Source organism: Biomphalaria glabrata, chromosome 17 (genome assembly GCF_947242115.1).
Source record: "Biomphalaria glabrata chromosome 17, xgBioGlab47.1, whole genome shotgun sequence".
Taxonomy (NCBI): domain Eukaryota; kingdom Metazoa; phylum Mollusca; class Gastropoda; family Planorbidae; genus Biomphalaria; species Biomphalaria glabrata.
The window spans coordinates 10217024-10337117 of record NC_074727.1 but is presented as its reverse complement, the minus strand read 5'-3'; the positions used below and the strand labels follow the sequence as shown (position 1 = coordinate 10337117).

The following is a 120094-nucleotide window of genomic DNA, read 5'->3' as shown; positions in this document are numbered from 1 at the left end:
TTTAGATCCAAGTGTCATTGTGTATTGTTTAAATAGAATTGACTTTGTCTAGTGGAAGAGAGTTTGTGATTGGTTATACCACATGCTGCGAATCAATAACGGTATTGTGTCTGGAGATCACTCCCCAAATAGATGGCTGCCTGGTCGCCTCTATAGTTCAGAGTTTGAACCCCGCCTGCCGTCAGATCCTGCGACCATATCGAAGGTTTGGGTTTAGAAGTAATAAACTATCATTTCTGAATATACGCCTGAAACTGAAACAAAAACCAGGGTTTAACGATCCTTTTGGTAGCGGCGTGTCTCTATGGTAGCGCGTGTCACTATGGTAGCGGTGTGTCTCTGTGGTAGTGCTGGGTTTTTTTGTGGTAGCGTCAAGTCTCTATGGTAGCGGCATGTCTCTGTGGTAGCAGTGTGTCTCTGGGGTAGCGGTGTGTCACTGTGGTAGCAGCGTGTCTCTATGGTGGAGGTGTGTCTCTGTGTTAAACTCCTAGTAAATGAGAGTGAGATCTTGTTACTGTTATCTGATTTACATAAAACATGATTATAGTTATTATCAATGTTTAATAGTTTGACACAAAAGTGTCTCCGGAATACAAAAGTGTATAACGGGAAACATGAACTAGTCAAATTTTTAGTCGTTAAATTCTGTTAGAAATTGTACAAACATTGAGTTTAGGACACTTTGATTGCAACGGAGTCATAGATAAATCATGCGTTATGACTTTATTACCGGGACCGACACATACAGACTTACTTGACATTTTATGTCATACTAAATTTGCCTTATTGGAAAAAGGGGGGCCACCAAGATATTTTTGAACCCGGGCCCACGGTTACTTTGCTACCAAATATTAAAGAATATGGGTTGGGGCGACTTGATATACGAATTTAATATATAGCATATATAGCTTATATTAGTCACAGATTAAAAACAAATTTGTAATTTCTTCACTAAAATACTAAAGAAAAGTATCGGTCTGTACGGTGTGGGCGGGGTGGAAGGGATTACTTTTATCACCACTCCCACGGTCTCACCTGGTAATGACCACCTTCTTTCATTTTATATTTACTAATAATTTTATTTTGAGATTAGAGTGTGGTGCGACATAATATACAAATGGGTTCAAATACCAATAAGTAGCTTATATTATACAGATATTCAACAAATTGTTTTCCCAAACTATGATTTCTGTATAAAAATTGGACTGCTTCCTGCGATGTTAACGCCCCCCCCCCCCACAGCACCTCACTGAATCGGCCAACATACCAGAAAAAATGTAATGTAAAGATTTGTTAAAATTTCAATACGTCTCATAAAGATATTGTAATTATAGATATATTACGACCCTACCGCCCCCCCCCCCCCCTTTCCCGGATTCGACAATGTTTCGGGATCAGAAATTTTTTTAATGCTTGCTGCCTTTTGATTTAATATTGAAAACTAGATCAATAAATTCGTATTTCTTTATCCCTTCAGGCCGCACTATAATAAGATGAGTGAAATGAAATACATCGGTCTCGTGCATTCTTTAGTTTTCATGATTCATCTTGACATCTATTTACATACAAATTGCTAAGCGAGGCCTTTAAAATGTAGTCGAAGTGTTTTGTCCATTACTTTTGTCTAGAACATCTTTTCATGCCACAGCATGCATTGAGCACTGTGTTCCAATCTCTTGTGTGAACATTTGGGGCGTGAGGAGGGGGGGGGGGCGCTCAGCAAACACGAACTTGAGACTCCCCCCCCCTTTTGATAGGTAGCTCAGCGGTTTTGATCACTTAGCTTGTAAATCACTTGTAAATAAAATTAATGAGAAATGGACGAGCTCTCATCCAAATCACAAGAAATATGACGCTTACTATAAGCTATCCCGACAAGACCAACGTCTAATCTTTCGACTTAGGACCGGACACTACAGAATGCGACAACACATGTACCGGAACCTCAAAATTGGAACCAGTGAAATCTGCCCATGTGGAGTATCACCAGAGAATGCAGACCACGTCCTCCAAAACTGCTCTCTTTACCAAGAGGCCCGTATAAGACATTGGCCCCAAATCACCCCAATAGAAAGAAAACTATATGGAGAGCTCCATGATTCGGAAACCACTGCGCAGTTCATCTCATGTATTGGTCTAGTCATCTGAACGCTCCAACATAACAATGAGAACGAAGAAGAAGATCACTTAGCCACACATCCCTTTCATTTATCTTTGTTTCAATATCTCCCAGCACACAAAGCGAACGAGTACAATTGTATATACAACAATGTTTTCGATATAAACCGCTACTAAACACAACGTGGCATATTGACAATACATAGCAACGAAATAAAAGTAAAATCATATTTTCATAACAAAAGAATGGATTAAAATAGAATTGTTTATTATGGCGTTCGTTTAAAATCAAGTTTTAGCTTAGAGTAGAATTTTTAAAACAGGATTGTTTAACCCTAAAAACGCGTGTGGTAGATTAGCCTATGAGCATCAGAATTGTAATTCTATTTTGTATGTACTCATTGTAAGACAGCTCAGCACTTTAAGGGTTAAAAGCGAGCTTGGTTTCATAAAAAACTGAATTGTGTAAACAACGAGAAACAAATAAAAACGTGAATGATAAGTCTTAGCGTGCGACATTGTTTAAACTTGATTAAACAAAAAAAAAAAGTCTGATAAGGTGACTGCCTAAACAGCGTCTGAACAATGCAATGTCGACACCGACAACTGATAAACATTTTGACATATGCTAATAGACTCGTCAGTAGTTCTCATCAGAGTTCACTTAGGGGCCAGGTACTTATAGAATGTTTCATTCTTACAGACCTCCTTCTTGTTGTATTATTTATAATTAATTTCAACCCATTCCTGTTTGAGTTCTCCGTGTGCTAAGGCAGATCTGTTAATGTTAACTGAAAAAATTAACAAATATAATGTCGATTCTCAATGGAATTTCTTAATTAGTAGACTATGGTGCTGCCTGCGGATATTTGTTATGACCGAAAATCTATTTGAATACCGGAGATTCTTGTCTTTGTGAAAATTACAGAATCCTTCTTAACGAAATAAATTACTTTAATCTTTCAAGTAAAAATAAAAAATACATATATATAAGGTATATGTATATCAAGCAATAATACATTTATAATTCAGTAATCGATTTAAAAAAAAAAAAAACAGACTCAACATGCAACTGGAGACTCATGGACTCAACTGCCTGAAACAGTATTCTCCTACCGAAAACATATTATCTCCCTTTTAGTAATTTACTCTTCTATGTAGACATTCGAAGCACGAGAATGTAAACGACTTCCTGTTTACACTTCTCTGGCCACCTTGACGCGTCCCTCACGTGACAGCCTTATATGCATGTTAATGGCTTGTGTTATTCATTTCAGTAAAAATTATGAAGACTAACGGGGAAAAAAAAACAGATTACAAAGAGAGTTTGTGTTGTCGCACAAATTCCGGCTGCCCGGGACGGGCCCACCCAATGGAATTCAATGCAGGTAGACAAAATGAAACATTTTCAACACGAATATCAGAAGCTATGCGCTAACATCGCCAATATCGTCGGCTTCATCCACATACTGGACTTTTTGTTTCCTTGTCCTTATTATTCACAGACAAAATCTGGTTAACTCTACTATTTGAACAGATATAATGACACATATTGTATATAATAAATATGTTCAATGAACACTGACTGGCTTAAATGGTATAAATATGTGCATTCAATGTGCACTTCTTAAAACAAAAGTAACCTTTGACATTACAAAACGATACTGGCCTAGGAAGTGGGCTCTATCATTTAATCGGGAACAGGACTGGATTGAGCCTTAAAAAAAAACACACAACCTTTTTAAGATATGGGGTACCTTGTAATCAACATAAGGCACCTTTTTTTCTTTGCCATTTTTTTTAAATAAAAATATACCACGAACTTTTTTTTTGGAGGGGGGGGGGGGGGAGAAGGCAAGCCATGGGGGTCCTAGGCTATATCTTGGAATGCCTTGGATAAATCCAGCATTGGGAACCGCTGCAAAAAAAAAAAAAAAAAAAAAACATAACAACTTTACAACTAAACAATTTGTAACTGAAAGCGTGTGTACCATAGAGTGAGTGTGAGGGTAAATGTGACTGTGTGTGTGTATTTCACATTATGTAAACGTATGTACAATAGATTTATCTCCCTTGCCCTTGCAGATTGAACCTGTCGTCTGCTCCTAGACAGGCTCCCGCCATAAGTGACACGTCTGTCAAACTGATAAAGGCACAAGGGACCTAATCCTGATCTAAGCAAATGATTTCGTTTAATCCTCTAAACATTGCGCATACTAGCAAGTCGTTTTTTTTTTTTTTATTGGTAAGATAATATGAAATGTAAATCTATTTTAGGAATGTTTTTGTTGGCTTGTATCTCAGTAACAGAAGGGGTTGATATGTAGTACATATAGGAAGTAATCCGTTTGTTACGCACCAGGCGTCGGATTGTGCAACCAGCATTCTCGTAAGTTCTGTAAGTTCTGTCTCCAGCAGTCCTTTCGAGATCGTAACAGTTAATTATTTCACCCCAGGTGATCTCGTGTCGCCCCTGTCTATTTCTGTCATTGTTTTGTTTTTTACCTGTTTATAATAGCCAGTCGCGTAGTAAGGTAGGCCTACCCGTAGTCCCGGGTTTAAGAATATAATGTGTTGGTATCCTCCCCTCCCACAATAAGACAAATTAAGTGTGTGACAAAAATAGCGAGTAGTTTGTACATTTACTAAAAGACATTCCAACGCAAGTAGTTTAAAATCGGCTTTATATAAGGATTTATACAAGTACAAAGTGTTACCCATAAGGGCTCATGAGGGCCCGAATTTGTCACAAGCCATAAGCCAAAACGCAATGAAACCTCCAATGGCCATGGTTGTTACGTAACATGCTGTAGGCCCCTAATGGTCTTGGGCTCGGGTTCATTGAACCCGTTTGCGCGATGTTTACCCTGTTTATTCAAAGGACATGACCTTTACACTAGGTCTTCTCGATGAAGGCGCATTCCTCGTTCCATTTGATAGGACAAATTTGTATAAATGCTCTTTCTTCCCTAGCGCTGTTAGAGCATGGAATGGGTTGCCTGAGCTAGCCAGGAAAACCAGTGACTTAGCAGAATAATATGCATGACTAAATGCATGACGCGTAGGATCATCTTTTTTTAAAAGTAACGTCTGTATTATATAAGATAAGATCAGGTCTGTCATAAATTCTAATTACGCCAAGAACTAAGGGAGATAAAAAATAAAATTAACTACATGACTAAAAAAAGTTTAAAAAATAAAAAATATCCCTTTTCAAACCGTGAGAGCTATATGAATGTTATCTGTTTCTTTGGCCAACGGCAAACGAGCAGGGTTTTATGCGGCCAGCATAACGACCAACAGCCTTTACTTTCCCCAATTTAAGTCAGGTACTCATTAGACTCAGGGGCACTCTAAAAATACCTAAATAAAAAATCCCCAGTCCTCACCGAGATTCGAACCAAGAACCCCAGGTCCTGAAGCCAATCACTTAACTACTCAGCCAACGCCCCCAAAAAGTAAAAAAAACAAAAACAATGCCGAAATCTCTTTCACCGAACTTTTCAATTAGAGGTGCCTGCGTTCCATAATGGACATAACGCTGGCAAGACTGCCTTACAAATAACACTGTTCTGCTGGAGGCTGGTGTGGACAGCGTAGAGGCACCAATTACCATGTCTACAGCTATCACTTATCCCAAGTGTGAGATGACTGTATGCCAAATGTGATCTTTTTGACGAGCTCAAAGGTGTAACACATTCCTCCTGCCCCCCCCCCCCTTAGAAAAAGTCCTGGTTAAGTGAATGTTTAAATCTAAGACCTTTCTAATGACAGGCTTTAGGATCTAGACTTAGAAGACGGTGCACAAAAAGTTGCTGAACATTGATTTATTAAACTATTGAATGAAAAATGATAACAGTCAAACTATAGTTTTCCCAGTGTGGCCAACGTGCTAGTATTTCTTTATACATAAAATATCAAATTTCTAGTAAAATCTTTGAGCCATTTTCAAGAATCGCGTCCACGCACCTAGAAGGTTCCACTCCGAAATAGTGACTTGAATAGTGGTATTGCAATAAACTTCTTCTTATCTTAGATTCTATCAACCAACTATTCATAAGACTTTGTTGTTCACCTCAGTCAGTCTTAGAACTATGAGCAACATTGATTCTAGAAGAACGTTTTCATGTGACTAATCAATCATCACAGATACGTATGTAACTTAATTCAGAACCAGTATTGACACATAGTCCGACAGGTCCATCGCCAGAAACATTTGGGCAACGAACAACTAAGTACGCAAGGACCCCGCTACCGTTCCCCCAATGTCAAGTACATTTCAATATATATACTGTTGGTGCCCCAAGCTAGAATCTTCTTTGACCCCTTCTCTGACGGTAGGCCTGTGTACAACCCCAAGTCTTTATTAAGATTTACACTCGAGACCCTACGACTCGGCCAGAAGTATCCTTCCTTTTAACACTTATTTACTAATATGACTAAAGTATAAAATGTATTGTTTGGCTGATGTCATAGTATAGAAAGTAGAAACGTAACCTGTATTCGTGTTATAATAATTCGTGTTATGTCGCACGAAACAAAGGATATCGATACAATCTATAATTACTAGTTTCCGCACGGCAAACATTGGTTGAGATACGAGGTATCGATCCTTTGATAACATTTTGAAATCAAACAATAATCTCAGCAAACCAAACCAAATGTTAAGGGAAAAATACAATGTGATTCCCAATGTTTTTGAAAAGATAATCTTTCTCTTGTATTGATCAAGACCTCAATGTGTTATGGGAAATCAGACGAATAAAGGGCACAAAGAGATGCATTATAAAGTTATAGGTACAACTCTATATAGCGATGAAATAAGCCTAGATCTATAGCACGCTTTAGTTCGTCAGGGTATTGTTTCAAAGATGTGCATGAGTTTCACATAGATTTCTATTAAGTCAGGGCAGCGGTTCTCAACCTTTTATGCTCGGCGACCCCTTTTACAATCCCCCACTCTGCGGCGACCCCCTCCCCCCCCCCCCAACACCCAGATACAGCACTAGAAGAGTAGACAAAAAAAATCCATAGTTTCGATGGTCTGAGACGACCCCTGGCAAATCGTCAATCGACCCCCCAAGGGGGTCGCGAACCACAGGTTGAGCACCCCTGAGTCAGGGTGTATTCACGTTTAGGTTTAATAGAACAGGATATCTAATTCACCAACATTAAGAAGGGATCAAACAAGGGAACTTTTTATGGTGGGAACTGGTGATAATATTTATAATGAATAATTAACAATTATATCACGACTATTATGTAGTCATATAATATTATGTAAGTCATATAAAAGATATGTAATTTTAGTATATAACTCATTTTGCAATTATCCATAGACCTTAAGTCATTTTCCAAATTCATTTTTTTTAAGTGCTATTAGCCTCACTCAATAAACGTATCTATACCACCAGTCTTTAAGCCAACAGTCACTTATTAATTTGTCAATTTGTTAGCAAGAACTATAATCAGAGTGTAACTTCTTCCCTGTAGTGAAGCAGGTTGTATTTGTAATTTCATTTCGGATAGATTCATTTGTATAGTTCTAAATAGATTGGAGAGGTCAAGTTCAAAGTAAGCTAATATTCTACAACGACCATCATCACTAATTTATTACAAAGCTTATATCAACGAACTCTGTCTGTCTGTGTGTTTGTCTGGGCAAAAGTTTGTACAGGTTATTTCTCTAACACCTAAACTCGGATAAAGCTGAAATATTGCACAATTATTTCTTTTTTCCTGACGACACAAGAATCAATTTAAAAAATTAACCAACGCTAATTAACTATTGGTAATAAATTATTTTGTTTGGTATCTCAAATAAGGAAAAGAAAAAGTACTTGACGGAAGTGGTGGTATAAGCTCATTTAGTCCCCTTTATATTAGCCTGTCGTCTGAGTGAACACAAACATGAAATAGAAACAATAGAAAACTATACAATCGTCCATGTTCCTAGACTCTTCGTTAGCAGAGTGGTTACTGGGTTGGCTTGACAAGGCTTTAGCCCACACGTTCGAATTCAGGTCGTTCCCTTTTTTAAAAATTAATTTAAAAAGCAATCACCCGTATACCGTGTTACCTTCTTCTTTCTCCCCTACCCCTATCCAACTGGTCCAGGCAAGTGATAGGATCATAGCGAATTGAGAACGCTAAAAGCATGGTATTACGTTAAACAAAAACAATTGGTAAAAAAAATATTTCTAATAGCACAGATTTTTGTTGTTAGTCTAGATATATTACAGAGGGAAGAGCAAGGTGTTCAAGATAAAGGCATTCAACAACACACTCATTACAGTCCAAGGTGAGGCGCTGGAAGTGGTGGAAAGCTTCACCTATCTCGGCAGTATCATAGACCACCATGGAAGAACGGCTGCAGAAGTCAGAACCCGCATTGGTAAAGCTTGAGCAGCCTTCCATTAGCTGAAGAACGCCTGGGGATCTAGGCAAATAAAGAACACCACTAAGATCAGGCTCTTTAAACTATTGTTAAGCTAATACTACTTTATGAATCAAAGACCTGGAGAATCTCAATCATCACCATGAAAAAAATCCAGGTATTCATCAATACCTGCCTGAAGAACATTCTTATGATCCACTGTCTAAACGAGATCTCGAATGAGGAACTGTGGCAAAGAACAAAGCAGCAGCCCATTGAAGTAGATATCCTCCAGAGACGCTGAAGATGGATAGGTCACACCCTTCGCAAGTTGGAGAGACTCGCCCAGAACCGAGATGCCTGGAAGAAGCAGGTTGGTGGCCTATGCCCCAGAAGGGACTACAGGCAGAGATGAGATGAGATTACAACTTTAATTATATCACTGATCCAAACTAATAGGTACACTTAATATAAACTTTTTTTTTGTTTATAAATGGGAGACATGAGTTACATATGCCAGTGTTTCCCAAACTGTGTTCCGCGAAACCCTAATGTTCCTTGAGGCTTTAATAGGTGTTCAACGAACTACTGGAATAATTAACTAGTAGGCCACCACGTAAATTAATCTCTCTAAATAATAAACAAACAGTTCCCCTAAATACTCAGAATGTACGAAGTGTTCCGTTAAGTAAAATGTTTGAGAAAAAATGACGTATGCTATGGAGTAGAAACAGTTATCCGTACAACCCATTCCATGCTCTAATAGCGCTAGGGAAGAAGGAGTATTTGTACAAATTTGTCCTAGCATACCAGGCAAGCGGTGTGCCTTTATCTTTGTGTCTTTCTGAGTATTTAATTAGATTTTCTATTTGAAGATTATGGTTCAGTGTTTTATGAATAATTGCTACTTTACTTTTGATTCTTCTCTCCTGAAGGCTTTCTAAATTTAGTGATTTTACTAAATTTGTTACTCTAGTCAACTGTGAATAATCGTTTAGCCAGGAAACACTCGCCTTCACATGACGCGCGATTCTCTCTTTCAGTCCAATTTAAATGAATTGATGATCCATTGAAAAATGTATGGACTAAATTATCCACAATATTTACATAAGAAAAATCCAATCTCTGGTGATAGGTCTCTCCGTGTATCCCATTTATAAAACGTCCCTAAAACAAATCACGCAGAGTCTAAATCTTCTATTTTCTCTCTTTCCAAACACTCCTCGTGTTCACAAGTCATGCATGTGTTTTTCTGTTGTATGAGCTACGAATAGGTTCACCTTCTCCTATCCCTTAGACCAGTGATGCCCAAAGTACGGCCCGCGGGCCAGAACCGGCCCTCCGAAACGTCGGCACAAAAAGTAGAAAATCCTCCTCCCTTCAAAACATTTGAAAATGTATCTTTACCTTCGTTAGGGCTCTCGAATCACTTTTTCTCTGATGGATTGATTCCATGACGTTTAACGAGTGTGCGTTTATGAGTTTATGAAATGGAACTCTGAATGTAGAGTCTACCAGAAAAACTGAATGGATCTTTTTGAGGAACATAAATCAATATAATTGTTTTGTAAAGAAAGTCTGACTGTTTCAAAAACAACAACATATACAGCGGCATTATAGAACAAATATGAAGGCCTTCTTGGTTTGAGGGTCGATGGGAATATTTACCAAAAAGAGATAAGAAAATAAGTTGGTGGTAAAGTTAACTAAAATGTTGCTCACATTTTAAGTAAAGAAATGAAGCCATTTTTAGATGCGTAAAAAATGATATACTTTAAATATCCCATTAAATTAATGTAAGTACTAGATCCCATAGTTTTAAATCGTTTCAGGTGAATTTTAGTTTCATTTTTTTTTTTTTTTTTACCTTTTTGTTGATGTGGCCCGCGACACGCGTGTCGAAAGTTAAAATGGCCTGTAGGTCTAATTAGGTTGAGCATCACTGCCTTAGACTGTTGGACCGTTGGGGTACGACACAAGATCTGTCGACCGCCCGTCGCTGGCGGTCTTGGACAGAATCTCCCTCAATGACAGACCCGTCCATTCCTTTATGTTGTCTTCCCTTCGCTGTCTCTGTCTGCCTCTTCCTCTTTCTTGATACTATTTCCCCCTTGAAGAAGGTCATTGCCAGCCTTGTAGACATCGTAGCCTTGTCATAGCACTTTAGTTAGCGTTTAGTGACAGTAGCTGGAAGGTCATTGCCAGCCTTGTAGACATCGTAGCCTTGTCATAGCACTTTAGTTAGCGTTTAGTGACAGTAGCTGGAAGGTCATTGCCAGCCTTGTAGACATCGTAGCCTTGTCATAGCACTTTAGTTAGCGTGTAGTGACAGTAGCTGGAAGGTCATTGCCAGCCTTGTAGACATCGTAGCCTTGTCATAGCACTTTAGTTAGCGTTTAGTGACAGTAGCTGGAAGGTCATTGCGAGCCTTGTAGACATCGTAGCATTGTCATAGCACTTGAGTTAGCGTTTAGTGACAGTAGCTGGAAGGTCATTGCGAGCCTTGTAGACATCGTAGCATTGTCATAGCACTTTAGTTTGCTTTAATTGACAGTAGCTGGAAGGTCATTGCGAGCCTTGAAGACATCGTAGCATTGTCATAGCACTTGAGTTAGCGTTTATTGACAGTAGCTTGAAGGTCATTGCGAGCCTTGTAGACATCGGTTGCATTGTCATAGCACTTTAGTTTGCTTTTATTGACAGTAGCTGGAAGGTCATTGCGAGCCTTGTAGACATCGTAGCATTGTCATAGCACTTGAGTTAGCGTTTAGTGACAGTAGCTGGAAGGTCATTGCGAGCCTTGTAGACATCGTAGCATTGTCATAGCACTTTAGTTTGCTTTAATTGACAGTAGCTGGAAGGTCATTGCGAGCCTTGAAGACATCGTAGCATTGTCATAGCACTTGAGTTAGCGTTTATTGACAGTAGCTTGAAGGTCATTGCGAGCCTTGTAGACATCGGTAGCATTGTCATAGCACTTTAGTTTGCTTTTATTGACAGTAGCTGGAAGGTCATTGCGAGCCTTGAAGACATCGTAGCATTGTCACAGCACTTAAGTTAGCGTTTATTGACAGTAGCTTGAAGGTCATTACGAGCCTTGAAGACATCGTAGCATTGTCATAGCACTTTAGTTAGCGTTTAGTGACAGTAGCCTGAAAGTCATTGCGAGCCTTGTAGACATCGTAGCATTGTCATAGCACTTGAGTTAGCGTTTAGTGACAGTAGCCTGAAAGTCATTGCAAGCCTTGTAGACATCGTAGCATTGTCATAGCACTTGAGTTAGCGTTTAGTGACAGTAGTTGGAAGGTCATTGCGAGCCTTGTAGACATCGTAGCATTGTCATAGCACTTTAGTTAGCGTTTAGTGACAGTAGTGGGAAGGTCATTGCGAGCCTTGTAGACATCGTAGCCTTGTCATAGCACTTGAGTTAGCGTTTAGTGACAGTAGCTGGAAGGTCATTGCGAGCCTTGTAGACATCGTAGCCTTGTCATAGCACTTGAGTTAGCGTTTAGTGACAGTAGCTGGAAGGTCATTGCGAGCCTTGTAGACATCGTAGCCTTGTCATAGCACTTGAGTTAGCGTTTAGTGACAGTAGCTGGAAGGTCATCGTGTGGTCCAACCGCTGTACTAATACTGTCTCTAATCTTTTTGTTACCGATTATCATTACGTTTATTTTGTTAAAAGAAAAACAAATTGCAATTTGTGAATTAAAATGAACATTTACTAAGCAGTGTTTTATGTTATTTATTAATGATGTTGTAGAGGTGGCAAACACCTACATTTCTTTCGATACTTGTCCCAAAAAAAGAAAGACTTCTTTCAAAGATCATGAATGAGAGATTGGCGATCCACCAACCCGTTTGACCATTAGCGTCCGTCAATGAAATACCATTCAATAAAACAAGGAAAGTGATATTGTTTCTGTAGCTGGAGAGACTATTAAAATAGTGCAAACCTTTAAATACCTTGATACTATCCTAGACAATAAACTAAATTTTTCTGCAAATACTGATTATATCAGCAAAAAAGGGCAGCAAAGATTACGATTACTAAGAAAACTGTCCTCGTTTAATGTTAGCGAAAAGGCCTTGGCTATGTTTTATCACGCTCACATCTGCAATATTTTAAGTTTCAATATCACTGCCTGGTATGGCAATCTGAGCATTAAAAATAAAAATAAACTTTATAGAACCCTAAATGCTGCTGGTAAAATCATTGGCAAAAAACAAACTCCATTTGGACAGTTGTTTGATACAAACATCTATAAAAAAGCTAACAAGATCCTCGAAATAAAGAATCACCCTTTGTGTCAGGATTTTGTGATCTTACCATCACAAAAGAGATACAAGACACCGATGGCAAAGACAAACAGACACAAACACTCTTTTGTTCCCCTGGCAATCAAATTATTAAATAAGAACAATCTGGTATAAACTTTGTCACATGTAGCCTAAATAATGTTTGCGTATGGTGTGAATGTACACTTTGGTTTCTTATAGTTATGATGTTTTTTGTATGGTGTAATGCACAAATAGTAAGACAAATTTCCATACGGACAATAAAGATTATTATTATTATTATTATAACATCTGTTGGGCTAGGTTTAAGTTTTAACTATTTCTTCATAGCAATCAGTTTATTGAATACTTACGAATATTAAGATTGCAACACTAATAATACTAACAACAGGCGGTGAAACAGTACAACAAGGGCATTAACACTCTCGCCCCGCACATGTCTTTCGATTGTAGGTGTATTAAGTTGAGTTGCTTCCCTTTGATTTATTTCAATACTTATGTTTTAGTCATAATCAAGATTTTACTACATGTAACACAAGATGTGAGAAGATCCCAATAAACGTAAATGTTAATCTTGGCTATCAGGTCTTCTAACTCTTACGTGCAGGGTTCTCTGTCTTCACTTTCCTTAAAGGTTCAAAGACTCGAACACTCAGATTGTCTCAAGACCAGTTGTCTTCACAAACCAACAGACCGGACTTTCAGTCGATGGAACGGACGTGCCACAGTTTGCCTTGACAACTTCTTGACCAGGCAACCCACACAGAAAACCCAACCCAGACAACCCGCACAGAGAACTACACAGACAACCCACACTCACAACCCAAATAGAGAACCTACGATGATTATCTTTGTGAACCTTCAGCTGGCGATGCTCCTTTCGTTACAGCAGGCGGATTAACCCAAGCTCTATACCAAGACGTTAGATTCTTCTTTTTCAATTAGACAGAACCCGAATCTCTTTTTCTCATCCCATTCATAATCTGTGATAGTAAATAGTTCGCTGGTGTGCACTATAAGCACCTGTGCAATAGTTCGCTGGTGTGCACTATAAGCACCTGTGCAATAGTTTGCTGCTTTGCACTATAAGCGCCTGAGCAATAGTTCGCTGGTGCGCACAATACGCACCTGTGCAATAGTTCGCTGGTGTGCACTATAAGCGCCTGTGCAATAGTTTGCTGCTGTGCACTATAAGCGCCTGTGCAATAGTTCGCTTGTGTGCACTATAAGCGCCTGTGCAATAGTTCGCTGGTGTGCACTATACGCGCAACTGCAATAATTTGCTGCTGTGCACTATTAGCGCCTGTGCAATAGTTCGCTGCTGTGCACTATAAGCGCCTGTGCAATAGTTCGCTGGTGCGCACTATAAGCGCCTGTGCAATAGTTTGCTGCTGTGCACTATAAGCGCCTGAGCAATAGTTCGCTGGTGCGCACAATACGCACCTGTGCAATAGTTCGCTTGTGTGCACTATAAGCGCCTCTGCAATAGTTTGCTGCTGTGCACTATAAGCGCCTGTGCAATAGTTCGCTTGTGTGCACTATAAGCGCCTGTGCAATAGTTTGCTGCTGTGCACTATAAGCGCCTGAGCAATAGTTCGCTGGTGCGCACAATACGCACCTGTGCAATAGTTCGCTGGTGTGCACTATAAGCGCCTCTGCAATAGTTTGCTGCTGTGCACTATAAGCGCCTGTGCAATAGTTCGCCTGTGTGCACTATAAGCGCCTGTGCAATAGTTTGCTGCTGTGCACTATAAGCGCCTGTGCAATAGTTCGCTGGTGCGCACTATAACCGCCTGTGCAATAGTTCGCTGGTGCGCACTATAAGCGCCTGTGCAATAGTTTGCTGCTGTGCACTATAAGCGCCTGTGCAATAGTTCGCTGGTGCGCACTATTAGCGCCTGTGCAATAGTTTGCTGCTGTGCACTATAAGCGCCTGTGCAATAGTTCGCTGGTGCGCACAATAAGCGCCTGTGCAATAGTTCGCTGCTGTGCACTATATTGGCCAGTGCAAGACAATGACAGTTACCACAATAAATAAACAGTGAAGGCAGAAAAAAAAAGTTCCCGTCAACACTTTTATTTCCATCGATATTTTAGTTTTCATGCATCAATTAAAATGAAGAAATTATACATGTAAAGAATGAATTTAATGGTTACATTGTAATGTAGTACAGTTGACTCTTGATGTTCCGACGGGACCGGATGAAGGAGTAGGATTACCGAAAACGTCGGATTACCAAAGGTAAGCTCTACTTTGAAGAGTGTAATCGTATATGTCAAGAAAATTTACAAAATATGGACACATCTAAGTCAATCCTAAATGACCAAATGAAACCTTTGTAACATATAATGTAAGCGCTATCTCTTCCCTTGTTCTAACCCTTTGATACTCGTAGGAAGTAATTATCTTCTCTTTTCAAGTCACGACTGGAATCTAAACGATTTCTCTATTCATGGTGCAATCAAAGGTTCCATTTAAGACACTGCGATCTACTGGGCAGATCATATAAAAGTCATCTGTTTCTAACGAGGGTGTCATGGGGGCAGCACAACGACCAACCGCTTTACTTTCCCCAACTAATGCCTATTAGAACTGGGTGGAACTCAAGGGGCGCCCTAAAAATCTCCAAATCAACAATCAGTCAGTAAGATTCGAACCCGGGACCCCTCGGTTCGGAAGCCAAGCGCTTTACCACTCAGCCACCTCTTTTAAAAAAATATAAAGAAAAATTTAAAGATTTGATAATCCAAAACAGATTATTTCAACTTTGTACTAAACTATAATGACGCCTACATACATTCTAAATGGCTGCCTGGTCGTGCGGTTTGCACGCTAGACTGTAGTTCGGTCGTTCCGAGTTCATACCCTGCCCGCTGCCATCTCGTGGCAATTTTTTCTTCAAATCTGAAGGGAAATCCGAAACATGTAAAACGACAAAAATATATACGTACTACCGTATACGTTAAATGCATGAATTTACTTCAGCGCCGCGTCGGATTACTGTGTGTGTGTCAGATTATGAAGAGTCAACTGTAATCAAAGAATAAAATAATAGTTCAATGTTTACTATTACGACATTAAAACACACATTGTTGTTAAAATCTTCATTTTAAAATTTAAAGACAACAGTAGCATTATTTAAGTCCAAGATCAAAATGTTTTTTTTTTTTTTTTTTATTTCTTTTTTTACAATAAATTAAAAAAAAAATTCACATTAAAACAAATATGTATTTAAACAAAAGTGTATTATTTATTATTTAGAAGAAAACAAAAAAGACTAAATGGAAATTGCTCAGTTTGTTGGCCGGAATACTGCAGCACAGAGTGTTATCACCAGTAAACAGTAGGAGAGATAAAGTGACGGTGAGCCTGGAAAAAATATATAAACAAGCAAAATATGAGACAATCCTTTAAAAAAAAAAAGTATCTAAGGGCAAGAACTCCGCATTTACAACTGTATCTCTCAATAATGTATACGCTATTTCTCTTATTCTATATCGACCAAAAATAATTAATTACAATAATTTATTTATTAATTGGTTAATTTTTTTTTATTAATTCATGACTTATTAAGAATAAATAATTAAAGTCTCAGCGATCCGAGATTGGCAGAAATAAAGTGTACAAATTATCCAAGGGTACCAAAAATACAACAACAACAACACATATATTCATTCATGTCTGTGAATACTGAAGATTGTTGGTACAAAACAACATAAATAATTACCAGAAATAAACTGACTAATTGATTAATATTTTTATTGATTCACGTCTTGTCTAAGCCAATTAATAAATGTGCAGTTTCAATGTGACCCGAGAATGGATGTGGGAGAAATAAAGTGTACAAACATTTTACCACCCAGACAGACAGAGTGAGTTGGGTATAAGCTTTGTAAAAAGTAGAAATGAATATAATTTAAAAAACACAAACAAATATTGACTAAGTGCTCTGAAAAATTCTTTATCGTTTTTAAATAATCTTTTAAATATTTGTTTTTTATATTTTATTTTATTTTAAGTTGTAGGCCTATAATGTATTTATCAATGTTTTTATTAAAAGTTATAGATAACTTCGAATTTTTAATGGCAACAATGACGTCATCAATTTCAACAGTGCGCATGACAGTCAAATTGTTCTTTCGACTATTTCAGCGTTCCTAAAGTAACTAAAAATGTAAAACCACAGCCACATGAAAAAGTGTTCGAGATGAGCCATAGTCGTTCTACGACTGAAGGAGGCCAACCAATCACGTGATAATTACTAATGAACAAAACAGACATTGATGTCGACTTTATAAAGTCGGTAACGCCGTCAGTGACGTAGCTAGGGTGGGGGGGAGGGGGAGAATTTGAACATTCCTACGGGCCTAGATTCAAATTGTTTTTATATTAAATATTAAATATTACGCACCCAAACGATGGCTAATTCATAGCTACGCCACTGAACGCCATTTTGAGATAGGGATGGAAAGCGAGGACATGTCTCCTGTTCAGGAAACAACGACGATGACGTGTACATTGAAGAGGATGAGGATGTGATGAGTAGTTGGAGGAAATAAGAGGGCTAGAAAAATGAGTTCCTTTTGAAACGGAAATTATTCTTGTGCCTTATTTAGTTCATCGTAATCGTGTGTGTTTAAAGTTCAATTCTGTTCATTATTCATTATACGTTGGTGACGTGTAAATACAAGACGATGTGGAAGTGATGAGTTGTTCGAGGAAATAAGAGGGCTAAAAAAAGGGAGTTCCTTTTGAAAGGGAAATTATTCTTGTACGTTATTTAGTTCATCGTAAATGTTCGGGTTTTAAGTTCAATTCTGTTCATTATAGTGGATTAGTGAAGTAATATTGAATATAGTATGCATGTATTGAATGGAATACTATTACAGTGTTTCAGGTATATGCTGGAGTTTGTTCAGTGATTTAATAATTGATCAATCCTCGGCGTACGTTGGCGTTTGGGTCACTGGAATAAGTATGCAAAAAGTAAATAAGAATTTTACAATCGTTTCCCCAGAAATAAAGCCAGTGCCGTAGCAAGGTATTGGGTGCACGGCGGCTTGACCTCTTAAGGGGCCCCTGCATTTTCAATTCGACATCATAAGATGACGACATAATATTTAATGTAAATAACACATTTTGACACTCATTTTGGGGATTTAGACCCTAACCCTCCCCCCCCCCACACACACACACACCCTAGCTACGCCACTGAATACAGCTAAAAGCATAAACTATTTACATTTTACGACTACGGAAGGAAAAAGGAAGGGAAGTTGTCCCGACTTTAATCATTTCATTCTTGCAGATGAACTGGTGGGAAGGGGTGAGAAGGCTCAAAGACAAAGTTACCGTTAGTTTTATCGCTAGTTGAGCTATTGGAACCCCCAGACGCTTTCGTTGTGGTGGTTGTGGTGCTTGGATCCATGGATGTGGTAGCTGAAATAAAAAAAAAATGACGGTACCATCAATGATTTGACCTCATTAATTTAATTAATGTTTCATTCTATAAACTTTACGTTGTTTGATATATATATATATAAGCATGCATTCCCCTTTAATTCTACACCAACTAAAACATTTTCTGATAACAAACGAAAAGGTTATTGAAGCTCAATCAAAACAGGGGAGTGAAATACGAATAAACAAAATGAATAATTATGTTGGAACGTGGAAAATCATTACGGAGAGAAAGTGTTAAATCAATTCCTCTTTTATGACGCCAATGGTGGTCTATCACCTGAAAACAATTGAAGTAAAATTTAAAAAAAAATACTTTTTTTAGAAAGACGATTTTACTATCAATAACTGATGAATGATATATATTTTTTTTAAAAAGTAACATTTTTTACCCCTTCCCCTCAAAAGTTGATATTCAAGCATAAATATAAATCTACTCATAGTCTAAGTCTATACAATCCTACAGCTACACATATAGATCATGACTGACAAGACGGTGCGCAAAATGTTGCTGAACGTCTATTAATTTAATTAACTCTTTAACGATGTGGTAAAACCCGAAGATGTAATCTGTTCAAGATAAAGATTTTCTAGTCCTCCAGGCACATTGAATTTTTTGTTTAACTTTAAAAAAACTATAAACGGTTAAATTACAGTTTTCTTATCTAGACCAAATAGTTAGTAATTCCATTCTTAAATATATATATCAACTTTCAAGTAAAATCGTAATAGCTGTCTTTGAGGACCGGCATAAATAGATCACATATAGATAGCTTTGAGGACCGGCATAAATAGATCACATATAGATAGCTTTGAGGACTGGCATAAATAGATCCCATATAGATAGCTTTGAGGACCGGCATAAAGATCACATATAGATAGCTTTGAGGACCGGCATAAAGATCACATATAGATAGCTTTGAGGACCGGCATAAAGATCACATATAGATAGCTTTGAGGACCGGTATAAATAGATCCCATATAGATAGCTTTGAGGACCGGCATAAATAGATCCCATATAGATAGCTTTGAGGACCGGCATAAATAGATCCCATATAGATAGCTTTGAGGACCGGTATAAATAGATCACATATAGATAGCTTTGAGGACCGCCTTAAATAGATCAAATATAGATAGCTTTTAGGACCGCCTTAAATAGATCACATATAGATAGCTTTGAGGACCGGCATAAATAGATCACATATAGATAGCTTTGAGGACCGGCATAAATAGATCACATATAGATAGCTTTGAGGACCGGCATAAATAGATCACATATAGATAGTTTTGAGGATCGGCATAAATAGATCAAATATAGATAGCTTTGAGGACCGGTATTAATAGATCACATATAGATAGCTTTGAGGACCGGTATTAATAGATCACATATAGATAGCTTTGAGGACCGGTATAAATAGATCACATATAGATAGCTTTGAGGACCGGTATTAATAGATCACATATAGATAGCTTCGTCATTTTTTTTTCACCTTTTTCTCTCAAGAGCCTTGATACCTTAATGCTGCTTTTAGTATAACTCTTGTTAGAGATGGATGCTTTTACAGAATTTGGGTCTTTGTCATTGGAAGAACCCTCGGGCTCCAGTATGTGTTGGCCCTAAATATAGAATTGTTTGTGGTTAGGAATGTAGGCAGGCTCTGGCAGGCTCGAAGTTACGTTGCCCTGTGCATTGAAGCGCAACCAGATGTCAATAGTCACTCGTATTCTCTCCTTCAGGAGAGCGAAGGTGTTAGTTATTGTACCTGGTCACTGCTAGGCGATGTCTGTACCTGGTCACTGCTAGGCGATGTCTGTACCTGGTCACTGCTAGAGGATCAGTGGTTCGAGGTCAGGCCTCCACGGGACTTGTCTAGACTTCGCCATATTTTCTTCACCTTCTTCTCCCCCTCACTTTGCTGCCTTAGTTTTGCTATTATTATGTTATTCATACATATTTTCACCACTAAAAGGCTTCAATTTCCATGTGTGGATAGGACACACCCTGCGAAAACCAAGTACCAACAGCTTAAGGCAGGCACTGGATTGGAATCCTCAAGGAAATAGGAAAGCGGACAGTGACATGGGAGCAGATGAAGAAAGCTGCTCAGAACCGAGTTCGGTGGAGAGGTGTGGTTGTTTCCAGGAATAAGTCAAAGTCAAATATGTATTTATTCGAATCTTTACCGAATACAAAGAAACATTTGTGTGGTTGTTGGGTAATTCCCACTGAAGCCATGTTCAAAATAAAGAGCGCGTACGTTTTTAAGTTGAAGTTCCTATGAGTTAAGACCATATTCTCCTTCTAAATGTCAATGAGTTAAGACCATATTCTCCTTCTAAATGTCAATGGGATAAGACCATATTCTCCTTCTAAATGTCAATGGGTTAAGACCATATTCTCCTTCTAAATGTCAATGAGTTAAGACCATATTCTCCTTCTAAATGTCAATGGGTTAAGACCATATTCTCCTTCAAAATGTCAATGGGTTAAGACCATATTCTCCTTCTAAATGTCAATGGGTTAAGACCATATTCTCCTTCTAAATGCCAATGGGTGAGGACCATATTCTCCTTCTAAATGTCAATGGGTGAAGACCATATTCTCCTTCTAAATGTCAATGGGTGAAGACCATATTCTCCTTCTAAATGTCAAGGGTTAAGACCATATTCTCCTTCTAAATGTCAATGGGTTAAGACCATATTCTCCTTCTAAATGTCAAGGGTTTCGTAACTCCTGTGAAAGAATCTCATCGACGTCCACTTCTTTCTGGTAATATTGTGTTTTGTTTCTCTGTCCTAGAGGAGACCGGCACAAACCTTCAAGGGAAGCTTGCTGACTGGGAGTTTTCCCAACCATATAATTTCTCAAAGCCAGATCCGAAGAACATTTTCAATTCATATAGCAGATGTGTACCCAGTTCTTTTTTTCGCCTTTCTCCAAGTCGCTCCCTTTTGATTGGCTAACTCTTCTCCTTAACGGGGACATTGGTTTGATATGTTTCCTCTTTCCTTAGAATAATCGAACTAAAATCTATGCCTAAACATATGTAGACCTTGCGATCTATAGGGCAGATGAAGCAAAGGTCATTTGTTTCTGTGGGCCACGGTTAACGAGAGTGTCATGTGGCCAGCACAACGACCAACCGCCTTCACTTTTCCTCAACTAATGTCAGGTACCCGGATGGACTCAAGAGGCTCTCCAAAGATCCCGAAATTAAAAATCCAAGTCTTCCCCAGGAATCGAGCCCTGGACACCCAGTTCGGAAGCCGAGTGGTTTAACCACTCAGCCAACGTGCCTAGAAGCGTCTCATTAAAAAGTATGGATTGTCTGTCTTTCTGTATCTTATCTTATAAATTACAGACAAGAGAAGATAATTACATCCAACGTATATCAATGTCCTACGTGTTATTTCGAAACCTACACTCTGCTGAGTACTTAGTTTTCTAGGCTAAGTCCGCCTGAAGGCAACCGTTTGATGCTCTAATGGCACTAAAGAAGTAGGAGCACTTGTATTAATTTGTCCTAGCAATGGGATAAGAAATGTGCCCTTTATCTCTGTGTGTTTTTCTGAGTATCTGTTTCTTTTTGCAGACATTTTACCCATCCTGTCATCTGTTGTCGTTGTTTAAAGGAAATTTAAGATTTATTTCCGTTGAAAGGGAAGGATATTGAGTTATCTCCTTTGTCTGTGTGAGTAACGTCCCTTGTCTTAATTATTGTTGTTTCCCGGATTGAACCACTTAAGATGTTCATCTGTTATAATTGCATCATAGCTAAACATTTGATTTGACAGGTTTAGCCAAAATCTGGTGTCTGTTCCTAGTCAGAATTAAGCTTGACGACACAGTTCTAATGGATCTACCGATGTGTCCTTTTTTTCGATTGCTTAAAATCTTCATTATTGTATGTAATCAAAGGGCGTAGCCAGGATTTTTTTGTTCAGGAAGGGGGGATTTTTCTCTCCTCATCTTATATATATATATATATATATGTGTGTGTGTGTGTGTATATATATATATATATATATATATAGGTATGTGTGTACGTGTGTGTGTGTGTATAAATGTATATATATATATATATATATGTGCGTTTGTGTGAGAGAGAGAGAGAAAGTGTGCGTGTGTGTTCGTACGTAATTAATCTTTTTTACATTCCAACCCTTCATTCTTTCGCATATATTTTGTAATAGGCCTTTCTGGAGTTAGTAGAAAGACAGTGGACACCCCGCATTTGCGCCCCTCTCTCTATGCTCGTGAAATTTGGTGACTAGCTTCCTTAGATTTTTTTTTCGAAAAGGAGAGTTTTATCGCCAAAACAATCTCCTATGCTAAACGTAAAACAGTATGGAAAGACAGAAGCATAGCCCTCTTCACCGAAATTAGACTGATGCGCTTTTTGGTCATTGCCACTTTCTCATAGGCTTGTGAGTCTTGGACGCTGACTGCAGAGCTAGAAGAGAGGATCCTAGCAATGGAATTGAGATGCTACAGAAGAGTCCTAGGTATACCACATCAACTTAAATTCGTCACAATGTGTTTTTTAGTCTTAAACCAGAACTTCTATAAACGTGAAAAAAACAAAACTCAATGTAACTTCATCTTCAATATAGGTGTATGTAGAAACACACCTGAACTAAGTGAAACAAAATACAATTCACTCTAGAAAAATAAACGTCTTGCCGTCGTCTCTCTCAGTTCAACTTTCACTTCCCTCTATAAAACCTCAAGTACGACAGACTTCCTCTTGGTTACATCAGAATCATTCAGTCTAAACATCCGCTTTGTTGTGCTTAATATTACATCAGACGCACGCAAACACATTCGATAACACATCGCCGATAGAAGTAAAAACAAGAATGGAACTTGAGTGTAGTTATTGATCTCAATTTAGTTATTTTTCTGTCCACCACTTGCATTAGGATCTGCATGGCTAGGTAACCATATACCCATTATAATGTAGATACAATTTTCTTTAGAGAGCTTTTTATGTGTATATATAAACAGTTGTAAATATTAAAGATTTATCAATGTTACTGTCTAACATCTTATTTTGGTAAACCTCCCCATGCATGAATAGAATTTTATGAGAAAAAAAAAAGATATTTACCTATAGCAATAGCTAAGAGACCTGTGTTTGGGGATGAAGAGAAAAATGTACATTGTTAATAAACATCTATGATAAATATGTAACAAGAAAAAAAAATACTGGAATCGGCAGTAAAAGCATTGTGGGTAAAATAAATTAGAAACACAAATACACAAGTTACTTTTGATATCATCTACTAATAGTATTATGGCCCTATGTGAATAAATAACAAAATGTGAACTAATAATAGGACGTACCTAACATCAGAATAACAAAGAAAAGATCTGAAAGGAAAAATAATATAAATATAAATAATACTCTATATCAGCTAGAAAGTACACATTGTAAGAAATGACAACATTACAATCATATTGCAATTAAATCTAGGCATACAAGCAGCCAACATTTTTTTAAAGTAATTAGAGATACATTAAAATTTTATTTATTTTATTTCAGTAAGGAAGGAATATGTAGATCGATTCACCGATTAGCTTCCTGTTGCTTGCTCACCGGATGTCTACGTTCCACTTTCTAAATGACCGAATACATGGTTGTCTACCGTCGTTGCTATGACAGGAAGTTGTAATAGCGCTAACGAGGTCAAATATTATACAAACATGTTGAGCACATAGAAGAAGGTGATATGGCTCCATACAGTAAAGCTATGGAAGTGACTCTTAATTACTAAAATTACTAACCCTAACCTTAAACGATTTGAATTTCTTTCCAGAGTTTAAAGCTTAGTTGTGTTGTCAACGGCGCAACAAATATGGCGGATGCCGCAGAAATATTGAAGTGGTGTTTCCCTCTTTTTACAGTTAATGCCTTCATTTTATTTGTATAATTTGTCATGCATTCTTCCAATCACTCTAATCACCCTTTACATTAACTTTTTCCAACTTGTCCTAATGTCTTTATAGAGTGCATTATCAAAACGTCATCTCGCCTCCAGTGACCAGTGTAGCGTATCATACGTGAAACACATGCTTTAACTCTTTGCTTTACCAAGTGACAGGATTCTAGTGGATATCCCCTAGATCTGCTTGACACATCTCTACATTTGATGTCCCTACATGACGTGTCTCAACATAAGATGTCCCAACATGACATGTATCAACAACTAAGCAAGCAAAATATTTGTAAAAAAAAAAAATAATTAAAAAAATACAAAGCTTATAAAAAGGAAAGAACAGCCATTTACAGCCATATATCTCAATGCTGCAAGATGTATTTTTCATTTTATATCAAACAAAATTAATTAAAAACGACTAATTAATAAATTAGCTGGCTAATTTTTTTAAATTGATTCATGTATTGTTAAGGGCGTTGAATAATTGTGCATAGTTAAAACTTGATCTGAGAATGGGTAGTGTAGAAAATAACTGTCAAAATTTTTGTACCAGACAGACCAACAGACAGACAGACAATTGAATGAGTGTATTTTGAAAGAAAATCGCAATCAGTAATGCAGACACCGTGCTCAAAACTCCAACGATTTGGGGCGGAAGGGGAGAAGGTATATATAAGGAAAGGGCTGTGAAAGGCGCAACAAGGTGCCAAATTTAATTATATAGGAACCTTTGTGTCTGTTTGGCTTTTCGATCGAAGTTGGGTGCTCTACAAATTAGAGTACGCTGGAACTACTTTTATTGGTCATTAAAAAATTGAGTCGTAATATTATTTTTAAGGAAAAAACTATCATCTCATTCTATTATAAACTATCATCTCATTCTATTATAAACTATCATCATATCATCTCATTCTATCATAAACTGTCATCTCATTCTATTATTTCAAGTTTTTATCCTAGTCCTAAATACTTAAACACACGACACATGATACCACTTTGTCCTCAACGAGTGGAACACACTTAGACCAGACCTGCGGGGAAACAGTTCGTTGTATCTTATGGTGAGTGTGTATTTCAAGGGTTTCTATTCCCTACTTTGTATTGTCTACTCCCACTGACGCATTGAAATAAATGGATCAAGGTTTTTTAGATCCACCAAAGACTTAACAGGTTACAAGATACTCTTGGAACTTATAAAACACATATTAAGAAGGGCAATAATGTACTGAATCTACTTACTTCGGTTGGTCGACTTCATTGTTTATGTCCCGCTAGTCTTAGCTCTTTGATGTCTAAAAATACATAAAGTTTCAATTTTTTTTTAGTTTCGTTTTGAACTTAAGAGTGTCACAAAGATCTATATGTTCACTTTATTAAATTAATGTGTACCTTGTTGACCAATATCTAAGTATATAACTATATCTAATATTTATTAACTTTAGACAAGCAAAATAAAATTATTGCTATCGGAAAAACAGAGTAATCAGACCCCTAAGTGTAATTGTATCAATTATTTTCGAATCAACCATGTAATTAGTTTGCAATAGATCTAGACAAACAATAATTTCTATGTGATTGGAAATATTTTTGACATTTGCTTTCATTTATCGCTATTTCATGGTTTTAGCAAGCTCAATGCGCTATGGTTCAATCACTTGTGGGAATCTGGGAGAAGGTTTCCTTGCTGGCTTTTCAGAAGCAATTTTAAATAATAATAATAATAATAGATGCTCAACTTGAATTCAAACTCGAGGGCTTAAGCCTCCTGAGGGAAGGCCGACACACTAGCCAGTGAAATAGTGAAGTGCTTATGAAAATAGAAGGTTTTTGTATTATGAAATGCTAGTTTCAATTTCTTAGGTGACAACCACATTCTCTACACAAGGCTTATATAAAACAAAATTAAATAGTTACTATTAATTAATAAAATAACTGTTACATTTTTTAATCGATTCATATGTTGTTAAGAACGATGAATAATTGGTGCAAAGTTTGTAATTCACCCGAGAATGGAAATAGGGAGAACTAACGCGTACACTATTTCTACCAGAGAGACAGAGTGAGCTGATAGAAACTTTGTAAAAAGATTGACACAGATTTAAATTAACTATTTTAAAAAGTAAAAAAAATATATATAAAATAAAACGAAACAAACCTGTCTAACGTAGTGGCTCGCGTTGTCCGAATGGAGTGAGGATTTTAGACGGTTTGCTTTCAAACCTTCCCGGAAGAGAAATGAGAACTGAAGAGAAGTGTTGGCTTGTTTAAACGGCACTTGAAACAAAATTGAAACAGAAAGCACAAGTCCTACACATTCACGTACAAACTACAAACTCGCTGAACTAGACGTTTCTCTAGACAGTAGGAAGTAGATCTCTAAATATGTCGTGTTGACCTTACATTCACTCTAGCAAAATCACTTTCACAGTATTCTATTAATATATTAATGCACTCAAGCAAAATCACTCATAGTTCTCTATTGACATATTCTATTGAAATCACCTTCATAATATTTTACTAATATATAACTTCAATCAATCGAAATCACTCTCATATTATCTCTCCAATATATAAATTAAATCAATCGAAAACAATTCAATGCTATCACACCGGTATACAAACTAAATCAACATCAGTTATTAAGCCATTACCACACAAAAGTGCAAATACAAAAATTTTAATAGTCCGAACAGGTGGACAGTCAGTTTGACTCACTAGCGGATCCAGAACTTTGGAGTGGGGGGGGCGATTTTTTTCCAAACCCTAACCCTAACGCCCAGTAAACACTAACTCTACGCATAAACGTGCATACAGCGCGCGCGCGCGCGCACACACACACACGCACGCACACACACACACACACACACATATGTATATATATATATATATATATATATATATATATATATATATATATAAATATGAGAATAAAAAAAGCAGCATTTCTCAACCTTCGGCGAAAAACAAAACAACTGGGGCAGCGCTATAAAGTTCTATGGTAAAGTTCGGGGCGAAGCCCCGACGCCATAAGCGCTTTCTTGCTTTTTTTCACTGCAGAAACGCATTCTCCTGACAAGTACAGCTCAGTATTCATCAATGTAGTTCGGGGCGAAGCCCCGATGCCAAAAGCGTTTTCTTGCTTTTTTCAATGCAGAAACGCATTCTCCTGACAAGTACAGCTCAGTATTCATCAATGTAGTACGGGGCGAAGCCCCGACGCCAAAAGCGTTTTCTTGCTTTTTTCAATGCAGAAACGCATTCTCCTGACAAGTACAGCTCATTATTCATCAATGGAGTTCGGGGCGAAGCCCCGACGCCAAAAGCGTTTTCTTGCATTCTTCATTGCAGAAACGCATTCTCCTGACATCTACAATTCATTACCCATAAATGAAGTTCGGGGCGAAGCCCCGACGCCATAAGCGTTTTCTTGCTTTTTTTCACTGCAGAAACGCTTTCTCCTGACAAGTACAGCTCATTATTCATCAATGGAGTTCGGGGCGAAGCCCCGACGCCAAAAGCGTTTTCTTGCATTCTTCATTGCAGAAACGCATACTCCTGACATCTACAACTCATTACCCATAAATGAAGTTCGGGGCGAAGCCCCGACGCCAAAAGCGTTTTCTTGCATTCTTCTCTGCAGAAACGCATTCTCCTGACATCTACAACTCATTACCCATAAATGGAGTTCGGGACGAAGCCCCGACGCCAAAAGGGTTTTCTTGCATTCTTCACTGCAGAAACGCATTCTCCTGACTTGAAGCTCATTATTCATACTATTAAAAAACGACCTTTCGAATAATGTTGTATTTGAAAAATATTCTAATTTGAATTTATAGGCCCATAATACATTGCAAATAAAACCGATTTGTTCCTTGAAAAGATATTGTCACTGTATTATTTTATATGTTATGAATGTGGCTGTGGTTATCAATGTAGGCGTGGTAGTGACATTGGGTTCTTGTTACAAATCACAGAATAATGGAATGACGCTGGGTGTAGCAGACACAATAAGTTTAATATAACGCCACATAATGAATACACCATACAATTCGACCCAGGAATGGTCAGTATTAATCCAACAGTAATATACGAATATCACAACTTAGTACTTATTCTATAACCAACTACTTTAAACATCTAACTCTACTGCTTATATCTTAAGTGACTCAATACAAGTGCTTGCTACAAGATCTCTATGTGGACTGACTGCCTTTAACTCTCTGGTTCACCTAAGGTCAAAAGTGTTCACCTTAGTGCAACATGGGTTGTGAATAAGATTCACAATATGGAATTACCATACACAATACAGAATTAGGGTTTCTACTCTATGGCACCAACTTTGAGGTGGTGACAGATATGATACCCCACGTATTTAGATTTTTGCTTTGAGGATCGCCGCCGAAAAAAAACTTATTCGATAAATAGTATTCAAGAAAACTCTAGTATAAATTGTGAGTAATAGTCCCAAATTTATTTAGCTAGAAAAATATCAGATTGAGTAAAGGTTGGGAAAAGGCGACTATGAAAACGTTGTTTGAGTTTAGAACTCATCTCAATCATGACTCTTATACTGAAAAATTTCGTTTGAATTCTAACTTTTCCAATGCAAAGTCTTTCTTAAAATACTTATGATAACTTCATGTGAAATTACAAAAACTCTGTCTGGAAATGGGAATGGCGGTAGAGTGAAAACGATTAATCCTCGCTCCTTTACTCATTTCTGCTAAAGATTGCATTTGGCATTAAAGAATAGGTATGGGGCGACTCGATTTAAGAATTTAATTTATAGTATATATAAATTATATTAGTGACAGATTTTTTTAATTTTGTAATTTCTTAACTATAATACAAAAAGAAAAAGTATTGATTTGTCCGATGGGGGAAATGCGATTGCATGTATCGCCCCTCCCACCTGGTACAACCCTTTTTCATTTAAATTTACTAATGATACAATTTGAGATTAGAGTATGGTACGACATATTTACAATGGGTCACATATCAATACGTAGTTTATATTATATAGATATTCAACTAATTTTATTCACAAACTATGATTCTCCACAAAAATAGGACTGCCCCCCCCCCAGCACTCAGAGGGCTAAAGTGGGTAGGGCAGTACATGCAATCGCCCCCCCCCCCCCTCACCCCACCGAATCGGCCAAAATACCAGAAAGGGAGCGACATAATATAAAATGTATATATTAATTCAACTAATTTTGTTCACAAACTATGATTTCTCCATAAAAACGGACCGCCCCCCCCACTCAAAGGGTTTAGGTGGGAAGGGCAGAAGAGGTATTCGTCCCCCCCCCCCACCAATCGGCAAACAGGGAACGACATAATATAAAGATCGGTTAAAATATCAATAGCAAGATACAAGGATATAGATATTTAATTGATTTTGTTAGCAGGCTGTGATTTCTACCAATAAATTGGACCGCCCCCCCACTCGAATGTGTAGTGGGGGGGGGGCGGGATTGATACCATCGCCCCCTCCCGACCCCCCCCCCCCCCTCTAGTATGTTGGCCAATCCCGCCCCCTCCCGACCCCACCAAATCGGCCAACATACTAGAGGGGGGGGGGGCGAAATAATCTAAAAATAGGTTGAAATATAAATAATTAGTATATATTTTTAACATAAGTAATAAATTCGTATACAAATTGTGTGAATCCTGTACTAAAGTTCGTCCGCCCCTCCCCCCTCGGGGGGGGGGGGGGGTCGGCCGAGTGGGGGGGGGGGCGATCGCCCCTACCGATTGGTGTAAATGCAAACAATATTGAGAACCCAAACAAAACATACTAAGTAACGTCTGTATTTTATAAGTTAAGATAATAAGATGAGCTTCTGCTTACTTTTTGGTAACGACGAATGACACCCTGATGGAAGGCGGGAAAAAATGAGTTTCTAAATTTTTCTTTTCTAGCCTAACTGAGTGTACATTGTCTTTGAGGAAAGGCATCTCTTATCAAATAATTCTTCAAGAGATGGTAGCTGGGTTTGAGTAAAATAATATACTTTTAAATTAGTCTATTTCGTTGATGTCCTGGTTCCCTTGATGTGCAACCATACCATTAGGTGGTGACCAGTGCGAATGGATCAAGTCCAAATGGTACAAAAGCTGGGACCTATGTAGCACAGGACGGGAAATCTGGAAAGTTCTCAAACGCCCAAACAGAAAAGACGAGTGGTGTCAGCTAGACAGAAAGGAGCAAGCAATCTTGGCACGATTTAGCACGGGACACTGTCCGATAGGAGCCTACATCTCTAGTATCCAAGAGAACCACGATCCAAGATGTCGACACTGCCACTCATAAGACGAGACTGTAGACCACACCCTCTACGAATGCAGGGTGCTCAGAAACACAATACGACTGGTCTTGAAAAAGATTGGACTAGTGCATGCGGGGGTCTCGCCCTGTACGGAGACAAGCGAACCCTACAAAACACTGCCACGTACTAGGACCGTGCTGTCTTTGCTAGTAGAAAATGGTGGTGACCAGAGATTACTGTGCGTTCTGATGGTAGATGAATAAAAAAAAATGTTTTGTCAATTTTACATATTCCTAGCTTCCTGAGATAGAAAAGGCTTTGATGTATTTTGGCAGCGTTCATTTCATGATGGCTAGTTGCTTGTGGTTATGTTTAGGTTTTTATTATCTTGCGTTTGATCTACAGTTTGATTGTTTATCTGAATCTTTGCTAGCTGGTCTTCACTTACTTAGACTTAAGCTTAGATCCTCCCATTACAATTTGTAATCAGAATACTTCTAGAGTAAACTATTCATACCCTCGGTAAAACTGAACTATCGATGCACGGGGACTCCTAGACCTTATATTTCCGCCACATCAAAAAGCTAGCCTCCTTCCACCAACGCTGTGTAAGAAATTCATTCAGATGAACTGCTTCGAACACATACCAGATGTTAAAATCCTATATTTGTCAAATATGTACAGTATCCACAGCAAAAAAGGTCTCTATTTCGAATGGCGGGACACGTCGTCCGGATGCCAGACAATAGCCTTCCCAAACGACTTCTTTTCGGGGAGCTGCATTTAGGAATTCCTCTCGGGAAGGGGGGGGGGTCAACAAAAGCGTTACAACGAGACAAGATTCAGGCAAGCTTGCAGAGAACGCAGAGCTAACAAAAGGCTGATAGAAGAAGCATGCCAATCAGCAGTACACTGGACTTGTCCATGCCATGTGTGTGTTGCCTAATTTAAAATTGGACTTTATAGTCATCTTCGAGTTCATAGGAAATGACAAATGTACTCATCTTCGACCACGATATATATTTCGATGCACAATGAGGGAATCTTTGCTTATGAAAAAGAACTACCGCTACCAAGAACTATAATGCTTGCTTGTAAGTGGATTTCTATGTTGATAGTAGTCTTTATAAAAACTGAATGGATTAGTTTAGCCTTCAACACTAAAATTAGACTGGTGCTCTCCCTGGTTATGACCACATTATTATATGCTTGCAAATCTTGTACGCTGACTGTAGAACTAGAGAGGGAGATCCTAGCAATGGAATTGAGATGCTACAGAAAGATCCTAGGTATCACAAAGACCACATCACAAACAAAGAGATAAGAGACAGGATTAGTGGGCCTATTGCTATTTGATCCCCCACGGTGATATGCTAAGCAGACCCTACTGTCAAAAAAAACACAAACAAAAACTCTATGGCCATATCGCAAGGTCCTCAGGGCTCGTAAAGGCCTTCCTACAGGGAACAGTACAAAGAAGAGAGAAAGCGATGAGAAGACAATAAAGAATGGGCGGGCCTGCCATTGAAACAGATTCTATCCAAGTCAAAAGACAGAGAGAAATGGAGAACGACGGTCAAAAGATCTTGTGTGGTGCCCCAACGGTTCAACAGACTAAGGGATAAATGAAGGGTGAAAGAAGGTGGTGAAAGGATTAGTAGAAAAATAAAAATTTAAAATTAGACTGCATCTGGTCAAAAAAAAAACTTGACAGTAAGTGAACGCCCATTTAAACACTTCAAACTAACATCCTTGTATTTTTTTTTTTATAAATCACGTGACTTTGCTTCCTCACAGTAAGCTTTTAGTCTTTATCCGGTATCTCTTTGTCACAAACACAGCAAGTAGTTACTAGATCTACATATTACTGGAGTCTACTTTTCACAAAGCTTATATCAACTTCTTCTGTCTGTCTGTCTGTCTGGTAAAAATCTGATATCAAGCTAAAATTTTGCGCGATTATTTCTTTTACATGGCAAAACAAGTATCAATTTTAAAAAAATTAACAAATTAGTTTATTAACTATTCGTAATTATTTTGTTTGGTATCTAGAACAAGGGAAAGAAATGGTCCTTGACTGAAGTCGTGGTATAGGTCTAAGCTGAATTAGTGCCCTTTTTTAGGTGGCCGCTCTAAATTGAGACAAACAATATATAATTATACAATCTTCTCATAATCATAAGTACCGTACCTCACTAGCATAGTGGTTAGCAAGTCGGCCCGAGGAGGCGAGCGCCACGAGTTCGTATTCAGTTCATTAACATTTTTTTAAATATTTTATTTTGTTTTGTTTTATTGTTTTAAAAACCATTTACGGTCAAATATACCCAAATATCTCTTTCTTTTTCCTCCCCCCCCCCCCACTTTCCATTTTCCAAACTTGTTCAATAAACGTGATAAGATCGAATTGTGTATTGAGAAAGCTAAAAGCATGAATGAGTGCTAAACAAAAACAATTAGTAAAAATATTAATCGCACACATTTATTCTTGTTGATATAGATTTATTACAAAGTTAATTACATGACTGATCCAAACTAATTGATACTTCTTCTTCTTCTTCTAGCCAGCTTTATTGCTGTTGAGCTGTGAGCTCTTTTGCAGACAGTGCCAAGGAAAAATAGTGTGCTGTTTCCTTCAGTTGTTCAGCACAGCCGTACAGGGTGTTGGTTATGTTGGGCTGGAGTGGAAGTAGTGTCTGCCTAAGGTGGATTTGGGAGGGGCATTCAAAGAGGATATCGTTGACGGTTTCAAAGGGGTGGGCGCAGTGTCTGCAAATGGGGAGTTGTGTGGAGTTTATTTTGTTCAGATGGTAAATTAATAGTGGTGTGTGTCCTGTTCTTGGTTGGAAAATCGTAGATTGTTCTTTGTGGGGGAGGAAGTTAATACTGTCCAGTTTGTTAGGCGTAGTCATTTCTCTGTACATGGCTCTGCCTGTGTTTCCTGATGCCCATTGGTTGAGCCACTCCTCTTTGTGATTGTTGACTAACATTGACCTTAGGGTGAGGTAGTTAACAGGTCTTTCTGGTTATTCCATAGATGAACCTGCCTTTGATAGCTTATCTGCCTTTTCATTTCCCATGATGCCAATGTGTCCAGGGATCCACTGTAGTGTGATATTGATATTTCATTTTGATATCATTTGATGGATTATCACAATTAGTGTTGTCAACTCTCTTGGGCTGTTTGAGGTTCTGCTGTTAAGTGCTTACAGAGTAGATTGGGAGTCTGTAAAGACAACAATATCTGATGGTGGATGCACTCCTTCATATAATTTGTTTTCCACAGTCTGTAGTGCTATGGTAATTTCCTCAATTTCGGCTTGAAAGTTTGACCAGCATTGATGGTGGCCTTGAAAGCTGATCCGTCTGTATATATATATATGGATAGCTGGTTTTTTTTATAGCTTTCAATTGTTTCAAGTGTACCTACTTTGAGCTCCAGTGGATTTGATTCTTTTGTTAAGATGTTATTTAGTAAACTAATTGATACAATTACACTGCGTATAAGCCTTTTTTTTTCTTTTTTAGTATATTTTTAAAGTTTTTTCTTGTTACTCTTTCTGTTGTGTATATATATATATATATATATATATATATATATATATATATATATATATATATATATATATATATATATATATATATATATATATATATATATATATATATATATATATATATATATATATATATATATATCAGTGCTCGAGTGAGTTCAACACATAGACATAGAAATATAGAAGATATATATGTCTGTGAATCAATTTCAATCATCATAAAAAGTTATCGTATCAATATCTGGCATTGGGAGCATCCCAAACAAAATAAAAACTGCAGACAAATAGTCCACGACCAGAGCAATAGCACATCATCCTTTTCTGGGCCTTGGCAGCTTTTTGGGCCTTGGCAGCTTTTTGGGCCTTGGCAGCTTTTTGGGCATTGGCAGCTTTTTGGGCATTGGCAGCTTTTTGGGCATTGGCAGCTTTTTGTTGTTGCTAAACTTCCACTTTGCATTAGTGAAACACTATCCCATAAGACTGCATGTACCGTTCTTTATATACGAACATTGCCCCGTGAGATGACACAATGCGCTTGTTGTCCAAAGGTTGTTGACAAACATGTGTCTATGTTGCAAGTGTGAACGAAGTACTTATCAGATCAATGTTGGTTCATGTAGTGGTACTTCACCAAGGCAATACCACTACGTGGTAAAAACGGTCGTTAGATGAGACGATTAGGCCAATAGGGAAGCAAAACAGAGACCCCCCCCCCCCCCCGTTGGACAGCCTAGACATTAAGTGCATCGTATTGACGGGGCTGGGGAAAGCCCCCCATCCCCTACAAATATGTCACTGTCCACATGCCATTTCTCTGTTTAGGTTGAAACTCCATCATGGCTGATGTGGCACAGAGAAAGATTATGATGGAGTTTCCCCGATGTGCTTGACCTCGCGCTGCTAACCCAAGCGTTTAGGAATATAAACTATCAGTATTAGGTGCAACAAGTTTATCTTATCTTATAACATACAGACGTTACTTCAAAAAAGAAGATGATTACATCTGCTTTATCTTCCACCAACAGAACAGTTGTTCAGACAGACCAATGGATAGGCGCTTCCATTGGCCTAGAGTTCCAATATTCCAAGATAATAATCCAAAATATTTGATTTGTAAAGAAAAATTAAACATATAAACGGCATTATAAAACAAATATGTCGCCATTCTTGCTTTAAGCCGCAAATAAAAAATTGTTAGAAATAGGAAGATCAATGGGAATATTTACCAAAACGAGACAAAAAAAATCAGTCGGTGGTAAAATACCTACAATGATAATTGATATTCACATTTAAGTAGAACATGAACCCATTTTCCGACGCGTACAAGCAAAGATTAAATTCAAATACCCCATTACGTGAGCCACAGGTTTCGAATAAAAATGTTTCAGGTCAATTTCATTTCGTGTTTTGTACCTTTTCGGTCATGTGGCCCGCGACACAAGTATCGGAAACGAAAATGGCCCGCTGGCGGAGTTTTAGGTTGGGCATCACTGCCTTAGTCTGTTGGATCGTTAGTACACCACACAAGATTTGTCAACCGTCTTTCTCCATTCCTCTCTGTCTTTTGCCTTGGATAGAACCTCTTACAACGGCAGGCCAGTCCATTCTTTTATGTTGTCTTCTCATCGCTTTCTCTGTCTGCTTCTTCTTCTTTTTCCTGGTAACGTTTCCTAAAGAAAGGTCTATGTAAGCCCCAAAGACTTTGTAATATGGCCAATGAGTTTTAATTTGAGTTTTTTAATTATTTTTTTTTACAACAATTAGCAGAACATCGTGGGGTCGAATCACTGCAGTAACCCTTTCTCTAATCTCTTTGTTTGTGTTGCGGTCTCTTTAAATGTGATACCTAGGATCTTTCTCTAGCATCTCAATTCCATTGCTAGGATCCTCCTCTGTAGCTCTGCAGTCAGCGTCCAAGACTCACAAGCATATAAAAATGTGACCATGACCAGGGAGTGCATCAGTCTGATTTTGGTGACGAAGGTTATGCTTTTGTCTTTCCATATTGTTTTGAGTTTTGCAAGTGCTGCTGTGGACAAAAGACAAGGCAAAAGACAGGGAGGAATGGAGAAAGACGGTCGACAAGTCTTGCTTGGTGCCCCAACGGTCCAACAGACTAAGGGATAGGTAAAGGTAAGCTGTGGACTGTGCCTTTAGGACCAGCAGTTCGGGTCTGGTTCCTTCATCTGAGACAATAGCTCCAAGGTATTTGAAGCTACTGACACAAGTCAGCTTTTCACCACCAATGTTGTTGCGCCTTTTAAAAGTCCTGTTGGCTATTGATCATAATAAAATAATTTTTCAACCTAATTTATAGTAATGCGTAAACTGTGAAAATAGAATTTGAACAACAGCCTTGTCTAACTCAAATGCGGAGAATATATGTAGGTCGCAAATTGGTCTACGTTGTCATCCAGAATTTTCGCAATCGAAGACATTGCTTTATAGACTCTATTGGACATTCATGGAAGCTTGAACCATAACAAAAACAAACAAAAAAAAATTAATATTTTAATTGAAATTGGTGTGCACATTGTTGTATAATTCTTTAGCTCTCCTTGTAATGTTTTGTTACGTGTAATGCATTATTTATAGAACAAAACGTCTTCCAGAATAATAAAGATGAAGAATATTTTTGATTATTCAAAGTCAAAATGTTTTTAATACAAAGACAAATAGCAATGCTTTCGACTTTCTCGAGTCAATCTTTGCTAGATGTAACTTATGGATTCAATGCTTTCGACTTTCTCGAGTCAATCTTTGCTAGATGTAACTTATGGATTCAATGCTTTCGACTTTCTCGAGTCAATCTTTGCTAGATGTAACTTATGGATTCAATGCTTTCGACTTTCTCGAGTCAATCTTTGCTAGATGTAACTTATGGATTCAATGCTTTCGACTTTCTCGAGTCAATCTTTGCTAGATGTAACTTATGGATTCAATGCTTTCGACTTTCTCGAGTCAATCTTTGCTAGATGTAACTTATGGATTCAATGCTTTCGACTTTCTCGAGCCAATCTTTGCTAGATGTAACTTATGGATTCAATGCTTTTCTCCATTAGAATAATTCATTATAAGAATGAAGTTTCGATGTTTTTTTTGTAACAAAGATTATCAGCTCATTCTGTTAAAAAGTTTGTACACGTTATTTTTCCTACAATCTTGGATGCTGAAATTTTATATAATTATTTCTTTAACATGTCAGCACACGAATCAATTAAAACAAAATAACCAATTAGTTAACTATTGGTAATTAATTATTTTGTTTGATATCTCAAACAAGGGAAAGAAATTTTTACTTGACTGATAAAGTGATATAAGTTGAATTAGTCCCCTTTATTGTTTGTAGAAAGAAAAGCTTTTAAGTAACTATTAAACTTATTTTCACAAGCAGCTCTTGGGACAGTGCTTACCGTACTGGCTTGAGGCCTTGGCCTTCGAATTGAGGTCTCTTTTTTTTTATTTTTATAAATACTGTACATTTAAAAGGCGATCTCCCGTCTTTCTACCTTATACTCCTTTCGAACTGGTCGTCAAGTGATCATGGCGCATTGAGAAAGCTCAAAGCAAGAAATTTCGCTCAACAAAAACAATTGGTAAATGTTCCTAATCTAGATCTATTACAAATTAAATTACAAGATTGGTCTAAACGAAATAACTTAATATAAGCTTTATTTTTTTTAAAGTATTTTAAAAAATATTTTCTTGTTTAAAATATAATTATAAATATTGAATACATATTTTTCATAAGAGAAAAAAAAAGGACAACAACGCAGCTTGTGAAATGAAATAATTTATTTTATGAAGTGGAAAGACTGACAGTACAAAACTATATAGGAATAATAACTAACTACAACTCTGATGCAATGAGCCAGCTCAAGTCAAGGCCCAATTGGCAAAAACTAAGTGACTTGCAGGCTAGACAGATCAATGAAGGCAAAATGATGGACGCCAAGAAAGGGAGCTGATAGCTTAAAAAAACAAAAATATGTAGATCTATCACATAGGTCAGTGATGAATACAATTTTCAACTGAAAAACCTTCCAACATTGATATCACGTAAAACAATTTATTGTGCATTGGGAATGAGCCTCTGAGGCCTCATTAGGCAGTATTAGGCTTGGAATGAGCCTCTGAGGCCTCATTAGGCAGTATTAGGTAATTCTGATGTATGGCTGTGATAATGCTTAGTATTAAACATTTGGCCTCTATAACATTTCCATATTTAATACATAGGTAGGTGAGAATCTGAGTTAATTATTGCTCTATTACATGTACTTTTACAAGTAACTGCCAAAGAAAAAAACAAAACAAAAACATTTAAATATGATCTCATTACAATTAGTTTAAAAACAGAACATTCAGACAAAAGAAAATGAGTTCGACTACAATCAATGCTTTCTTTGAGTTTAATCCTTTTCAAATGGCATTAAAGCAAACCATTTGTATCAACACACACATTTTATCCACAAACACTTTTATCGATGCACACATTTCTTCCACAAACGCTTGTATCAACACACACATTTTATCCACTTTAAGCCACTGATTTAATAAATACAAAAAATAATACAAAGTTGCTTTGAAAAGATAACTCTTTGGTTTCTAAAGCATAACAAAGTTTATTGTGTTAAGTCCAGTCCAATGAATAGTCTCTTCTACTTCTGAGATACAAGTTATTGAACAAAGAAATACTTGTTGGACCTCTGTATCAATAAAAACGTATTAGACAATGAAAATCTGTAACATTAAAAGCTTATTGGACCTTTGACAGAGCTTCAGATGCGAAGTCACATACAGAGTTCCTGAGTTCAGCATACCTCAGCCTCTGTAGCCAAAAATTCTTTTATCACAGTAGGAGTGAAAACAAACAAGTATACATCATGAGAGTAAGTCAGAGATAAAGTTTATCAAAGCAGCATTTGAAATTTTCATTATTACATCCTCGTTAGGTCATCTTTGGTGTTATATATATATATATGAGAGTCTATGGAAGATCAAAGTTAAATGGGGTTCCAAATATAACTCTAGTTTAGTGATTCACGGTGGCTGAGCATTAAAGCACTTGGTTCGAATCCTGGTGAAGACTGCGATTTTAAATTTCAGGATCTTTTGACGCCTCTGAGTCCATCCAGCTCTAATGGGTACCTGACATTAGTTGGGGAAAAGTAAATGCGGTTGGTCATTGTGCTGGCCACAGAAACAGATGACTTTAACATCACCTGCCCTATGGACTGCAAGGTCTGAAAAGGGGAACTTTACTTTTTTTTTTTAGTGATTCAGACTAGGTAAATTTAGGGAGCATAATACAAATTAAGGTGACAACAGGCAGTTTACTGTAAAAGTTACTGACCAAAGAAAAGGACAACAGTATTATTTACGTTAAAGATCTCAAGTCCTGATGCCCTAGAGACATATAATGTGGGATTAGAGAAGAAAAACACTAATAAACATGTCACATAATTACAAAATATTGACGAAGGCTAGCAACTAATCAAAATTTTATGTAAGATATGTTTTAAAGTTATGCATTTCAAGGACATAGAGTGTAGAGCTAAATGAATGAACAATTATGTAAAAAAAAAATAAAATAGTAAATGTAAAAAGTTGTAAGAAAAAGACAAGGTTAATGAACTGGCTTATATAATTATTTAAAAAAAAAAAAAAAAAAAAAAAAAAAAAAAAAATAGTAAAATAATAAATAATAATTTATAAATTATAAATATGTTCAAAATAATAATTGTGCAAGAGGTTGAGACTGAGACGAATACAAAATATAAAAAAATATTTCAAAAATGACTTATAAACAAATGTTTCTGTAAAAACAAAATCAAGACCAATGGAGATACAGGGAGAACATTAGCTTCAAGACTTCAGACATTTGAAATACAATACTTGTGCAAATTTACATGCATATAAAACACACATTTCTTATATAAATATTACAGCAGATTATTTTAGAGATGTATAATGGAAACATTGAATTCAAAACAATAAACAAGTCTTTAATTTTGGACATCCAGCGTTAGATTAGCACAGTGCTAGCAAAGAATGGAAACATTGAATTCAAAACAATAAACAAGTCTCAAATTTGGGACATCCAGTGTTTGAGTAGCACAGTGCTAGCAAATAATGGAAACATTGAATTCAAAACAATAAACAAGTCTCAAATTTGGGACATCCAGCGTTAGAGTAGCACAGTGCTAGCAAACTATGTCTTAAATGTAAGAAGCTAGTATAATTTTTTTTCTTCTGTTTTTTAAGACTGTATCCTAACAAGCTAATAAATCTTATATTGCATAACATGTCTCTTAACTTGTAAGAGTACAAAATGTTCATGATATCTGTGTATTCAGTGTATAGAATACTGAGAGTGTTGACAAACTAAGTCTCCTCTACTTATCATTTAAAAAATAATTTGGATATAACAATACCTGTACTTATATAGAAGGCGTGGTGGCTGAAGGAAAAACAATTGGCTTCCAAACCGTGAGGTACCAGGTTCAAATTCTGGTGACGACTGGGATTTTTAATTAAATTTTGAGATCTTAAGGGCCCAGCTGAGTCCACCCAGCTCTAATGGGTACATGACATTAGCTGTTTGAAAAGTAAAAGCGGTTGGTCATTGTGCTATCCATATGACACCCTCACGAACCATGGTCACAGAAACCTTTACATTATCTTCCCTATAGATCGCAAGGTCAGAAAAAGGGGACTTGACTACTTTACTTTGTTTGTATATATTGAAATTTTGATTATTTAATTTGACAAAAGTAATCAATAAATATCATGGTGTTTATGTATTTAAAATCTCTCCCAATCCTTTCAATTTTCTTTTTTTTAGGTTTCTTAAATGCCCCCACAACAATTTTTCTAGATCCCTCTTTGTCCCCACAACAACTTTTCTAGATCCCAGTTTGTCCCCACAACAACTTTTCAAGATCCCAGTTTGTCCCCACAACAATTTTTCTAGATCCCTCTTTGCCCCCACAACAACTTTTCTAGATCCCAGTTTGTCCCCACAACAACTTTTCTAGATCCCTCTTTGCCCCCACAACAACTTTTCTAGATCCCTCTTTGCCCCCACAACATTTCTAGATCCCTCTTTGCCCCCACAACAATTTTTCTAGATCCCTCTTTGCCCCCACAACTTTTCTAGATCCCTCTTTGCCCCCACAACAATTTTTCTAGATCCCAGTTTGCCCCCACAACAACTTTTCTAGATCCCTCTTTGCCCCCACAACAATTTTTCTAGATCCCAGTTTGCCCCCACAACTTTTCTAGATTCCTCTTTGCCCCCACAACAATTTTTCTAGATCCCTCTTTGCCCCCACAACAATTTTTCTAGATCCCTCTTTGCCCCCACAACAATTTTTCTAGATCCCAGTTTGCCCCCACAACAACTTTTCTAGATCCCTCTTTGCCCCCACAACAATTTTTCTAGATCCCTCATTGTCCCCACAACAATTTTTCTAGATCCCTCTTTCTTCCCAATTTGTTTTCCAATTTTGGAATGTAAATCTAAAATCTAGACATAGAGCATAATCCAGCATATAAATGTGATCAACTTGATATTGAAAATTCTTAGCTGAACATGACCCATTAACAATCTGATAATACTGATGCAGACTACAATGATATCAGTTTAAGCTCAGATCAATTCATCTTCTTACTGCTTTGTTTATAATGATTTAACTTGCATTAACTGTCACACATCACAAGAAACAAGTTTGAAGAATTTAGTAACAAGGCTCATTTTTAAAATATAATATGGCGATTGCCTATCCAAATGGCTTCACCAAACGTGTCACTGTCTGTGATTGCCTGGACAAGTGGCATGCACCCTGGACTAGAATCTCAATGATACTTGGTTTGAACCCTGCCCGTGGTCCTGCTGGAGGTTTGGACTAGGATGTAATAATCTTCAACTATGAAAAAACGCCCAAAATGTAAAATGGTAAAACAAAAAATAGAAGCAAAAAGTAAAGAGTATTCTGTGGAATAATTGAAGAACACTTAAAGGGCAAACACTTCATGAGAGTGTCCCTGTGCGTCCCAGTGTGATCCAGTCTTGAGCAATATCTTTGTGAATATCACAAAAGTGTGTTTATTTGTCAAATATTTTTACATTAAATAATGTAATCAATGTATCGAAACAAAAGGCACTTCAAATTTTTGATCAAAACTAAACATCACTTTCGAGCAATGTTTCTGACTAGAAACAGCTTCATAATGTACACTCCCTGAACACCAAGTACAAACAACTCATTATTTTGTTAAGATTCAAAAAGTGCATATCCCAAAATAATGTTAACAAAAGCAGATACACAATCAGATCTATGAAGTTGTGGATTTATTAGTTAAAGGATAGCCCCCCTTAACTCCTTCATCCCATGAAAAAATAGTTTACAAAATTAAAAAAAAACAAAAATATATAATTTAAACATTAGGGAGTCCTGCTCAAATGTACAGTTCTGGTGTAAAAAAAAAAATTAAAGCACTGGTATCAAAAAAATACAGCAATGGAAATGACCATTAATTAAAATGAAAGTTTGCAGGAAATTTTGAAGTAAAGCTCAAAATGTATGAAGAAATGGAGGTCAAGTAAAGCTGTAAAGTGCTTGACTTCAGAAACAGGGGTCCCGGGTTTGAATCTTAGGATTTTAAATTTCAGGATCTTTGGGTGCCTCTGAGTCCACCCAGCTCTAATGGGTACCCGACATTAGTTGGGGAAAAGTAAAGGAGGTTGGATGTGCTGGCCACATGACACCCGCGTTAACCATGGGCCACAGAATCAGATGAACTTTACATCATCTGCCCTGTAGACCTCAAGGTCTGAGAGGGGAACTTTTATGTAGAAACGATTGATTTTTTTTTTTAATAATCCAAAGATTTCAAATACTTTAGTATGGCCTTTGGATGTGTACGGCACATATCTCCCGTTTAATTTGAACCCTCTGCCCATCACTGAAGTCAAGTGACACCAGAGAGAAAAAGATACTTTATTAAGTCTGTCCACATCTGAAGTTCAAAAGATTTATAAAACAAAGAACAAATGGGTTAACAAAAAATTGTTGTAGAAATAGCTGCACATACAATTTAACACATGAGTATTGGATTGCATAGAACATTGTACAAAAAACAGCATTTCCAAGTTTAACAATCTTAAAATGTAAAAAGTTTAAAACTAATCTGACATTTTTTCAAGGTATCAAGCACTTATAACTCCAATATTTGATTTAGTGCTCAATAAAAAGTATCTGCGTCACTTTCTCCATCAAGATCCAACCTCTCCATTCTCATGTTCACTGATCTCTGTGTTGGGACTCCATATTGCTACTTTGCCATCTTTAGAACCTGCCCCTAATTGGTTCAAGACAAAATTCATAAAGGTATTAGAATATGATTTTTTTTTAAATTTAACAAAATACTAAAAAAAAAAAAAGGTGCTTATATGATTGACCATGTGGAAAATTTTAAAGCTGAATTCAAACATATAATCATGTCATAATTATTCATACATAATCATATATTGGAAATGTTTTGTTTTTTTTTCATTTATACACTTAATAAAAGTATCAATAATAATGTCATTGTTTCAACAAGCACATGAAAAGTTTCACTCAGAAACTTAAAAAGACATAGAAAGAAAAGTTCATGGCCTAAACTTGACAAAGGTTTGTGTGGCCAACACAGTAAGAGTCTCTAATTTCTCCTATAGAATACATTATGAGCTGAGTTTCTTGTCCTACTAAAATTTGACCAATAATCTACACTACAATCAGGAATTATGGACTATAACCCAGGACATTTGCCTCTGGCACTGCATTCTACCCAAAGATCACATCTTCTTTAGAACAAAGGAAGACTAGTATTAAGATCAATCATGATTTAAAAAAAAAATAAGTAAAATCTCCACAAGCCAAAAATTGATTTTAAAAAAATGTTTTCTTAGAACAAAAATGTTAACAAACAAAATAAAAATGTATTCAATGATGCAGAAGGGGTAGAAAGATTATTTTTTTCTGTCACTATTACTAGATGATCAAAAGGTAATGAAAAAAAAAGGTTTACCAAACTTAAAACTAGACCAATGCTAATTACTGGAATCAAACTTTGAATTAACATCTACCCTATAGAACTGACTCACCTGACATTATGTACCTGGACTCTGCTGCACACAGCGACCGGATAGCATCATCATGAGCTTTGATTGTCTTCCATTGTTGTTTAGTTGCCAGGTAATAGATGTGAATTGTTCCTTCTTTGGTAGCCACCCAGACCTGAGAAATGAAACAGAAAAACTCAAGCCAACACAGAGACACACTAAGATATTCATTCCATTGTTTGCTTTCAAGCTGTTGGTCATTGTGCAGGGTGATTATGCTACAAACAATGTTTTCTAAGAAATAAATAGGCTGCTAACTCAAGTTAATCTCTGCCTTCTAAGTGTTGCAATGATCATTTGAAGGTCATTTAATTTTAGTCAGAAATGGTTGTAAGGATGAACATACCAAGACAACATTATAATCTCCTTCAATTTAATAAGATAAGAAAAGATACGCTTTTTTTGGTCCAATCAAATGGAAATTCAGTTTGACTACAATGGACCACCTCAGTGTAACTACTGTAATAATAACAATATAGATGCAAATACGAACAACATTCCCACACAAAACACATACACACACAACCAGTGCTTTTATGAGTTAGACCTATGTACTTCTCAATGATGACATGACCTTTTAACACTCTGGAGGAAAGTGGGATAAAGGAGTTTTTAAATCTTTCTGTTTTAGTCCTAATGAAAAGGAGAGGACCACTTCATTCATATCTGATGTTACAGTGGTTTAATGGGTACAGGTTTTCTTTGAGAACCGTTATGTTTTGGAAAGGCATCTATCATGAAAAAGTTCTTCAAGAGATGGTAGCTGTGTGAGAGTGAGTTACGATGCTTTTTTATTAGTCGCATTAAAACATTCTACTAACTTCAAACATTAAAATGTATGTAACTATTAATAAGTTATTGTTTTCTCTTTTTGTTGTTGTTTTTTGTATTTAGTGGAAAAAGTAAAATGAGGAGAGCACTAATATTTCTGGTTCAATAAAAACATTCAGAAAATACAAATATTTGCCTTGAGTTCATAAATCAAACCACTAAAAAGGACAATAAGTCTAGACTATCCCTATGTATGCTCACTTAGTCAGACATGGACTAAAAATTAAATGTCACAACAGTCACTAATGAATGTGTGTGTGTGAATGTATAAACGAATTTGTATAGGTCAGTTGGAATGAAGTGGAGAATGACATGAAATATGTTTTAGTGAAGGCAGTGTTCAGTATGTGATGTTTTGATTAGATAAAAAAGTTTGAGTTCTTTTGAGATTTCATACAGTCACAACAAACTCAAGAAAGTGAGAAACCAGTCTATATAGTTTCACTATGTTAGCAATAGGAGAGGTGTAATAATACCTTAGAGCTATGTCAACATATTCATTTTAAAACCACACCATAATATTATAAGATAAGATAAGACAAGATAATTATATTGTTCCAATTAAATGGAAGTTCAATTTGACTACAATTGTCCTTCTAAGCACTACTACTAGAACAATATCAATATAGATGCAAACATGAACAATATTGGCATGTGTAAAATACACACACACATAAGATAACCGTTTTATAAATTAGGCTTCTATGTACTTCTTGGTGATGACAAGTGACCTTCAAACACTCTGACTGAAAGAAGGACAAATGAGTTTTCTGTTCTAGCCTTAATGCTCCATCTGCCCAAGTGCTATTTGAGCATGGAATTGGTTTCCTGAGCCAGCCAGGAAAACCAATGACTTGGCAGAATAAGTCATTGGTTAACATGTAGGATGTAATCATTTTCTTTTTTGAAGAAACGTCTGTTTTTTATAAGAGCTGACCACTTCGTCCAGATCTGATGTAACCGTTTTTTAAAGGGTGCAAATTGTCAAAGAAATTAGTGTGCTTTGGAAAGGAATAGTTTAAGAAAAAGTTCTTCTACAGATGGTAACTGTGTATTGTATGTATTGTGATGATGTGTTATGTTGTGATGAAAGCTGGAAGATCTATGCAGTCAGGTAAACTCAATCATTTTGGATTAAATAAAGATGTAAATACTACATACATTATATTTGTTTGGTGAGCCATGTACATTACTAAATTAAAATTATTCTATTATTTAGCCAACAATCTTTTTAAGCATACAATAATTTCTAGTTAGAATTTCATTATAGATAAATCTAATATGTATTCAGGGGATTATTTTACATGAAAAAATTCAAGCTAATTTACCTTATCATTAAACAACAAGATAAAACAAACACCTCTACAGTCCAGCTGCAAGACTTGCTTCAAGTTTGTGGATTTCTCATCCCAGATCACCACCTCACCACCCCGACGACATCCAGCCCAGATCTGAAATTAAAAATATAAAAGTTTAAGTCATTCTTTGGTTTCGTACACTAATGCAGTAGTGCTGATATGTAAAGATCTAGTTCTTTAATTCCACAGAGAAAAGACAATGTAGAATGATGCTCTTACCAGCATAGTAATCTCTTTCTACAGCTGGTTTAAGCAACTTGACAAAAGTTAAAAAAAAAAAAAAAATGTTCCCTGAAAGGGAGACAAGTGAACTGAGAAATGAGTTACCTCATCATGAAAAATTTCAAAACAGTTGATCTCCACCGGTTTGCCTGTGTCTGGTTCAGAGTATGTGAAAGTCTGAAGCTGTACACCATTATCATCTAGAGCAAATATACTGTGCCATGTCCCTGCAGATGTTAGGACAATTGTATAATGAATCAATACTAAGGAAATGTCACATAGTACTTCCTTTACCTGTATTTTTATCTATTTAATTTTGGGGGATAATTATGAGGGGGGCATATATCTGTTGCCTTTTTATATTTGTAATCTTTCAAGTTTTTTTTCTTTTCTACTGAAATATTCTTAATTAGATCCAGTCTTGAAGTGATACAGCCCAAAGACACTATCATTATGAATAACTTTTGGTTGTCTCGTGTACATTTTTTACACTAATTTGCTCATTGTATATAATGAAATAAAACCCATAGTGAAAACATATATTTATGCTGCCCAAGAACCCATTACTAAAACAAATGGTTAAATTCCTTTTCTAACAATCCAAAGAGACATAGACTTACCACACCAAAGTTTGTTATCGTAGAGCTTTATAAATCTCAAACTTTTAGCGTCTGATAGGCGAAAACGTCTGACACGTCTCAAGGTCTGCACTTCCCACTTGATAACAGTCCCATCTACACTAGCACTGTAGGCATGTCTGGAGGTTGGAAAAAAAGTAGTGTTTCAATATTAGCCAAGCAGTCCAATGTTACTTTTTAACTACAAAAACAATCTTTTCCAGATCTGAACAAACAGTCCTTGTGGAATACACAGTGCTTCAGCATTTTGATCTCTGACTATGTTGATAGTGTTAAAGTTTTACACTGACCAGCTTGTAATGCTAAAAGAAAAATGTAACAAGATTTGTAACAATAATTTTTTAAATATCCAGATTGGAATATTTCAAGCTGAAATTTTGATGTAAGTTTTAAATGTACTTCTAAATGTTTGGCTTAAAACAGATGAAATAATTTTGTTATTTTTTTCTACTTTCAGAGACACATCCATGATGCCTGTTACTCTCTCCCTCGACATAAATCTTACATTAATGTTGGTAACATTTTACTGACACTTAAACCTTTCTGTAAGACTAATATGCAGAATGCGGTTAAGCTTATAACTCTTTTGTCTTCAAATGTTTGAAATTGATAAAATATTGAGTGATACAATATAGCCAGATACTGTCTATACAGCGTACCTTCCATCATGTGTCAACACAATGTCTGCAACCAGATCTGGGTGATCTGTCAGGGTCTTGTTACAGCTCAATGTTTCAGTTTCGATGATGTAGATACCATAAGATCCAGCCCATATGGTGGCCTCCCCAACAGCCACCAGCGCCGACTAGAAAAACAAATGTTTAGATTTTATTATATAAAGAAAAAAAACTAAAAGAAGTAGATTTATAAAATTGTTTAAATACTGAAACAGTTTTTAATTTATTTTTAATAGCTAAGTAACAATAGGATAAGTTTTCTTTCTGCCAGCAAGTAGTTTCTGAACGTAGACAGTTGGAGATCTCTTACTAAGGCAAAGAAAGACAGGCATAGACACCAAAAAGATAATCTAAAATGACCGCCAGTGGAGTAAGGCTTAGTCTGGGGTGAAATTGTTGATAACAGCTAGAACTGCGTAGCCACATGGAACAGTGCACTCCTCTTTAATCAAGATTTATGTTTTCTATGTCATTGTTTATAAAAAGCAAGGAAAAACGACAACCCCAGAAACAAAAATGTCATTCAGTACAACTTAAACTAGCCTTAAACAGTCATTATTTTTATTATTTTTAATCTGGGAATTATTAGCAAGTGTTTGTGTGCTTTGATAAACTTTGAAAAATCTCTGGAGATAGTCAAAGGTTTTAATTTGTTCTAAGGTTTTAATTTGTTCTAAGAAGTCTGTCCTAGATGAGAAGAAATAGCAAATATATTTTAATCCTAAGGGAGACAACTCACCACAGTAATCTTGGTCTGTATAAAATTATGCTCCAGCATCCAATTGGTGGCATCAAAAACTCTGATTTTACCATCTCCCATACCACACCACAGTCTTGGAGGAATGTTGGTCTGCATGCCAGAGCTCTGACCTGGGGAAAACATAGTTATTATGTCATTTAGTTGATGACAAGATATAAGGGCACAGTTAGCATAAAAAACAAAACAAAAATCATTCCATCCCTTTGAAAAAACAACAACAAAGCATTAAGGAAGTTTTATGTTTATAGTCAAAAATTACGCACATGAAAATTATAAAAAATGTCTAGCAAAAACAAAAAGCAATACAAAAAAATAATTGAAGTCTGTCTCATTTTGACGAATAAACCAAAGACTAAGTTATACAATTATTATTTTAAAGAGGTTTTCTTAAAAAAAAAAAGGTGCTGTTCTCTATGAAGTACAATTATTTAAGTAAGAGGTACCAAAATTGACTGCTGTCATATTAAGAATTTAATAATCCTGCAACAGCCTTTCCACCAAGCTTGAATGATAAATTCTTCTTTCTTTTAATTCATTTGAAAATGTATTCAGCGTCAGTTTAAAAAGGTTTTTAAAAAAATATTTTTTTTTAAAGTAGAAATAAAATAAAAATGCCCCAAATTTGTAAGTTTTTTGTTTAGATCACAAATGATTGTTTCTTTTATGTCCCATATTTTTACTAGTTTGCCAATTGAGACCGATTAAAAAGAAAATATAAAGCCCTCATTACAAAAGCTACATTTGTAATCATGTTTTATTTTCAGGTAACCTTTGGAATAAACGTGTGCTCAAACAGTTGCGATGTTCCATGCAGAGTTTCAATAAATCCTATTTATCCCTTGTTACGTGCGCATCTTAGTGTAAATGTGAAATGGTGCGAATGCGTGTTGAAAGGAGGAGAACCAAAATGGAGGAATATGAACAAGAAAGTGTTTTCAGTATTAATAAAGAGTAAAGTATTTATAAGCTGTGATTTTGTCGTTTTCATGTCTAAAGAGTCTCATCCAATATGAAGATGGAGAGGGAGAGATTAGCGATGGAAAGAGAAAAAGAAAAGGAGAGATTAGATAAGGAGGACAAAAGAGAAAGGGAAAAAGAAAAGGAGAGATTAGCGATGGAAAGAGACAAAGAAAAAGAGAGATTAGCGATGGAAAGAGACAAAGAAAAAGAGAGATTAGCGATGGAAAGAGACAAAGAAAAGGAGAGATTAGATAAGGAGGACAAAAGAGAAAGAGAAAAGGATAAGGAGATAGTAGCAATTGAAAGGGAAAAGAAAAATGAATTGGTTGCCATTGAAAGAGAAAGATTGGCGTTGGAAAAAGAGACAGCAGAGAGAAAGTTAAAAACAAACCAAGAAAAAGAGAGTGATAAAAGAAAGGGGGAAACTACAGGGAATAAACTAGCAAAATATAAAGGTGCGATATTCGAAGAAGCTAAAATGGACATTGACATTTTTTTGAAGAAATTTGAAATTGAAATGAGAGAACTGGAATACCCCGAAGACAAATGGTCATTCTTATTATCAAAGTCATTTGTAGCAGAGGTCCCATCGAAGATATGCATGAACCAGAGCAGCTATAGCGTGGTGAAAGAACAATTACTACGAACGTACGGAAAAACAGAGGCGTATTACCGTGAACAATTTGTTAACTGTGCGATAGAAACAAATGATGACCCACAGACATTCATGGACAGAATGACCAGTAGTTTTGAAAATTGGACTGAAACCGCCAAAATAGAAAAGACATTTGACGGTCTAAAGACATTTCTAATGATAGACAAAGCAATTTATGAGTGTCAGGAGGAATTAAAAATATTTTTGTTGGAGAGGAAACCAAAATCCATAGAAGACATAGTAAGACTGATAAGGGCCTATAAGGTGGCACATCCAGATAAGAAACTATCCAGAGGCAGCGACATAGAAGAAATAGTTGCATTTAACAGAACAAGAGATACACGAGACAACTACATCAACAACGGCAGACGATATAGATATGATGAACAAAATAGGTTTAGAGGACAAGGAAGGAACCCAATGGGTAGTAGACCAGGACAGTTTTATAGTAACCGAGGTCAATACCAAAGAAATGTACAGGGACGATTCGGCGGAGTAAGGGATAGAAGAGATCAAAGCCTGTCAATGTTAACATGTGCAGGAAGCCTTGAGTATTTTGAGACCTTCGTGGGAAACAAAATAGCAAGGACGATACGAGATTCTGGCAGTACAATAGTGGGTGTTAATAAGAAATTAGTAGAAGAACAAGACTATACCGGCAAATCCAGGAATTGTGTGATGTTTGATGGGAAGACTGTACAATTACCAATTGCTAGAATTAAAATTGATACACCATATTTTACTGGAATTGTGGATGCATGTGTAATAGACCATGCTCATATTGATTTGATTATTGGAAATATTCCAGGTATAAAGAATTGCAATGAAAAGGATATGGGAAATTGGAAAAAGTGTTTCGGAATGAGTATTACTCGATCCAAATGTAAGGATCTGGATGCAGGAGATCTGGAAAAATTATTCCAATTACCAGATAAGAAAAAAAAAGAAGAAGGATTATTACAAAACTCAGAAACATTAGAACTTAATAATGTAGTATTCGACAAGGAAAGGTTTATTACAGAACAAAAAAATGATCTAGAGATGCGTCAGTTGGCCCAGAAAGGAGGTAGAGGAGGAAAATTTTATATAGAAAGAGGAATTTTGGTAAGAGAAATTGAGTCACAAGGAAGAAAAATTATACAGGTTGTTGTACCAGCTGAATTTAGAAATATCATATTGAAGAATGGGCATGATGAAGCATATGCAGGCCACATGGGAATTCACAAAACGAAACAAAGAATATTTAGGGACTTTTATTGGCCATCTATTAGTAAAGACATTAAAAATTATGTGTTGTCGTGCAAAGTTTGTCAAATGAAAGGCACTAAAAAAATCAGAGCTCCATTACAAAAGGTAGATATACCAGAAAGGCCATTTAGTAAGATTGCGATTGATTTGATTGGACCCATGCCGGTGATATCAAATAGGGGTCATCGATATATTCTAACTGTGATAGACGTGTGCTCAAGATGGCCAGAAGCTATTCCACTAAAAAGAATTGAAGCCAGTGATATAGTTCAAGCGTTATATACATTATTTACACGGTTTGGATTTCCTGAAGAGGTACTGTCAGATAGGGGCACACAGTTCCATTGTCAACTAACGACAACATTTTTGAAAATGTTTGGAATTCGGCAAAGGTTTACAGCCCCGTATCACCCGCAGAGCAACGGTATTTGTGAACGTTTTAACTGTACGTTAAAGAAAGCGTTATCGAAAGTAGCAGATGACAATCCCAAAGAATGGGATGTGGCATTACCCTCAATCCTTTTCGCATACAGAGAGAGCCGTAATGAAACCACGGGGTTTTCACCATTTCAGATGATTTATGGAGGAAATCCAAGAGGCCCAATGACAATTCTTAAAGAACTAATACTCCCACAAGAACATGTTGGAAATAAAGAAAGTTACGACATAGTGACAGAAACCAGAAATAAAGTAATAAAGGCTTGTGAAGAAGCGAGCAAACATGTACTTGATAAAAGTGAACTAACACAGTCTAGGGTGAATGAACACAGGAAATTGACCAAACTAGAAGTAGGTCAAGATGTTTTGGTATTACTAAAGGATAAGGAGAATGTACTATTCACGAAATGGTTGGGTCCTTATAAGGTAACAAGGAAAATTAGTGATGTGGATTATGAAATTAAAATTGATTCAAGGCTGAAAATATTTCATGTGGATATGCTAAAAGAATTTAGGTCGCAACAAAAAAGTGAAAAAAGCAGTAAAGAAGATCCATTGGTCATAGGTACATCCGTGAGTGTAGACTTTGAGACAGAGGAAAGATTGGGACACATAGAAACAATTTCAACTGATGTCAGTCAAACATGGAAAGATGTGGAAGTGACGGGAATCTCGTCAGAAAAAACGAAGGAAGTAACAACATTATTGGAAGATTTTAAGAATATTTTTACAGATTTACCAGGAAGAACGAATATCATAGAACATGATATCAAATTAACAGGCAGAGTTCCAAATAAACTACCTCAATATGCTGTACCATTACATCACAGAGAAGTGTTACAGAAAGAAATAGATGAGCTACTTAAATTGGGAGTAATAGAACCATCTAATTCGTCATGTGCTGCACCAGTTGTGCTGGTTAAAAAAAAATGTGGCAACATTAGACTGTGTGTGGATTACCGTCAACTAAATAAAGTTACAGAATTTGACCCATTCCCAATGCCACAGGCAGAGGAAATGTTTACTAAATTGAAAAAAGCGAAACTTTTCACCACGTTGGACCTTTCTAGAGGATACTGGCAAGTACCTCTAAAGGAAGAGGCTAAACCACTATCCGCATTTAAGACACCGTTCGGCGTCTATCAGTGGAATGTGATGAGTTTTGGCTTAGTAAATGCCCCAACCACTTTTAACAGGATGATGGCAAAGATACTGGGTCACAGAAGAGACACTATTTGCTATTTGGATGACATCTGCATCTTTAGTGAGGATTGGAACGAACACTTACAGAGTCTAAGAGAGATATTTGCTATTATCAAGGAAAACAATCTGACATTGAAACCAACAAAAATAAAAATTGGACTTAGTGAAATTCCTTTTTTGGGATACAAGATAAAAAATGAATCAATTACACCATTGGAAGAAACAGTTGCAAAAATAATGGATATTAGTATACCAAAAACAAAAAAACAAATTAGAAGTCTTTTAGGTCTTTGCAATTTTTATAGAAAATTTGTTCCAAATTTTGCAGAAATGATTGAACCTCTTACAAATCTTACAAAGAAAGGGAAATCTAACATTATAATTTGGTCTGAACAATGTCAAAGATCGCTAGACAAGATTAAGAGGGTGTTTTCTGAAAAACCAATATTAAAATTGCCCGATAGTACTAGAGAATTTATTTTGGCAACGGATGCTTCATCCATAGCTATAGGGGGCTGTTTGATGCAAGAGTATAGTGGAATTGCACACCCTGTTTTTTATGTAAGCAGGAAACTAACCCTTGCAGAATTAAACTATGCAACTATTGAAAAAGAGGGGCTGGCCATTGTGTGGTGCATAACAAAGCTAAGTTTTTATCTGATGGGGGCTAAATTTCAATTATGGACTGATCATGCTCCGTTAGCATTCATTAATTTAAATAAATGTGGTAATAATAGAATTGCTAGGTGGGCGTTACAACTGATGGACTATAACTTTGAGATCAAAACAATACCGGGGAAAGAAAATGTTGTGGCAGATACATTATCACGCTGTACTTAAAGGTTGGGGAGATTGTGTAGAGTATATCATGACTACTGACATTCTGTTAAGAATTAAGCTGTTTTATTGTGTACATTTGTAAATTCTGGCACGGAGTGTAGTAGATATTCAACAGAGAGTTGTTCAATTGTGAGTGTACACAACAATGATTAGTGAGCAGATATAGATTTGAATTGAATTATAGGCGGGGAGTGGTATTAACGAAATCTGCATGATTACATAGAGATATGTATAGATATATATATGTCAATTGTTCATAATAACAATTAGTATTGTGATGGTTACTATCACAATTGGTGAATATAAATGTTATATGTTAAAGATAATGTTAGAATTGTATTGGTATTAATATGATTTTGTTTTGTATGACATTATGGTTCACTATGTTACAGAGAATTTAGATTATTTTAACTTGGAATAGGCTGATAAGATATGTGGTGCTTAGTATTTTGGACGTTCGATGTACATCGAACTTGTTAAACAGGGGGGGTGTTACGTGCGCATCTTAGTGTAAATGTGAAATGGTGCGAATGCGTGTTGAAAGGAGGAGAACCAAAATGGAGGAATATGAACAAGAAAGTGTTTTCAGTATTAATAAAGAGTAAAGTATTTATAAGCTGTGATTTTGTCGTTTTCATGTCTAAAGAGTCTCATCCAATATGAAGACGTAACATCCCTCCTCCAATATTGTGTAATTCAATTTTAAAGTAATAAAAAAAAAGGTTCAATTTTTTTTGTGGTAACTTACATCCTGGGGTGTACAGTAGAACCTCCACAGTTTTTCTCTCCCTCTGTCCAGTGTTGGGGTCCACACGATGCTGCAGGGTGGCAATGGTGTCCGAGGGCAAGTTATGACGACCCTCAGCCATGTAGGCTGTAAAGTAACAAAGGGAATCAGCTGCCCTTGCCACCAGCCCGTGATGCGCCACACGTTCATCTTGACCACTGGAGAAAAAAGTAATTGACATTAGGCTCTAAGTTTTAAAAACAAAAAAATTTGCAGCTTGATGCAATGAAAATATGAGATTCACTGTTTTATAGAAATTTGAGAAGTGATGCCCTGTGAAAAATTTAATATTTTGTAACCTATTTTTATTGAAGAAGGAAATCAAAGTTCTTTGAACTAATTCTTCTTTTGACTGAAGGGACCTTTTTTTATTTAATGGAATTTTAGTTCACTGAAAATTGCTTTCAAATTTCAATATTTGTGATAATATAATATATTAGAATACATCTTTTAAAAGAGATCTATAATTAATGTCATTACATAAACACTATATAAACAAAATATAATATTTCAGAATACATCTTTTGAAAGAGATCTATAAATAATGTCATTACATAAACACTATTTTGACTACTTCATTCTAGATGTATATATAAACTTGCTACTCAAAAATCACACTAGATTAAAGCAATTTAACAAGTAAATCTTGTCATAGGAGCTGTGAGTCAGGTTGAAGTTTCTACCCTCACCAAATGAGGTTATTGATCAGCCAGCACAACACCCACCCACATTACCCCCCAGCAGTGTCAAAACCCAAGCCTTGAAAGTATTATGCTCAGATTAATAGACAAGTTCTATTCCAATTTGTCACAAAGTCAGAAGTATGCAACATGACACTATGAAGTAGATTCATATGTAAACAAGGAAATAAAGTTTTATTACATTCTAAAAGAAAGTTCTAAATCATCACCTCCTGATGACAGCATCTGCTAAAAGAACATTCTGTATAGCCTGGTTAATGGCTGTGTAGTCTTTAGAGGCCTCAGCCACTATCCTCCCAGCCCTCATCTCTTCAATGATAGTGGCCCAGCAGTTTCTCTCCTCCTTTAGCCAAGCAGTGAACTTGACCTTGGTCTCTGGAACACAGAATACATAGCCAATTGAAAGCTGTTCTATTGGAGCAGATAATGTATAGCTTGGATCATAGCCAATTGAAAGCTGTTCTATTGGAGCAGATAATGTATAGCTTGGATCATAGCCAATTGAAAGCTGTTCTATTGGAGCAGATAATATATAGCTCATCTGTTTCAAAAGCAGTGGTTATCGAGGGTGCCATGTAGCCAGCACAATGACCAACCACCTTTACTTTCCCACTGTATGTAAGGTACCAGTTAGAGATGGGTGAACTCAGAGACATCCTTAATATACATAAGTTTAAAATCCCAGTCCTCACTGGGACTCGAACTTGAGATACAGCAGATCAGAAGCCAAGCGCTTTACCATTCAACCATCTAAATCATTTTATTCTCTTCATAAGCAAATAAAGAACTATTGGTCTATGCAGTTAAAATAAAAGACTATTAAAAAATTCATTCTAATACATACACTAAAAACATTAAGAATCTATGAGACTTTTGTATATTATAACAAGAGTTCCAAAATTGTGTTAGTTAAAGAGAAAATATTTGAACTCTCCTTGTTTTGAGTGTTCAAAATATTGTTCTCTATAATCAACTAGAAATTATTTTTCAACTTTAGAACTCAGATATTTTGTAATTTAATTTTTTTCGTCTTACTAGTTCAAGGCAATAACCAGTGTTGCTATGTAGAAACATCACTAAACATACATTTGCATGCAGTATGTCATTACAATATTTTAAGTTCATAAATCCTGGCTACTAAAATTACCTGTGTCTGTTATGACAAGAACATCTGCTGCTATCAAAAAAGAATGATTCTGAACTTTTTCCAGTTTGGTGATGTTCCGCAGCTTCACAATTTCCTTGTATCTGTTGCTGACATCTTTGATGAAAAACAACCTGAGACAGACATTCAAGTGATGAAAAAAACAAATCTAAAACTTTCAAAAAGCACCAAACAACTTTCTGACCTATGAATCCATTAGCTAGCCACTATCAGCATTCTTGAAAGATAAAACAATATTCAAAAACAGACCTACTATCTAAATTGTCTGTAAAGACAAAGGAGGTAACAAAAAAAGCTTGTGTCAAAATCACCTTTTGTCTGTCAAGACAATTCTGCCCATTCCAAAGTCTGTCTTGATTAGATTGGACACTCTCAGGACAATCTCATTAGCCTGCAGACAGTCCTCGGCCAGTTGCAAAGATTCACATTGACTCTGGTTCTCATCATAAGATAATTTCAGTACATTGAATGTGTATTTATCTACATCTAAGACAGAAAGAATTATAAGAGCTAAAGACATGATTTCAGACAAGAATACTAAACTAGTATTAATTCTGTAAAAACATGAATATTTTAACTTGACTTCAAAAAGTGTTTCATTTAGACCTATACAATCTTTGAACACACAAACACAACTGCTGCTCAAACTAAATTTAATTTAATTAAAATATAATGTTTTCTGTTATATCAATAGGTTTTTTTTCTTCAGAAAAAAATAAGTTTAATTAAATTTGGTTTGCTGCAGGCTCTTTTGTGAACAAAACATCGTACATGATAAGAGCTAATTAATTTAGAAAAATGAACAACATTATTTGCCATAGCCAATAGTATCAGGGGTCTTTTTGATTATTATTACATGTTTACTGAACTCTATGCTGTGTGGACTTACGTGTCATTCTGTTGGGGAGCACCAAGGCTAGGAAAAGCCTTTGTATCAGGTCATAATCTGTTGCCATCTCTAGCAAAGACACAGCTTCAACAAACTCCTCCAGATCTAGATAGAAAGCAAATAAAATGACACCCACTAATTCTTGACACTTTTTGTCTTTTAAATTTCATTACTTTAGTTCTTTATCACAGACATAGGAACAACAAAACAAAAGAACTCCATTAAAGTCAGTGTTAGAGTCACTAGAACTTTGGAATTTCTAAAATTTCTGTCAAAATAAAAATGATCAACTATTTCTTAGATAGTATAAAACAAAAAGAAAAACAAATTTTCTTAAATTTAACCTAAAACAAGTTTGAAAACTGTAAAAATAATGACATCGAAACTAATCTTCAATTAAAAGGAATCAAACACTCACTGAGATCAGCATCTGGAATGGACACTTTGTCTACAATGGGGCGTCTGGGTTTTTCAGTTTCTGGTTCATGCAAAAGTACAATCAAATGTTGAACACCTTTCTTCCTCAACAATTTATCTCTCTCTGTTTCTGGTGTTATTTGAAGCAGCTTGCGCACAAATCTTGACAAAGGAGAAAACTATATAATCAATATACAGGTAAGAATATGTTTAATAAGCTCAACATAATAACTGTCTAAATATAATACAAGAACTCTTACTTTTAATGTAACTATACATTCATTAGTAGCTAATCCACATAACAGCTCAGAGGCCATTGGTGGTAAAGAATAGAAGTGGCTAGTAAGTACAAGAAATAATAATGATGGAAATAAAACTTAGATTTGTACCAACACTGCTCTGAAAAATAAACCTTTTTGGTCTTCAGCTGATAACAGGAAATGGCTACAGAGGTATTAAAAGAAACTATTACAAAAAAGTAAAAGAATTATTATCCTTGAGCATATCCACAATTATTCAAATACCTACGAGAAACCTCTTTTGTAGTCAAGTATATCAATATGAATTATGAATTCTAAAGACCTTGAGATAAAGTGCAAAGTGAACTAAATGGCTTCAAAATATCTGCACAATTACTTCAGTAAATACAGGATGTTGCTACACCTGTGAAAATTATAAGAAGTTATCACAGGTAATTCTGGGAAAGATACCAAACATATCAAATGTGTACTTACTGTATTGGCAACAGCCTGGTGTTGATGGAATGCAAACTCAGAAGGTCATCCAGTGCATCAGTGATGTTCCCCTGGGCTGCATGGAACATTCCCCTCAAGTACAAGTAAGAAGACTTGGTGAACATATTCTGACACGTCTACACACATGGAGAAATACTGCTTTAATATCAACATACAAAAACATATTAACTAGTACATGGAAAACATAATAACTAGCACAAGGAAAACATAATAACTAGCACAAGGAAAAAATAATTACTAGTTAATGGTTGTGCTGACCACATTGGTCACAGGAAGATGTTAACAAATTATATTCAAATAGTTAAGAACATTTTTTTTTTTTCAAATTGATGCCATTTATAAAAGAGACTATTCATCAGGTTCCATTGAATGAATAAGTTCAATGAAGCTGTTAAAACAAAAATATGAGGGACTAAGAGGCATTAACCCATTGCCAACTCGAGGGGACATGTGTTCACAAATCTCTGATGAAGATTAACTCTTTCTCTCCTAATCATCGATACCATCATTGATTTGACCTCATTAAATTAAATTAATATTTAATTTTAAAAACTTTTCTTTATGTAATATAGAAGGAGAATGCATTCACCTTTAATCCTATACCAAATAAAACATTTTCTGATCACAACAAACAAAGTTACTGAAGCTTAATCATAATATGGTAGTGAAATACTAATGAGCAAAATGAAGAATTCCCTCTGAATGTGAAAAAATAATTACGGAGGGAAAGAGTTAAGAAGTTTTGTTTCAAGATTTAACTCTCAAATTGAGCTGTCTCTCATGTTTGTTGGGCACCAGGACTTACGAGCACTAAGGAGATGTGCTATAGAAATAAAAAAAAAGGTTAGCAAAATAGAAGTGCATCACTGAAAGTTAACGTGGAAAATATGTAGAACACAACTTTCTTTTAATTATTGCCACTGACCTCTATAGTTTCATTCAACATGTTCATCATATTTCTGGCATATGAAAGTGAGTCGTTGAGAGCTGGAAGCCGGAAGATTTCAAAAGTTCTTGGTGCCAGGGATGAGAAGGTGGTGATGGATGTTTGTTTTGTGGCAGGGCGAGCATTGGGCCTGTAAAATGTTATTTAACAAACTCTTGAACTTTTAAAACTTTTTACATTAAATCAGTTACAACTGAGCTTTCGACATACAAGGATTTTTAACTAGCTTTATATTGAACTAGATGAAGTATTTCATGAAATCACATGAATATATTGTTGTTTTTTTCTTCAAAAATACAATGACAAAGGACTCATTTAATCAGGTACAATGATTGTTTCTAGTGAATATCTTAGACACTTCACTAACTTTCAAAATATTATTTCAGACCAGATTATTACTCAGATCATTATAACTATTTTAAACATCAATAATTTTAAAGACTGACAATGAAAATAAATGAGATAACTACCTAACTTTAAAATAAAGGATTAGAATTTTGGAAATTTACAAATTTTATACTTATTTAACTCAGAAGATAGAAGAATATTTTTTTTTTGTATTATCTAGATTCAAAACACAGCTGTAAAACTTGAGATGTGAAAAAATGTGGTCAACAAAATAAGTGACCAATAGAGTTAATGTTGAAGTAAATGTAAATAAGTCAAAAAGGTTTGGCAAAGGTCTATCAGACTGGTGAGCAGAGGGCTATTTACCTGTAGTACAGTGTACCAGGTATTGGTTTGTTGTAAGGTCTTGTTTTCAGTTCATACTCATACCAGTAGTCCATCTTCTCATTTAGCCTGTCTTCCAGGAACTGCTTAAACATGTCAGTGTTAAGTACCTGTAATGATGGACAAAAAAGGTTGGGCTAATCTGTTGAAAACATTCATTTGGTCGATGGAACTACTTCTAGCTATCTCACTTTTTAAGTCAGTCTTATATTATTGTTATTATTCTTATTATTGCTTTAGTATAGCAAATCTTTTATGTTCCTTTAGCATGGAATCTCTTTGGTGGAAAAGGAGGGATAGGGGTTGTGCTGGCTTCAGGCAATCAGTAGAGAACACATTGACTTGAACCAAATGGAAATGAAAATTTCTAGTCTCCATAAATACACCCCTCTAGGGATAAAAATCCATGGTGCTCATTTTGAGGGCATGAGTATAATGATTGGAGCATTATTTAAGGTGGTAATGCCTGATTTATTAGTCTCTAGATGAGGCAACACATAATCTGGACAATCAAAGATCAAAACAAGCCACGTGTGTTATTTTGGATGAGCATCAGAGAATTCCAACAACATCAAGCAAGCCAGCACACGGAATCAATATCCAGATCAAAAGTCCCTGAGCAGTTTATCTCAGTCATATAGACTATTTATCTTCCCTTTTTTTCAATGCCCATTTTGCAAGGTTACATTAAACAAAAATAATTTTAATTTGCTTAAGCCAAGAACTCTTTTATTTTAAAGTGGTCCCTCATCCACTCTCTAAACAGAATGGAATAGCATTACAAGAAAAAGGCAGCAGTATATATCAAAACTATTTGTAACATTAGTTTTCTAACGCAAGGATTCACAGTGACTAATCTAACATGCAAGAAAGAAACTTCTATATGGCATATCAAGAATTAGTGTAATAAAGCATTGATAAATGAATGTATATTTCATATTCAAGTGTATTTTAAAAAAAAAGTAAAGTTACCCTTTCAGACCTTGCTATCCATGGGGCAGATGATGTTAAGGCCATCTGTTTCTATAGCCAATGGATAATGAGCAGGGTGTCATGTGTCCATCACAATGACTAACCTTTTTTTACTTTCCCAACTAAAGTCATGTATTAGAATTAGGTGGACTCAGGGGCGCCCTAAAAATCCCAAAATTCAAAATCCCAGTCTTCACCAAGATACTAAACCCAGGACCCCAGGTTCAGAAGCCGAGTGCTTAACCACTCAGCCACCATGCTCCCCAAGTGTAATTAAGCATTGATAAATATATATGTATATTTTATATTTGATTCATTAAATCATGTATGTAACAAAAAAAAAAAAGGTTACATAAAAGAACAACGAAGAGAAAATGTAAGCTGCACATCTGCACATCTAGTCTTAGCAAAATCAGTCATTTAGTTCCAAACACTGAACAATTTAGAGTTCAAGGTTCAAAATAAAGGACCAAAAATATATTTGCTTTAACCCAAAGTTCTATTGTCTAGTCAAGATCATCATGTTCAAACAATATTATACTATACACAAACAGCTAGTGAAGGTTTTATAAACTCAATCCCAGGCAAAGTTTAATTTTTTTTTTAATTATTAGGCATTAATTTATAAGCAATAAGCACTTCATGCGCTTATATATGCATAGAATGCTAACAATGTATATTTTGTACAAAAGCAAATTTTGAAATTTAAACTGAGCAAATGGTGCCAATGTTGTTGTTTTTTTTTTCTTTTTTAAATACGTCTTTAAGCTTTTTTAATGCATTAAGATCATTCCTTGGGCATAACTGTACACTAAGAGCTTACTTCTCAAATAACAATACAGTTTTAAAAAAAGAAAGTCTTTCTTCTTTTGAATTTTTTAAATGTCTTTATCAAGAGCACTAAAAACTAATTATAGACACGGTCAAAGTAAAATTTCATAGCCTTTTTTGTTTTAAACAACTGAATGGTAAAAAAACATCCTATATGAAATGAAATGTCTGTTAAGAAATCTGTAGCTTATAACTGAAATACTTTTATACACAATTAGAATTATCAATTGGCCAAGGTAATGGCTGCCTGGTCGTGTGGTATATGCTCTGGACTGCCATCTCGATAGTCCCAGGCTCGATCCCTGCCTGCAGCCATCCCATGCCTTCCTGTAATAATTTTCAATTCTGAAGAAACATCCAAAACAGGTAAGACATGAGTACCAAAGAAAATACTATAGATGTACTATAGATGTAGGCATAACAATAATTGATGAATATGACTAAGTTGACTATACCAGCACTCTATATTTCTGAATTAAATTACAAGCATTGCACATACATGAGAGATAAAATAAAGAAAAAGAGATGCACCAGAGCAATATGCAGACTGATGTGAACCAAACAAAAGTAATATCAGGATATACATATAGATTTGGACAGACAATCAAACTTTTGAAAACATATCACAGACAACAGTTTTATATGAGAATTAAGGCAGACTTAATTATATTTTCAATCTAATATAATTTAGCTACATAGCTTAAAAGATGAAGATCTATAAGCAAACAGTATTTTGTTGTTTTTTTAGTTGAGAATATTTTATTGTATAATAAAAAACCTTTTATAACAACTTCAACAGTAGCTTATATAGTTGCAGTTATCAAATTCAACAGTAGTTTATATAGTTGCAGTTATCAAGTTGTAATAGAGGGTGCTAATATCTGTGACAAAACACATCGGCCTATTTCGAGATAAAAGACCAGCTGTATAATGGGTTTAAAACAGGGGTGGGCATATTTCCTATCTAAAAACAAACTTGTTTTACAATCTAGAGGCACAGCAACAAACTGGCTTCACATAAAGCTTCTTGTATTGAAGATTTGTAACAAACTCTTCACATTGTCTCAGAAATGTTTGTTTGGCATTGTCTTTTTAAAATCAGGGATGGCCAGACTGACAAGTAAAATGCTCAGATATCAATGTACATGAAATGGTATCTTAACTTTCTATTTGTCCTTTAAAACTTATGATTCAACCTTTTTTAAAAAAAAAAACATTCATCATTAAATCAGTGCCAGTGTTGTTGCTAGAATTTATTTTCTTCTTTAGAAACTAAAAAATTCCAATCAACTCCCCACAAAAAGAAGAAACTACAAAGAATAATCCTAGAAGAATCAGCTAGTGAAACAATGACCTGTGGTATAGTTTCAGATTAATTACTCTGAATAATTTCAGAATCAAAGTGAGAACTGAGAATTCTACTCAAACAAAATACTATAAACATAAGGTTGAAACAGACATTAGTCAACAGGCAGTATAATAGTTTGCTCACCCCTGATGTGAAATGTCAATTTTACAGAATATTAAATTAGTATAATAAGATCAAATAAACTCAAAATGACTTTAAGAGCTTAAAAATGTCACTGCTTGTGCAGGGTCATATATATTTAACTTTGTGACAGTTTTAATATATATTTGTACAAATTCTTCAAGCAATTTATATGAATATACATTTTTTAGCTTTCTACACTAGCACCCAACATTCTCTGAAAGTGTGCCAACAATTTACCCTCTCATAGAATGGCTTGTCGCACTCAGGGACACTCTCCAGAAAGACTTTCTTGTTAAAACTTCTGTGTTCAATCCTTAGGTACAACAGGCAACCTCTGGGTGTGGTTTCAAAACATACAAAGGAAAGAAACATCAAGTCAAACCAAACAAAGCAACAAAATAAAACATAAGGGGCGGCAACGGACATGGGGCAAAATCGTTAACCCCTTACCCACAGATTTTAATACATAAATGTGCCGGTGTGAAAGTGTCACTGCTGGAATGCTGTTAGGGGAGAGCATAGGGTTACGGGATGTCTGGTAAAAGCATGACATGTCCTCTTTTTTGAGGTATCATCCTCCGTCTGGTATGTACTGGCTTAAAAAATGAAATGTTAAATGTTATGTTGTTTTTTTTTTGTTATTTTTTATATTACTGTTATCTACAATGACATAATAACTAACAATTGAATTCAAGGCTGGGTTTTGTGCTTAATGTAACTAGGAATGGGGTATTAATGTTAATGATGTACAGTTGTTTGCTCAGTACTGCAACTTGGAAATCATTTGGAGAACAGAAAGATGATACTTATTTTATTGACAACCACATTTATTGTGAATGTTCATGAGTATTCATCGAACTCATTGTTATGAAGATATATGGCGAAGTGTGAGCCTGGCCAACTGATTTGATTGAATAATGATCTGTTAAATGGTTTTGTAAAGTGTTCTCATTCAAGGCCTTAGAGAAGAAATGATAGTATGATGAAGTGTACAATTAATTTTTTACATTTCTACTTCTCCTTTGTGCTATTCAATATTGCTTATTCTTTGTTGTTTTAAATCATAATCGACTTAAATATATTCTTAACGCATTCTTTCTCTTTTATACAAAAGTAAACAAATTGTTTAAAATGTAAGTAGCTAGTATGACAGAAAACATTAAACTTGGTAATACAAACATTTTTTATAACATTATTTTAGATAAAAACAAAACTGTTTGCATAAAGGTTCTAATGTTTGAAAAATATATTGTCAAATTGTCTGCGTTTGAGGGCAGTATTCACATTGTGTGTCACTCTTAGGTTTGTAGGCTTGGTTAGGGGGCTGTTTTGTATTAATTGTTCTGTTTTATGAGTGTCACATTTAAAAGCTGACAGAAATAAACAGTTTGCAGCGAATAAGCAAAGCTTGTAAAAACAAATTTGTAAACAAAAAATAAATTATAAAACATGAAATAAAAAGGATTTGATAAAGTAAGCAAAAATACTGTCTTCTTTAATCTGTATTTATCAGAATGATAATTGCAAAATTATCTAAAAATATGTTCTTCAATGAAGTTTGTAGTAAATTGCTTTATGTTTTGAGGCTTAGAAATACTCGTATATTTTTCTTTTTTTTTCCTTTTTATACAGAATAGAGTTAAAAAATGAAAAGATAGAAGCCTGTAAAAGTAAAGAACTCAACTGACAGAAAAGAAGCTGCCATTACAACACCAACAACCATGAGCAACTAATTCAGACAATATTTACTTTTGTTATTTTTCACTTATAATTAGAAGTTTTTGAGTTACGATAGAAAATACAATATTAAAGTCAGACTTTGGGAATATGCACACAAATGGCATGCATATAGATTATACATGCAGAAGACCAACATGACAAAATTAGTAATTGTTGGTAGACTTACAGAAAGTAGTTTTTTAAAATACATTTTTCCATTGAACTAAAATATTTCAGCATTTTACATTGATTAAAGAATTAAAAGAACTAAACTATAGCGATGGAAAATAAACTTTAGAGTTATGATGAAAAGAAAGAAAAGAATTGTCAAACTATAGGAAGTATTATCAAGTTTTACAAAATATTAGCAACTGTCAAACTTATTTACATGCTTCTTACTTGTTTGTACTGCTGTTTACTTCGTATATATTTGACCTTTATACCTGTATATTTTGTTTCATACATTAACTTTGAACTTATGGGGGTTTTTTTTTGTTTTTTTTTCTTGTTTGGCTAAAACTTAAAAAAGGGAATTATAAAATAAAGCAAAGAAATAATGTATTCATAAAAAAAGACATACCTGAAGAGATTGACCATCATCTCCAGGAATGCAAAGCTGATCTCCGTGTTGAACTGCATACATTTCTTCATGCGGAAGGCTCGCTCTTCTTCAATATCAAAGTAGAAGGGTCTGTAAAATTATTTGGAAATTTGAATCTTGATTCTCAAAAGGATGGACCTAAGCAATTTAAAGTATACTGTCTTCGGGGAAAACAACCTTTCTTTTGGGAAAATGATAGCTCTGAGCATTAGCATTCACAGTGTATGAGCTATACTCTACTTGCATTATAGACATTAAGATTGTATGCATATTTTTTTAGATCAAAATGACGATTAAAATATCAATGAAATGCTTTTGCTTAAAACATTTTTTTTCACATCACAGAATAGCTTTCAATATGCTCCAACAAATTAATAACTTACCTCTGAACATCAGAGAGTTCCATTTGGTATTTGGACCTTTTACAGATATTTTTAAGCAAACCTGCTGGACCCACAGGGAGATATGGAATGTAATCATTTCTGTCGATGGTGACGGTGTCATAGTTATAACTGGAGTTTGAAAAAATGTAGGGTGACGTTATTTCACTTGGTTTATTCACAGTGATAGTTCCTTCATCAATGTTAACAACCACCAAACCTTCTACCTGAGGCAAGGTTAAGATAAATTCATTCTAGATTAGTTGCCAAAAATATAATTGTTGAGACAAAACTTAATCCCAATGAACAGTAAAAAAAATTTCCCAAGACCTTTTTAAATCCCAAATGTTAGTAAAATTACTGAACTAGCTGTTAATTCCTAATACTAGTGAAAAGAAATCCGAAACTAATCATAAACATAATTATAAAGCCATGATACTGGTAAAACTTTCACAAATGTAGTCCTTAATTTTTTAAATTAAAAAAAAACTTGCCTAAAGCTCCCATCATCATCAACTCTCAACACTCATTGGCACACGAGGCATCAATAAATGAGCGACATTTTTGTGTGCCCCAGGCTATAACTTCAGGCTCATTAAGCCAGACTCTTTCTTCCATCCCATCCCAGTGGTGCTACAGCCCATGGAGGGCTCTGGCCTGCTTCAACACATCCTTCCATTCAGATCTCTCCTGGGCCTTTCGTCTCCACGCCCTAACCCCAAGCTGTTGCAGATCTGCTTCTACATCATCAATCCAGACTCTTTCTTCATTGTTGTTATTTATCATGATTGTCTTTTAACCTCCACCCCAAAGTTGACTGTCAACTTAAGCTTTATTTTATTGACTTAAGATATGTTTATTGACTTAAGCTGCATTGATTGACTTAAGCTATATTTATTGCAAATTTTTAATTCCAAATGAACAAAAAGCAACTTTAATATCTTGAGCATCCCAACCTTAGAGTTTAGTTTCATGCCTTAAGTATTCAATGTGTAATCCTTATCATTAAAATTTACTTCAAGCAAACTTTCACAATTATAGGAAACAGAATTTGAACCCATGAACAAGACATCAGTAAGCCAATATGCTATCCAGTCATAGTGATAGTAGTGAAAGTGATAGAGCATTTTAGTGATGATTTGAGGAATTGTTTATTTTAACAGAAATATTCAGTTACAATAGACAATACTTTTCACTTTGTATTGATAACCAAAGTAGTGAGACTAAAAGTAATTTTTTAATTTTTCTGAAAATTATATTATTTCTGAGTATTTGAGAAAACCTATTTCATTATAAGTAGGTGCTATGAGTATAATAGACAACAAACAAACCTGCTGGACTACATGTAAATGCTTAGGATGACAGCCCATCATGAAGGTCCCAGGTGCTTCCAAGAGTTCTAGTGATGAGGCACTCAATATAGGGACATAGGTAAACCTCCAAGTGAACGGCAGGATATAGTACAGAAAACTCTGAGATTAAAAAAAAAAAAAAAAATTTTTTAAAGCTTCAGTTTCTGTAAATCTTTGTCATAGCTTTTGTTGATTGTTCTAACATTTGTTTTACATATGGATTGACAATAAATACGCTTAAAATTTTATTTTTAAATTTAAAACCCATTAATTGAAAGAAGGAAACGTAATCAAATGAAATGCAAGATCAAAAATCACTTGCCTGCATTACTGTAGTCAGTAAGGCATAATTGAAGCTTATAAAAACTAATTTCTCCTCACACAAGATGGCAGTGAAAATTTTCAGGAGCTCTTCAATGGGGAAACACAAGAATGTCAAGTGCAGTGGAATGTCTAGTACAGGCTTGTCTGGTGAATCAGGTGGAAACAACGATATAAACAGATTGTAGATGCAGATCTCCTGTAGGAGAGAAAGCAAAATAAACTGTGCTGATTATCACAGTACTATAGAAAAATGGTGAGCTGGCCCAGAGATTCTGTCAAGCTACTGACCCAACATTACATGCTAAAAATGTGTACATGTTTGGGTTGGTGAAAATTCATTCCTTTGGCTGATACATATCACTAGTTCATAACATGGCAGATAAGAAACCATATTTTCTATAGATATGTATTTACACCTGTATTTGTATTTTCATAAAAAAAATAACAATTCCATAAAATAAAATTCATTTAAGAATGTTCTTTACTGTCAATGGTAAAAAGAAGAAAAATATTTTGTTATTAAAATTTTGTTATTAAAATTGTGCACTTATTCAAAATGAAATTGTATGGCAGCAACATACCACAATAACATTCCCCGCTGGTGGCACTGGTGACATTGTCATTGTGTAGGTAAAGTCTTTGAGAAACTGGAACATCTCCTCCAGGTCTCTTTCCACATGACTGATCATACTGAAAGAAATGGACATGTTTAGCCATGTCTCCTATTGAGATGCTACACCAATAAATTAAATGAAAATATTTGTTAAGGCAAACAGAGAACATCAAGCATTTTAATTTATTTGAATGTAACAAGATTTAGAATCAATATTACTTTGAACAACTGACTAAACAATTTTTTTTATAATCCCTAATCATATCATTTGTAAGGTAAGGGCAATGATAATGGTGACAAGGAGACATGAAAAACACTCTTTCACACAAACTTCAAAGGAAATAAAAAATTCTTAAATACTAATGAAAACTGACACACATGGGTAAACAGAAAACAGGAGAGTGAACAGGATGCACAGGAGATTGAAGAGAAACCTCACCAAGACATGCACTCTTTCATGGCATAGAAGTATGGATACTTGGAAACAAGGACGCAACACTGTGGGATGTAACAGTGCACAGACTTGATGGAGTTGTTGGACTTGTCAGAGTTGTTGGACTTGTCTTTCAACTCTCGCAGTTCATAACTCATTTTTCCATTTGGTTCCTGAAGAAAGTAGAACATGACATTCTATTTATAGCTACCAGACTGATGACAAAAAAAAAACGTATCTTAAAAATTCATAAACATTTTTTCATCTAAATGCATCAGTATACATAGTGTGTTCTTTACTAAATACAGAGTTAATATAAAATTAAAATGTATTTCCAGTGGTCTATTGTAACACCTCTTCTGGTGTTTATTGAAGTGTCTGCTAAATAATAATTCAATATGCCTTCTCTTCACTTCATTTCTTACACTTCTGTTATTGCGGACGTTCACTATAGCTACCGTACACAACAGACAGAAATTCATAAGTCAATTCACTGAATAGCAGACAATATATTTATTAAATGTAAAATAATAACACTCTGGCAAATACAGCTATCAGACAACGAACAATACTTCAATAATTACTTGCAAGATTAATATCCAATGAATTTTTACAATGATACTTAATAACATTTCACTCAATACAAATAGAACTCCTCAAGACATATGTCTTTTCTCTACGAGGACTAAATAGAAGACTGACCATGTGGACAGATATCAAAACGAGGCTTGCGCAAGATTTAAATTTTCTCGTGAAAAATGAAAACCAAGTGTTCTCAGTGAACCTTGACTAGCTCATGTCACAGTGGCTCTCAAACAATGCTATAACATCTTTATAAGCTAGGAAAATATTTTATTGATACTCAAAGAAGCAATTCCATAATACTGCAGTTAACAGTCTTGGGTTAAAGCAGCAGAGAAAGGTGAATAATGAAAGACAGTCTTGAAAAGGTCAAGACTTGGATTTTAAGGAAACCAAAAGGTCAATGTTATTCTGTTATTCTAAATAATCTATTTTCTATTGGTCTAAGAAACATAGCATTTCACTAAAGAGAAACTATATACCTGTTTGGAAAAAGAATTGTTTTCATCTTAAATACAGGAGTTTGATGCCCTTACCTTGGTCAGTTGATAGGGTTTGTAGAAAGTCAAACAGCAGGCATAAGTTTTGAGTCCAGACACATCAGTCAGGACAAGGAAGTGTATATTGTTATCTGGTTTATCTTGGAACACATGGGCATTGTCTGAATATACACAAATACAAAGACAATATTTGAAAAACAATAAGTTAATGGAGCTATTTCCCTGAAGAAAGTAGCACTAAGAGATGTAGCTGTTGTGGTGTCATTTGGGCAATGGTTACTTGGGATAATGCTGTTTATTTACTACATTTATTAAACAGATTTAGAGCTTATGCTTATACTGTTAATACTTAGAAAAAGATATTTAAACAAGTGTTTTATGTGACTATCTGTTCATAGTGGGATTACTTGTTCTATGTAATTTAGTTGAAAGCATTGAACTCAAAGAAAATATATTCTACACAGTGTTTCTTCAGTGTATTCAAGTAGAGGCGGCTCTGAACTTGGCTTGTGTCCTGTAATTTGGGGAACAATACCACTCTCCAGAATATATATGACAACAGTCTACCTATGAAGCTCAGCTGGATATTTTTTTTAACTATTTTGTTTTCTAGCTCTCTTGAAAGCACAATCCTCAAAACAAAAACAATTAATAGGCTTGGCTTCAATAGCAATACTAATACAGTGAATTTATCCAATAACACTTCTGTCACACAATTTTTGTAATTGTTAATTGAGACATTTATTGATTAGGACATTCTCAACAGCAGCTTCAAACATTGCTTGATGTAAACAATAAGTATATATGAAAATAAAATCTTAGGGTTAACCTTTGTTTTTATTATGTAAGTAAGATTTGATTTGTTGATTTGAGGCACATCGGCACAATTTAGGCCATGTCGTGCCTGCAGTCCCTCAAGGACCACTCTCTCTCTAAACAACAAGGGCCAGATTCTATACAGTCATATAATTAAAATCAAGGTCTATTCACAGTTAAAATAGTAAAGGTAGTAAAAATTTAAATATTTGGTAAAAATCTAATGTAAATAGTGCATGTTCACAAATTCAGAAATCAGATCTTCGTAGATAGCCCCACTTCCCGAATAAAGCCCAGTACCTTCCCAGGGTCGACATTATTAAATAGTGTTTTTAGATTAGTGGCTCTAAAATATTTCGCCCTGACATCCTGGTATCTGGGGCAATCAACGAGGATATGTTCCACGGTGAGGCGAGAGTCACAGTACTCGCAAAGTGGGGGCTCCTCTCTCTTCAGTACAAAAGAGTGCGTGATGTAGGTGTGGCCAATCCTAAGTCTGGACATGGTTGTGCTACCACGCCTTGTCAGACCCTTAGATGTGGGCCGCCACCTGACATCCGCCACAATCTGCCTGAGTTTACTGTGAGTCTCAGCCTCCCATCGGTTCTGCCACTCTCGATAGGTGGCAGAGGCAATACTTTGTCTCAGGTCCGAGTAGGGAATTTGGGTTCCTGACACCGCATGATTTAGGGCTCTCTATGCTTCTCTGTCTGCGGCTTCGTTTCCCTCAATGCCAACATGGGAGGGGACCCAGATGAAGGTGACATCCCTACGGTCGGCTGTTATTAGGTCCAACAGCTTCAGGCTCTTATGTACCAATGGGATGTCAGTCTTCATCCGCCCCAAAGCTTGCAATGCAGATTTGGAGTCGGAGCAGATTATAAATTTACTCCTTTCTGATGCTTTTACGGCCATAAGTGCAAGCAATATTGCGTGCAATTCGGCCGTAAAGATGGAGCAGCCATCGGGGAGTCTACGGGAGATTGTTTTGTTCCGAAAGGAGCAGGCACACGCGACCTTTCCCTCCATTTTGGATCCGTCTGTGTAGATGGTGCCACAATCTCCGTAGCTCTCCTGCAGTTCCCTAAAGTGGACTTGTAGTATGCTTGGGTCTGTATTTTCTTTTTTGAAATTAAGGAGGGATAAATTTAATTTGGGTTTGTTCATTAGCCAAGGAGGATTCTGAGGGGTTTCTATTTTAGAGATTTGGTCAATGGGTGGGGTTAAATTTTGGATGGGTTCTCTCATTCGAAGGCCCAACGGCTGTATGACGTTAGGCCTTCGATTGTATAATTCTACCTCTGTGGGGTTAAATATGGAGTCAAAAGCAGGGTTCGTGGGGTTGGATTTTAGCTTGACTATATACTGCATTGCAAGCTTTTTCATTCTTATATCCATGGGGAGTTCTCCAGCCTCCACATGGAGACTTGGGATAGGTGATGTACGAAACGCGCCGAGACAGAGACGCAGGGCAGCATTTTGTATTGGTTCCAGTATTTTTAGGTACGACTTCCTTGCTGCTCCATATATTATGGATCCGTAGTCTAGCTTGGATCGAATTAGACTCCGATAGAGCAGCAGCAAGGTATCTCTGTCAGCTCCCCAGTCCGTATGGCTGAGTACTCTTAGTATGTTTAATGACTTTTGGCATTTCTTCTTAAGTTCCTTAATGTGGGGGAGAAAATTAAATTTGGAATCTAAGGTGAGGCCTAAAAATTTTGTAGTTTTCACGACAGGGATCTTCTTTTTGTGTATAAATAGTTCAGGGTCTGGGTGGAGTCCCCTTAGATTACAAAAATGCATACTAACTGTTTTGGAGTCTGAGAATTTGAAACCATTATAGTTTGCACAACCCTGAATTTTGTTTAAACATAACTGTAATTTCCTTTCTAAGGTGTTCATGTTTTTCCCATAAGTAAGAATGACAAAGTCATCAACATACAAAGAGCACTCTATGCCAGGGGACAGCGCATTTATGATGCTATTTATTTTAATGTTGAACAGGGTGACTGACAGAATGCTGCCCTGGGGTACACCCATTTCCTGGTCATGAGTGTCAGAAGCGGAGTTGCCCACTCGAACCTGAAATTTTCGATCTTTCAGGAATTCCTCCACAAAACGGGGGAGGTGTCCCTTAAGCCCCATAAGCGCCAGGTCACGTAGAATGCCATGTTTCCAGGTTGTGTCATAGGCCTTTTCTATATCGAAGAATACAGCTACTAGATGTTCTCTTCTGAGTAATGCATTTCTAATATAAGCTTCCAGCCTTACCAGGTGGTCAGTTGTTGTCCGCCCCTGCCGGAATCCGCACTGGTAGTTTGAGATCACTTTATTCCTTTCCAGGTACCAGACCAGCCTACTGTTAATCATTCTTTCCATGGTTTTGCAGATGCAGCTTGTTAGTGCTATTGGTCGATAGTTAGCTGGGTCAGAGCCGTCTCTTCCCGGTTTAGGTATCGGTATAACTGTGGCTTTCCTCCAGCTGTTTGGGAAAGCGCCTGTTTGCCACACACAGTTATAGACCCCTAGCAGGACTGCCAATGAGGGTTCGGGAAGGTGCTTGAGGAACTGGTAATGGATTTCGTCTTCTCCAGGCGCTGTGTCATGTGACTTGTCCAGCGATTCCCTCAGTTCCTCAAGCGAGAACGGTTTGTTGTAGTCTTCATTGTTCTCTGACCTGAAATCAATGGGGTGTCTTTCCTCCCTGGTTTTGACTTTTTGGAACTCTGGCGTGTAGTGTGCAGTGGATGATTTTTCTGCTATTGAGGATGCAAGGCAGTCAGCTATTTCTCTGGGGGACGTGACAGTTCGTCCTTGGTTTTTCAAATGCCCTATTGCATTTGATTCTTTCCCTTTGATTCGCCTTACTGCCTTCCAAACCGCTCTAGCAGAAGTTTTGGCATCCAGACTGCCGACAAAACTTCTCCAGGAATTCCTTTTGGCTGACCGTATGGTTTGTCTAGCCTTTGCTCTAGCTATCCTGAATAGCTTTAGGTTTTCCTGGGAAGGATTCTTTATAAATGCAGCCAGTCGTTTTTTCCTATCACCAATAGCACTTTTGCAAGCTGTATCAAACCATGGTTTGCTAGGCCGTTTTGGATTTGCAGAGGTTAGGGGTACAACTTTCCTGGCTATACTTAGTAGCTTGCTAGCAAAGGTATCAGCTGGGTTCTGTTCATGGAGGATATTTTCTGTGATATCCTCAGAGCATCTTTTTTGGAATTGTTCCCAATCGGCCTTATTCAGTTTCCACCGCTGAGGTCGTCCCAATGAAGGGAGATTGTTAGTAATGATGATTGGGAAGTGATCACTTCCCCGTAGATCATTGCTAACTGACCATTTAAAATCGTCCAGAAGTCCGGGGACGCATACGGTGAGGTCAATGCATGTGAATGATCCAGTTCCTGGGTGCAAGTAGGTCGGTGATGCATCATTAAGTATGCATAAATCATGTTGGAGGAAGATATCCTCCAGCAAACGACCTCTTGTGTCGGTATTGTTGGATCCCCACATGGTGTTATGGGCATTGAAATTCCCAAGGATTAAATAAGGCCGGGGGAGTTGTTTCAATAGGTCCTCCATGTCTGTTCGGTTTAATGGAGCGCCTGGTGGTAGATACAGGCTGCAGCAAGTGATAACCTTGTGAAGGGTTATCCTAGCTGCTACGGCCTGTAGTGTGGTCTGTAGTTCTACCCTCTCATGGGGGATGCTATCCTTCACAAGGATACAGACTAAACCTGATGCTCTCTCTGCATCCTCAACATTCTTGGTGTAAGCACGGTAGCTTCGGAAGCTGATGCAATCTTTCAGAAATGTTTCCTGTAAGCAGACAGCTACAGGAGTCTCAGAGTCCATCAGTAGCTGCATTTCCTCGTAATTGGCCTTGAGGCCTCTACAATTCCACTGTACAATTCTGGAATCCATGGCTTATTCTAGATGACCTACTTGGAGCTATTTGGCCTTGGGAGGCCCCCGGAGGGGTTTCCCTTTATTCCAGTGACCTTGGTATTTTTATTCTTGGGTTTGGATGGAGAGGAGGACAACCCCCTTTTGGGGGAAGTCTTTCTCTCTGGAGAGGGGAGATCCCTCTGGTTAGAGCGGAGGTTATTTCCTCCTCTCTCACCTCGGGCATCCTCTCCGCTTTGATTTCTCCCCTTAGGGAGTTGGTCAACCTCTAACTCGGTAGAGGTTGGGGTGTCTGGCTGGGTTCTCTGAGGAGAACCTGTGTCAGACATGATGTCTCCGGGTTCTCCCGGAGTATTGGTTTTGACATGCTGCTTAGTCTCCATGCTCTCATCAGCGAGCACAGAGAACCTGTTCTTTAGCATGACAACAGGGCTTTCTTGTTTCTTCAGAGGTGTGTTCTTTGGCGGTGTTTTCTTCTGAGTTGGGGGAGGAGGAGGGGGTGGTGGGGTCAATGTGTCCGTCTGTGTGGCTATGGATCTTCCTTTCTTAGCAACAGCCTGGGCGTAGGTCTTTGTCAAGCCGAATTGGCCCTTGGGTAGGGCCAGTACAGCCGATTTCGCCTGGCTAAAGGTACATCCGTTTCTTGCCTTGTACTCCTGCACGGCAACCTCCTGTTTCCACACAGGGCAGTCCTTGGAGTAGGCTGAGTGGCCAGCTTGACAGTTTGGGCATTTGAACTGGGCTGTGCAGCCCTTGTCCTCATGACCCTCTTCAGCACATCTGGCACACACAGTGTTCCTCTTACAGACTGCCGCGCCGTGTCCATAACCCTGGCACTTGAAGCAACTCATGGGGTTAGGTATGTAGGGCCTCACTGGAACTCGTAGGTATCCTGCCTTCACATACTCTGGCGGTGTCCTAGTTCCGAATGTGAGGATAATAGTGGCGGTTTTGACCTCCTCACCCTCCCTGCGCCTGGTAATGCGCCGGGCATGGGTGACTCCTTCAATGCCCTCCACTATTTCCTTCTCGGAACATTCCAGTAGGTCCCTAGAGCTGATTACACCTCTGCTGGTGTTCAGACTCTTGTGTGGCATGACTTCCACTTGGAGATCACAGAGTCTTCTGCATCTTAAAAGCCCATCAGAGTGTGTCTTGCTGTCTACTTCTACAAGGAGTTCCATTGTTTTGTGTAGCTTAGACACACTCTTGGGCTCTCCCACTACTGACTTGAGTCCCTTATAGATAATAAAAGGGCTCAACTTGGTCAGGCTTTTTCCCTCCTCTGTGCATCTAACCACCAGAAATGATGGCCAGGTGGCACAACTTTTTGGGACCTCCTCTTTTTTATCGTCAATTCGTCGTTTCTTGCCCAGACATAGGTCTGGGGCAAGTAGTTTTGTGTGTGTTTTTTTGTCCATATATATTTTGGTTAATTCGGCACCTGTGCTCCCCACCCGCCATCGAGTCCAACAAGGGGACGGGCCATTCGGATGTCCAGAATGAGCCCGCCAGGGCTACACAGGTGCTATACTCAGTCAGCTGCTACATCGGACATGTGTCCGATACAGCAGCTCCCTGATTGACCCTCCAGCCACCGCCCTCCAGCATAGGTCGACGACCTATGCTGGTAGCTCGGCATGACCAGCCGGTTGACCCAGAGCGGGCCATCTGGGTCTCAGGTCTAGGGGAACTTGGAGCCAAAGTATTGTGTTGTTGTGGTTTATCCTCAGATAGCCACCACTCAAACACCAGGATCTCTTTATCCCCCCTTACCCGTCGCAGTCCACGGCAAACGGACTGGTCTAGGACGTAGTGAGAATTTAAAGTTAAGGAGACAGTGTGATGATCAATGAAGGCAGACTTAAGAAAAGAGGAGGCAGACACAATGATAGAAAAGAAGTAGGGCACTTTTGAGCTCCAAAAGTGCTAAGGAAAGAGGAGCGCAGTTTAACGTCATGTCTCGGGACGTATTATGTAAGTAAGTATGTATTTTATATTGCATGTAGGGTGACATAAAGCAATGATTACAGAAGAGACAGCTAGGGAGCGCTTACAAGCATCAGGTCAAATGCTTTTGTGCCCCAAAGAAAATTCAGTTAAGGAAAGACAAATTAAAAAATATCTTCATTTGTATCTTATTTAGAAAACAAACAAATAATTCTGAATATTTGGACGAAGACAAAGTTATAAATTATTTACCATCCTTAATTAGTAATTAACCTATTAAGTATTGTCTTTGCATTGAGATTTTAATTATAAAATAAACTTATTGAAAGATGATTAAAGTAACAATTAAAATACTTTAATAAAATAAATATTAGTTTATTCAGTCTTATCATCATGAGCACTTTGTTCATTTGTTGTTAATAATTTAGTGATAGCTAAACTCTATTCACCATATTGTATAATCAAATGAACAATATAAAAACATTATGGTGTGAAATAAATTTAACACTAAGATCAATAAAAGTTAAAGGCACAAAAACAAATTAATTGTGTACATTTCTAATATTACTAAAATTAGAGTTATAAATAAACAAGATTAATGAGCCCTGTAGATTGTTAGTCATCATGAAAGGCACAGATGGTCATTATAAGTTGAGGCAAACACATTCTGCCAACATGCCATCCTGGTGAGTCTCAAATGCTATTGTAATATTCCATTTAGCTAATGATCGGTGTGGTGTTTACAACAATATTTTCATGAAATCATTTCACAAAGACTGAAGCTGAAGTTCTATCCCAAATGAAACTTCCATTTATAATTGTGATGGCGATTAACAATTGTTTTTATTAAACATATTTTTCTATTGAAATTAAGCTTAACTAGAAATATAAAAAAATTGATCACACAAACAGTACTATTATCATAATCAGCTTTTAACTTTTTCATGAAAAGACAATAGTATTAGCTGGGTTTAAATCTAAAACATTTTTTCTTTCCATTTCTAGTGATTAGGGAAGTCAGTCCTTATTTTGACCCAGCTGAGTATCTTGGACCAGTTGAACAAAAGCACATGGTAATTACTTTGAAAAGATTAAATGACTCCATAAACCTGGCAAGCACTCTGCTTTATTTTCTGCTCTATTACAAGAAATAGGACGCCAATTATAAGCAACAGGACCAATACACGATTTTTCAACTCAGAACTAGACACAACAGAATGATACAACATATGTTCCGGAAGCTAAAAGTTGGACAGAGCAAAACCTGCCCTTGTGGAGCATCACCAGAAAATGCTGACTATGTCCTTCAAAGCTGCATACTATATCAAGAGGCCCAAACAAGACTCTGGCCCCAAAGCCATCCTATAGAAGGAAAACTATACAGAGACAACTGCCTGATCTGTATATCACTGTGCGATTCATCTCAGATGTAGGATTACTGAACCCTCCAACATGTAAAATGAGAACAAAGAAGAAGAAATGGTCTGCTCTGAAAAGTTTATACTAGACACAGTATCTTAAGGCTAACATCCAATACATATCTAATGTAAACCTTTCACAATCTTTTCTTGTTTGGTCTGAGAAAGTATTGGAAAATAATAGAGAAGAATTATGTATCTCACTTTGATTTAACCATTTGTAGCACACCAGCATATCTTAGTTCTACTGTTTACAGCACACCAACAACCCTAAAGGAGGCTAGGGTTAACAGATTTTATCTTAGTTCTACTGTTTACAGCACACCAACAACCCTAAAGGAGGCTAATGGTTAACAGATTTTATCTTAGTTCTACTGTTTACACCAACAACCCTAAAGGAGGCTTGGGTTAACAGATTTTATCTTAGTTCTACTGTTTACAGCACACCAACAACCCTAAAGGAGGCTAGGGTTAACAGATTTTATCTTAGTTCTACTGTTTACAGCACACCAACAACCCTAAAGGAGGCTGAGGGTTAACAGATTTTATCTTAGTTCTACTGTTTACAGCACACCAACAACCCTAAAGGAGGCTAATGGTTAACAGATTTTATCTTAGTTCTACTGTTTACAGCACACCAACAACCCATAAGGAGGCTAATGGTTAACAGATTTTATCTTAGTTCTACTGTTTACACCAACAACCCTAAAGGAGGCTAGGGTTAACAGATTTTATCTTAGTTCTACTGTTTACACCAACAACTCTAAAGGTGGCTATGGTTAACAGATTTTATCTTAGTTCTACTGTTTACACCAACAACCCTAAAGGAGGCTAAGGGTTAACAGATTTTATCTTAGTTCTACTGTTTACACCAACAACTCTAAAGGTGGCTATGGTTAACAGATTTTAAATTAGTTCTACTGTTTACACCAACAACCCTAAAGGAGGCTAAGGGTTAACAGATTTTATCTTAGTTCTACTGTTTACACCAACAACTCTAAAGGTGGCTATGGTTAACAGATTTTATCTTAGTTCTACTGTTTACAGCACACCAACAACCCTAAAGGAGGCTAATGGTTAACAGATTTTATCTTAGTTCTACTGTTTACACCAACAACTCTAAAGGTGGCTATGGTTAACAGATTTTATCTTAGTTCTACTGTTTACAGCACACCAACAACCCTAAAGGAGGCCAATGGTTAACAGATTTTATCTTAGTTCTACTGTTTACACCAACAACCCTAAAGGAGGCTAGGGTTAACAGATTTTATCTTAGTTCTACTGTTTACAGCACACCAACAACCCTAAAGGAGGCTAGGGTTAACAGATTTTATCTTAGTTCTACTGTTTACAGCACACCAACAACCCTAAAGGAGGCTAGGGTTAACAGATTTTATCTTAGTTCTACTGTTTACAGCACACCAACAACCCTAAAGGAGGCTAAGGGTTAACAGATTTTATCTTAGTTCTACTGTTTACAGCACACCAACAACCCTAAAGGAGGCTAATGGTTAACAGATTTTATCTTAGTTCTACTGTTTACACCAACAACCCTAAAGGAGGCTTGGGTTAACAGATTTTATCTTAGTTCTACTGTTTACAGCACACCAACAACCCTAAAGGAGGCTAGGGTTAACAGATTTTATCTTAGTTCTACTGTTTACAGCACACCAACAACCCTAAAGGAGGCTGAGGGTTAACAGATTTTATCTTAGTTCTACTGTTTACAGCACACCAACAACCCTAAAGGAGGCTAATGGTTAACAGATTTTATCTTAGTTCTACTGTTTACAGCACACCAACAACCCATAAGGAGGCTAATGGTTAACAGATTTTATCTTAGTTCTACTGTTTACACCAACAACCCTAAAGGAGGCTAGGGTTAACAGATTTTATCTTAGTTCTACTGTTTACACCAACAACTCTAAAGGTGGCTATGGTTAACAGATTTTATCTTAGTTCTACTGTTTACACCAACAACCCTAAAGGAGGCTAAGGGTTAACAGATTTTATCTTAGTTCTACTGTTTACACCAACAACTCTAAAGGTGGCTATGGTTAACAGATTTTAAATTAGTTCTACTGTTTACACCAACAACCCTAAAGGAGGCTAAGGGTTAACAGATTTTATCTTAGTTCTACTGTTTACACCAACAACTCTAAAGGTGGCTATGGTTAACAGATTTTATCTTAGTTCTACTGTTTACAGCACACCAACAACCCTAAAGGAGGCTAATGGTTAACAGATTTTATCTTAGTTCTACTGTTTACACCAACAACTCTAAAGGTGGCTATGGTTAACAGATTTTATCTTAGTTCTACTGTTTACAGCACACCAACAACCCTAAAGGAGGCCAATGGTTAACAGATTTTATCTTAGTTCTACTGTTTACACCAACAACCCTAAAGGAGGCTAGGGTTAACAGATTTTATCTTAGTTCTACTGTTTACAGCACACCAACAACCCTAAAGGAGGCTAGGGTTAACAGATTTTATCTTAGTTCTACTGTTTACAGCACACCAACAACCCTAAAGGAGGCTAATGGTTAACAGATTTTATCTTAGTTCTACTGTTTACAGCACACCAACAACCCTAAAGGAGGCTGAGGGTTAACAGATTTTATCTTAGTTCTACTGTTTACAGCACACCAACAACCCTAAAGGAGGCTAATGGTTAACAGATTTTATCTTAGTTCTACTGTTTACACCAACAACCCTAAAGGAGGCTTGGGTTAACAGATTTTATCTTAGTTCTACTGTTTACAGCACACCAACAACCCTAAAGGAGGCTAGGGTTAACAGATTTTATCTTAGTTCTACTGTTTACAGCACACCAACAACCCTAAAGGAGGCTGAGGGTTAACAGATTTTATCTTAGTTCTACTGTTTACAGCACACCAACAACCCTAAAGGAGGCTAATGGTTAACAGATTTTATCTTAGTTCTACTGTTTACAGCACACCAACAACCCATAAGGAGGCTAATGGTTAACAGATTTTATCTTAGTTCTACTGTTTACACCAACAACCCTAAAGGAGGCTAGGGTTAACAGATTTTATCTTAGTTCTACTGTTTACACCAACAACTCTAAAGGTGGCTATGGTTAACAGATTTTATCTTAGTTCTACTGTTTACACCAACAACCCTAAAGGAGGCTAAGGGTTAACAGATTTTATCTTAGTTCTACTGTTTACACCAACAACTCTAAAGGTGGCTATGGTTAACAGATTTTAAATTAGTTCTACTGTTTACACCAACAACCCTAAAGGAGGCTAAGGGTTAACAGATTTTATCTTAGTTCTACTGTTTACACCAACAACTCTAAAGGTGGCTATGGTTAACAGATTTTATCTTAGTTCTACTGTTTACAGCACACCAACAACCCTAAAGGAGGCTAATGGTTAACAGATTTTATCTTAGTTCTACTGTTTACACCAACAACTCTAAAGGTGGCTATGGTTAACAGATTTTATCTTAGTTCTACTGTTTACAGCACACCAACAACCCTAAAGGAGGCCAATGGTTAACAGATTTTATCTTAGTTCTACTGTTTACACCAACAACCCTAAAGGAGGCTAGGGTTAACAGATTTTATCTTAGTTCTACTGTTTACAGCACACCAACAACCCTAAAGGAGGCTAGGGTTAACAGATTTTATCTTAGTTCTACTGTTTACAGCACACCAACAACCCTAAAGGAGGCTAGGGTTAACAGATTTTATCTTAGTTCTACTGTTTACAGCACACCAACAACCCTAAAGGAGGCTAAGGGTTAACAGATTTTATCTTAGTTCTACTGTTTACAGCACACCAACAACCCTAAAGGAGGCTAATGGTTAACAGATTTTATCTTAGTTCTACTGTTTACACCAACAACCCTAAAGGAGGCTTGGGTTAACAGATTTTATCTTAGTTCTACTGTTTACAGCACACCAACAACCCTAAAGGAGGCTAGGGTTAACAGATTTTATCTTAGTTCTACTGTTTACAGCACACCAACAACCCTAAAGGAGGCTGAGGGTTAACAGATTTTATCTTAGTTCTACTGTTTACAGCACACCAACAACCCTAAAGGAGGCTAATGGTTAACAGATTTTATCTTAGTTCTACTGTTTACAGCACACCAACAACCCATAAGGAGGCTAATGGTTAACAGATTTTATCTTAGTTCTACTGTTTACACCAACAACCCTAAAGGAGGCTTGGGTTAACAGATTTTATCTTAGTTCTACTGTTTACAGCACACCAACAACCCTAAAGGAGGCTAGGGTTAACAGATTTTATCTTAGTTCTACTGTTTACAGCACACCAACAACCCTAAAGGAGGCTGAGGGTTAACAGATTTTATCTTAGTTCTACTGTTTACAGCACACCAACAACCCTAAAGGAGGCTAATGGTTAACAGATTTTATCTTAGTTCTACTGTTTACAGCACACCAACAACCCATAAGGAGGCTAATGGTTAACAGATTTTATCTTAGTTCTACTGTTTACACCAACAACCCTAAAGGAGGCTAGGGTTAACAGATTTTATCTTAGTTCTACTGTTTACACCAACAACTCTAAAGGTGGCTATGGTTAACAGATTTTATCTTAGTTCTACTGTTTACACCAACAACCCTAAAGGAGGCTAAGGGTTAACAGATTTTATCTTAGTTCTACTGTTTACACCAACAACTCTAAAGGTGGCTATGGTTAACAGATTTTAAATTAGTTCTACTGTTTACACCAACAACCCTAAAGGAGGCTAAGGGTTAACAGATTTTATCTTAGTTCTACTGTTTACACCAACAACTCTAAAGGTGGCTATGGTTAACAGATTTTATCTTAGTTCTACTGTTTACAGCACACCAACAACCCTAAAGGAGGCTAATGGTTAACAGATTTTATCTTAGTTCTACTGTTTACACCAACAACTCTAAAGGTGGCTATGGTTAACAGATTTTATCTTAGTTCTACTGTTTACAGCACACCAACAACCCTAAAGGAGGCAATGGTTAACAGATTTTATCTTAGTTCTACTGTTTACACCAACAACCCTAAAGGAGGCTAGGGTTAACAGATTTTATCTTAGTTCTACTGTTTACAGCACACCAACAACCCTAAAGGAGGCTAGGGTTAACAGATTTTATCTTAGTTCTACTGTTTACAGCACACCAACAACCCTAAAGGAGGCTAGGGTTAACAGATTTTATCTTAGTTCTACTGTTTACAGCACACCAACAACCCTAAAGGAGGCTAAGGGTTAACAGATTTTATCTTAGTTCTACTGTTTACACCAACAACTCTAAAGGTGGCTATGGTTAACAGATTTTATCTTAGTTCTACTGTTTACAGCACACCAACAACCCTAAAGGAGGCTAATGGTTAACAGATTTTATCTTAGTTCTACTGTTTACACCAACAACCCTAAAGGAGGCTAGGGTTAACAGATTTTATCTTAGTTCTACTGTTTACACCAACAACCCTAAAGGAGGCTTGGGTTAACAGATTTTATCTTAGTTCTACTGTTTACAGCACACCAACAACCCTAAAGGAGGCTAGGGTTAACAGATTTTATTTTAGTTCTACTGTTTACAGCACACCAACAACCCTAAAGGAGGCTAAGGGTTAACAGATTTTATCTTAGTTCTACTGTTTACAGCACACCAACAACCCTAAAGGAGGCTAAGGGTTAACAGATTTTATCTTAGTTCTACTGTTTACAGCACACCAACAACCCTAAAGGAGGCTAGGGTTAACAGATTTTCAACACCAAAAAATAAGGCAAGGGACAGAATTACAAATCACACCAAAAAAAAAAAACTAACCTGGGAAACAAAATGTAGTGATGGTATCAATGGCATCTTTAGATAATGGAAGGTCGACCAAAACCTGTGAGGCTGAGTTGGAGTTGTCATTACTGACCAGGTGTTGTTTTATCACTGAGGAGTTGACTGAGACAGTCCTCTGAGCAATTTTCTTGGATATCTCTCTCTGCCTAGTCACCAAAAAATCATCTTTTTAAGAATGCCTACAAAGCTTTAGTTGTGCCACAAAACAAACATCTACTGATGAGAAATATATTTCTTATTTTTAACAGAACAACTTCATTTATTACTACATTCAATTACTTGAATACTAAATTATTTTTTAGTAATTGATTTTTATACAAAAGCCATCAAAAGAATTGTAGAAAAGGAAATGAAATAAGTTTAGAAATAAAAAAAACAATAAAGTAGAATGTGTAAGAAAACAAACTGCAAAGCATGACACTAATTACAAGTGAAATGTGTGTATTTATCATGGCAACAGCACACTGAAGAAGTAGAGAAAGGTAATTTCATGTACCATCAGACAAACCTTAAAAAGATAATGAGTGATCATTACAGATACATACTGCAAAGTATGTTAGGATGTTATGACTGATCAAGACTAAGACTAAGACTTAGACTGCTTTATTGATGCTTATGGAAATTTGTTGTGATTACAAGGACTCTTTTCTCATATAAAGACAACACAACATCAAGGTTCAGTCATTAGCTTCTTAACATAAACTCAAAGACAGATGTTGTATAGAAGGGAACTTATGTTACATGAAAACATGTGAATCAGTCTAATTGCATCATTACAAGTAAAAAAAAAATGATACCTCAGAGTCTGAAAACTGTTTGTAGCCATGGTTGACTCTGGAGAAGGGGGGTACGTTGGGTCCTCCAACAAGTAAGGCTGAAATACCAAGGCTTTAGAAGAAGAGATGGCAACAAGAACTTGTGCTTCATATTCCTCATAGAACAGGTTGCTAAGATCGTCTGAGTCACCAGAACTCTGGGAAATACAAAACCAAGTTTAGTGGGAAATAATTTAGAAAATTGAAAATACAAATATGTCTCTATCTGAAAAAGTTTATGTTTTATGGCATGTTGACACAACTGAATCCATGAAGCCATTCTTTAAAAAGATGAACTAAAGTTTATTTTGTCATAATTGGTCACCAAACCATATAATTTCATAGATACAAAATAAAAGGTTTTTAGGCTACACATTTTGGGTACTCCAGAAATAGCTCATTAAATAATTCCTTTACTCATTGAAAATTTTAACTGGAATCCTCATTTTAGAAGCTATGCATTTTATATCTTTGAACCATACGCTTCAAGTCAACATTAAGTCTTTTTGTACAAATGGCTTTTTTTTAAAGTTAAGTGTAGAACTGTGTAAATATTGTTATGACCCTATTGGCGGCTCAAAAGGGTTGACTATAGGCCCAGCTGACACACACGTGAATCACCCAGGTCAGCGGGGCCATGGACAAGGGACAGTACTACGATTACACGATTACACGCAAATATGACCAATGTTATGGTCATGTGATCGAAAGCCTGCGTGTACGAGTGACACTGTAGGAGCAGTTCAAGCGGCAGTTCAAGACCGGAGAGCGTTGAGACCGGGACTGTTAGTCGGCCATGAAGTCGGTCCTGGTTGAGTCCTCATGTGTTGATGTACAAGTCCAGAAAGAGAGACAGTAGAGTTTTGTATGGTGATGTACAGAGTGACATTTTAGTTGTTGATGTGTTTGATGCCAATTGTCTAGTATTGGCTGTTATCTACTTATTCACTCATTATTAAAGTACCAGATTATTTAGAGCTCTTGTTGTCAGGTTCTTGATGTGTTAGATGTGCTGTGTTGTGTTTAGCAGTGTTTACAGAAGGCCCGAGAAGGAAGAGAGAAACGTAACAATATTGTTTATTGCTGAATCATACTTTTAGGTTGAGTGAACAAACAGAGAATGGGTGTGATTTAGAAAATAAAAATGACATTTTTTCCTTAAATATCTGGCAAACAATTTTTTAAAGTTTCTTCATAGTTCTTTCAAATAGAAAATGTATTTAACCAAATAAAAGAAGTTGCAGAGGCCATTAGGTAACAGACTTATAATAACAAGAATTCAAAATTGTTTTTTTTTCATTATTTCCTTGTACTTGCAACACTAACACCTTTGCCCATTCATAAAACAAGCAATTCAATCTTACTAAAAACTCTTACAAAAAAATGTTTGCATATGAAATACTTGAAGTTGTATGTCGAAGAAAAAAAAAAGTCATTTCCTATTTTCATCATGTTTCAAGATAGCAATCATTTAGTATTGTAGTAAAAAAAAAATGTTAGGACTGGGCATGTTACTAGAGACAATTAAATGCACATTACACATAAAAACACACCAAATAGTAGAACAGAAATAACATTTTGAAATGATCATTGGAACAAATGTGATACAAGATGATCAATTCGACAAATACTGTCATTTGTTTAAACAGCCACTAGGACAACATGCTAGACTTACTCCATCTTTCTTTAAAGGTACAAGTCCAGTGTTTTCATCCAATCCAACTACCAACATCAATTCAGCAAACCTGTTGTAGAGGGACAGCGCTGTCCCACGAGGAGAATCCACTTTTTCAGACATTCTGGTCCAATTTCAGCATAGAGAATCTGTATAAAAAGATCAAATATTTATGACATACTTACAAGGTGATCAGAATTAAGGAATAATATTTTTTTTTTTTGTTAAAGTTCTGACAAAAAGAACCACAAGTCACAACAAGCAGCAAGTCTTTATCTCATTCTGCAGCTACTTAGATTTTTATGTTTATGATGGCATCTTCAAGGAAGGCTTACTATTTAAATAGGATAGTGAAAAAAAAACAAAAACAGCACACTTTTTTTCTTTTGCAGTCTCCAAAAGAGCATACAGCTCATCAACAAGAAGATGACTAGAAGAAAAGAAAAAAAGAAGAATAGGAAAGAACAGATATTTAACACTATAAGCAGGATTAACACTGACAATATGATTATAATAGTGGTTCTATTTACATAAAAAAAGCATCAACTTATTTATACATGAGTATCATGCATATATATATTATATCCCATTACAAAAAAAGTGGAGTATCAGCATTTTTTATCTTTTAATGCCAAACATAAATATGTACATTTTTAATGGAAAATAAATGTGAAATCAGAACAAGACCTACCAGTAGGGTCAATGAGTGGTCAAAATAGCTACTTTCTTACTACACTCTAGTAAACCAATATCTACGTCATTAAAAGTTTACTTTACTCCATAAGCCATAGCCCTCATCTTTCAAGAGTTCTGCTCATGCTATCTCTAAATCTAATCTAAAAGCCCAGAGTAACTAAATTCACTGAGTGTCACAAGTAAGTGTAACACAATTTTACTTACTCTACTTTATTCTTACTCCCAATTAGACTACGAAGAAGTGATTACTGTAATAGCTTTAAGATACCAAGGGATAACAAATTAAGTAAAAACATTAAAACTGTTACTCAGTGTCCTTCAGTAACTATATTTAGTAATTACACTATTAGTACTTTGCCCTCATTTATCTTGTCTTTGTCATCTTCTATTAGCATATATATGCTCTCTCTCTCTCTCTCATCAGATTTAGAATTTAGACCTAATTTTTGTCTCAGAATATATTATATGCCTTAATAAAGCTTTATGTTAGCTATCAAAGTCTCAAAACCATAACGTCAGTGATGTAATACACAAGTAAATTCAGCAGTTCTTGTCACATTAATGATGATAACTATTGTGTACATAAACTAAACGCTAGGCTAAAACATGTCTTATCTTATCTTAGAAATTACAAACATTCCTTTAAAAATATTACATGCATGTACTTCCATACTTAGTTGTTCTTTTTTTATATTGATGACTTTTAGATGTTTCTAGCTTAAATATTTTGTTATAGTATATTTTGATCAATTCAACATTATTATAAATATATATATATAATATATGCTATTAGAATCACAAATAATTTTTAAGTCATCCAATCAGTCATTCACTAATGTGTCATCAAATCCAGCATGACTTTTGTGTCACAATAACCAACAACAACTTCTACCTAAAATTTGCAGACTTTACAGCGTATGTAAATAATAATAATGGAAATATGTAGGCTATTAAACTATTTAAACCAATTTTCTTCGTCAAGTCTGGTCATGCGGTTGTCTTGATGGTCCTGGGTTCATACCTTGCTCATTGCCATTGCTGTCCATCGTCCTAATAGAGTACTCCTAAGTCAATGTAGATCTATGTAATGGTGTTAAAAAAAAATATGTAAATCACTAAATGTAACTTCGAATTAGTCATTTAGTGCTAGGGCAGTGGCATAGACTAGAGTATAGAGTATAATAGAGCTATAATATAATTTAGTATAAACTATAAATAAATCTAGATTAGATCTAGATCTAGTAAACTAGATTTAGGTAACTACTATCTAACTAGGTTAGACTCTTGTTTATTCTCTAAATAATAAGCACAAAAGCAACGGTAAATAAATGAACTAAATACGGATCATACACTTTAATTAGCTATATATTATTAAGACACTAAGTCTAGATCTACATCAGACATCACGGATGATCTACTGTCAGTAGTAGACTCTAGTAGTCTACTGATCTAGTATCTCTACTCTAATCTAGAGATCTACTTCCTTAATGGGGTACTTTCGGATCTCTTCTCAGTCACGTGGGTGTGTTGTTTACATTAATGCCCTCATTGATTTCATTGTAATTTAAAAATGAAAATATTTTAATAGATCTAGACTATACATCTTTAAGTTTAAGTAATAAAAAGTATGTTACAATAATTCACTAATTTTTAAGATTATTTAGACAATTTAGTAGGTCTACTAGACTAGATCTAATTCTAGGCTAGCACTAAATTCACTAAATCTAGATCTAGAATCTAGATCTAATCATCTAATCTTAATTTCTTATCTAGGTCTAGATCTATGTCCTATCGGCTATGCTATGTTATGTAAGTCTAGATCTAGTAGTTAGTAGTCTAGTAGATCTATAAAGTATATATATAGTCTATAATATAGAATCTTTATCATTCTTATCAATATCATAGGTCATAGTAAACTCATAGTCTAGACAGGACTCAATTGTCAATAGGAGGAAGATTCAAGATATTGCCATTATTGCTATGTTAAATTTATTGTTATGTATAAGACCACAGTCGCGTGAATTTTTATAAAGTAGGTCAGAGATTCGGAACTACCTCATTAAGGAATAGATCTACCTACGGAATCTGTTGGCAGGGGTGGACTGGCCATACAGTTACGTTACAGTTACAGTATATGGGCATTCTTCAGGCGAATCCCTGGTGGGCCATTACCCAATTTGGCTGGTAGGGTCAATGAAAGGGCCATATGAATGTCAGAAAATTGTTGTAAGATTCTATAATATTCTCTTTAAAAGCAACACTTTGAGCATAGTCATTTTTAAAAAACGTATGGCAAAAGGCTTTTATTTTTATAGAGATCAACGTTAGTGTGAATATTTTGGAATGAATCTAAAAGGGACCAACAACAATATTCCAAATCCTATAGCCTAGAGATGACATGTCCAGTCATATAAGAATTTTTATTGGTTTGGTGGAGTTGTCACATGATCTCTAATTGGTCCCGCTACAAAGTCCTTCATAAATCACAATTATTACTTTGAAGTGTAGCAATGCGTTGATTGGAATCAAAATACAAAATAATCAAAAATGAATTAGCAGAAAATTAGTAAGATAAAAAGCAGCTATTAGTGCTGGAATCCTGTGCAAAAAAAATGTGGTAAAATTATTAATGTTTTTTCACAAGCACTAGATATTCGCCTACCTTGTATACTGACACTAATACCAAGACAACAAAGATATTGACATAAGTCAAATACCTTCAAACAAGTAAACTGAATGTTCTTTTGTGTGTGTATTCATCTATTAGATGCAGACAGTTAAACTAGGTTGCAAGTTATTCAGAAAGCAGTCAGTATATGACCTTGTGACCTTGTGAGTAAAGTTTCCCTTTCAGAGCTTGCATTCTACAGAGCTATTATATGTTTCTTTGGGCAACGGTTAACAAGCAGGGTGTCATGTGGCCAGCACAACGCCCAAAGTCAGGTACCCATTAGAGTTGGATGGACTCAGTGGCACCCTAAATTTCCTGAAATTTTAAAATTCCAGTCTTTATCAAGATTCGAACACAAGACCCTAGGTTTGTATACCAAGCACTTAACAGCAAGGCCACCGAACCCTCATGACCTTATAAGATTGGCAGTCAAATAGTGGAGGATGAAGAGTTGTATTCATAAATTGTCCATTTTCCTGAGGAAATGTCGACGAGTGAAACTGAATCATAAACAATATGTTCATTGATGGAGGATCTTTATGAGCATGTATTTGTTAATGTACATGGTAGCAAGAATTTGTTCACATTAAGAGATTCCCCATTCCATGTGTAATGCTTTATTTATTTAGTATTGGTACTTTTTCAATAGTTTTAAAATCATTTAGCAAATATTCATATAGCTAACTACTTTTGATACATTATTAAACTTTATACAATGCTTCTGAGTAAAGGTATAACACTGGTAAAAAAGGAGCATTTGTACACATTTATCCAAGCATATGTGCCTTTATCTTTGTCTCTTTCAGAGTATTTTATTTAATTATTAGGTTTTGTTTTTGAAGATTATGGTTTGGTGTTTTTATATATGTAATTGTTACTTTACTTTTGAGTCTTCTATCCTGAAAGGTTTCTAGATTTAGTGATTTTACTAAAGGTTTACTCTAATCAAATGTGAATATTTGCGCTATTTTTTTGTCTGTTTTTAAAAACAAAATAAAGTCAATTAAAACTATTTTGTCATCTTAGAAAATGTAGAGAAACCATTTTAAGTTTACTTTATTTATGTGTCATCCCTTGTAAGTATTTTTTATAAAGCGTATATCAACTTACTCTGTCTGTCTTGTAAAAACTTAGCACAATTATCCATTGAGATAAAGAAGAGAAGAAACAATTAATAAAAAACAATAAAGACAATTAATAACTGGTAATTAATTATTTTGTTTAATAGCTGCAAGGGTAACTAGGAAAATATGTTAAAAATATTTCCATTTATTGTTTATTACAAGTAAATGATTAATTTCTTGCATTCTTTTCACACAAAAAAATGAAATTAAACCAACTATTCATTTAAACTAGAAAAGAAAACTTTATGATCAGTTTCATTCTTCTTAAATAATTTTAAACATATTATTGTAATGTTTCTCACTATCCAGGTTTTCTGCAAACTGCACCACACGACACAACCAATTCAAAGATTATAACAACTCAGGGCTCCAAAGTAATTTAACAGTTTAATGTCAAATAAATGACAGCCAATACTGTACCATTGGCAACAACGTAACACTGACTGTACAAAAACTTCGCCTCTTCATTGCCTTGTACTCAAGTCTCTCTTCCGGATCGACTTCACTCCATGCTGGTTATGTCTCTGACTTTGCCTTGTACTTGTGAAATAGTAGGTAAGGTTAAATGACTTTTTGACACTGACACATTCTCTTTTATATGGGCCTCTTATAAGCCTTCTAGAACTGGATGGAACATCGTTAGACTATTCTGGTTGATTATATGACTACATTCCACGTGACTTGTCTGATTCCTATTCATAACACAGGTCCTTCCCAAACTGGCGTGTACTGTAACTCAGTTAACTCGGTTAACTGTTTGTCCAGCGCAGGCCTGGGGCAATTTACGTCAACTAAAAACACACACAGCACTACCCCCATCTATGTCACCACCAGGTTTGTAATATTATTGTGCACTAAGTTTTCAAAGCCGACTCTTCTTCAACTTTTTGCTGCTGAGCTGTAAGCTCTTATGCGGTCTATGCCAAGGAAAAAAAAAGCATGCTGAAAAAAACAGACAGCGAGTTGGCTATACTGATTTGTTGCGATAATAGGGTCTGTCTAAGTGAAATAAATTAGGAAATTCAAAGAGGATATGATTGACAGTTTTATAAGGTTGGTTGCAATATCCATAGACTGGTGAGAGTGTGGGACTTATTCTGTTAAGATGAAAATTTAAAGATATGTCGCCTGTTTTTAGTTGAATTGTCATAGATTTCCTCTTTGCAGGGGAGAAAGGGATAGTTTGGAGTTTGCTTGACATGGTCGTTTCTCTGTACGTAGCTCAACTTACTATGTGGAAACAAGTATCTTCTACATTTACTAACAAAAATGTGTTTATTCTTAGCTACTGGCCTTTCTGGGCCACGTTTAAACACTGCCAGCTTCCATCCCTTGGTTTCCTAGATTTGAGCCAGGAGATAGTAATCTTTGTTTTTGAAGGAATGTCTGAAACTATACTCTGTTTCTGCATGTTTCTATCTAATTTTTTTTTCCTCTACAGGTGATCAAAGATTTTTTCAATGAAACCTACTTTGATAGGTATGATGAAGTCATGTCAGACTCACTGCTTACAATGCTCTCAGCAGTGACTGTGGCCTTTTTTTTGTGTTGGGGGCATGATGGGAGGAGTTTCTGCTGCATATCTTGCAGGGAAATTTGGAAGGTGAGGAGAAGTGGTTGTTTGAATAAGGAAAGAAAGAACAATTTGAAACTGAACTATTTTCTTTACGCCCTTTAACTTACAGGGGACTGTCACCAGCTGTTTTCACCTTCACCTATCCCTAAGTCTGTTGAATCCTTGGCCACCAAACAAGATCTGTTGACAGTCTATCTCTATCTCTGTCTTTTGTCTTGAATTTATTTCAATAATGGGCCTGTCCATTATTTTATGTTGTCTTCTCATCAGTTTTTCTGTCTGCCTCTTCTTCTTTTTCCTGGTACTGCTCCCTGAAGGAAGGTCTTTGCGTGCCCTGAGGACCTTGTGATATGCTGATAGAATTTTAAGCTTGTGCTTTTATACTTTTTTAATAGTCTGGTAGGCCACCCACGCTTTCATCTTGCCTTCCACAAGATGAGCCATCATGATCTTGCCAATGATGGAGGTAAATGAGTCTGGTAGTTCACTGTTGCATCAAAGTATGACCAGTTCCTTCCATTTTTTGTTTTCAACTTTCCATTTACTCTGCCATCCCAAAGTTTCAGTCTGTATGAAAACCATCTATTAGGAAAGCCATATTTTTTTAAACTTTGTTGATATCAAACAAGCAGTTTAATTATTAGGTGATTATGTACCCAAATTTAATACATAATAATGTGGAAAAGTAAATTAGCTAAATGTTTCAGGATAAGAGAATTGAAGCTATTTTCATTTGTCAAAAGTTCATTTTTTAACTACAAATGTGTAATAGCTAATTAATTTTATAGCACCTTACTTACTTACTTACTTAGACTTAGGTCCTCCAGCACTGTTCGGCGCATTGGGCGGCAAGCTGTCTCCATAAAGATCTGTCACTGGCAATGTCTGAAGCCTCCTCCCACCTGGTTTCCACTGTTCTGAGGTCCTCCATGAAGGTGTGTCACCAAGTAATACGAGGACGTCCCTGTTTGCGCTTTCCTCGTTTTGGCTTCCATGTTATCGCAACTCTTGGTGTGCGTAATTCTTTTTGACGTAGAACATGTCCCGCAAACCTCATGCGACGCTCAGTCACAACCTCACTAAGTGTTCGACTCCCAGTTTGGCATAGGATTTCCTTGTTTGAGACCCGATCTGTGTAACTGACTCCCAAAATCCGTCTCAGCCATCTCTGATAGCACCACCTTATATATATACATATATATATATTTTTTTTTTTAAATTTTAGAATTATGCTATTTGAGGACTCTAAATGGATTATACTTTTTTTTATAGAAGAAGCTAAATAGAAATGTTTTTGCGCAGTAGTTAGGTTTTGTTTTATTGTAATGAAATTAGAACTGTGGTTAATCATCATCATCATTGAACATCATTAGACTGTAGGCTTAAAAGACTCAAACTCTGTCTTGCAAAAGCCGTAGAAGCAATCCTTCTGTTGTTTGTTATGTGCGTATGTCATCATACAGGTCAAGAGCTTGTAGTTTCCCAGACCTTTGGAGGTAAAGATCAGCAAGTCTAGGGAAGTTCTAAAGAATATTAGACAGTTTTTTATTTTTCCCTGCAGCATGGGCACAGTAAGTCAAAGCTTGACCTGAACTTTGCAAAATATGAGCCAATGGAATAGTGGCCCATACTGCAATGTGCTGTAATAGCTTGTTCAGGCTCTGGCGACCTCCACCATGGGGGAGGCGTGATCAGGGTGCCTGGTGTGGACATTTTGTCAATACTGAAACCATTTTTCCATTTCTTTTTTTTTTTTTGATTTATGCCAGGACATGATTGAAACTTACAGCCTGCTAGGTAGGTGGTATTAACTCTCCAGGGTGGGCTAAGGAGTCTGCAACAGTGTTGCCAGTCACAGACTATGATTAATAGCTTTTAGTTTTAGAAATTGCAAACCTTCCTTCAGATAAATAATTCATTAAGAATATGATTTATTTTTTAGTTGTTGTTTTGCATACACAGAGGCGTGGTGACTGAGCGTAAAGTACTTGGCTTCAGAACCGGGGGTCCTAGGTTTGAATCCTGGTGAAGACTGGGATTTTTTATTTTGGGATCTTTGGGTGTCTCCAATTCCACTCAGCTCTAATGGGTACCTGACATTAGGTGTAGTTAAGTAAAGGCGGTTGGTCATTGTGCTGGCCACGACATCCTTGTTAACCTCTTATAAGCTTGTTAAATACTTTTTTTGTTTTAAATACTTTTTTGTTCTTATAAATTAAGCTACACCACTGTAGGGCCAGTTTTTATCCAAACCAGAAGTTCACAGGCTAAGGTTTAGAATTCAGAGTGAAACACATCACTATTTTGGTTAAAAAGAAAAAAAACCTTTTTGTTTAAAAGTTCAGCCTGTAAATGACGAAACAAATAATTCTATACTATTCAACTTCAGATGGTCTACTACTCTACAAGTATTTTTATCTCAGCTGGTCTGAGCAAGGAGACTTCTCAGTATACTATGGTAGCCACAGGTGTTGTAAAAGTCATGTTGACCTTCATATCTGCCCTGATCATGGACGGGGCAGGCAGAAGAACTCTGCACATGATTGGACTCGTGGTGAACTTATAAGAAAGACCCATGTGGAAATGAGTCTAGAAACCTCAGCTTAGGCTTCTAAATCTATGATTTATGATTGATGTTTCAGGATCAATACCTTGGTTCATGGTGACTGAGATGTTTGCGCAGGGTCCTAGGTCAGCCGCTGTCAGTGTTTCCGTGGGGATCAACTGGCTGTGCAACTTTGCTGTTGGCTTGGTGTTTCCTATTTTACAGGTAAGTACATTTTAAGGGGATCTAATTAAACAAGTAAAGTAAAGACAATTGCAGTTTAGTCATTGAAGTAAAGCATTACTTTTTTCTCTGTTGTAATCTAATTACTCAGTTGTTTTTTTTACCTTTACCTTTTGTCATCATAACAAGGTCATGGTCGCTTGTATGTAGACAAAGTGATTTAGATTATTTCAAAATTATATCATTTTATACCATATTAAATACTAAGTGATATAACTTTAAGATAAAATAGGCTCTACTAATGTAGATACAATTTTAATAGGTTATTAATTTTAAATATTCAATTATTGTAAAACATTTTCAATGCTTGACTATTATTTTCTTCTTGTTTGGATGTAATTATTTAAAGCATAATATTTATCTAGTGGGTAGCTAGGGTGGGGGCAGGGGGGTCCAGATTTGAAAATCCCCCCCAGACCCTTACTTGAGGGGTGATCCACATGAGTGTCCGAAATTTTTTGTGCATTAAATATTAAGCCAATGACATTTTATCTTTCTTTTCATGTTGTTATGTAAATTATTGACCATCTTGCATGTATTTCACACATTAGACTTATCTATTTATTAAGTACATTATCTCAAGTCATGATGTCAAATGTCAACACAAAGGGAACCCCTTAAAAGGCCAAGCCCCCAGGACCCCTAAATCCCTTGCTACGCTACTGTATTTATCAGAGATTATTTTTCATGATTAAAAATTGAATTATTACTAAACTACTTTTTTTTTTCCTTACAGAAGTCACTAGAAACATATTCCTTTCTCCGCCATGCTGTTGTTGTTCTTCATCTTCACCTATATGTTTATCCCAGAGACCAAAGGCAAAAGTATTTCTGAGATTAGCCAGCTGCTTAAATCTCCCACTATGGATAGATCAGAATCCAGAAATTCCTAAAAAAAGCTCAAAGAACAGATACAGCACCCAAGTCTTGATAATTGATCCACCTCTCTCAGAAAAAGGGACAGAATATTATATCGAGTCCAGCTACTTATAGAATTTAGGTGGCTGAACAATTTTGGCTGCTGTTTTATTTTTTGAAATGTTTGTCTTTTGATTTAGTTTCATGTTGTTGGATAAATCTGTTATTTATAACATTTTATTATAATATATACAGGGCTTTCATTATTATATCAATGCAAATACAATTAATCAGTTTAAAAAAATATATTCATCATTTTAAATGACAACTTTTGTTATATTGTTCTAAATGTATATGATCATGTATCAACATACCTCAGTAGAATTGTGATAACACACCACAACAGTTGTTTATGAGATATCATTTAATACATTTAAAGGAGGACAGAGACTTTCTTCCAATAAAGTGATTTAAAACTATGTACCCCATCAGTATTTTATATTATATTTATAAAACTAATTAAAGCAGCTTTATTCTGGCTGACAATGTCTGTGCTGGATGTGGCAAAATATTAAGTTGCAGCTGGGGCTAGGTTGCCATGGGAAATACTGCTTTCATTAAATCTTCAGACTTGAAGACAAGCCTTATTATTATTAATCTGGTCAGTGATTTCAGTGCAATATGAACACTAATGTTTTGTGTAACTATTTTTCAATAATATTGTTTTCTATTAAAAATATTTTTATTATAAGTTTCAACTTTTATTAGCATTGATTACTTGAATGAGATTGTGAGATTCTGTTTTCAGTTATTTAATATTGATATTTTTCATGTAAATGTTTTGTTTCGGATGTTCCTTTGTAATTGAAGATTATTATATCCTAGCCCAAACTTCCCGCAGGACAGGGTTTGAGCCCAGGAAATTTGAGTTGACTGTCCAGAGTGTGTACCGCATCACCACTCAACCCAAGGGCCCAATATTGGTCCTGTTTGAGCATCTTAAATATATACTGGTGACTTGAAAACAAAGTAGAACTTTTTTCTATTTAGTTTTTAGGAAAAATAAAATAATCAAAAGTTATTCCAGTAAGTAAAGTACCCTTTCATACCTTGGGGCAGATGATGTTAATGCTATCTGTTTCTGTGGCTTCCGGTTAATGAGGTTGTCTTGTGACCAGCACAACTACCAACCACCTTTACTTTTTCTCGACTAGTGTCAGGCACCCATTAGAGTTGGCAGACTCGGGTGCCCTATATATCCCTTAAATAAAAAATCCCAGTCCAGATTTGAACCTCTCGGTTCTGCAGCCAAGTGCTTTACCACTCAGCCACTGCGTCTCCTAAAAGGTATCCTATCTTACATTAAGCTGCGTAAAACTAAATGTTCCTGAGCCAATCAGACCATTGAAAAATATAAGCATTTTTTGTAGTAGATTTCAACAAACAGTTAACCAGAAATTAAACACTAATTTATGTAGCAACTTCTCCTTCATGGTCAAAGAATAGCATAACCTCATCCCTCATGAACTTGAAGATTTTTTTTTTTTGTTTACTTTTAAATTGCTTTTGTGTAGTGCAACTGTCATGCTGGCAGCATGCTCAGGGCACTAAGGCCCAATCTCTTTTGGACCTGTGTGGGGGAAGTGAAGATCGGGGGGAAGGTTTCCATACTGTCATTAGGCACTCGGCTAACACAACATAGCTTGAGTAGGATTTGAACCTGAGCCCCCTTGATAGGTGACCAACTGGTTTATTCCTCTCAGCCACGTATACCATTAATAGATAAAATTATTTGGTCACCATCATCATCACCGCTTGGTTGTTTACCAAAGTAAAGGGATTGTTAAAGAGTTTAATTAAATCTATTAATGATTTATTTGATGTCCACCAGTTATTTGTTTTATGAGAAGGTAATGGTTTCCCTTTGTTTATAAGCTTTCTAGGCAGCATGTAGTTATTCCTTGAGAATTAGAACTGCAAAACTGCCTGGGTGTATGCTATGTGGTACTGACTGTCATCACAAGGGTCCTAGGCTGAAATGCCACCTGTTGCTGTGCCTTAAGAATTTGGCCCACAAAAGAAGTTGTAAGGGGAAAAGATCATCTCTTTTGTTGATATGACCATAGACAACTCATTACGACATAAACACAGTCGTGTGTTTTTGTGTTGACAGTGAGAACAGGTTAGCTATGTAGTGTGAATGATGCTGGATAAGTGTCATTGTTGTTAGCGGTCTTAGGTAGGGGAGACAACTTTAAGGAATACCAGATTGAAAAGACATGTTATTGTAGAGAGTTAGTTGGAGTTAAATGTCCTGAGGATATGGGGTTGGCAAAACACTAGGAATGAAGCCAAACATCCTCGAAATGTAGGGTTCGAAAGACGCCGTGAATGGCGCCAAATGTCTTGAGAATGTAGGGTTCGAAAGACGCAGTGAATGGCGTCAAATGTCTTGAGGAATGTAGGGTTCGAAAGACGCCGTGAATGGCGCCAAATGTCTTGAGAATGTAGGGTTCGAAAGACGCAGTGAATGGCGTCAAATGTCTTGAGGAATGTAGGGTTGGAAAGGTGTCTCACCAGCAGACTTGTACAGTTAGACTTCTATTTGTTTCTTCATTATCTCTGTATTATCTAACGGTAGCATTGGTGTTGACATAGTCAAGTGTAAATCGTCATCTTTCTGTTGGTGTTGTAGGCATGTTCTAGGAATGCAGTCTCAATTGCTCAGGTTTCCAAAAATGTCTTCCCACATAAAGAAAATCAAATAGGCCTATCGTGGGGTTACAATTCTGGAGTTTTTGGGAGACAAACTGTTGACAATGCTTTGCAATCTGATCCAATAGGGGGAAACTGTTGACAATTACTCTGCAATGAGTTGTAGTGTTTCTCTCACACTCAGTGTGCACCACATAAACCCAGGAGTGACTCAAGGGTGACATATGACTTAAGTTGTGTCAGACGTTAAGAAAACAAAAAAAAAGTCTCTATTCACAGCAAACTTGTGACCAGATCAAATAAATACACATCGTTTCCTTCTGGTCGCTAGATCAAAAGTCAAGTAGTACAAACTTTTCTGCCAAAGTGTTCAACACAGGTATGTCCACTTCGTTGCTCACTCTCACAGGTCAACGACAGTTCTACATATTGCGGATGTTCCTTTAGAGTTGAAGATAATCTCCTAGTCCAAACATCCCACAGGACGAGTGTATGGCAGCGGGCAGGATATGAACCCGGGACCATCGAGATTAACGAACCACACTCCAGCGCGCATACTACACGGCCAGGCAAGGCTTTCAAAATATGCTTTATAACTCTCTCCTGGACCTTTAGAAAGCAGTGTCCTAACTATACTAGCAGCTTTACACGTGTAGTTTTAAAATTCATGCAGCATCTAAAATCAGGTCTTCTCCCTCATCAACAAACATATTCGTCGCTGCGTTTCCATTCAAGTCTTTTCGCAAGCTATCTTATATAATACAGACGTTACTTCAAAAAAGATGATTAGCTATAGGCCTACTAGACTTCCAGATGTGGCGCAGTTAAAAGCCTTAATACTTAGTTGTAAATCTTTCTCTCTGCGGACCTGATATTACCGCACAAATTTATTTTTTTTAAACTTTCTTTTTCTTTTGTGTGTAAAATTTCAACTTGATACGGGAATGGGTATATTTGTGCGTTTATGACATTGGTTCTCTGAACGTAGAAAATACCAGGAAAAGTGAACGTACCTTTAATTTTTGTGTGGAATATGATAATAAACCAACATATTTGTTTTAGAAAGAAATTGTGGCTGTTTAATGAAACAACAACATATAAACGGTATTATACAATAAATATGGCGGCACTCTTGTTTGAACCGCGAATAAAAGATTGTCGTTGGCTAGCTAGCCACACTGATGCTCACATTTTAAGTAGAGAAATGAAACTATTTTCTGACCCTTAAAAAAATATATCGTCAAAATATCCCCATTAATTAATGTAGTACTAAATCCACGGGTTTCTAATAGAATAATTTCAGAACAATTTCTTTTCGTTTTTATAACTTTTATGTCATGTGGCCTGCTAGACGAGTATTGGAAAATTAAAATGGCCCGCAGGTTGAATTAGGTTGGGCATCAGTGGTCTAGATCTATTACAAATTTAATGATATGACCGTATGCCACTGATTGATACAATATTACACTTCGTATAAGCTTTGTTTTTGTTTGTTTGTTGGTTGGTTTGTTGTCTTTTGAATATTTTGTTTTTCCTGTTCTCGTTAAAATAGCTTTTGAAAAGGCATCACGGAAACCTTCTTCCACCTAGAAGAAGGAGGGGAGGGGACGTTAACGCTGGACAACTCTAAGCCAACATCTCAAAATGTCTCTTCTGCATTTTACGAAGTATAACATGACAAACTTTACTTACCGGTAAGATGAGCATACATGGTTAATCTAAGTGACAGTTTTTTTTTCTTCAAAGGGGCAGACTTCTGATCAAACCCGCGGAGTGACGGGCAATGACGTGGAACGGGAACACGTTCCCTGGACAGTCGTGTTGATATCCTAAACGCAGTCCACACGAATTAACATCACAGTATGATCACACTAATATAAAAAAAGTAGCCAGAAATAAGAAGGAAACCAATTACTATAGGCCACTATAAGTACGTTCTAGTGGGTAATTGTATAGGTCTACACTTCACAGGCAGACTACGGCGTGAAGACAGGCGTGCACGTGTTGCATGAAGAAGGAAACCAATCACTATGGTCCTCGAAATAGCGTTCCATTAGGAATTGCTCAGTCCTTCGACCGTGCTGTACTTTAGACACAGCATTTGTCTTATCGAATAACCTTCTTCATGACACAATCGAGGAGCAGGATTTGACCTAGATATAAATTCAGTACGTGACAGTTCAGTTTCTAAAACAAATTGTGATTGAGTATTTTGAAAACACGCCCCCCCACACACACATATACGCACACACTCACACACATCTGCAATGCACATTGAACAGTCGACTGCATACCAGTGGTTCCCAGCGAGACCAGTCGCTATAGTAGACCTCTACACTGACCTGAAACGTCACAACCTGTGGCCAGTGGAGACCATTAGCTAGTTGACACGTTGCAGCTCAGTATTCAGGCCTTCTAAGAAGTCTCGTTCCCAGCTCCCCTGATTTTACTATGTGGAGACCTTTCCAAGTTAATGATAGACCTACATCCACAATTAGTCTCCTTTTAAGAAAACTAAACCTGCTCAAAGGCAAATAGAAATAGGCATAGATCCTTGATCTAACCAGAGTTTTATGTAGTGTGTGTGTGTGTGTGAGTGTTTCTAGGGTGACGGCGGGAAGATGTTAGCGATTGGTTGTGACTGATTCAAGAATGTGGCATTGTCGTCAGCGGTCTTAAAAGACACACGACGCCAGAACGTGAGACTGAATAGACTTGATATTGTATTAAGTTAGACTTTGTTCAAAAATATTATTACTAAAGTCTAAGTCTACTACGTGTATTTCACAATAATAATGATGATTTCGTCTATATTATAATTAAAGTTATATTTATAATTGTTCACAAGGAAGTTATAATATTTAAGTTATTTCAAGTATTATAGTTTTATTAGCTAAGATACATTACTACCAGCAGTTTGGGGCTACAAATCAACGATTATCTATGACTTGGAGGCATTGTTACTTATATATATATTTGTATTTATGCCATAACATATATGACACAACTTCCATGGTGGAGATATTACGAAAGAAAACAACTCAGTGGTAACCATGGCGCGAAGGGGTGCGTTTAACAGTATAGAATTATTACATTATTTTTTACTAAATCATAGTATATTTATTGCTCTTAAATTATATTTCTGGTTTTCAAGCGAAACAACGAATTGATGCAAAATCTTTTTACTCTAGTATAAAATCCATTAAAGTGAGATAACTCCTAAATTATTAGTTCAGTGTTTCATTAAATTGTAATGTGTTAAGATATAATAATAATAATAATAATAATAATAATGTGAAAACAACGTGAAGTGCACTATAAAAGAAAAATATGTTTGCTTTTTGTTTAATTGTCATATTCTTTCGTTAATATTGCTGCATACATATACTAGTTGAATTACACGAATTAATAGTACGTAGAGACAGTAAATTTCACAATTAGTTAATACCATCAGTCTCAGCCGTAGGATTATAAACGGTAATCCATCCTAATTAAACAAAACTATTTCATCCACTTTATGTTCCTATTAACATATGTTAACCACTCGCTTATGTTCCTATATCTGCGACTGACTTAATATTAATTGATGAACCCCAGCGGGTATATTACAATAAACAGTGTAAATGATCATGGACTATATACAACTTCTCAATAACCTTCACTGCTCAACAGTATTATATGGTCTGGACGTGGATGCGTTAAACTGCTTGTATTGTGTGTTTGTGTAAGAGAGAGTATAATCTGAATAAACCACACCAAAAAATATCCGAAAGCATAATCTACTTAGATCTGGTGCACTAAATTCCACACGAGCTCAGCGCAATGCTGTTTTGCCTCAATCTTGGGTTGATGACAAGTTAACATCTGGAAACCGGTGGACCCTTCAGCCTGTGTACAATGGCGCAGAACACAAGACTTATACACAACGGAATGATGACTGAGTGATGTACAGAAACATTTTTTTTTGCGTTAATTAGCCCAGTTTTAAGTTACATTTTTGGACATAAAAACAGTTACAATAGCACCAACAAAAACATTTAGCATTATGTTTCTCGGAATTTATGGGCTTCCATAGAAACTAAAGACAGTTCCTTTTAAAAGCATCCCGATTTCAAGGACTTCGTTCCTCGGCATGTGTACGTACATGTGTCTACAACAGAGAATAACAAACAACCTACTGATCATCAAGTCTGAACAATTTCTGAATGATGTAAACCTTAATCGTTGTCAATACATGGAACTTACGGTTTTGTCTTGTGTGTATTTTGGCAATGTAATCTTCTACTGAAAAAAAAAGAAAAATGTCATGAACTATGAAAATTAAAAAAAGTGTTTTGTTATTTTATGATTATAAAAGCACTGGATTTAAAAACAAAAAGTTGGCTGAATACAAATTAAAATTGATGACGCTAGAGTTTGTCTTCTTGCATCTCATGGAGGCATTTAAGAAGTTCCCCGTAGGACTATATTTTATAAAAGGTTTCAAGAGGCGCAGTTATTTCATCTTTAAAAAAATAAGTCATTAGATTTCAAGCTGCTATCAATTTAAAGGTTAATTTTCTCATAGGATTAATCTATTAAATAAGTTGTAGGCCTAATTGTCTTGGGTTTCTGTTGTATAAGCATTGTATTTTGTTCTTTGAATCATTTGTACCGTGTGATTGTCAAAAGAGTTCAGCCGAAGGCTCTACGAACTCTAGGCGGGTAAGCCTGCTTGAACAAAACCGTTCTGTCTAGAAGAGGTCCAAGTCAATGCCTATGTAAGACATTACTGTTTCCGATGAATCTTGCACTCCGGGCGCATGGACTAGAATATATGGCCGAAGGCCGAGCAAACCGGGAACCCCGCCATTTTCCTATGTTGTACCAAGCTAACCGTGCAGGACTCGCCATTATTGTAACGGACCCTTGAGGAACGGCGCATGGATTACCGACGCTCTCTTTCAACTCCGCACCGTGCAATGGGAAAGCTCTTGCATTCCCTTGGACACTCCCACAGGAGTTTTGTTGCTATTCATTTAGCCTAATTACTTCCTAAAGTAATCGTTTCCACCCGAGTGCCACGTTGAGGCAGAATAGCGTACCCGGGATCATTTGTACCTGAACTAGTTATAGCATTTATTGTAAAACTTATAACGATAAAATGCTATGACATCCGTAATGTCATTCTGTTTATTTCCATGTTTCATCACATCGTGATTAATTTATTTTATATTGTAACTATTTAAATTGTATCTTTTTTTACTAATATAAGCAATAATAATAATAATAATAACAAAACTCGACCCTGGCAGCGCCAGAGAATGAAAACTCATTCGTTTCTATCATAATAATAATAAGAGATTCGCCAATGGGAAGAAAAAACCCTCCACGGAAATTTCCTGGCTTTATTAGATGGGGACAACATTGACAAGGCTGCTTCCTTAACATGGTTCAAAGCAGGTCATCTCTACCCTAAAACTGAAGGCCTTGTTACAGCAAACAGGACTGAGTAATTAGCACAAAAATTACGAGAAACATATCCTAAAACTCAATGTTGTTGACAAATGCCGAAAACGTGGAAATGTGAGTGAGTCAATTAAATACATAATGGCAGGATGTTCAGCCCTATCGGAATCTGCCTACCTAGGTCGCCATAACCAAGGCGCAAAGTTAATACACCAGCACTTGACTTTGGCACATAATTTGATCGGCAAGGATACGCCTCCTTATTACAAATACTCACCACAAGAGGTTCTAGAGTCTACTGATAATCTGCTGTACTGGGATAGGCCTATTTTTATCACACAAACTCAGAGGCGGCCCCACCACCGTACCAGGAATATTCAAGCCATAGTCTTGTTTTAATCGTTGCAAGTAATAACATTTTAAAAAATATTTGACGATTTATACATGGGCGTAACCATGTTTTTTTTAGGGAGGTTGGAGTTTAATGAATTTGGGCTGGTAAAAATAAATGTTCCCTTTTTATCTATCATTTAACTACTTATAAAGAGAATGAAATCGCTCATACAGAAAGTTATCAGCTTCATAAAGGAGGAATAGCCTTTAAAAATAATATGCAACTTTTAATTTTAATGTTTTTAAATGGGGATTTCCTTAGACAGGAAGAAAATCAAACAAAAGGGCGATAAGTGAAGATAATTTAACAAGCATGAAAAAAAAATGAAACAGACACGGAATGAAGTGAGGGGCCACTTGTTGGGTCATGCGAAGGAGACGACGGGGGGGGGGGGGGGGTACCAGACCCAAGATCAGACCGCTAAATAAAAAGGGAGAAAATAGATTTTAAGAGGCACAACAATAGCAGACGAGCGACAAAGGTTGGGATCGGAACCTGAACAGGACATTTGATAGATTCATCCTTTTTTTTTTTCCCTACCAGAATCTGGGCATAGATGTCCATTCTAAATGTGTCTAGATTAAAGCTATTTTGGAATTCTTATAGTGCAATATTGACTTAAATTTCTTCTTACGATTCAGAGTAAGTATTGGTGAGAAAAAAAAACTATATTAAAAATTACAGATATGGATTTCAAGTAGTACTTCCTAATTTTTTTTTATTTTTTTTTAAGATTTGTTTTTTCGGCATTTAAATTTTCACTTGTGATCTATCTGTCCCATTTATTCTAGAATTCAATTTAAAAAAAAAAAATTTTGAAAAACTGATTTAAAAATATTTCGTAACGTGCTAAAAATAGCTGCGGCGGCTACTTTTGGTATTCTGAAAGCAAACCTTTTGTTTTAATATTTGGTATGCAAAAGTCTTTTGTATTTGAAATTTTTTGTGACAATGGCTTTAGAGGATAAATTGCCCACACACGGCGAACAGCGTTTTATAGAATGCAAGAAATTCGTTGTAAGCTGCTAGATTTAAGATTGCATTCTCTGGATTATAATACATAGGAATGGGGCGGGTCGAGAATGTGGTACATTTTTTATGGGATTAAAAAAATGTGTTTAATTTGATTCATAGATCCAGTGCCGGTCCTAAGAATTGGGGGGCCCTATGGGAAACGGATTGCGCGGGGCCTAGTCTGGGTAGGATAATAAGTGAAAATTAGGATCTTGCATTAGAAATAAATTCGTCTTTGCATTGTATTCATTCTTTACTAAGTACAATCTCACGATCAAGTTAACTTTACGATCCTTGCGTGTTGCAAAGTCATACATTATATCATCGAAATTCTGTTTCCTACATGCATCACGCTCAAAAGCAATAAGATGATTTTTTGACGATCATACCCATGACAAAAATCTTTTGATGATCCTACCCATGACAAAAATCTTTTGATGATCCTACCCATGACAAAAATCTTTTGATGATCCTACCCATGACAAAAATCTTTTGATGATCCTACCCATGACAAAAATCTTTTGACGATTATACCCATGACAAAAATCTTTTGATGATCCTACCCATGACAAAAATCTTTTGATGATCCTACCCATGACAAAAATCTTTTGATGATCCTACCCATGACAAAAATCTTTTGATGATCCTACCCATGACAAAAATCTTTTGACGATTATACCCATGACAAAAATCTTTTGATGATCCTACCCATGACAAAAATCTTTTGATGATCCTACCCATGACAAAAATCTTTTGATGATCCTACCCATGACAAAAATCTTTTGATGATCCTACCCATGACAAAAATCTTTTGACGATTATACCCATGACAAAAATCTTTTGATGATCCTACCCATGACAAAAATCTTTTGATGATCATACCCATGACATAAATCTTTTGATGATCCTACCCATGACAAAAATCTTTTGATGATCCTACCCATGACAAAAATCTTTTGATGATCCTACCCATGACAAAAATCTTTTGATGATCCTACCCATGACAAAAATCTTTTGATGATCCTACCCATGACAAAAATCTTTTGATGATCCTACCCATGACAAAAATCTTTTGATGATCCTACCCATGACAAAAATCTTTTGATGATCCTACCCATGACAAAAATCTTTTGATGATCCTACCCATGACAAAAATCTTTTGATGATCCTACCCATGACAAAAATCTTTTGATGATCCTACCCATGACAAAAATCTTTTGATGATCCTACCCATGACAAAATCTTTTGACGATTATACCCATGACAAAAATCTTTTGATGATCCTACCCATGACAAAAATCTTTTGATGATCCTACCCATGACAAAAATCTTTTGATGATCCTACCCATGACAAAAATCTTTTGATGATCCTACCCATGACAAAAATCTTTTGACGATTATACCCATGACAAAAATCTTTTGATGATCCTACCCATGACAAAAATCTTTTGATGATCATACCCATGACATAAATCTTTTGATGATCCTACCCATGACAAAAATCTTTTGATGATCCTACCCATGACAAAAATCTTTTGATGATCCTACCCATGACAAAAATCTTTTGATGATCCTACCCATGACAAAAATCTTTTGATGATCCTACCCATGACAAAAATCTTTTGACGATTATACCCATGACAAAAATCTTTTGATGATTCTACCCTTGACAAGCCATTGACAGCCGTAGATGTGCGCTGAATTCCTTAAATACCTGTCATGGCATGATTAGGAATTACTTATTTGTTTCATAGAAAGGGAAAGTTTTGACTTGGAGACAATGACGCGACTAGTAAAAACAAAGAATAGCGAAATGTAAACACACAACTTTTGACGGCTTTAGAGAGAGGAGCTTTTTATGGACGTAGAGATTAGTCTTGACGACATTCAACGGTTCCCTTCGTTATTATTAAACGTCTTATTCGACATTCACTATCAGCGTCGAATAATTTCTATTGTTGGCTTTTCGCCTGTGTTATTTGAGTTCGTTATTTCAGTGTTACTTCCGTTCGACTTTTCTGCATAAAAAAACTGCTCTTAAGCGCCTAACATACCTAAGTTTATGACAGTTCCATCACTTAATTTTTATGTATTACTTTAACTGTTTCTCTCTCTCTCTCTCTCTCTCTCTCTCTCTCTCTCTCTCTCGTAATTGAGATGCCAACGTTGATTTGACCCACATTAAGCTAAACAGATTTTGGATTTATAAACTTTAATTTGTGTTGTGTAAAAAATAGCATGCGTTCTCCTATAATTTAATACCAAAATATAACATTTTCTGATAACAAAACAAAAAGTGATTGAATTTAAATCATAGCAAGATAGTGAAATACAAATGAGCAAAATGAGAAAATAAATCATTGCTACTTTCATACTTATAGCATGCTCAGAGCGCTATGGTCCAATCTCATTTGTGGACCAGTGGGGTTAGGGGGTATCTGGGAGAAGGTTTTCCGTGCTGCCTTTAGACGCTCAGTAAACACAACTCTGCTCAAGTTGGGTGTCGAATCTCGAGCCCCCTTCATAGGTAACAAAACCAAGCCAAGCTCTAGAGTGAGTACTTAGCCTCTCGACCACGCTTCCCATTTCCCAATACCATCGAAACGAGGAAAATAATTACGGAGAGAGCTGTATATACAGTATATGTGAAGTTATTCCCCTCAATACGTAGATGTTTTTTCTCCCACTTTCAATTCCCGAAATGTCACACAATTATTCACAGTCGGTGACAATACATGAATCAATACAAAAAAAAAAAGTTAATCAATTAGTGTTAATTAATTTTGTTTTTTGTAGAAAAATGGGAGCTTATTCATTCAGTATAGATATACATGCCATTGATTTTGCAGTTATTCCCCTTAAATTAGCATCTCTCTCTTTATATAACCCTAACCTAATTGTTACGACACAAAACTCTATTATTATAATTATTATCACAAATGACGTCAACATTATCGTTTCCACTCACTTCATGTTCCCATCTCTCTAGCTTCCACTTTTTAATCCCCTTCCATTCAATATCCAAATTTGCAACATTTTCATTCACACCATGCTGCGCTACGACCGTAACACTAACCTTGTTTTTTTTTTCCCATTAGCGTTTCTTTAATGTTCTAAATAAAAGTAGAACACTCATTTCCATAGCATGTAAGGTAAAGTTTCAGTGACACCCTTAAAATAGCTTTAGAAAATACAACCAGTTTCACCTTTAAAATAGCTCCATCAGGACCAATCGCCTTCCTGGCGTCATCAATCAGGGCTGAAATGTGACGAGAGTCCTTCTGTTGTTACCCTTCTATAAGTATGGAGTGAACACTAGTCTTTGCAGGCTCCAGAATAGTTCTAAGTGTAGTCACAGTTTATTGATGTCTTCTGATTGCTGCACATAGATTTGTAGACATTCTTGTTTTTTTTTTATCTTTTGTGATTTCTAGAATGAAATTTTGAAATCTATCTTTTTTTTAATCTGTCATTTCATTTTTTAAATAGTTTCTTAGACAATGAAATATATATAAAGTTCTAGCTATTAGTAATGATTGGACTTTTTAGTTTACGAGATTCGTAGAGATATCCGTATTTGGATTTCTGTTGAAAGCTCATATTAAATCACTCCGTCTGTCTGTCTGTCCGTCTGTCTGGTAAAAACCTTGTTTCTCACACCTCACCTCCACCAAACCTGCCCAGTATGTGACTACTGGATCTCCACCAAGCCAGTAGGTGACTATACTGGATCTCCAACAAGCCAGTATGTGACTATACTGGATCTCCACCAATCCAGTATGTGACTATACTGGATCTCCACCAAGCCAGTATGTGACTATACTGGGTCTCCACAAAGCCAGTATGTGACTATACTGGATCTCCACCAATCCAGTATGTGACTATATGTTTAATATCCACCATACCAGTCGAGTATGTTGCTATGTAGGGTCTTCACTGAATCAGTCCACTGTGACTATGTTTCTAGATCAATGAAATTGTTTATAGCATTCTGACACCAAAACTCTGCTTAGGAGATGAATAAGTTTTGTTTTTGAATGAATAAGATTGTGTCTTCTTGACGAACTTCTTCAAACTACAATTCGCATGAACCGTTTCACTTTTTTTTTTGAGACATGCAAGAGAATAAGAGAATATAAAAATATTTTCCCTTTTCTGCAATAGTAAAATCTTATAAGGGGGTATAGGGGAGAAGGTTTGCGTGCTGGCTTTAGTCTCTCAGTAAATACAACTCTGTTCGAGACGGGATTCGAACTCGAGCTTCTCGTTAGGCTTTTATCCTTTTAGTCCTACATCCTTAATTTAATGTGTGTGTTTGTGTGTTTTTAGATATCTTTTTACGTAGCATTTGAAATTGAGCAAATAAAACGTGTCTCGTTGGCCATGTAATATAAATCTATTGAAAACCCACTACATAGAAAAAGACATTCTTATACATTTGTATTTCTTTTATAATTTTTGTTTTCGTAGATTATATCTCGAATTCTATTTATAGGTCTCTGTTCTTTGCCGAAAGCGAAATTTTATCTCCATCTTCGTTACCACTTCATTGGTTCGACCTGTTTTTCTTATATTATTTTTTAAATCGTTTTCTTTTGTTCTTTGTTATTGGCCTAATGTAATGGTGTATAGTGTATGATATTAGTCTTATAGTGTTATACATTGCTTCTTAAATAAACTAAGTGATTAAAGTATTCCAAACTTCTCTCAGAAAGTCTTTTATGCACTGCTTCTGTCTATGACCCTCAATCTATTTATTTTATTTGATAGGTTTAGTGTATTAATTTGCTAGTTCACTATTATAAATCTAAATTTCAAATTCGCTCAGCTAAGTCCACTCTAATGGGTACCTGAATTTAGCTAGATGACGTTAGCATATATATATTGCAAGGAGAACTTTACTACTAGCAATCTTATCTTATAAACTACAGACGTTACTTCAAAAAAAATGATTATGCCCTACACGTCTTGCATCTAGTCATGCATGCTAATCAGGTCTTTCTAAAACAACGTGTAATGAATTTATGCAAATTATGTCACATCAAATAAGAGACTAACTCTCAGGTCATTTTAACAATTGCGGGGTATTTTGTTTATCTGCAAATGGCACCTCATATTGATCAGCTGACTGTTATTGTTTGCTATGTCTCACCACATGATGAGCTCCCTTAGTTTTCTAAATTTCATAGAGATGGGTAGCCACACATGGGAAAGTATGGCTCAGATGGTGAACAAGTCTCTTACAAATTAGTTCTGAAGTTCAAATCCGGTCCTGCGTTAATATCGACAGCCGAAGCACATACGACAAGGCCAGGAAGACACCATCACTACAAAGTTGCTTTTTTATCTCACAAGGTGAGCGAATAAAATGTAGACCAAATATTTTCAAACACTGATCTGATTGGGACGGAACAAGCTTAATGAGCAATAAATATCTGTTTTTTTTTTAATTTTGAATTTTGGAATTTTTATATTACCTGAACAATTTTTTTTTAGGCCCTCAATTTCTCGGGGGCCTTAAGCCCTCACCATTGGCCTCCTTCAGTCGTAGAACGACTGTGGTTCATCTCGCACACTTCCTCAAGTGGCTGTGGAGCCCTATTTTGGAGACACACTCCCGTCCACAAATATCACAGGTTAAGGTGGCGTTTGCTTCGGTGGTAGAGGAGGAGCTGGCCATTTTTCGCATGGTCCGTTTTTCTTCCAAGTTCTTTCACTATCCATAGCTTTTTTGGTCACTGTCTCTCTCCATCTGGTGCGGTCTAGAGCTATGTCTTCCCAATAGGGGCCCTAAGCCCTAGCTATTTGTAAATCCAGCACCGCAGGAGATTTAACCTCTTTACAACACGTGCCCAGAGAAGACAAGAATGTCAACAATGATCAAATCAAGGTCACGTTAGAGAGTCGTCACAGAAAAGTTTTGGACTTTACTAAAACCAAATATATTTTACATTTTTTAAGCAGCCGTACATGGAACTGGTTGAACTAGTACTATGTCGTGAGGGGAATAATATGATATCTCTCTTACTCCCGTTACCTTTCTTTCCCCCCCCCCCCCCCCATCTTGCCGAGTAAGAAAAATGATAGATCGACCATCCCACCCATCAATGGAAATTCCGTGCTTATATGTCATTAATGAGTTAGTGAGGAAGAAAGTGGACCAGAAATAAAACCACGCAAAGAATAATGATGTCATTTCTTTAGCTCATGTTTCACAACGAGGCTCACAGCCAGAACTCCTGAATTCATACAGGCTTTTGACTGAACATCCGATTGTGAAACAATGACTATTTAAGTCTTTATAGAAACAATTTCTTTAGAATACATTGAAGACCACACTAGACGGTACAACCAACTTTCAAAACTCAAATCAGTTTTAAAAACAATGATTGTATCTCTGTCTTTGTGGGAAATAAGCGCGGGGGAGGGGAGTGAAAAGTAAGAGAGAGAGAGAGAGAGGTTACAACAGATAATGAAAGTCAAAACGTATTGACGTTCTACAAGATGGTTAAATAAGCGAGAATAATAAGAGTTTGCTTATTTGAAAACGTCTTAATCTTTACACTATAAGTCTATATCATCAAAACGTCACCCCCTTTTTTTTTCTCTTTCTTCTTTGTTGTGTTGTTGTTTCAGAATGTGCAGTCGAGGGGAACAACTCTAATTAATGAAAAACAAAATGCAAAGTTTTAATTTAAATAAATTAATTATATTTACACGCACACACATTATCACAAACACATACACAGTCACACACACACACATACACACACACATACAGATAGAGAGAGAGAGAGAGAGAGAGAGGCTTGGGGCTCATGTTCATAGATTTTGCGAAGAAGACCAAGCAATGTATCATTTGCATTCAGTCCACAGAATGAATACACAACAATATTTTTAAGTTTTATCGACTTAGCACGGTGAAGTAACATACTCATAGCTCAAGGCGCTTTCAGGACGAAAAGTAAGGGATGGTAATCTAAAATCTTCTAAACAGGTAGATTAGGTGTTCCTGTTTTCACAAAGAGATTAACTCACTCTGTTTGTTTGTACACGTTATTTATCCGACATAAAGTTTACTAAGTCTATTGGTTTTCCTGGCTGATTCAGGCAACCCGTTCCATGCTGTAATGGCACTAGGGAAGAAAGTTGTTTTGTTAACTGGAATCACTTTTTTCAAATGCTTCTGAGGACTTATTCTTGTTCTCTTTTACAAAAGAAAACAAACATACAAACAAACAAACATACAAACAATAAATTGACTTGTCAAATCAATAATGAATATGTTTTTTTTTTGCTTGCCTACATATTGTGAGGGAATGACGTAACGGCTTACAGTAAAGGTTTACATTACATCAAAGAAACTCTGAGTGCTTCACCTCATTGTGCCTAATTTAAATTCAGCGAACAGATCCTCGGGCAATCCTCCAGAGATTGTATGGAAATTGAAATAAGAGAATTAGCTACAGGGGATCATATTATTTTTAATGTTAACTTTGTCTGGAAGTTCTGACTGCTAAATCTAAGCCCCCCAAAAAATGCATATTTTCCACTTGAGAAAGTCTTGAACGAGTTTCAGCTTGATGTGTGTGAAGTTGGGTGTGTGTGAAGCTGAATGTGTGTAAAGTTGGGTGTGCGTGAAGCTGAATGTGAAGCCGGATGTCTGTAAAGATGAATGTGTGTGGTAAAGAGAATAGAGACAGCAGCGTTACGTAATTGCTATATTTCGACATTGTGGGTTAAACACCTACCACTGGCGGATCCAGAACTTTTGAGTGGGGGGGGCGATTTTTTTCCAAACCCTAACCCTAATGCCCAGTAAACCCTAACCCTATGCATAAACGTGCATATATATATATATATATATATATATATATATATATATATATATATATATATATATATATATATGAGAATTTTTAAAAAGCAGCATTTCTCAACCTTTGGTGAAAAACAAAAACAACTGGGGCAGCGCTATAAGGTTTTCAAGTGGGGTTCGGGGCGAAGCCCCGCCGCCAAAAGCGTTTTCTTGCATTCTTCATTGCAGTAACGCATTCTCCTGACATCTACAGCTCATTATTCATCCATGGAGTTCGGGGCGAAGCCCCGCCGCCAAAAGCGTTTTCTTGCATTCTTCACTGTAGAAACGCATTCTCCTGACATCTACAACTCAATACTTATCAGTGGAGTTCGGGGCGAAGCCCCGCCGCCAAAAGCGTTTTCTTGCATTCTTCATTGCAGTAACGCATTCTCCTGACATCTACAGCTCATTATTCATCCATGGAGTTCGGGGCGAAGCCCCGCCGCCAAAAGCGTTTTCTTGCATTCTTCACTGTAGAAACGCATTCTCCTGACATCTACAACTCATTATTTATCAATGGAGTTCGGGGCGAAGCCCCGACGACAAAAGCGTTTTCTTGCTTTTTTCACTGCAGAAAAGTATTCTCCTAACATTTACAGCTCATTATCCATCAGTGGAGTTCGGGGCGAAGCCCCGCCGCCAAAAGCGTTTTCTTGCATTCTTCATTGCAGTAACGCATTCTCCTGACATCTACAGCTCATTATTCATCCATGGAGTTCGGGGCGAAGCCCCGCCGCCAAAAGCGTTTTCTTGCATTCTTCACTGTAGAAACGCATTCTCCTGACATCTACAACTCAATACTTATCAGTGGAGTTCGGGGCGAAACCCCGACGACAAAAGCGTTTTCTTGCTTTTTTCACTGCAGAAAAGTATTCTCCTAACATTTACAGCTCATTATCCATCAGTGGAGTTCGGGGCGAAGCCCCGCCGCCAAAAGCGTTTTCTTGCATTCTTCATTGCAGTAACGCATTCTCCTGACATCTACAGCTCATTATCCATCAGTGGAGTTCGGGGCGAAGCCCCGCCGCCAAAAGCGTTTTCTTGCATTCTTCATTGCAGTAACGCATTCTCCTGACATCTACAGCTCATTATTCATTCATGGAGTTCGGGGCGAAGCCCCGCCGCCAAAAGAGTTTTCTTGCATACTTCACAGAAGAAAGGTATTCTCCTGACCTAAAACTCATTATTCATACTATTAAAAAAGGACCTTTTGAATAATGTTGTACTTATAATATTCTAATATGAATTTATAGGCCCTTAATACATTGCAAAAAATCCGATTTGTTCCTTGAAAAGATAAGATACCCCACATATTTAGATTTTGGCTTTGAGGATCTCCGCCGAAAAACAATTATTCGATAAATAATATTCAATAAAATCAAAGTATAAATTGTGAGTTATAGTCCCAAATTTATTTTACTAGAAAAATATCAGATTGAGTAAAGGTTAGAAAAAGGCGACTATGAAAAAATTATTTGGGTTTAGAACTCATCTCAATCGTGACTCTTATACTGAAAAATTTCGTTTGAATTCTAATTTTTTGAATGCAAAGTCTTTCTTAAAATAGTTATGAAAAATTCATGTGAAATTACATAAACTCTGTCTGGAAATGGGAGGGGCGGTAGAGTGAAAACGATTAATCCTCGCTCCTTTAATAATTTCTGCTAAAGATTGCATTTGGCATTAAAGAATAGGGGTGTGGCGACTCGATGTAAGAATTTAATTTATAGTATATATAAATTATATTAGTGACAGATGTTTTTGTTTTGTAATTTCCTAACTGTAATACAAAAAGAAAAAGTATTGGTTTGTCCGATGGGGGAAAGGCGATTGCATGAATCGCCCCTCCCACCTGGTACAACCCTTTTTCATTTAAATTTTACTAATGATAAAATTTGAGATTAGAGTGTGGTACGACATAATATACAATGAGTTCACATATCAATATGTAGTTTATATTATATAGATATTCAACTAATTTTGTTCACAAACTATGATTCTCCACAAAAATAGGACCGCCCCCCCCCCACTCAGAGGGCTAGAGTGGGGAGGGTAGTACATGCAATTTCCCCCTCCCCCAACCTCACCGAAACGGCCAAGATACAAGAAGGCGAGCGACATAATATAAATCTATATATTAATTCAACTAATTTTTTTCACAAACTATGATTTCTCCATTAAAGTAGGACCGCCCCCCCCCCTCTCAAAAGGGTTAGGTGGGAAGGGCAGTAGAGATAAATTGGCAAACAGGGAACAGATCGGTTAAAATATCAATAACAAGTTTTAATCACATAGATATGTAATTGATTCTGTTAGCAAGCTGTGATTTCTACAAAGAAATTGGACCGCCCCCCCACTCGAAAGTTTAGGGGGGGGGGATTGATACCATCGCCCCCTCCCGACCCCACCAAATCGGCCAACATACTAGAGGGGGGGGGGCGAAATAATCTAAAAATAGGTTGAAATATAAATAATTAGTATATATTATTAACATAAGTAATGAATTCGTATACAAATTGTGTGAATTCTATACTAAAATTCGTCCGCCCCGAAGGTTCGGGGGGGGGGGGGGTCGGCCGAGTGGGGGGGGGGGGGCGATCGCCCCTACCGCCCCCCCCCCTGGATCCGCCAGTGACACCTACACATATTTTTCTAACAATTGGTTCTAACTAATATGCATGTACTGTCCTAGTCTATGTATGACTTTCTAATACCATCTGTCATTTGACTTTCGTCCTAGGGGTGCTTCGACAGTTCCCCCCACCCAACCCTTCCAGAGTTCCACTCTTTCCTTGCAGTAGCTGTCATTAGCAGAATATTGAGAGGTCTGTCCGTTCTTTTACGTTGTCCAGCCACAGCCATCTTTTCTTTGGACGACCCTTTCTTTGTGCTCATTCCACAATCCACTCCACTCATTGGCGTAGCAACGTGCTCGTGGACAGGGGTTCAAGACCATAATGATGGGCCGCTCTCCTAGATTGAGCGTGATTAAAATAAATTATCATCAGGTATGCATGAGTAAATAAAAAAAAAAGACATTGCTAAGTATGTTCTACCTTTGAGTACTGACAGTTTTATTACCAGTAGCTCAGTTACTATATACTGTCATGACACTCAATGCTTATAGAACTTTATTAACGTAATGATGATAATCGGGTGTTTCTTATTAACACACACATATTTAAATGGGGCGCGGTGGCTGAGGGGTAAAAAACTTGGCATCCGAAGCGGAGGTCCCGGATTCGAATCCTGGTGAAGACTGAGATCTTTAGGGCGCTTCTGAGTCCCCTCAGCTCTAATGGGTAAAAGTAAAGGCGGTTAGTCGTTGTGCTTGCCACATGACACCCTAGTTATCCGTGGGCCATAGAAATAGTTGACCTTTTAATCATCTGCCCTATTGATCGCAAGGTCTGAAAGGAGAACCTTACTAACTCTCTCTCTCTCTCTCTCTCTCTCTCTCTCTCATATATATGAGATATATAATCAAAAAATATATATAGTGCTTTTTTTTTTGGAAAAAAATAGGTGCGGATTGAACTTTTAACTACTAAAAATTAACAATATACGTTAAAATGCAAGAAAAGTAATTTTTTTTTTTCAAAGGTGCCGTACACGTGAGAACAGTCACAAAAAAAGCCCTATATATATATATATATATATATATATATATATATATATATATGTAGAACTTCTTATGTAATTTTATATCCATCACAATATGAGGATGATGGCACTGCTGATCAAAGTGTCACTGGTGAAGCAAGAAAAGCGTGCAAGCGTTGGCAATGTTCGAAAAAAAAATTATTAGTGATAAAAATAACTTTCTATGATGAAAAAAAAAGCCAGTAAAATCTTGGAATTGACGACATTGATGTAGATCAACACTCCGTGATTGAGTTTATTCTGAAGCTTCAATTATCATACGACTTCATTTTAGATATTCTCCTGTTCAGTGGAAGATTTATAGACAGGGTCGTTCTGAGCTTCCAACTTTTTTGACTAAGTTTTGTTTCGCTCACATATTTGGTCAGTAAAATAAGATGCACAGCGTACTGAATTTTTTTTTGTCCCGACTAATACTGTTTTTTTTCCCCTTTGGAGAACACAAAGTGATTGGTTAACACCTTCAGCACTTTAAAATGTGTAAATCGCATGGCTTTTAGACGATTATACCTTGACTATCACCTTCTAGGACACAATGTTGAGTGTCCTATAAATCGCAGAAGCTCCCATCTAGATATGCTGTGACCGAAGATAAAAAACACATACACATTTGGCACCTTAGAAATCGACCACTTGTTGAACACATTTTTTGGATGTCAATTTTTTAAAGTTGGCACAATAAACATATTGCTGTAAGCGTCTGCTATGATTGAAGTTATGCCCAAAGGCCGTTGGTCTGTCCACGTATGACCAAGGCACCACCATATCGTGAGGGCTAGGGTGTCCATCGATTTGTTATTCCCCTTTGTTTAAACATTTATTTCAGAATTATGTAATATCACAATGAATAGACTCGTAAGTAAAATTATAAAGGTTAGGGATTTAATCAATTGATATTCTTACTGTCAACACATTGTATGTACATTTTGTGTACTGTGTCTATGTGGGGCCCCTATGGGTCATGAGCCCGGGTTCATTGGACCCCTTTGCGCCGTGGATACTGCTTCCACTTTACCTTGAAGGATGACTTTTGACAGTGGGTCATGGTTTACAATACGACCGACCCAGCTCAGCTTTCATCTCTTCCCAGTCTTGTGGTGTTCCTCCTTTGACCAGTCAGTAATGACGTATTAAAAATATTAACTCATTTGCCTTTTCCTGATATCTGATACCTTATAATTACTGTCTAGTCTGTGCCCTTGCTATATGTACGCCTTGTGCATATTGATATTAACGTTGAAATACATCTACTACAGTTTATCATTTCCATTATAATTGAGCTTTTTAATATATTACTACAACTGTATTACATTACTTAACTTTGGTTAAACATTTAATAGTATCTATTTAAGTCACATTTTGATATAATTTGTGTAACATTATTTCCTTGAATAAACTGTTTTTTTATATATATATTTTTATTTCAGGGTCAAAATCATAATGAAAAGTGTACGAGCAGTAGTCTCCCTTTGCATGACGTCTTTCATCCTTATAGCAATATCTATTGTTCCACCAAACGACGGGAGTATTCTTAGTAACCTGGAGGTCAGGGCCAGGCTAAAAAAATGTCTGTCCGAACCGGAAGTTTACACAAACATCCCCACTGGATCCACCTTCCCATCCGTCGACGTAACATCATCCGACACGAACTGTCGCAGCGTCATTAACAGGTATCTCGCTGGCGAAGGCAGGGCGCTCTATCTTGGATTAGAAGAGCAGGACACATACGCGCCCTCACCGCCAGCAATTAAGAAAGCCCCACTCATCGACCAAGCCCTAATCAAATTAAGTGAGGGGGAGGATGAACAGTCGCACCCGTCGAGGCAACACGGCTCGGATTATTGGCAAGCGATGGCGGTCAACTATCTGGACGCCATTGGTAAGCGTCACTTGTCGGAACTTGCTACACACACGAACTCACTTCGCCCTAGCGTGAAAACTAACCCCCTGAGTCAGACGAACTTTAAACTTGACAAGGAATTCTGGGATACATACGTCCTTGGTGACCACCCGCCTAGCTTGTCTGAGTGGGACAAGGCGGAGTCTATACCAAGTAAGAGAGAACAGTTCTCCATTGATGCCCTCAGGAAAACACTCGCGGACATGGTGTGGGAACAAAAAGCCAGAAAAGTTGCTGGAAACAGAGAAATTTTATTTAACTCTATGTTAAGAGACGGGAGATAATCAGTTAATTGTATACCCACGTTTCTCAACAATGTTGTCATTTTTGTTCCCCCTTCGAGGACAATCTTTCATTTCAAGTTCCACAAGTTCCGTATCGGTCATCAAAACACAGACACGAAACATAAATATGTCTGCAAGTCTATTAAAAGTAAACATTTCCCCTGGGCCTCTTGATTGTCTTAAATTGCAAACATTGCTTCCAAGTGATTTAGAATTATAAACTACCAAGTGCAGAGATAAGCCAAAATAAAATCTTTAACAAAATTAGCTTTTTTAATTGTTCTTAAATATCTAATTGTATATAAATGTTGGACCACAATACAATAGATATATATCTGCATTTGTGGATGTAACATTTTTTAGTTTATGTCTGAAAAATTAACATAATAAATTATGGTATGTGTGGAACTAACACAACAAAAAATTGTTACAATTGTGTCTACTTGCTGTATGTAACATTTGACATGATCAGATCCTG

At 36.5% G+C, this 120094-nt stretch overlaps 2 protein-coding genes across 8 annotated transcripts; one reads left to right on the top strand and one right to left on the bottom strand.

The window, feature by feature from the left end:
* Positions 1-40152: 40152 nt before the first annotated feature.
* Positions 40153-87775, bottom strand: LOC106063639 (DENN domain-containing protein 3-like). 2 transcript variants are annotated; one of them, XM_056015799.1, is made up of 28 exons: positions 87316-87775; positions 86625-86773; positions 84932-85107; positions 84111-84280; positions 70249-70373; positions 69137-69303; positions 68666-68774; positions 68083-68280; positions 67740-67880; positions 66412-66635; positions 66008-66118; positions 63946-64042; positions 60396-60523; positions 59661-59811; positions 58715-58851; positions 57982-58142; positions 57564-57668; positions 56986-57160; positions 56657-56787; positions 55719-55884; positions 54770-54966; positions 48657-48787; positions 47900-48045; positions 47223-47359; positions 46708-46829; positions 46351-46473; positions 44174-44306; positions 40153-43386 (listed from the first exon to the last, which is right to left on the bottom strand). In XM_056015799.1, exons 2-28 carry the CDS (start codon positions 86745-86747, stop codon positions 43301-43303), a joined length of 3870 nt encoding a protein of 1289 aa, XP_055871774.1. In that variant the 5' UTR covers positions 86748-86773; positions 87316-87775; the 3' UTR covers positions 40153-43300. The 2 variants fall into 2 exon arrangements, with proteins under 2 accessions (XP_055871774.1, XP_055871775.1); XM_056015800.1 differs by having other exon boundaries at positions 87525-87775.
* A 3489-nt stretch (positions 87776-91264) lies between these two features.
* LOC106063640 (uncharacterized) lies at positions 91265-119873 on the top strand. Of its 6 annotated transcripts, XR_008775697.1 has the most exons (4): positions 91265-91670; positions 92557-92718; positions 95334-95461; positions 96216-97227. XR_008775697.1 is itself a non-coding variant. In XM_056016048.1 (3 exons), the coding sequence occupies exons 2-3, from the start codon at positions 92672-92674 to the stop codon at positions 119614-119616; spliced, it is 804 nt and encodes a 267-aa protein (XP_055872023.1). In that variant the 5' UTR covers positions 91347-91670; positions 92557-92671; the 3' UTR covers positions 119617-119873. The 6 variants fall into 6 exon arrangements, 4 of the variants coding, with proteins under 4 accessions (XP_055872023.1, XP_055872024.1, XP_055872025.1 ...); XR_008775698.1 differs by lacking the exons at positions 95334-95461; positions 96216-97227 and adding an exon at positions 98273-98806 and having other exon boundaries at positions 91276-91670; XM_056016048.1 differs by lacking the exons at positions 95334-95461; positions 96216-97227 and adding an exon at positions 118860-119873 and having other exon boundaries at positions 91347-91670.
* The last annotated feature ends 221 nt before the right edge of the window (positions 119874-120094 follow it).

Coding starts and splice junctions, on each gene's coding strand:
- LOC106063639 (XM_056015799.1), bottom strand. CDS start 86,747: ATGTCTGAAAAAGTGGATTCTCCTCGTGGGACAGCGCTGTCCCTCTAC. Junction 69,304..70,248: donor AACCCTATCAACTGACCAAG/GTAAGGGCATCA, acceptor TACTTTCTTCAG/GAACCAAATGGAAAAATGAG. Junction 68,775..69,136: donor ATGAAAGAGTGCATGTCTTG/GTGAGGTTTCTC, acceptor CATTTCTTTCAG/TATGATCAGTCATGTGGAAA.
- LOC106063640 (XM_056016048.1), top strand. CDS start 92,672: ATGATGGGAGGAGTTTCTGCTGCATATCTTGCAGGGAAATTTGGAAG. Junction 92,719..118,859: donor CTTGCAGGGAAATTTGGAAG/GTGAGGAGAAGT, acceptor TTTTTATTTCAG/GGTCAAAATCATAATGAAAA.